Raw genomic sequence first — 144,179 nt, forward strand, 5'->3', positions numbered from 1 at the left:
TGGCTTCAAATACAACCGCAGTGAGATCCAAGTCCTCAAGAGAGGTTGCGACATGATTCGCAGCATCCTTTGGCCCCTTGGTTGGCTTTTTTGGGCGTATGCAGTCCTTGGACATGTGTCCTGCCTTTTCACAGTTGTAGCAGGAGCCTTTGAACTTCTTTGCTTGAGCCTTCTTTTTGAACTGCTTCGGTTTTTTAGCGTTCGGCTCGACCAGGTTGGACATTTCGTCTATAGTCCGCTTGGTTCCTTTGGAGTCGGATAACTTTCGATTATCCTCCTCTATTCGTAGCCTCAGGATCAGGTCTTGCAGCCCTATCTCCTTTTGCTTGTGCTTTAGGTAATTCTTGAAATCCTTCCATGACGGAGGGAGCTTCTCAATTACCACAGTAACTGTGAATGTCTCGTTCAGCTTCATGCCTTCGGCGTCCAGATAATGCAGTATTAATTGCATATCTTGGACTTGAGATGAGACGCTTTTTGAGTCCACCATCTTGAAATCCAGAAATCGACCGACGATGAATTTCTTCAATCCAACATTTTCGGTCTTGTATTTCTTCTCAAGGGATTCCCACAAAGATTTCGCCGTCTCCAGAGAACAATATACGTTATATAACGTGTTGTCCAAGGCGTTGAGTATATAATTGCGGCACAGAAAATCTCCGTGAGACCATGCATCGCTAGCAGCCTTACTACCTTCCGTAGCGGCTGACGTGTCTTCGTGCAAAAACCGTACAAGGTTTAGCGTTGTTAGATAAAACAACATCTTCTGCTGCCATCTTTTGAAGTCGGTTCCGGTGAATTTCTCTAGCTTTTCTCCGTGCGAAATGGCGGTCGGAACGACGGTCGGTACGGCCGTCGGAATGTCGTTGGTAGCCATATCAGTTTGCACGTAATATCGTTTACGACTGTTAACCCTGGGTAGCTTCTGGAATATGCAAACTGATCGTCGAGGCTAGTGTTTGACACTATCTCCGTAAACGATATTGCTCCGCTACGGTGCTTAACGGATTGTTGCAATTCGTTCCCAAGATACAACGACGACGAACGTCTCGGAATCGTAGCACTCCGACTTCCGAGACCAGCGAATCTTCTAGTAGACTTCTTGGACTCTTGAATGCACAAGATGAGATGAATGCTTGAGGAAGAGAAGAGAGGATTGAGTGAATATTCCATCATCTGGAGGGTTCTATTTATACTGAAAGAAGAGGTTGAGTGTCCTTTGGGTGAATGGATGTGTTCCTTGGGCTGGATCGATCTAGATCATCCATTCTGAAGGGTTGTAACCCTTCACCAAGCCCACTTCAATCTCATCCATCAGATCTGAGGAGTTGTGACCCTCAAATCCCGCCTATTGTCATCGGCCATCGGATCTGGATCCATTGATTCGATGCTTCAGATCAAGTCTCATCCCAAGCCGTCAGATCGTTACTCTTTGCGATCCAACGCTCTAGATCGCATCACAAGCGATCCATCATACCTATTTGATCAACGTTGATCAACGGTAGCCATCCATTCCCTAAGTCAACTGTCCAGTCATCTCCCTTTGCCCACGAGGATGTCGCATAGGTACTGCCACGTCAGGTACGAGCCTGACACGTCACCCGAGTGCCACGTAGCGCCCATTGCGGAAAGTGCAAAGTGCGCCTACAAAGCGCCCATTGCGCACGTGCGCACGTGTGCACGTGGCGGGCTCACAGGTGGGAGCACTTGTCCTTTTATTTTTGTGTTAACTCCATTAACACATCTTCATTAATAAGTAGAGAACACACATCGAGAATTTCCGATGTGAGACTATTCTCCCATGCACTTTATTAATGAATAATAAATGTTATTTTAGGCCGATTTTAAACATTAATTTCTCATTCACCTTTAATTGGTTTTGAGCACATTAATAGTCTAAATCTATCTATGCGAATTGTAGATTTCAATTTTGAAGTCAATTACGACTTTCAACAATTGATGGCTTCCTTCCTCAAAATCGTTTTGGTTCATTTAAGGCCCCAATATCCAACAACATCTCCCCTGCTCGGTGGGCAAGTTGGTTGGTTGGTTGCTAGGACTCGATGAGACTTCTTGAAAACAAACCATAGCCACCCCATTTGTAGAAGTGACTTTTACAGCTGCAGGAATTCCATATGCATTTTTGAACTGCTCCATGCAATTTGAATGGCTTCGATCAGTATCACAAATGAATGAACTGACACCCCTTTCTCATTCAACGAGCAATGAAGTAGCACGCCGTTGTGAGGGAAGTTCAAGCAGATCGAACATGTTATATCATCCAAATCCAAATCCTCTTTAACATTCCCAAAGTCCATAAGGTAACGATGCGGCTTGAATGCTTTTTCGTCTATTAGTAATGGGAAACCACATCACAATTTGTTAAAATTGTCAACAATCCACTCAGAGTATCTGGTGATCATTAAACAAAAATAAATAAGTCTCAAGAAACTGTATTAATTGGAATTTATTGTTGAAAAAAAAGAAAAAAAAGGAAACAATAGAAACCAAAACAAAATTCACAAATATAGCAATCATAAGAGTTATGAGTAAGGGCAGCAAAGATAATTACTATAGGAAACATCAAAACTAATTTTGATCAACCTAAACTACAGGGACACTCAGAATAGGCTCTGCTTTTATGCACATAAAAAAAATATCAAACCCAATTCTATGGTTTAACTTTAAGAATTGGTATCTCAATTGACCCGCACGAATAGATTCAACATACAAAGATACAATTGGTTTCTCAAGATCATCCGAACATATGTGCTTTATTTAGATATGCAATTGATACTTTCTTAAGTATACATGCTAAAATCCAACCAAATGTATCACCATAATTTAGCATCCAGATCTCTTCAAAAGACAATGCGAAACTCAGAAATATGCGAACGAATAAAATGCTTCCATGAGTTCAAAACTCCACCTAATTTTAGCTTGCTAAATGGTGGGGACTGCAATGGGTTGTTTTCACTACTGTCTTGTCGAACATTCAGTTGCAAAAGCTTTAATGACAGTCTTGAGAAAGAATGCAATGGATCAATCAGTGTACTGGAAGTTCTTTGAATAGGATTACATGGCCTTTGCATCTAAAAATAACAAACTTCAAGAGATTATCTATAATTATTGCAACACTTAAATGGCTGGAGGCTTTCTCAAATTATGTTTTGTTTGACTATCAAAAAGGGAGAGAGCTTGCTAGTTGCTACTACTAGTTCTAGATTTGCACTATAAGATCTTACAGTGTTTCATTGCGAGCATATGTTCAAGTGCATTAGGTGAACCAAAATCATAAAGAGCTAACCTTCAGTGGTCATGGTACTTTCTTGTAATCTATTTAATCAATTGAAGACGTCTCAATTATGAGAATATTAACAGACTAATACATTGCAAGATTGATTTCAGCGGTGATTCTACAAACATATTAACTTCTGAGTAAATGTACATCGTTTTGTTTAATTCTTCCAGTTGTGAGATGAATTGATTTGTAATTATAGAAGAAAAGATAAATTCATTAACTTTAGAATCTGACTACAATAAGTAAGTAGAAGAATGCCAATGCACTATTCTGCTAGCAACAAAAAGAAATCCAGTTATCATCCAGAAGAAATTTTTAGAAAGTAAAGAAACAAAACGTCTGCAAGTCTTTTGAGCGCAATGCATGCCTTCATCGACCGAATAGGATCATTCTGAACTCTAGAAACAAATGTAAGACAAATGAACAATCTGAAACCAGACGGTTTAACAAGTTCGAAATCGAAATTTCACGGTGAACAACTATCAAATGGGAACCAGCTCATGCGATTGTGCGACCGATTCGCCAATCGCAGAATAAAAAGAAACACAAGGAAAAACACTTACTTTCTCACAAATTGGAGAAGGCGAAGAGGCGGAGCGAAGTCGCAGGGGGAGCAACGAAACCCTAACTCCAATTCTATTTGGCCGGCCGAGAAGCAGCAAGCGAGAGAGTCGCACAAGAAAACCAATCGCCATTACTTTTTTCTTATCGACATTTGCAATCGCAATCAACTCGACGAAATCGCGAGGCCGATCGATCGATCGATCGAAGTCTTCGAGCGCGAGTGAAAATTTTCTCAGCAGTTGACCCATTTGCCGTGAAAAACGATGGTTGACCCTGAGACAGCTGACTTGCACGTGCCAATTGCAGTACGTTGAATGATGTGTATATACAACCATTTCATCTTATAATTAGGTAAGCAAAAACAAAAAAATTAGGTAAGCAAAATAGTGGAGTTATTTGGAAAACGTCATTAATTGTTTTTCTGGGCGATCTCAGCCGTCGGATTGAAACTAACCAGCTTTAACACGAACCGTTAAGGGCCCTCTTCTTTTGCCTAGGCCCTAGGCCTATAAAATGCCCGCCCCTTCAGGTCTCATCGCCTTCGCCTGGCTAGTTCCTCCTCCGCCGCTTCCTTCTCGACTGCTCTTGCTTGCTAGTTGCTCGGCTCAGATCTGCGGCGATGGCCGTCGATCTGATGAGTTACGCCGAAATAGAGGAGAAGATGGCCATCCAGGAAGCTGGCGCCGCTGGACTCCGCTCCATGGAGCACCTCATCCTCCGCCTCTCCGATCACCGATCCCAGCAACAGCTAGATTGCCGCGATATCGCTGACGTCACCGTGTCCAAGTTCAAGAAGTTCATCTCCGTCCTCAACCGTACCGGCCACGCCCGATTTCGTCGCGGCCCTACTGCATCGCCCCCGCCGCCGGCGGTGCCGGAGCCGGTTACCGCTGTGGCGAAAACCATGACCCTCGCCCCCGTCCCGCTCCGGATCAAGCCTCCCGGACATCCCCTTCCGCCTGCGGCGGTGCCTGCCCTTGCCCAGGCCCGGACCCTCGACTTCACTAAGCCGATTCCCGCCTCCGCAAGCGAGACGTCGCCGCCCAGCCGATTTAACAGGGAGTATTTCAGCATCTCTACGCCGATCTCCCCCGCGACATCTTCGTTCGTGTCTTCCGTCACTGGCGACGGCAGTTTGTCGAACAGCCGGTTCGGTGCCGCCTCATCCCTCCTCCCCCCGCCTGTTTCAGCCGGCAAGCTTCCGATCGTCTCCGCTGCGGTCGATCGACGGTGCCACGAGCACGCTCACGCGCACTCAGAGCACGTCGTCGGCAAGTGTGCCGTCCCCGGCGTGCGTTGCCACTGCTCCAAGAGAAGGTAACTGGAACTCAACCAAAAAAACTTCAAGATCGCAATATAACAAACAACCTTGACCCGATGCAACCCCAATCTGATTTTAATTAGGAAATCTCGTGTCAAGCGGACGATCCGCGTCCCGGCGGTGAGCTCGAAATCTTCCGACATTCCCGCCGACGAGTACTCGTGGCGAAAGTACGGGCAGAAGCCGATCAAGGGCTCCCCTTATCCCAGGTAAGCGTCGCCGTCTCCTCATTCTCCTCCGCCACCGAATCTCCGACGAACGGCCTTGGAATCGATCTAACATTCTCCTCTCTCGCAGGGGCTACTATAAGTGCAGCACCCTCCGCGGTTGCCCCGCCAGGAAGCACGTGGAGCGAGCACTCGACGACCCTTTGATGCTGATCGTGACCTACGAGGGGGAGCACCGCCATACCTCGAGCGCCGCCGCCGACTCCGTCATTTGAGGTCCTCCCCTTCTCCCGCAGTCTTCAATCTTCCCCGTTCACTTCTCCTGACTTTTTTGTTTTTTGCCCCTTTCCACGAAAATTACCCCAAAACAAAAAAAGAAATTAATAAGAAAAAACAGAATAAAAAATCAATAGCGAGGAAAGAAAAGGTAAAAAAAACATTTGTCCAAAACTTTATTTTAACTTGGCATTTTCCTCGTAATCTACCATACACATCGTTAATTATCTTCTGAATAGTCAGTAACATTGTTAACGATTGTTAATTATTATAAAAAGAGGAGAAGTTAGAGGGGTAGAAATTATGGGCACTAGAGTTAGAGCAATAAGTCGGGTTGGAGATTCGTTTGAAATCCGGGTAGGTAAATTGGAGTCAAAACGAGAGGGCCCTGCTTTCCCCGTTGACTGACAGTAGATGACAAAGCGACACGTGGGTGTTATTAATAATGTTCCTATTTGGTGAAGTGGGTGCTTTTCACTCTATGAGTTAATTCAATGAGGACTAAATGGTGTGCGTAGTTGAGTCAAATTACTTTAGTTGGGGCACTATAAATAGTGGAGGATGACATGGTCTTTAATTTTAAAACGCTTGACTTCTTCGTCATTATTATTATTATTTTTAATAATTTTGGTATTAGGGTTCCCCTCAATTAATTTTTAAAGTAGACTACTTTCTTTCTTAGCCTGACTAATTTTAAAATATAGTTTATTTAAAATTGTTCTCTGTGATTCAAACTCTAGTCACCCCTTGAATTTGAGTAGCACGGTAATTTCCAAAATTCTTGGTTAATTTATTAATATTCTAGAAACGCCACTTGCACTCAGTTTGATTCGATACCAAATGCCCAACCACTATCATGGGGGGAAAATGGCCAGTAGAAGAATCTTTAGCCTTTGTTTTTTTTTATTTCACTAAATATTCCAAAAGATCAATACAAATCCAATTTGGCTTTGAATATTTTTGACTTGTGCATAGCAAACCTAGACAACCTTTTGGATTGTTGTCCAAGTTGGTCTTTGTTTATTAAATCAGATGCCTCAATAGTCAACCTTTTGTCTCGAAACTACTACACTACGTCTAGTGGGTGGAGGTTGGCATCAGTGCCCGAGAGCAATAATGAACTAATTTTATTGGACGATGCTCGTGGATGAAAGCCAACGCCCACTTCACTTGCTTTTTGAGTGGTTGGAGCAATATGTTCTTATGGTTCTGATGCTCTTTTTACTTCATAACTCAACCTAAAAAGGTTATTCAGTGCTATCCAGTAGCAAAATGTCAATCCAGTTGAATTGGCATCTATTGCCATCAACTAATGCAGGGACCACTCGCTTCCTGACAAGGCAAACCAAACCAAACCAAACCACGAAACGCTTGTGTAACACACTGGGCAAAGTCTGGTTTGACAAACGCCACCCTATCAATGGCGATTTGGGACCACTTCCAATTAGCCTTTCATTGGATTCTGGACGACTCCATCACATGTCGGTGCTGTCCTTTCTTCGTCTAAATTAATTTCAGTCAACTCGGGTAGGTTTGACCTAGGGCCACAGATATCAATGTGGTGATGCATGACTCATGAGGGAATAATGCAATTGATAAAAGTTAATTGTCCATAAATTGCAACCTTACAATTTCTTTATTTATATTTTTTAAAATTATTCATTTCGCTCTGTGAAATTTACCTAAGTTTCAAAGGCAGCAAATCAGATAAGTTTGTAAGTTAAAATAGATGGAATGAATAAAGTAGACTAGGCTAGCTGAGTAACCACTACCAAAGCAGCCTGCTGCACTTAGCGATTAAACATAGAGATAGAATTTTTTTATATATAATTCAAATGAAAAAGAAATTATAATAATCTTTAAATGATAGAAATAAGATCTTTTTTATATATAAATTATTTTCTAACAAACAGATAGACTCGATAACCAAGTTGTTTTGAATGCTTATATCCTTCATTGATTGATGTAAATAATGAAATTTACACGCGTCATATAATCTAACAGGTTTGTAGGAACAAAAACTACACCAAGGGGGTTTACTTTGCGGGCAGTGGCTTCGCATACCGATGCGACCATAGTTGAGATGCCCGCTTTCAAGATGCCCGTTTTCATTGTTTATATTTTGCCTATTTGGTTGTATTAATATGAATAATTTATTCTAGTAGTTTTATTTTCTCAATTTTTTTTGATGTGCACCTGCCTGAATTGGGTTGTGTAACTTGCCATTTTAGATGGTTAGTTCGCATAGTCCAGCTCCAGGAATAGTCGTTTGGCTTCCTCGGTTGTTACTATGGCTTCTGTTGCCTGCCAAATCAACTGACCAACTTGATCTATTTTGTTTGCCTCTTATTTAGTTAGTATGATTAGATAAATTAGTGGGTTTATTAAACTTACCATTATATACCTTAACACAATCAACCTATGTAATAATAATGCACAAATTTCAAATAATGAACATCATACAAAAATTTCAAGAGAAACTAATTATTACTCGACCAGTTGATTCAATTTTCTTGCTAGACAAAAAAAAAAACTTACAAGTATCTGTGTAGTCATCTAAAAGCCCTCGAGCTACAATAGAATGAGATCGCAGAAAACATAAAAATTGCGCTTGCAAAAAACAAAAAAAAAAAAAATGGAACTCTCTGATAAAAGCATATAATGAGGACAGTAAAATACATAAGCAAAACAAATGCCTCGGAAGAGCTGTGAGCTCAAGTAGAAGAAACAATTGGAGTAAAAAAAAACCAATTGAATTTGGTCGACCAAGTAGTTGTGTACTTATTTGTGTCCCCAAAACATTGTGAATTATTTTGATACAATCCCTTATATAAAAGTTTTCGGATACAGAATCTTTATACTAAAACTTCGTATAAATTATATAAATTCTATTTTACTTATAATAAATTTTTTATAGGAACTTTTGTTAATTCTGATTTTATAAACCTGAATCTTAATTTTATGAAATCAGAATTTGTAAAAGTAACCATTGACCATGGAAAATGATTTCATAAATATGATTCATACTTTTATGTAAATTATATTAGAGCAAAGGTGTTAGTACATCGGTCCTTTGCGTCAGAGAGGTAATAAGATATTTTATATCAGTTGGGAATTGACCCTAAATCTATTAAAGTAATCACACTGGCGCTTTTATGTAAATTATATGAATATATGATATATGGATTACAGTTTCATCCAACAAAACACAATCAACATTTGATCTCTACCTCAGTTTCTCTCTGAGTAGTTCACAGTATGTGTGAAGGATGATTGTATTTCTGTTTTCTTTTATTTTCTAATTGAAAAAAAAAATCATTCTAAGTATTAACATATAAGATGATACATAGTAAGAACAATAGAGTGCTGTGTTTCTCTATCTATTGACCCATATTAAGCAGCATGGCAAGCCCTTTCTCGCCAAACCTTGAAAATTCTTCAGGTATGGGAATGTTCAGCTCTGAACGAACCAGCTGCACTATATTTCTTGTGACGCTCCCTAGTGACATATTGTTCACTGTCATGGCTATCGAAAAATTATTTTCGATGCCACAGAACCCGGGGACCCACCCATTCCAGAGTGCCCAAAACTAGTCGAACTACTTACTACTCGGGCTGTTGAAATTCCTAAAACCTAGTGCAAACATACCATTTGAGACAACTAAGCCAGAGTAATCGCCCAGCCTGAATAACTCTAGGGGTATAATCGAATCGATCTGAGTTGAATTTTTGAATGTTTGAATTTGACTCGTTTATAATCGAGTCGAGCTTGAATTTTATTTAATGAATATGTTCATGACTCACAAATTTATTCGAATTTTTATCGAGTCTAAACGAACTTAATAAATATAAATTATAAATTTAAATATTCATTAAAAATTAAATTATATATTTAAAAAATTATAATATTCTTATTAAAATTTATAATTTTATTCTAATAAATAAATTTAATATATTTGTCTATATTTTTCGTAATTAGAGTGTAAAATCTATAAATTCAATATCAAAATTATTAGGGTGCGCTTGGTTTACACGTTTTCTATTTTTATTTTTTAGAAAATGCGTGTTTTTAAAAATGATGTTTGATTTATATTTTCTATGTTTATTTTCTAAAAAATAGATAATATTTTCTGAAAAAAATAGAAAATATTTAAAAGTCATATTCTATTTTTTAAAAAATATATGTTTTTCAGAAAATAAAAATGGAAAACACATAAATCAAACGTACCCTTATTTTTTTCATTTAAAAGTTGATTCAGGAGTTTACTAACGAACATGTTCACAAGCTAACGAGTCGAATATTGTGAAACTTGATTTTGATTTGTTTATCTTAACGAGTTTAAATGAGTTTTTATCAAATCGAGTTTCGAATAATTTATGAACGATTTAATTTGGTTCATTTACACGTCTACGAAGAAGGCATCATGGATCTTAGGGTCATTGAAAAATTCTACCGAGAGTCTTGTGGTCGCCATTAGTATCGGCTACGAGATTATGGCCATTAGAGTTAGGACTGCCATGTTTGCATTTGTACTTTCCGACTGCTTGCTTAGCGGATCAACACTTAGGATCTCCTTAAGTTTCCATTTCCTCTTAAGAGGCTTGGGGGGAGGGAACATCGGAGCATGGACATGACTACCAAGGAGAGGCTTTGAGGTAGATGGATGAGGTGAGGAATGGATCCGCCCGTAGCGGCGGGAATTATGCCTCTTCGAATGTTTAGTGTGTTGAATAGAACAGAATTACCTTGTAGAAAGCTGGATGGCATATGAGGCCTACCTACTTCTGATCTCCAGGAGATTTTGTAGTTCCTTTTGGCTGAGGGTTAGGGTAGCCAAACAAGATTCGACACCTGGAACAAGGAGAAAATAATTGTAAAACGACATTAATGCTTGTCGAATTAGCTATTTGAAGTTTTGAACGAGAAAAAACAGGAGAAATTTTCACGTGCCAAGGAGGAATGCCAATGTATATAGTTCACCTTCAATTCCAAGAAGGTGGATGAAAGCTTCTTCCAGCACTTCTTGAAATTTCTTTCCAGATGCATGCTGTTTAAATTGAACTTATCAAGTATTAGCGTAATATCTCATCAACATCTAACATTAGGAACACTATGCCACAAATATCTAACATTAGGAATATAACTCTAACCTTCATGTACATGGGTTCATCTAGATTTTATAAAAAAATAAACTCTTTGATTATCTCATCAAAATAAATATTCCAAAATACTTACTTTGATTCATAAATAGACGGTTAGATGTTTACATATTTTAATTTTATCAACTGAAATAAAACTTTTGGATTGTACCATATACGCATCCTTGAACATATTTCCATTAAGGAAAGTTGTTGATACGGCGCATTGTGAAGAAACCCAAAGGTAATGTGGGGTTGACAGTCAAGACGATGTGACAATTAAAGTCAAGGTGAGGTTGTTGTTAGTGCAGTTGACACCAATGATTAAACTTAAATTTTGATGAATGACAAATGTATTAAAGTTAAGTATGGTGTGATCTAACCTTTATACAAAGTGTGCAGGACTTGATGGATCTAACACCAGGCTGAAATCCAGTTAGGTTTGGAGGACCTGATAGTTGGTATAGAAGTCCAAATAGGTCAAGAAGTGACCTGACATCTGGCAGGAAGTCTGGCTGGGTCTGCAGGACCTGACAGTTGTCCGAAATCTAGTTAGGTTTGCGGATCTGACAACTGACAGAAAGATCTGGTGGGTCAAAAGAGAGTCAATCGATTTTGCATAGTAACTAAGGTAAGTCACTGAAGGAGAGTATTCCAGTGAGGACGAGTCCCAATTAGGGACTTTAGGCGCTGACCCAGTTTATGTCTATTTTGGAAATCTAGACTGAGACCATGATTAAATTCTGGTCTTAGAAAGACATAATCTAATTAATAATTCTATTTTATTATTGTGCTAATTTTGTTTTGCAGGGTATAGTTTGATTTTAGACTAACACATTTTGCAGGGTTGAAATAACAAAAATCAACCTCGGATAAATAGTGTCCGAAATGCCTTAGAGGTGCTTGGAGGCGCCTGAGATCAGCATGGAAGGTGTCCTGGATAGGGCGAAGGTGCCCTCAAAGAGATAAAGTTTGCGGATAAGGTTTCGATGCGCGGAGGCGCCCTGGAGGCGTTGGAGGTGCCTTCGAAGCACATTGGAGGCGTCTCAAAGTACTTGGAGGAGCCTCAAAGTACTTGGAGGCGCCCTCGCGTAGATAGAAATCACAGTAAGTGGAGCTTATCAAGACCGAGGTTTTCGAGATCATTTTTGCTACTAGAGGTGCCCTCATTGAGCTTAGAGGCACCTCAATACTCAATAAAAGGGTCATTCGCCCAAGCATTCAAGACAACTCGTTTACAACTTCAATACACGATCTTTCATGATTTCGGCTGCTCCGACTTTGCCCTCCTACTGTGTTGTGACGCTGCGACATCCTACTATTAAAGAAAAATCGTCCAACACCGAGCTCTATCTGATAATATTCAAGTGTTGGATAATAAAATTTTTAATTAAGTGTTTAATTACTACATAAGGAAAGTGTAGATTGTTACACTTGTCCTTAGTTTACTATTGTACTCTATTCCCTCTTCTGAGAGTTTCAGAAGAGGTTTATAGTCGATTATCTATCGATACGGTCCAAGGGATCGTAGGTCTTGGTGTAAAAGTTGTCGAATACTCTGAATTAAGTAACTCCTCGAGTTATTGTTCTTGCTTTTTGTTTTTGTGTTGTGTTATTTCGTTACATACTCATTTTCAAAGTCGAAAAATATAAGTTTTTTAAAAGACACATGATTCACCCCTCCCCCCCCTCCCCCCCTCACGTGCTCATCGATTATACAATGGCAGTCAAAGTTAAGGTATACGTATCCGAACGAACCACTTTCTCTGAGGCTCAGCTCTTCACTTCTCATGGACATGACTCCCAACTTATATCCAGTGGGTCCTGGATCCAGTCGAACATCTGGGCTTCGCTCCCCCCTCTACATAGGCATGACTCCTAGCTTAAAACTCGGTCGACCCCAAAGTCGGTAGAAGACCCAGGCTCAGCTCTCAACTCATGGGCATGACTCCCAGTTTACATCTAGTCGACCCCATTGGTCGAACATCGGGGCTCAGCTCCCCACTCCTCATAGGCATGACTCCCAACTTACATCTAGTTGACCCCATTGGTTGGACATCGGGGCTCAGCTCCTCACTCCTCATAGGCATGACTCCCAGCTTATATCCGATCGGCCCCAGAGCTGGTTAGACAGCCAGACTTAGCTCCTCATTCATGGGCATGACTTTCAGCTTACATCTAGTCGGTCCTAGAGACGGTCGGACATTGAGGCTCAGCTCCCCACTTATAGGCATGGCTCCCAGCTTACATCCAATCAACCTTAGTGTCGGTCGGACATCTGGGCTCAACTCCCCACTCCTCATGGGCATGACTCCTAGCTTATATTCGGTCGGCTCTAGAGCCAATCGAACACTCGGACTCAATTCCCCACTCATGGCCATGACTCCCAGCTTACATCCAGTCAACTTAGAGTCGGTTGAACATCGAGGCTCAATTCCCCACTCCTCATGGGCATGACTCCTAGCTTATATATGGTCGGCCTCAAAGCAAGGTCAGACTCCCTCTAAGCGATAATATTGTCAAATAATCGCAATAACATATCAGAGAATAACGGTTACTCGCTAGAGAATATTTTGCTACTCTTATATATACCCTCAACAAAATTTTCCTCTGCCAAGGGGAAAGTTGTTGTATATCTTTCACCACTCGACATATTCTAACATTAGATATTCTCTGATGTCTCATTATTATGGAGGTTATGAGAGACAGTATATCCCTCCACTGGCTAGGTACGCGCACACACGCATTTATAATACTGTTCATTTTTTTCACATTTTTGGTCGGGACTACTATTCTGACTTGAGCATCAGAGTACTTGTGCAAGGGACCCCCTCCCTAGTTCTCACTCTAATGTTCCTATTTTCTCTCTCTGTGGTGTGTGCAGGCTCATAGTTTCCAGCTACCAGTCCCTCTGTCAACATTCCCGCCTCCTCACCGATCACTCATCTACTCAACTTCCAGACATGATCAATTGTTTTCACAATCATTTGTCATATCATATAATCATGATGAGTCATTATGGTCAGGAGCATCCAAATGAATTAGAGCATGATTACTGGTGAGAAGGTTTCGTCATAATCAATATCATATTTTTTTGGCGATGACTTTTTGTCACCAATCTCACTTTGTAGGTAATTAAATTATCATCCATGTCGATTTTCTTCTTGAAAAACTACTTACACCCAATAGGTGTAATACCTTCATTGGATCCAACAAGTTCCAAACTTGGCTTTCATACATGAAATTCATTTTTGATTTTATGGCTTCTAACTATGAGTCACTTTCTGAACTATTTAAAACTTCTTCATAATTATTAGGCTTCTCATCCTCAACAAGTAACACGTCTTTTGATTCACTTATGAGAAATTCATCTCTTGAAAATTAGATGCATCCTACTAGATCTACGAAGAGGTGGTGTAATAATAGGTTCAACCATTACTTCATCCTTATGAGTAATTGACTGTGATTCCTGATTAGACATCTCTTCGGTGTCTATTGGAGTTTCTTAATCTGCCCCAAGTTCAACCTCACTCCCACTATTTTCTTGTAAAAGAACTTGCTCTCCAAGAATACAACATGTCTTGAAACAAACACTCATTATTCTAAAGGATGATAGAATTGGTAATCCACTATTTTCTTAGGGTAACTTATATAGGCCCAACCCGTGTTGAAGCCCAATATGAGTATTTAAACTTCAAACGGGCATAACTTATGACTTGGGACTCGGAATCGGGTTCTATCTGTCGTCACACATGTACAATTCGAAAACCTACGTTTGTCATCGATGAAACCATAACCGTCAAATTTTCAGCCCTAATTCTGTCGTTTAAACCCTTTTCAAGATATTTTTGTTATTTTTGATAATTTTAGTTTTTAGATATTTAGGATAATTTTCATATTTTTGGAATATTTTAGATAGGATTTATCTTGTTTCACTCTTGATTGGAGTTAAGATCGTTAAGTTAATTACTTTTCTTTTTTGATAAAAATCTATTTCCTTTATTTACAAGATTGGAATTAAGATATGTTAATTGTAATTTCTTTCCTTATTTGAGTCTTAAGTTATGGTCTATATAAGAGTCATGTTTAGATGTTGACGGATCAACCTAATGTGCGTAGATTATATATGTTTTTAATCATTCTTTAACACACATCTACTTGTATTTCATGCATATAATTTATGTTTATTGCACCCTATTTCATTACTATGTCATACTTCCATTTTATTTGTTTGGAGATTTGCTCTTTACATGTTTTGATTGACAGTACATCATTTGGAGCGAAAATGGAGTAAAATGCACACATTGAAGCAACTTGTGAAGATCATCAACATGGGTCTTGCCTCTTGGCATGGCCGTGTGCCCTTTCCCATTACATAGAAGGGGCAGATCATGCCTTAAGGCACGGTTGTGCCTCCCATCAGCAGCAAACCAGGGAGTGGCCATGTGAAAACACACAACCACATCTCCCTTCCACGGCTAAACTATGTTTCGGTCGTGCCACATTTCCAAAGATGCTTCAAAGGCCAACCATGTCAAATGGCACGACCGTGCTTTTCCACCCAAGGGCATCCATGCCACGATCGTGCCTCTAAGCATGATCGTGTAATGGAAAACAAGAGGGGGTCGTGTGATGTGGAGTTGAGATAGTGTCGTGCCGAAAATAGGACTGTGTTGAATTTGGACATATTGCAAATTTATTTTAAAACAACTATAACTTTGTGCTTGGTTTGAGTTACGGGTTATTCTTTATATCAAAATGTAGTTAACTTCAAGATCTACAATTTTTTTTAGGTTCAATAGAGAGAAATTGTGATCTAGCCATGCTAAAAGGCACAGTCGTGCCTTCCAGTTGCGGCTAGATCGGGTCCTCGGCCCAGACTGCAGACCAAACTTTGAACTACAATAACTTTTGGCTTGGTTGGTCCAGGACTTGATCCAAATATCAGAATGTAGATAATTGGCTACAACTTTGGTTCAAGGTGAAATATGAGAAAATCATGTTTAAGGGGTGAAAATTTAATTTTGGTGGAGACCTATAAACCTAGCAGATATGGATAGTTTGGAGGAGGTATAAAAGGATCAAGAGATTCATTCTTTCACTCATTTTGGATTTAGGATTTTGTCTCTCTCCTTGGGGAAGGGTTTTCTCTTTAAGGGGAAAACCTATAGCTTCCATTTTCTCCGATCTACACGATCCGTCCACCTCTGGAGTAAGGATTGCAAGCAAGAAGACCAGCGACACATAGATAAGCATTCCTCTCTTTTCTATCTTGTGTTTTGGATTGTAGGATGCTTAATTTTTTTTTTCTCTTGTTTGTATCTTCCTTGCAATAGAGTAGATTTTCTCGATCTAAGATGTAGGAAGTAAGATGTAGGAAGTAACTATGATGTGATGTGATATATGAGCTATGTATTTAGAAATTTTCTTATTCAATGAAGTGTTTATGTCATGTTCTATATGTGTTGTATTTTTATGTGCTTAATGAAATGTGTCAATGGTGTAAACATGTAGATGTATTTTGATTGTTCACCCCATAGAGGGGATACTCTAAATGTAGATTCGCTATATTAACAACCCCTTAGTGTCGACCCCACGAATATGGAGGAAGGTACATATAGGTACATAAGCGTCAGACGCATGGTGGGATAAATTCAAGGTCGTAAGTTCCTGAGTATCGACCCCTGGTCATTACGTCAGAGATGTCATATGCCCACCATCTATGCTACGCTTTGGGGGCCATAGAGAGGATACTCTAGATTGTATGACCGGGGGCCCTAGTGACATGAGTATTCCTTTAACTAGACATCTAGAGTATCACCTTAAAAGGAAAGACAATTCTCCACAAGGAAGCATTTAATTAGGCTTAATGAGTTATCTCTCATTCTATGTTAATAAGTGTCTTATGTAATCTAGTGATTATATGACCGAGAGCCCTAGTGATAAGGGTATCCATTTAACCGACTTGCTAGATTATCTCTTCTACTTAGTGTCATCGAATACCAATAGGGGTGACACTCTGAAATGACCATCGTGAAGTAGTGTCAGTATTTAGTTAGACTTCCTACATGTGCATAAAAATAGAGGTAAGGAGATGAACAATGTATATGGACATTAACTAGCATTCTAATGAAACCGAACTCTAGAATCATTCCTTAAATCACTCTTTCCCTCTCTCTACTTTCTTTTCCTTCACTCATATGCGCTCTCTCTTCCCCTCTCTCTCCCTCTCTCCCTTTCAAGCGCTCGTGAACCAATCTTCGATTGTCTAAAAACTCATCATGTGAAGTTAACTAGTACTTAATTAACAATCCTTGTGGGATCAATATTTTATTACTTGATGACAACCGTGCACTTGCGGATTGTACACATCGCAATCCTTTAGTTTTAATAAAAAGTTTCCTTCTTAGAGGTTCTTCTTTTTGTCTTCTCCTCAATTTCCCTCTTCTCTTCAGCTCGTAGGATAATCACTATTCTGTCCGGCTTTAGTTAGTATTAGAGCTCGAGAAGGTCATCAACAGATCTAATGGTGGATCATTGTGGTCGTAGTCGTAGTCACAACAATAGGCTTCGGCAGAGGAAGCTGAGCATTGTGGTCATAGCGTCTAAGACATAATGACAATTAAGAATTTCGGAGGCAAGTTGCAGATTTAACCCAGCGTATGGCGGTATGTGTAACGCCTGAAAATTCTCAAAATAATTATTAGAAATATCCTAGTATTTTTCTGGAATTTTAGGATATTTTTATGGATTTTTTTTAGAATAGCGGAAGTAGCAAAAATAAATAGAAAACGAAAATAGCCTACGCGGGAATTGAACCCGAGACCTATTGGGTCCTATGACTTAAAGGTGAACTCTAGTAACCAAGTGAACCCAGCAGGGCCGTGCTGAAAGAAGAAGGAATCAATTATATTTATATTTAAGTTGGGCGAATTTACCACTCAATATAAATAGGGAAAGATTAAGTGAAGAGTTATTTTTAACGTAACTCTCCTCTCCCTCACCCTAATCACGCCGCCCTTCCCTTCTCCTCTTCTTCTCTCGGCGCCAATCCACAAGCACACCTAGGGTTCCGTCCCTAGGGCCATAGGAACATATTCCGGCGACGACTCCGGAACGAGGACGTTTCTCTCCGCAAGAAGAACGCGTAGACACAAGAGAATCGTCGGAAGGATCATCTTCTCCAGAAATTTGGCGATTAGAATCGTAAGAAAATCAGAGCAGAAGGTAAGAAACCCTTCACCTGCAGTATAAGTAGCTTCCGTATGATTTTTAGGCATTAGTTTAATTTTATGCAGTTTTGGCACACAGGGTGTGCATTAGCGCACACCGAGTGCTCGATTAAATGCTTAGCTCAGGTAAATGCCACCTTAGACATTTTAATAGCCTAGATAAATGCAATAGAAGCATTTTACAGCTCATGTAGTCTTGTTACAGCTTTTATGGGACTAGATGTCCAATGGGTGGGCTCCCACAATCGCCTCTAGGTTCAGACAACCTAGTTCTAGGTTTAGATAACCTAGTAAAAGCAAGATAAGAAATATTAGCTATGTTCAGTATTTTACTTTTAGCAATGACACTGTACTGGATTAGATATCCATTGGGTTGGGCTCCCATAGTCGTCCCTAGGTTCAGATAACCTAGTAACCCTACTAGATTCGGGACTTGCAAACCCGAGTCTAGTTAGGGATGCGCGCATAGCATGTACAGATGTCGGGCCCATCAGCAGCATGATTATGTATTTTCATCTATCTATGATTAAATAGTTTTCAAAACTCACAAATCAGTTGTGTATACAGTTTAAACTCAGCTCTAGCTTGGTTTTAGTTTTAGCTCAGTTCATGCTTCAGCTTAGTTTTCATTACTGATACATGTGATAGTTCTATGATCAGTTCTGCTTTCTATGCGTTGTATGTCATGCCATGCTTAGCATATTCAGAATGTATTTTAAATAGCATGTTTTAAAAACATAATTTGCATCATGTGCATGTTTTGTGAGGTAGATGGTTTCTTACTAAGCATAAAGCTTACAGATACTCTTTCCTTATACTGCAGATAAAGGTAAAGGAAAGATGGACTAGCGGAGGCTGGAGGACAATGCAACGACGGTGTATGTGGAAAAAGGAACTTGGAATAACGATGTTTGGGAACTAGCCCACTTAGAACATAGCATTCTCTTTATGTCATTACTTTCCTGCACTTTGGTTGTTTAAGTGTTCAGAATTGTGACAGTTATGCACAGAATCTTTAGTTGTCATGATTTTAGTTAGCTAACCATGAGTAGTATTATGCCTAGTAGTTTTATTTGATGTTATAGAGTTTATACATGTGATTTCGGCACGAAGCAGTGCTGAAATCAGACTTCTGATACGAAATCAGAAATTCCGATCGATCAGCCGATCGATTGGGGGTCTTCAATCGATCAGCTGATCGATTGGTGTTCTTGTTCCGCGAACAGCAGGCTTCTGGATCGATCAGCCGATCGATCCAGTCGCTTTCTGTTGCGAACAGTAAGCTTCTGGATCGATCACTGGATCGATTGGCCAGTCTGGATCGATCAGCCGATCGATCCAGAATATTGCCCGAGCACAGTAGCGTGCTGAATCGATCACTGGATCGATCCAACCTAAGTTCCGCATATAGTAGCATGCTGAGTCGATCACTGGATCGATTAGACCATTTCAATCGATCCGTGGATCGATTGGGAGGCCTGATAACAGCCGGGAGACCCTTAGTTCAGTTCCTTGACCATGGGGGGATGTAAAATATGTCATGAATAGTTAGATTACACCCCTTAGCACACATAGAATAAGGAAATGATAATAGCTTAGCCAAGTTTTAATTAGTTCAGCTTTCGTACCTAGATTTAATAATGGTCATGGAATAGTTTAGCACAGCATAATGTGATGGTCCGGCCTTACAGCCTAGCCAGTATAAGGCGGGTCGTTACAGAGTGGTATCAGAGCCAAGTTCCATACTTCCCTCACACACATCAGCATTGAACCTGCAGCTTCCAAGTAAGAATACCTCTCACTTTGTTATGTTTATTGCTTTCCTATTTGTAGATAACTAAAGTATGCTTATCTGTGATAGTAACGAACATGATAGTATTAGCTATGTAAACATGATGCTTTAGTTATGTATGTCCTCTCTTCCTTTAGAAATGGCAAGAGGACGCCTAGCTAGAAGGGCACCAGCTACTGAGCCCCAGCACAAGGCAGGCAGTTCAGTACCTCCCCCAGACCTTACAACATTAGTGGCTCAGTTACAGCAGCAGCTTGCTGAACAGCAACAGAAGATAACCACCTTAAAGGCTAATCAGCAGAATACCCCCACAGTCACCCCGGAACCAAACCTAGCAATGCCAGTAGTCTTAGAGGTTCCACCAGTCCAGCCTACAGCACCAGTAGCCCCAGCAACATAGGCAAGAAGAGAAGCCTATCTGATCCAGTGGCAGAGAGTCAAGCTCGAGAACTTCTCTGGCACCAGTGAACCATGGGATGCTCAAGCCTGGTTCAAAACACTAGAGAGCGCGATGGAGCTTCTGGACTGGCCAGAGCATGAAAAGGTGAAGTGCGCCTCCTTCTGCTTGACAGGAGATGCACGTATGTGGTGGGAGAGAATTAGAGCGAAGCGCCCAGTGAACCAGATGACGTGGGCCGACTTCGAGAAAGAATTCTTCGAGGAGTTCTTTCACATGCGGGTCACAAACCGCCACTACGACGAGTTCACGGAGTTTCGTCAGGGCAACCTATCAGTTGAGGAAGCCGTGAAGAAATTCAACAGATTGGCTCGTCTATGCCCTGAACTAGTCAGCACAGAAAAAGAACGAGTCCGGTTGATGCTCAAGATGCTGAGGCCGGAAATAGCAATGAACGTGGTTGGCGGCGTTCATAGGCCGCAAACCACCGAAGAACTAGTCAGCAGTGCTCTGACCACCGAGCACTACCAGAACAATATCAAGCAGCAGAAGCAAGTCCTCTCAGAGTCCAAAGGGCAAGGAGGCTCAGGTACTCAGAAACAACAGGGCCACAGCTCTAACTGGAAAGGGAACTCCAGCAACAAGCGTAAACCAGGGAGTTACCCAAAAGGAGGACCAGCTAGCAAACAGCCTAGTTATCCCAAATGTGCTACTTGTGGGAAATTTCATCCAGGAGTTTATCGCAAGGGCACACGAGGATTCTTTGAATGTGGACAGGAAGGGCATATAGCTAAGAAGTGCCCAAATAAGATTAGTCTTCTTCAACCCCAGCCGATTCAGTACGGAGGCCAGCCAGCTCAGTTACATCAGATGCAGGCCGCTTTAGATGGTCCACACATCAGTCAGGGCAGATTAGAAGCTCCTCCAGCTACGACCAATGCGAGGATCTACGCACTCACCAGAGAGGACGTAGCAAATGCCTCGACAGTTGTTACAGGTCAGATCAGTATTTTACAGCAAAGTACAACTGTCTTATTCGATAATGGGGCAACCCATTCTTATATATCCAGGATATTTGCCGAGAAGTTAGTGATACCTCCAGAGGTACTCAGTAGCCAATTTTTGACGACGCTGTTGGTGCAACATCCCTCAGGTCAAGGTTGACCTGGGTGACCAAGCTGAGTCTTGGTTTGAGTTTAGATGTTTGACAATAAGAAATTGATTGAAGAAGAGTCAAGTAGGTCAAGGTTGACCGGATACTTGACAGGGAAGTCCTGGTGAGTGAAGCCAGGCAGAAGGAAAACCCTAGTGAGTGAAGCTAGGTGAAAGTCCTGGTGAGTGAAACCAGGTGAAAACCCTAGTGAGTGAAGCTAGGTGAAAGTCCTGGTGAGTGAAGCTAGGCAGAAGGAAAACCCTAGTGAGTGAAGCTAGGTGAAAGTCCTGGTGAGTGAAACCAGGTGAAAACCCTAGTGAGTGAAGCTAGGTGAAAGTCCTGGTGAGTGATGCCAAGCAGAAGGAAAACCCTAGTGAGTGAAGCTAGGTGAAAGTCCTGGTGAGTGAAGCCAGGTGAAAGCCCTAGTGAGTGAAGCTAGGCAGATGGAAAACCCTAGTGAGTGAAGCTAGGTGAAAGTCCTGGTGAGTGATGCCAGGCAGAAGGAAAACCCTAGTGAGTGAAGCTAGGTGAAAGTCCTGGTGAGTGAAGCCAGGTGAAAGCCCTAGTGAGTGAAGCTAGGCGGATGGAAAACCCTAGTGAGTGAAGCTAGGTGAAAGTCCAGTGAGTGAAGCCGAGGAAAATCCAGATGGATCAAGGATGATCGGACATCCGGTGTTGGGAAGTCCAAGTAGGTCGAAGGATTGTTGGATACTTGGCACGAGGAAATCTGAGATAGGTCGAAGGATTGACCGGACATCGATGGAAGTCCAAGTAGGTCGAGGGGTGACCGGATACTTGGCATGAATAGAAAAGTCTAAGTGGGTCAAAGGATTGACCGGACACTTGGTGGGAAGTCCTAGCAGGTCGAAGGAGTGACCGGATGCTAGGCATGATGTACCAACAGGTCAAGGTTGACGGATGTTGGTTTGAGAGGCTTGGAACTTGGTTTTGGGCAAAAACCAAGTGTTGGATCGATCGATGGATCGATCCAGAGATGGATCGATCGGTGGATCGATCCGGATCTTCTGCGAGCGAGCTCGGATCGATCCATGGATCGATCCAGATGTTTCAATCGATCGGTGGATCGATTGGGGGTTCCCAAATGGCCGGATCGATCCGTGGATCGATCCAGCGGGAGCCCAGAGGCACTCTGGATCGATCCGTGAGTCGATCCAAAGCCTCCCCGATCGATTGGGAACATTCGAATCGATCGGGATCCGACCGTTGGCGTCGATAAAGGCCGTAGGCGTTCATTTCCTTCGGCATCTCTTCTCCGATTCACTCCAGATTTCTCGCCAGCTCCTCCACAGCACTCACAAAGCTCAGATCGCCAGTTCTTGAAGGATCTTGGAAGTTTTCCAAGTCAAGAGGCGAATCAAAGCCAAGAAGAGAAGCTAGGGTTAGGGTTTATACTCATTGTAAGCTTGTAAGCTTGTATTTCTTGTATCCTTTCCCTCTCTTCTTGTATTGAGTCTTGTAGGGCTTCTCCGCCCTTGGTAGTTACCATAAAGGAGAGTTTTATTTAGTGGAGGGTGTGTGTGTTGGTGTGGATCCTTGGATTAGTCACCTCTTGTGAGGTGGATACCAAGTAAACCAACCGTGTTAGCGTTGTGTGATTGTTTCTGTATTTTCCGCTGCGTATCTTTGAAGAAACAAGCAACGCCAAGCACCGAGCGAACGCGACGAGCTATTCACCCCCCCCCTCTAGCTACTTTTGGTCCTAACAAGTGGTATCAGAGTGAGGCCGCTCTTCACCGGAATCATCGCCGGAAGGGTCAAGCATAACAAGAAGAGCTAGAGGGTGAAGAAGTTGAAGCAAAATTATCAAAGTCAATGCCAGTCAGGACAAGGACCAACAGCTAGCAGAGGTCCGAGTCGTATGTGACTACCCAGCAGTCTTCCCTGAGGAGTTACCAGGTCTAGCACCAGACAGGGAGATTGAATTTGAGATAGAACTCATTCCCGGTACAAATCCTATCTCCAAGGCACCCTACCGCATGACTCCAGCAGAACTGAAGGAACTTCATGAACAACTACAGGAGCTGCTTGACAAAGGCTTCATACGTCCTAGTCACTCACCATGGGGGCGCCTGTATTGTTCGTGAAGAAGAAGGACGGGAGCATGCGCCTGTGTATAGATTACCGGGCACTGAATCAAGTCACAATTAAGAACAGATATCCTCTTCCCAGAATTGATGACCTGTTTGATCAGCTAAAGGGAGCAGCAGTGTTTTCGAAAATAGACCTCAGATCAGGTTATCATCAGGTGAAAGTTAAAGAAGGGGATATACCCAAGACAACATTCAGGACTAGATACGGACACTACGAGTTCGTAGTCATGCCCTTTGGCGTGACAAATGCTCCAGCTACTTTCATGGACCTCATGAACAGGGTATTCAGAGACTACCTAGATAGATTTGTTATTGTGTTTATCGATGACATCCTTATCTATTTAGGAACTCAGGAAGAACACGCAGAGCACCTGAAGATAGTATTGCAGACCCTTCAGCAGAACCAGCTGTACACCAAGTTCACGAAATGTGAATTTTGGTTAGATCAGGTGTCCTTCCTGGGTCACATCATCTCAAAGGATGGTGTCATGGTATACCCCAGTAAGATAGAAGCGGTGAGTAACTGGAAAAGACCCAAGAATGCTAGTGAGATCAGAAGCTTTCTGGGATTAGCAGGTTATTACAGAAAGTTCGTAGAAGATTTCTCCAGGATAGTCTCCCCACTGACAGCTCTTACCAGAAAGAACAGAAGATTTCAGTGGACAGAGGACTGTGAGAACAGCTTTAGCGAGCTAAAGAGGAGATTGACCAGTGCACCTATTCTGACTCTACCAGAAAACATAGGCAGCTTTGACATTTATAGTGATGCCTCCAAATTGGGACTAGGAGCGGTGCTGATGCAAAATGGCAAGGTGATCGCCTATGCCTTCAGACAACTCAAAGACTATGAGAGGAACTATCCTACTCATGATCTTGAGCTTGCAGCAGTCGTGTTCGCTCTCAAAATTTGGAGACATTACCTATATGGAGCTCAGTGTAGAGTGTACACAGATCATTAGAGTCTGAAGTATTTCTTCACTCAGAAGGATCTGAATATGCGATAGCGCAGATGGCTAGAGCTGGTAAAGGACTATGACATAGACATCCTCTACCACCCAGGAAAAGCTAATAAGGTAGCAGATGCACTTAGCAGAAAGTCCAGTGCTACCTTACTATCCCTAGCAGCCATGTCACCGCCCCTACAGAAGGAGATCACAGATTTTGGTCTCGAACTCATAGTGGGACACGCTCTCTACTATGACCTTAGCATCTACCCTGCTCGGTGACATCCAGACAGCTCAGGAACAGGATCCTGAAATTCAGAAAATCAAGCAAGGGCTAGCAGAATCGGAAAGTAAAGAATTCAGAGTGTCCGATAGTGGGGTATTATACTTCGGTGGCAGACTCTGTGTTCCAGATTAGGAGGAACTAAAGAGGAAGATTTTAGATGAGGCTCACAGGACTCCTTATGCGATGCATCCTGGCTCCACCAAGATGTACCAAGACCTGAAGAGACGTTTTTGGTGGCCTAGGATGAAGAGAGACATCGCTAGATATGTTAGCACTTGTCTGACCTATCAGAGGGTCAAGACAGAACATCAGAAACCAGGAGGAGTTTTGCAGCCTATCCAGATTCCAGAATGGAAGTGGGAAGATATTTCCATGGATTTCATAGTGGGATTACCCAGGACCACGAATGGTTTCGATACCATCTAGGTAATAGTCGACAGATTGACTAAATCAGCCCACTTCTTAGCTATCAGGATATCATATTCCATGGAACAGCTACCTCAGTTGTATCTCAAGGAGATTGTTAGATTACATGGAGTCCCACGAACCATTATTTCAGACAGGGACAGTAGGTTCACATCACACTTCTGGGAGTGTGTACAGTCAGCTTTGGGCACTAAGTTGAAATTTAGCACAACTTTTCATCCTCAGACAGATGGCCAGACGGAGCGAGTAAATCAGGTACTCGAAGATATGCTCCGAGCATGTGCCCTAGACTTCAAGGGAAGTTGGTGCAAATATCTGAGTTTAGCAGAATTTGCATACAACAACAGCTATCAGGCCACCATCGGCATGACACCTTACGAGGCTCTCTATGGGCGGAGGTGTAGATCTCCAATCTGCTGGTATGAGAGTGGTGAACAGAAAGAACTAGAACTTCAGACAGATCTAGTAGCAGATACCACAGCAGCTATACAGCATATCCGCCAGAGAATAGAGACTGCTCAGAGCCGCCAGAAAAGCTATGCCGATACACGGCGCAGACCTTTAGAGTTTTCAGTTGGGGATACAGTGTTCCTCAGAGTGGCTCCCATGAAGGGAGTAATGCGTTTTGGGAAGAAGTGCAAACTGAGTCCCAGGTATGTGGGACCATACCTTATCACTAGAAGAGTTGGCAAGGTAGCATATGAGCTAGAGCTACCCCAGGAGATGTCAGCTATTCACAATGTATTTCATGCCTCTATGCTGAAGAAGCATATCCCAGATGCCACACAGGTGATTGAGCCCCAGTCGGTACCAGTCTGCGAAGACCTCAGTTATGATAGTCGGCCTATTCAGATAATAGACCGAGCAGTTAAGAAATTACGGAACAAGGAGGTACCATTAGTAAAAGTCATTTGGCAAAATCACACAGCAGAAGAGACAACTTGGGAGACAGAAGCCAGTATAAGACAGAAATACCCAGAGTTATTCTAAGTTCGAGGACGAACTTTTTATAAAGTATGGGGAATTGTAACGCCCGAAAATTCTCAAAATAATTATTAGAAATATCCTAGTATTTTTCTGGAATTTTAGGATATTTTTTATGGAATTTTTTTTAGAATAGCGGAAGTAGCAAAAATAAATAGAAAACAAAAATAGTCTACGCGGGAATTGAACCCAAGACCTATTGGGTCCTACGATTTAAAGGTGAACTCTAGTAACCAAGTGAACCCAGCAGGGCCGTGCTGAAAGAAGAGAGAATCAATTATATTTATATTTAAGTTGGGCGAATTTACCACTCAATATAAATAGGGAAAGATTAAGTGAAGAGTTATTTTTAACGTAACTCTCCTCTCCCTCACCCTAGTCACGCCGCCCCTCCCTTCTCTTCTTCTCTCGGCGCCAATCCACAAGCACACCTAGGGTTCCGTCCCTAGGGCCATAGGAACATATTCCGGCGACGACTCCGGCACGAGGACGTTTCTCTCCGCAAGAAGAACGCGTAGACGGAAGAGAATCGTCGGAAGGATCGTCTTCTCCAGAAATTTAGCGATTAGAATCGTAAGAAAATCAGAGCAGAATGTAAGAAACCCCTCACCTGCAGTATAAGTAGCTTCCGTATGTTTTTTAGGCATTAGTTTAATTTTATGCAGTTTTGGCACACAGGGTGTGCATTAGCGCACACCGAGTGTTCGATTAAATGCTTAGATCAGGTAAATGCCACCTTAGGCATTTTAATAGCCTAGATAAATGCAATAGAAGCATTTTACAGCTCATGTAGTCTTGCTACAGCTTTTATGGGACTAGATGTCCAATGGGTGGGCTCCCACAGTCGCCTCTAGGTTCAGACAACCTAGTTCTAGGTTTAGACAATCTAATAAAAGCAAGACAAGAAATATCAGCTATGTTCAGTATTTTACTTTTAGCAATGACACTGTACTGGATTAGATATCCATTGGGTTGAGCTCCCATAGTCGTCCCTAGGTTCAGATAATCTAGTAACCCTACTAGATTCGGGACTTGCAAACCCGGGTCTAGTTAGGGATGCGCGCATAGCATGTACAGATGTCGGACCCATCAGCAGCATGATTATGTATTTTCATCTATCTATGATTAAATAGTTTTCAAAACTCACAAATCAGTTGTGTATACAGTTTAAACTCAGCTCTAGCTTGGTTTTAGTTTTAGCTCAGTTCATGCTTCAGCTTAGTTTTCATTACTGATACATGTGATAGTTCTATGATCAGTTCTGCTTTCTATGCGTTGTATGTCATGCCATGCTTAGCATATTCAGAATGTATTTTAAATAGCATGTTTTAAAAACATAATTTGCATCATGTGCATGTTTTGTGAGGTAGATGGTTTCTTACTAAGCATAAAGCTTACAGATACTCTTTCCTTATACTGCAGATAAAGGTAAAGGAAAGATGGACTAGCGGAGGCTGGAGGACAATGCAACGACGGTGTGTGTGGAAAAAGGAACTTGGAATAACGATGTTTGAGAACTAGCCCACTTAGAACATAGCATTCTCTTTATGTCATTACTTTCCTGCACTTTGGTTGTTTAAGTGTTCAGAATTATGACAGTTATGCATAGAATCTTTAGTTGTCATGATTTTAGTTAGCTAACCATGAGTAGTATTATGCCTAGTAGTTTTATTTGATGTTATAGAGTTTATACATGTGATTTCGGCACGAAGCAGTGCTGAAATCAGACTTCTGATACGAAATCAGAAATCCCGATCGATCAGCCGATCGATTGGGGGTCTTCAATCGATCAGCTGATCGATTGGTGATCTTGTTCCGCGAACAGTAGGCTTCTGGATCGATCAGCCGATCGATCCTGTCGCTTTCTGTCGCGAACAGTAAGCTTCTGGATCGATCAGCCGATCGATCCAGTCGCATTCTGTCGCAAACAGAAGGCTCTGGGATCACTGGATCGATTGGCCAGTCTGGATCGATTAGCCGATCGATCTAGAATATTGCCCGAGCACAGTAGCGTGCTGAATCGATCACTGGATCGATCCAACCTAAGTTCCGCATACAGTAGCATGCTGAGTCGATCACTGGATCGATTAGACCATTTCAATCGATCCGTGGATCGATTGGGAGGCCTGATAACAGCCGGGAGACCCTTAGTTCAGTTCCTTGACCATGGGGGGATGTAAAATATGTCATGAATAGTTAGATTATACCCCTTAGCACACATAGAATAAGGAAATGATAATAGCTTAGCCAAGTTTTAATTAGTTCAGCTTCCGCACCTAGATTTAATAATGGTCATGGAATAGTTTAGCACAGCATAATGTGACGGTCCGACCTTACAGACTAGCCAGTATAAGACGGGTCGTTACAATATGAGATCTCGAAGATCGTGAGATTTTAGATCGTGGATCTGAGTCTTCCTTTGAGAATCATATCACCGGTGGGACTCATCTCAGGAACGTCGTAGACGAGAGGAGCCTGCTAGAAACTTCGGATTTCGGGATCTGCTAGAATTTTCAGGTTCGTTATGAGCAAAGGACCTCATTGACTAGATCAACGAAGTATAGCAGATCTTCAACTACAAGTGAGTTCTAGATTGGATGAAAGTGAAGTTAATTGCTGTGAGACTCAAAAGGCGAGCATTAGCATGGTGGGAACAGATGCGGCACTCTCGAGACAAGCAAGGTAAATCCCAAATAACTATCTGGGAAGATAATAAGGAAAACATGAAGAAGCACTTCCTTTCCTTTGCCTACACCCAAACTCTATTCCAGTGACTTCACTCATTAAGACAGGGCGCGAGATCAGTCAACAAATATACATAAGAGTTTTTCTAGCTAGTTGCTTGCAATGACCTATCCGAGACAAAGGAGCAGCAAGTGGCATGTTACTTAGGGGGTCTTCACTTGGCCTTGCAAGATGTCCTCAGTCTTCATTCACTCTTGAAGGTGACAGAGGCCTTTCAACGTACACTGACAGTTGAAAAGCAACAAAATAGGAAACTAGCGGGAAGAGGCAACCAGAACAATCGACCAACTTGTCCTCAAAATTTTCATCCTTCATAGCAGCAGCCATCATGATGACTACTACAGCGGTCACCACAGGTTTACTCTAAGGCCCCTATCATATGTTATCAATGTGATGAATAAGGACATATGGCGCACCAATGTAGGAAGCCCTTTTCTACTGATCTAAAGGGTAAAAACTTGTTGATCGAGAAAGAGGTGACAAAAGATAGAACAACAATTGACGATCCAATATATGAAGCATCTGACGAAGTACCCTACAAGTTATCTTGGCTGAATAAAGAAAGTGAGGTAACAGTAGACCAACGATACCTTGTTTCCTTTTCAATTGCCAAATATTTTGATAGCACTTGGTGTGATGTGGTGGTCATATATACATGTCATGTATTGTTGGGACGACCTTGGTAGTATAATCGCAGTGCTTTTTATGATGAGCATAAGAATACCTATACCCTTAACGTCAAAGGAAAAAAAATTATGTTGGTGTCGTGACAAGAAAGAACTACTCCAATTTTGATCGCTAAAAATAATAATTTACTTTCTATATCCAAGTTTTTAGATGAAGTGGAGCAAGGAGTTGTGTATGCTTTGCTACCATACCAAAGTATTGCACAGATCATGGACGCTGAGTTATCAGTCAAAGTGCAGTAGTTGCTAGCGGATTTGGATGAGCTGATGTCAGAGGATCTTCCTTCTGGGCTACCACCTATATGAGATATCCAATATCAGATTGACCTTGTTCCAGGGTTGAGTTTGCCTAATTGGCCAACTTATCACCTTAGCCCTAAGGAAGTAGAAAAATTACAACATCAAGTGGTGGAGTTGTTGGAAAAGGGACACATCAGAGAGAGCATGAGCCCCTATGCAATTCCTGCCCTACTAGTATCGAAGAAGGATGGCTCGTGACATATGTGTGTCAATAGCAGAACCATCAACAAGATTATAGTGAAGTATAGGTTTCCAATTTGGACAACATGTTGTATTAGTTATCTGGTTCTAAGGTCATCTCAAAAACTAACCTTAAAAATGGATACCATCAGATCAGTTATTTGATTCTTTCGGTGCAACCTACTTGCTCAGGCCCTCCATACTCTATCTCTAATAATTACATTTATTGACAAGTTGACACATTCACCTCTGAAAACGGTTGAGTCAAAACTTTCTTTGCTGCCAAAACATTAAGATGTGAGCATAGCAAATGTACCTTTGAAATAGTCGAAAGTGGATGATTATGACTTTCCATAAAGTTAATGACAATCAAATTATGTCTAGTTTGTTGCTTGACAAATGAAATATTTGACATACAACCAGTTCAAACTTCGCCACGTGCTCTAACACTTGTTCATTGATCACCTTTTGTATGTTTATTTCACCGCATTTGATTTGTATGTTATTCTTAAAGCATACAAATATTTTTCATACAATTTCATTTTTCCTCTTATTTTTCTTATTATTATTTATCCTTGCGCTAAATTTGACTTCTTGTGCATATAGGTTATAAAATGAAAATGCATCCTTTATTGATAAGAGTTTCATCCTAATTTTTAGCTTTTGATCATCTGCAACTTGGGGAATGTATAGATGCCCCTCACCGTCATTTTCTTCCGTTGCTGGCGAATGTCATATTCTTCAATGATCTGAAGTTCTCAAGTAGGTCTTGTTACACAACACACAGATTCAAGATTGTTAAGAAGAGTAGAGGTTCTATTCTAGATTATCTAACAGCTTTAAACAATATATGACAATAGATAGTTCAAATAATAATATATTTTATATATTGTGCAAGTTGTCATAAATTAAAGATATTGCTTAAGCATTGTAATTTAAAGAATTTAAAATCAAAAGCATTTCAATAATTCTTCCGAAAGTAATTTTCTCTTGCAGCATTGCAAAAGGTAGCAGTTTTTTTTCGTAGCTGCTACAATGTCCTGGTTTAATAGTACTGTAGCAGCTACATAATCGTAGTTGCTACAATGTGGTTAAACAAGAACATTGTAGTTGCTACGGAAACGTAGCTTATAGCAGCTACAATAGCTGCTACAACATGGTTAGACCAAAATGTTGTAACAGCTATGGAATTATAATTGTTATATTGTATTAGCTACAGTTTCGTAGTTGATACAATATTGTATCTGCTATGGAACTATAACATTTGGATGGAGTGGCAAGATATTTTGGACACGTACATGTGGAGAATACACTGCGAATAAATGGCAACAAGTAGGCTCAGCGAGGCGACACTAAGAGAGTTGTTGGCAAAGACGGTGATCGATGATTCTACATAGTCACGACACTGTAGGAAATGAGAGAGTTCAAATGAGAATTTGAAATATTTGAATTTTTGAAAGGGAACGGAGTTTAAGTTTTGTTTAATATATATTCTGACGTGGACGCTACTACAGTAGAAAAATAATTAAACTTGATGACAAGACACTGCTATAGTAAAAATTAAGCACAGTTATGCATCGAGGGAGCATATCAGCTCTGTATATATACACATGTGCCCGATATAGTGCCCGACTAGCCGTCTGCGCTGTATTCTCACAACTGATATTACTCAAGGCACCTAAAATCACTCGGGACGCCTCGAGTGATTCTAGACACCCCGAGTGATTAACGTCCCGAGTCATCTCAATCACAAAAATTCAACACGGATGACTAGTCGGGCACCCTACCAATGCCCTATATATATATGAGAGAGAGAGAGAGACGCACACATTGTCATGTTATTGCCATTCCTCCCAAGATTGCAAAAGCAACAGAAAATGGATCCGCTCAAGTGGAAGAAGCTTGCAGTTGTGCCAAAGGATAACATCAACAAGAGCCAGAAGAAGCGTGATGTGTCCTTCGCTGTCCCTCAATGCCTACTTGCACCATCAGGCTTTTGGGATCCTGCTCAGAGGAGCAGAGGGGTATGGGTTCAGCAGGAAGGCATGCTTAGGATTCCCCGCGACATCCCAGAGTTCAGGAGAGTTCGCAAGTAGTACTCTTCCTTTGTTTTGCTAGGAGAGTACTGCAAGTAGTAGTTTAGCAGAGAAAAATAAGAAAGGTTGCTACAAGGATTCTGTATTCTGATTTCGAGATGTTCAAGTAGGCAGAGTAAAATTTGAACACATTTTAGCAACAATGCCACGAGATTTCTACTCTGATACGATTACCAAAATGCAAATATCAGCTCATGTGCAATCGAATAGAAAGAAAAAAGGGTTTAGGAACATGCACCTTGTCAAAACTGTGAGTTGCACTTGAGGTAACGGCATGAACCTGAAACTGAATGAGGGTGGAGGCGTTGAGGGACCTGGAAATGAATTATCAAACAAGCAATAAGTTTGCAATTTAGAGGTTAAAATTCACTAAACTCTCCCTTTCAACCTGAGATAACGATTGGTTATTACAGGCACTTATGCATTTATGTATACAATTTGAGGTTACATGTGGAAAAGCTTTTGTTTTCTACAGTTCTCGACAAGAACTAGGTTAAAAAAAATTGAAATAGTGGAATTTTTACACCTCCAGCAGAATGAATATGTAAAAAATCCTGTAGAACTATACAATATACACAGGGTAAACGTGGGGAACTATTCCTAAAGAATTTCCACTTGTAGAAAATTGACTTTCACATATACAGTATACCCCTTAGCAGCCTGCAGCCTTTAGGAAGTTGTCGAATGGGCTTGACGCCGGGAGCTTGAGGCACTGTGGCTGGTAAAGGAAGTCGATGGGTACCAAGGTATTGTTTCCTGTGTTGCTGTGTTTTCTCTGGATGTCTACAAGGTCTTCGTCCAGGAAAGGATTGCCACTCTGCACCTACATGATCAAGCCTTTAGCTCACTTGGCGAAATCATTATTTTGGTTTCATACAAATAAATAAATACCTAGAGACACAGATACTTTCAATGAACTCGTAAAGAAAGTTTAAGTCGTCAAGATATGAATGGCTAGATGCTTACAAAATGAGCATGGGAGAAACGCAAAAAAAAGAAAAAAAAAAAAACTAACACGAAGATTTGTAGAGATGGAAGCTAAAGAGCACAATTTGCCTAAATTTATATTAAAAAAGAAGACAAATTTTAAAAATCTTTCAAAATAAAACTAGTTACAAAATTTGATTAGAGTAGCAACAACAAACTAAAAGCTAAAATCCTCCGAGTTGCAGAATCAACATTTTGGAAGAAAACGAGAAGATACACGACATTAGCATTATCAAAAAAAATCTTACTAGAGAAGTTGAAGGAGAGAATAACATGGTAAATGGTCGTCGTCATCATCATGATTTTTTTACTAGCAAATTGATGGCTTATAAATCCTATGTACTTTAGTACCTTTCCTACTTGGTCGATCTCGGAGCATGAATACTTTTGCATTCCATATTGGTCCTCCAGGGAGCCAACATCTAAAATATAATGTTTCTGTTGTGTGTTGGCAAAGACGGACATTTTCTGCTGTTTTCCCATCATAAGAGCCTCACAATGATTAGCCATCTCTTTAAATGGTACATCAGAGGTTGTTGACACTGAAAATCTTCCAACTTTCCATGCTGTATCGAAGACCTGCACAACCAGCTGAGTAAATAATAAAGGGACAAGGCAGCACACAGCTACTTCTTCACCAAGTAATAAAGGCACAATGTTAACAATTATATTATTTGCTATCGGTTTTTGTCTCAAATAAGGAAGTTCTCTCGCAGTTTTGCAAAGGATATGGTAGTTGAATTATTAATTACTAATTAAATTATAAAGCTTGATCCATGCAAACATCATATTTCATTCAACTCGACCATGGATTCAATTTGCATTTAACAAATTATAAGCCAAAAAATGATTGATATTCAAGTTAAAATGAAAAGTCTCGCTCCAATTTCCAAGTTATCTCTTAGGATGTCAGGCTCAACATTTTAGCAGGTATTCTTCCCAATCTTATGCTGACAAATTTAATTATGTTATACGGGTAGGAGAATTTCTTAAGTAAAAATTAAAAAACGAACCATGAAATGCAGAGTCTAAATCAGAAACTACAAGTGACTTCAGTATGCATGATTGTTTAGGTTCGCACGCTAGAAAGATCACTAATCTTAAATATTCTTGCATAATATAGAAACAGAGTACTGGAAAATGCATCAGTGGAAACATACTGTCTCTAGAAGCTGATCGACACTAAGAAGATTAGATCTGTCATCAGGCAACTCTGAATGATCTCGCCCAGTGTCAAATGATTCAGAAAAGTCCTCATGAACCAAAACGGCAGAAGTGACCTGTAAAACAAAATAAAAATGTTTCAATGATGGAGCTTTCAAGTCTCAAGGAGCACTTAAAATTCATGAGCCTTACCTCCTTTTCACTTACAGACTCACATGGCAAAAGCTGCCCAGATGATTTCATGAATTGAGGTCCAAGCGGACAAATATCATCAGGTAAGAAATCACTTAGCAATTGATTTCTTATTTTGAATTGCTCTGACTGCATAAACATTTAAAAGTTAATGGGAAACTGATAGTGAACAAGTAGTCATGCATCTGATGAATACAGACATCCAGTCCAATTGAGGATTACCTCTGATAAATCACTTAAGCTGTTCATGATGACAGAAACTATGGATTCTTTAGTCTGGCTTTCTGTTAGTTCTATGGCCTGAAGAGATATCGACGCTTTGTTATCATCCTCTTGTGACCCGTAAGTTACCAAAGAATTGTCAGCTGTAGTTTTCACAGCTTGAAGTTTGGAGTTGTCAACCAATTGGAGAAATGGATCAACCTGGACAAGGATAGCTCTTTATGAGAATTAATAGGTTCATAGAAGTACATAAGCTAGTTTTGTGGCAAATACATCATAAAATATAGTAAATCAACTGCCGAGATTAGCATAACACAATATTTCATCAAATTGAAGTTTATAGGACAATGACAGCTATTGTTTGAGAAGTAATGGAAGTATAAGCTTATTTCAGTGGCAATTTGCTTCATGAAAAATATTAGTAAATTATTTGTCAAAGTTGTTGGAGTAAGATAATAGTTGATCCTATCAAAACTGATAAGACAGGAATTTTATTGGATGCAAAATCTTACCAAATCCCATATAGTACCAAAAGGGTTGCCTTTCCAAGTACTAATCAGGATACATTTTTTCTTTTACTAGAATGCCAAAAAAATGAAATGTAGCAATCAGAACAATATGACGAAATTAGCAGCATGATGAGCATCACATAAATTATGAATTTTTAATTGACTACAAAAGGCTCCCTTTTGGAATAGCCATCGATTGTTTTTCTCTAGTACTGCCGAGCTTTAGCTGATTAGCAAGAATAAGTATGCTCTTAGAATGTAGAACGAAAGGGTAAAAACAGAACTGCAAGTGTGCATACTGTTTTCTTGTTGATGGTTGACTGCACAATTGAAATTAGGGGAGCGATATTAAATGCTTTTGAAGCAAATATGAACATAGCTGTGGCGAGAGTAAGAAGGGACCGCCGACGTGATGGTGGAAGCAACCCTACATAAAATCACACCAAAGGTCAACAAGAATGATTTCTTATGGAACACTAAAAATACCTATGTCAGTTGTGAAGGGAATAAAACAAGCAAACAACAATTAAACAAAAGAACCAATGTTTCTCCACTACTTGAGATTGGTTATATATACATTGAGCCACCGTCAAGCCCAATGTAGAATGTATCACTAGTAATATCCAAGCCATTTAGATCTGTTTTCATTATGTTAATTAACCCATTAGGTGGAAAAGAAATCCAACTATTGGTTTCCTTTAGTTAAGCCAATAATTAAATTTAGAATTATTCAATTTAATTAATTAAAATGATATGTTGAATTTAGCAAATTGTTTTGATTAACTTGTGAATTTAAATCACAAATTATTAACTGTACACAAAACATTCAAATATTTATCGATTTTGTCTTTGACATGTTTTATTATCTTCAAAGAATAGTATACTGATTTATCTTTGCATGGATCTAACAAGATCACACTTTAAACTATATTCTCTTCTTGATCATTTAGCAAGCAGTTAATATGAAGAAGTGAATTAACCAGTAATCTTTTTTTGCTTTTTACAAGTGTATAAGGTTATCAACCTAAAACATATGATATCTACTTATTTATATCTCACTTCACTCAAACTTAACTTAAAACTAGAGCATGTTATTTTAAATGAAAAGAAAACCTTATGAGAATAAAATGGCCATCCGTTAACAGCTATCAGGACTATAGTATACATTCCACATCAACCTTTATGATACATCTGAGGGTACTTTAAATTTGGTTAGATAACTACTCTACAGTCAACCCAAAAAGCATATGTTGTGGCTCAGTGATTGAAATATCGTTCAATGTCGAGCGGCATGGACGGTTTTTACAGTTCTGACACGGGAGCGAAACCGGCACAACTTGCGCGACAATTTTGTGTGCTTCATTGCACGCGCCACACGACAGAAGAAATCAAGCACGTGTCACGCGACAGAAGGAATCGCGACAGACACGCAACGGAAGGAAGGAATTGTGACACAGCACCGCTGGAAGTGTTGCTGGCGTCCCGGAGGCATCTTGAATACCTTGGGCACTCTTTGCAAAAGTACCATGAACCAGAAGCATTGTCGGACATCTCCGGCAATGCCGGAAGCATCGCCAGATGCCTCCGGCGACTCCGGAAGCATTATGCGATGATTTTCCTATTCGAAAATTAAACCTGCGATTTAATTAATTCAAACAATTCCCAACTTAAGTGTGATATTTCAAATAGGCTTTCATAAATCTTAATTAAATTATCTCAATAAAATATATAAAAAATATATTTAAAATTAAAAAATTAATATATTTTATTAGTTGATATTCTTAAAATTCTTTTTTTATTTTTTTAAATTTTATTAAAATATTCTAAAAAAATAAAATATTCTAATAAATCAGATTTATATTTTGATAATTTTTTATTATTATTATTTTTTTTACTGTTTTACTGATATTCTATTTTTTTACTATTTTAAATATATATTATTTAAATTAATAATTAATTAAATAAATAAATAGTAATTTATATAATTACTGTATATAAAGTAACATCTTTGTAGAACTATGGAGTTGATTTAACCAAAATGTTGCTAGAACCAATGTTTCCATCTGATTCATGTCACTTCTTTTGGTATTAGTAAGGTAAATGTAACAATTTTAATTCGAGTTATTGATTGATCAATTTTTTTTAAAGAAAACTATATTTAATTATTTTTTTCTAACAATATTAAGTTGTTCAATAATTGAGAACTTATATAAAATTAATATACAACTTATTTTTAAATTATACACCATAAACATATTTATCTAATAATTACTATATATAAATAAAAAAATACCAAAACCATAATGGCATGGCACGATACGATACCGAAATAGTATCGTTCCAATCTAGGACAATCTCGGCACGGGTCGAGATTTTAAGTCTTGCTGTGGATTAGGAAAGGGTTCAGAACATACTGTTATATTCTTTGTAAGCCTTCGCTTTTATTCTCAACAAAACAAATGAATATCTTACCCTCTGTAAGTGAAATGTTTCTCAAAGCAAAAGCAAGCTGAAAACTTCGTGCAAGTGACTCGTGGATTGATGACTGCAAAATCAGAAATAGAAAGATAAATTAATGATAGTTTTCTGAAGCTAGATTGTGAAATGTTATTAACCAATGCAGTGTTATTTGCTAAGAAACCATAAAGAGAGCACACATTGGAACACCGACATCTAAGGCTACAATGTACTGCAGAGTAAGAAAAATGAACCAAACTATAACAGTAGAACTGTCACAGTCTAGGAAAGTAGATTTTATGTATCCCAAACAGAACTGTACTTAACCATATTTGCAACAAAATAAGAATTTGATTACCTTTGCTCGAGTAAACAGCAATGTCAAACTATAAGAATGAGCAATTGCTTCATAGTTCTCTGGAGCGTTTTCAGGAAACATAGCCTGGGCCCAAAATGATGAAAGAAGAAGTGTGATTTGACGACTGCTCAATCTTAAAAGAATAGAGTCCTGAATACATGAAGGCAAACAATTTGTGATTAAGTGAGCATACAAAGAGCTAGTTACATAAAGATGGAGTAGCTGAATAAATAATACTTGACTGTGTAAAGCTATTGACCTTATTTGACTTGACCACTGGAATATTATCTTCTCTTAAAAATGGAGGTCCTTTGATGCTACGAGTACGGCTTTGAGATGACTGCAGCTTAAAAAGCTTCACGTCTTTACCGTTTTCTTGTCCATTATGACTAGGAACCCTGCTCATATTTTGTTGGTATGCTTTTTCTGTCACAGATACCTTTTCCCATCTAAGCTTCTCAAACAAAGCAGCTGATGATGAAAAGACAGAAACAGTTCTTGAGAGTGTTCTCTGAAGATCAATGTCTTTAAGTAATTCTGGAGTCACTGATCTAGGTTGAGGAGATACAGAAGATGGAACAAGAACAACAGAGAATATACGATGAGCACCTACGCGTGTTTCATGATCAGGGTGCACCATTGCTAAGAGCAATTGATGCATCAAAGTTTCAGGAAACACCTGAAATGCATGATGAGGAGAATGAATTACAGGCTTACGGCTAAAAAAATTAACCTATAATATGTATACTTGGCTGACCTTATTCCGATATGATAAATTTGGAACAGATGCAATTATCTGTGCAGTACGATACACTACAACAATAGTTGACCTTGCAATGGCCAAATTCAATGATAAATTTTCTAACATAACAGCCATCATGTCGAGAACAGGCCCAGCATCATCAATCTGTTGACAGACACCACATCAATGTCATAATTTTTGGTAAGAAAGGTCATGCTTCTCAAATCTAGCTCACAAAAAACTCCTTTCTAAAATATATTATATTTTAAGGACCTTTTTCAAAGACCTCGTTTTAAAGAAATAGATAAGCGGAAATACATGCTTAATCTTAGTATTGACATTCAGACAAGCAATGGTAAATAGAACATCAAACATAAATCTCTAGCTGAGAACCTTCTATGGTTTTGGCCTCCTATTTTCTTTTCAAAAAAAAAATCAGAAAAGTAACAATACCTTTTTAGATAAATGAACGATGCACTCATCTAGTGCATTTCGGAAATTGTCATTCCACTTGATGATGTCATCCCCCATATGTTTATTACCAAGTCCACAATGCATGGATTTACGTAAATGTTTCACAAGATCACTTATTGGACCAATAATTGCTGCAGATGCTTGTGCTTTAGACTGCTCAGCAAGACGAGCAGTAACTTCAACTATATTCAACTGAATATCTGGTTGTTTTATAATAGTCTTGTGCTCAAGATGCTTGACCAATATCGATATCAGAAGAGATGCATTTTGCCCTGCAAGGTGAGAAAAAATGAACTCTCAAGAAAAATACAAACACAAAAAACAAAGAAAATTGTAAAACAAAATTTTTTTACCATCCTTTTCCATCAATAACTGCATATCACATAAGACATATCGAGCAAGACCATTTTGTGCAGACCACGAACCATTATTATCAAAATAATAAAATAAAGACTCCAAAACACGCCGCACAGTAGTTGCTTCTTTGGCTAGCTTTGCCATGTTACGCAAGCAAACCCTAGACCAAAAGCAAGGACTGTTCTTCTCGTCCCTGTTAATTGTATATGGGTATAAAATATTAGACAAGTTGAAAAGCATTAAAACTACTGAACAGGTTAAACCTACAGGATGAAACTCTTACAAAGTCAAATTAAGTTCTCCTTTGTCATTTACAATACTTTTCCAGGAAGGAATCCTAGAAATGATAAAAGGAGAAGGAGATACATGACCCTCAGTTTTAAGGACTTCCTGTACCCACCGGCTCTGTTCACTTTGTTGATCATCCTCTGATTTCTTTTTGGTATCTCCATAGTTCTCAAAGACAGCAGAAACAATCTATATAGTACAAAAGACATGAAACTTAAAAAAAACAAAATAAATTTTATAACAATCCTAATAATATACAATCTAGAAAGATAGTAAATGTTCCTTGGACAAGAGCTTAGCAACTAGTGGTGAATGTTTAGTAATTTTAACCATTAAAAAAAGTTTTAATGAAATATAATGAGAGGTTTGTGACGGACAAAACAAAAGTCTTAGAATCAATTGTATTTAGTCAAGATATGCCCACTGTGGTTCATGATACACTGATAGTTATTGGATATTCTGGACAGTAAATGAAGTGTCATTTTCAGCATTTTTTATACTTGTGAATTGTATTTTGTTACATATTTGTAGGTTGCTTTCCTCACAACTTTAGCTTTTGAGGATTATGTATAATTGGTTACCCAATTAAATCTGAACCAGGTACAGAAGCACACATGATGAGTTCCAATGTCAGCTCATTGCTCACTCCTTTTCTCTTGTTACATCATATACGCCCATCATGGATTCATCCCTTTTCTATTATTATAAGCATTCTTTACCCATGATTCAATCTTAGTATGGTTCATGAAGAAAGGCACTAAACCATGCATCTTAAATTTGGGCCTTTCCTAACAGCACAAGGTTTTTTGCAAGGGTCCCCAATCAAATCTCAACTTCTAAGAACTTACTTGGGAAGGCACAAGAATTACTCATACAAGAAAGTTCTGCAAGTCTTCTCATACAACTTCATAGATCACCATGGAAAACAAAGACACTGGCCCATAAGTCAAGAAGAAAAGGCGCATACAGGGTTTTATAAGCACATCGACATTAGGATTATGGAATTAACATTTGTTACTTTCTTTTTCTTAAGTTTTTTTTATTCTCTTGATAATTAGTTGATACTATATTATACTATGTCCAATGTGCTACAGTTAACAAATCATGAAAGTCCAAAATTAACTTAGACAAAGTGGAAAACCAGACATTGGTTTGTTTTTAGATCTTTCACTGAAATTCAAAGTTAAATTCTCGCTTGGTGAAGCTAAAATTCAACTTCAAGAAAGTATTTATATTATGAGGAAGAGTGTCATTCAATTTAACTGTTCTGTACATTAAAGAAGTCAGCATTGATATAAGTCATAGTTCAGTTTAATTGGAAATTTGAAAAGTATAAAATGTGCTTACACTGTTGAATTCCGTGGAGATGTGAGAATGCTCACCCATAAACCAAACCTACATGTCATTACAAAGGGACAACATATGAACTTCACTGGATCGCTAACGAGAAATAGAATGATCAATGAATTATAAAGAGAGTATTATGATTGAAAATATTGACTTGAATTAAACGGAGAGTAATATAAAATGATCTGAATTACTCATAATTGAGTTATATATCAGAATGCAAAATTTACTTTTGTTATATTGATATTTAATTAAATATAGGATGCATTATTTGTAAGTTTGTGAACATAATGATTTTAATTAAAGCAAGTCCAATGTTAATTCAATCTGATTTTGATTTATTGAATTTAATGAATCCAAATTAATTACATCTGATTTTAAATAATTTAATTTAATTAATTAATTAATCAAATAAGATTAATTTTGATTTAATTTAATTAAGCTAATTTAAACTGATTTTATTGAAGCCTAATTTTACTTAAATTCATTAAATTAGTTATCTTGATTTGGTTTCAATTAGCTTTAAAATGAGGTTTAACTAAAATCAGACTTGCCGTGATGAGGATGATATTAATGTAATTTCACTAGTCAAGGTCAACCAATTTTTTAACTTAATGGTTTACTTAGATTGGGAAATGATTCTCAATCAAACAATCTATTCTGGCTGGTTTTCAAAAATAAGAATTGCACCCACTTAAAAAGTGCTCCTAGCTCTGCAACTGAAGTAGTTCATTAAGTTCAAATTTAAAAGATGTTATGACACCAAGATTCAGAAATTTATGAAATCATATAATGAGTTAAAATGAAATATGAAATGGTAACAAAATAATACAAGGTTAAATACCAATGAAGACAGAGCTTGCAACCCTGCTGCACGTAAACAGCATGCTTTCTCATCATCACCCAATTCTTGAGCTATACTGCACAATTTAGGAATCAGACCTTCTATATTGAACTGGTGTGTGCCATCAACCTAGAATTGGTAGCAGCATCATGATGTGAGATTTGCCAAAAATAGGCAAGTAGATTAAGATGGCAAAATGTAGATATGTAGCAGAGAAGAACTTTACTTGGCTATTAATAAAGTCAAAAAGTGTATAGCAACCTATAGTTTGCACTTCAGCTTGTCTTGTTTGATCAAAAAGTGTGTGTATGATGTCCAGTAAGCTACTTGCAAACAGAGGCCTGAAAAAGATAAATTCATAGGATAGGTCATGTCACCAAATTGTCAGGCATACATTATTAGCAAGTACATCTCAAAATCAAAGGAAAAGATCAATGGAAATAAAATTCTTCTGGAGTTGATTACAGCCTTATATACAGTCTTAGAAGCATAAATGGAAGAGTGAGTCAAATCCATTTAAGAATCCAGAGTGTAGGTAACATCCTTTAGAGGCCGGCAATTTATTAGATTCCTGTATATGTTCTCTCACAGAAGATTTAAGTATGTGCCACCCCATAATAAAATTGGAAGCTTGCTATATGGAATTTTGAATCAGATGTGTAACCACTACCCACTTCTTAGAAACCAAACATTTTATTCTACATTTCATGCACGCTCATCTAATCATACATGTCCTAATTCCTGGGCTTAGTGTCATTCACCAATAATGCAATCGTGAGGAAAGTCACGATAATTTGTGTAGATTGACCAAAGGTAAACATCATCAAGAAGAAACAAATAATAAAACCATAAATTCAAGTAAATCTTACATATGCTCCTTGCAACTAATCACCAATTTACGGTAGATACACATCACAATCTTAACATAGCCAAAGTGTTCGCTTCGCAACTCCTTGTAACATCTCTGCTCCAAATATTCTGTTATCTGCCAAATAAGCAACAAAATATATAAATATGGAAGCTAAAAAATAGCAACAGATGAGTATAGGATGAAAAATCACAGACAAACAGAAGAAATTATAAACTTAGATATAACAGATGGGATAAAATTCAACCAAAAACAAATGGGATAAAAGGAAGCATGTGCCAGGGGAAACGAGGAATAAAGAAAATCATTGTCTATTCAGATTGAAAATTAAAGCTCAGCTCCTCGGAAGGCATTATATGTGGTATCTGAAGTTCTGAACTACTTGAATCAAATAACCTTTTAAGGTGGGAAATAGTTAGTCAGCACAGAAATAGACAAGGTAGCCAATGCCCTTGCTCATGTGTGATGTTTTGATAGGAACAAAAAAAACATGTTTCTGCTCCTTGGAAGAATTCCTGATGGACATAGCTAAGTCCATTCTTCCGGATAAAGAGGCAGGACAGCAGGTATTCAGACATGGAAGATCAAGAAAAAAAGAAAGTGTCGGTAATTGAAGTTTAATGTGTATACTGGGCAATTTTTGTATCTCTTCTTTACAGTTTTCTTTTTGTACTTCTTTACGGGTAGGAAGTTGTTCAACTCCTAACACAAAGTCATCTTAAAGTAACCAAACAAAGAAGACAATACTTTACCTTTGGAATGCAAAGTGGGTTTCTAGAAGCATATTCACACAACTTCCCAATTTTTCTATCATTTGGTTCTTCATCCTGCAAAGAATTATTTGTTTTTACACATCAACTGAAGCATTTACTTGAAATCATTGTGATATAATCCAACAAAAATACAAGCAAGTAATCATATCTCGAGTCAACATCATAAACCTTTTAAAACTGCATTTTAATGTTTTTGAGAAGGCATGAGTATACCAGTATCATGTATAGCATCCAATGTTACCATAATTTTGTTACAAGTACATCATACTATCATAGTATATGTGTCAATTTCGACAGTGGTTCAAGACACTTGACAAGAAAAATTGACAGCCAATATATAGATGAACACTCATACACACATGAGAAATTTGTTAGTTACTGTTTGTAATTAATTTATTAGGCATGTCCATTGGGCATTTATCTGTGCCAACTTGAGACAGAAAACAATCACTGTGTGGCTGAGTATGCATACCGGCTTTATCAAAATACATATGCCTCATGCCCACCATTACACAATTGGATTGAATATACTGCCAAGTTAGTGATTATAAAGGCCACATTTTACTTTAAGTTTCAACTCGATCATCTAGACCAAGCTAATTACTAGCATTTTAACTAAATGAATACCAAAATAAGCAGACCATACATAAAGGAACAAATCAAACATTGATAAATTAATTAATTTCTTTTAGGTTCAATTTAAATTGCTAACATACACAGAATTGACAAAATGAGAAGATATTTTTTTAAGATTTCTATAGTATTTAATTATTTATATAGGTTCAATCTTGCACAAATTTATTTTGTGTAGGCACTACATGTTTTGCTTACCGCTGACATCTTACATTGTATTTTCACTATTTTGTACTTTGTTATTCTCTAGGTGTGGATGTAAACAAACCCTTTTTTGGATTGTATATAGATTCAATTGTGTGGAAATTCTTGCTCCTGCTGAACCATTCAATGATTTTTCTTTTGATGATCTTCTGATTGTAGGAAAATAATCTAGACATCAATTAAAATGATAATAGATGGCATTAGTATTGTTAAAAATATATAAGGTCTATAGAAATATAATTTTCAGTTCTTAATATCGGCTATGCAAGTTGGTCCTGTTTTTGCAGTAACAATTGTAAGCATAACACAAACATGTAAATGAATGCACGACATATGATTTGTCAGTTGCAATGGAATTGTTACAATAAATAGCAGACTCTAAACCAAATTACTCAAAAATGGATAATCAGTAACTTGCCCATTAGAAAGGTGGTTAACACAAGGGTAAAAGACACTTGAAATGTACGATAAATGTAAGATGTCGGTTTGAATGTTGGCTCACCACAATGCTCGGTATGTACATGGTTCCTGTACATTGTTTTTTACACGTGAAGGCACTAAATTGATATATTCCTTTAGTTGCATAAGAACATTAATGTTGAAGTACATGAGAAATCAAAAAGGTTTACAAGTAGCATGAAGTACCAACAACATGATTCTTATCAACATATTCAATCAGCGAATTGAGGAAAAGCCAAGATCTCACACTCAGAAGTCAGAAATAAAAGATAGCTAAGATGTCAGAACTATAAATATCACCTGAGATTGAGGAAAAATGTCAGCCAGCAGTTGCTTGTACCGCTTCACTGGTTGTCTAGATCGTGCCCTCAGTGCAGGGCAAAGATAGCACAGTCTACCACATGCAGGCAAAATCTTCCTTGACATCACACCCATCTTGTATTCTACAAGAAAAAAATTTGTGGAATCTAAGAAAATTAGAAACACATGCATTTTAAGTTCTCGAGGCAGTTGAACTCAAACTTATTTACTATCATACACCATAATTGCTGATTTTCAAATTACATGGCATTACTAGACCATGATTGCCAAAACCTTTACTATCATAAACCATATATTACATGGCATTACTAAACAATAATAGCTGAATCTCAACTTACATGGAATTGCCTAAGTGGGTTACGTGCCTATGAGACAAACCAAAATTTTGAATAACGATTAAGCTGAGTACAAATGGCCAGTTCATCCAACAGTGAGAGAATTCGAGTCAAGCTGAAGAAACCAATAAATATGTAGACATCCTATCCAAAAAAATTAATATGTAGACATATAGAATATAATAAAAGCAAGAAAACAGCAGAAGAATAGCGTATCAAAAGATTAAATATAAACGATTAAGATACTCGAGATGCTCACATATTTTCACGAATATGCATTACCTAATCAAACAAACGAAGAAAAATCCAATCTTTTACCCAAATATCAAGGATGACGGGTAAGAATGTTGCATTTTTAATCTAAAAAAATACAAACCAATCACCATCTCCCAGGTTGGAACCCACAAGCACGTACCTTAGAATAAACCCAGCAAACAATTCCACTAGTAACCGACCGGGTCGAAGGGGAAAGATGGAGGGAAACGACCAAGACCCTGCGAAGAGATGGATCGACGAGAAAGCGCAGGATCTTGCTCCAATTCGTTGGAAGACGAAGACAAAGGGGGGGAAATAGCTACCTTCCTCCCCCGCCTTTCCTCCCTGTTTCTCACTCTAGCTCTATCGTGGCGATGCCCTTGACCTTGTCCTGAAGAATTCTCGAACCTCTCCTCTATCCGCGGAGACTGCTTTCGCCCAATAATAATGCGAGAATCGAGAGCAAAACTCGGGGAAATCCAACTGCAGCATCGCCACGGAACGCCGATCTGCATTCAAAACCCTCTCTCTACCTTTCTTCCATTTTAACCTAATAATTTTGGATTTTTCCTCAATAAACCCTATCCTTCTAGCCATACAAAGGATCGAGGCCAACTTTGCTTTTTTGCCTAAATATAAATAAAATCAAAACAAGTCAAACAAACGACTAAATTCTTCATATTTGTCGAATATGAACAATTTATGATAAAAAAAAAACTAAAAGTCAATCAAACATCATTTTAAAATATTTTTATATAAAAATGAAGGAGATTAATATTTTTTTTTTTTTGTCTTCTCTCATCTCAAGTAATAATATATAGTAAATATAAGAATAGAGAGGGAAAATAATAAGGTAGCTTTGGTTTATGGATTTGAGAATCAGTGAATTGATTCATTCCCAAATTTTGTATTTGATTGATGGGAATAGAATCAAGATTTTGGAATGAAACTCAAAAACTTGGGTATGGAAGAAACTCATCCCCTCCATTGGGTTTTGATGGAATAGGAATGTGAATTAAATTTTAGACAAAATACCCTTAGTATATTTGTTAATTTTTTTTTAATTTTCACACTCTCTCTCCTTGTTCTCTCTCATCATATTTTCTCCCCTCTTATTTTATCATCCCACTTTCTCTCTCAACATACTTTCTCTCTCCTCATTCTTCCTCATCACACATTCTCTATCATTTTCTCTCTATATTCTCTCCCATCATACTTTCACTCTCCTCATTTTCTCTTTCTTCATTCTCTTTCATCACACTTTCTCTCCTATTACACACTTTCTCCTTATTTTTTCATCATATTTTTTCTCTTATCGCACTTTCTCTCTCATTATACCTTCTCTCTCCTCAATCTCTTTTAGCATACTCTTTTCGATCTAATTTTTTCTCTTATTTTCCTATAAAGGTAAAAAAGAAAATTTAGGTTCATTCCGATTGAAAATATTTAACTAACCAAACATCATTTTTAAGAATGATACCCAAGCTCATACTCATTCTATTCCATAGTACTATGATACTCATTTCCATTTCGATTCTTAGGAGAGAACCAAACGCTCCCTAAGAATTGTTGAAAGATGTTTTAAAAAAAATCAAAGAAGGCAAAGTTTGTGTAATGAATTGAAAATTTTCAATTATGAAGGTTGTTTTTTTAAATGACCTAATAAAATGTGCAGCCAAGAAAATACTCTTAGCTGTCATTTTTGAAATATAAAATTCGGCAATTAATTAATTGTTTGTTGTGGCAAGGTGATTTCGTCTCCAAGTTAGGTAAAGGAGTTAATCATGAGGTCAACTTTAACCCGGCCGTTAATTAATTAATTGTTTATTGTGGCAAATATGTGGTAACAACATTAAAAAAAAATGTGGAACGGCGGTTTTTTATTAAGCCGGTCTCACGAACAGAGAGGAAGATAAATACATATACTGATATACATGGCTGTCGTCTAAGGTATCTCGTACGATTTGAAGGAGAAGTGATTAGTAAATTACAGAGAATTTTATTCAGTGTAGTAATATTCAGGGGGCGTTTGGTTCGGGTAAGAAAATGGGAAAGGATATAGGAATGATTGCAATATTATTGAAATGAGAATAATACCCATACCCCTCGTATTAGTGGGGAATGACCCATTCCTCTATTTAGAGGAATGAATCCGTGGGTCCCACCTTTATTTCCCCAAACCAATCACAAATTTAGTTTCATTCCCATTTCAAACCCTCCAAACAAGTCAGATGACATGCAATGTATTTCTTAGATGTTAATAATAAATCTATGATCTATTACAATATATATTGTCAATTTATGATACCAACAACAATATAAAGATGTTTTTTAGGAGGAGATTGTGAAAGGACATCAAATTGTCACTCACATATCCAGATTCAATTTTAATTATAATATATTTATAGAAATTTTTTCTCTAAATGAGATATACAATTATAGAATATTGGACTTCTGAATTGTCCGTCGTGAGTACTTTTCGATTTACCTTGATAATCGAAAAAAAATATTCATAGAACTAAATCGATCATCTCAAATTCGATATTACCTAATTTATTAATTTTTTTTACCTCAATAATTTTTTGTTTGATGGATGAAGACTGGATTAGAGCACAAATCCTCTGGACCGTAATTTACGGTCCAGAGAATGAACCACTATATCTATTGATTGATGACGATGAATCTCACCTATTAAATATGTGAGATTCATTTTATCAAAATAGGTGAGATCGATTCCCATCAATCAATAATTTATGTGATTCATCCTCTCGATCATAATTTGTGATGAAAAGGATCTTGGGTGACTGGATTAACCGTGGGAGGTTAAAATTAATGATTGATTGCGGTAACCTGGCTGACTGGATTAGCCGTGGGAGATTAAAATTAATGATCAATCTGGCGCTAATAATTGTCAACGCGCGTTCTAGTGATGTGGCATTCAACGCCGTCAAAGTTGGCGGGTCGGACAGGAACCAGCAACCGGTCCAAAGTCAAACTACAACTGCTACTTTTTTAGTATTAATTTATTTGACACAGAAGTCAATTTATGTACTTTTTTAGTTGAAAATATCGTATCACTTAAATTTTCTCTTCGTTGTATTTAAAATAAAGTCAAATTGAATTATTGACCTGTGAACTTACGATATGTGTTTTTAATCCACATAACAGAATGTGTGTTTGGTGAGGCGAAGTTTAAAAAGAATAATTAGTGGATAATAAAGTTATATATTAAAAAAAAATTATTAAAGTACTTAATTTAAGTATTTTTTAAAAAATGATACACTAAAATTATTACGACACTTATTAATTTTTGACTTTAAAATGGCCATTATTAGAAATTTGTAATTTACGAAAAAAACAGAGATATTTCTACGTTAAATTGAAACTATAAGGCTAAAATGATAATTTCATACCTATGGGGTCATTTTATGAAATATACAAAACAGCGCGGGGGCACATAAAATTTTCTCTTAGGGTGCGTTTGGTTCGGGGTTATTCTTGATAACCTTGGTTATCCATCCAAGGTTATCAACAAAAATCTTGTTTGGTTTAGGTAATCGATAATTCCCGAGTAATGTTCCATGCCCGACACATCAGCAAAAGGGTCATGCAGCCCGAAATCGGAAAACCTCAGAAAATTAAGGTTTTTCTTGATTCTGGGTTAACAAATTTTTTTTTACCAAAAATACCCTCCGATAAGAAAAAACATGGAAAAAAGAGAAAAAATGTAAAAAAAAAATATTAAAAAATGTAAAAAAATGTTTAAAAAATGTTAAAATTTTTAAAAATAAATAATTAAAAAAATATAAAATTTAAAAATAAAAAATAAAAATTCTAAATTTAAAAAATTTTAATTTTTTTTAAAAATTTAAAAAAATTTTAAAACTTTTTAAAAATTTAAAAATAAAAAAATAAAAAATTTATAAAAAATAAAAAATTTATAATACATTAAAAATTAAAATAAATAAATAAAATTTAAAATTTAAAAAATGTAAAAATATAAAAAAATATAAATATAAATAATATAAAAACATTAAAAACATTAAAAAAAATAAAAAACACATAAAAAGTAAAAAAATATACAAGAAAAAGAAAAGTAAAAAAACATAAAAAAAATAAATAATAATAATAATATGTATAGTTGATTTTGTAACTAAAGGTAATACGGTAAAATATTAAACTAAGGTATTCATTAAAACCTTCAAACAAACAAGTTTTTGTTGCATTACCGAGGTTGAATCAAACAACATTTGGTTATGTTTTATTCCCCATAACCTTGGTTATGTGATTACCTGGTAATCACATAACCAAGGTTATACATGATAACTTGAACCAAACGCATTAGTCTTATGTGAATGTAACACGTTATATTGAGATAACTGTCACATAACATGTCACAGTAGCGGACATAACATGACCGCTACTTCCTCATCTCGATAGAAAAAAAATGAATAAGAAAAAGGAAATAAATAAATAGGAAGGGAAAGCAAGGGAAGACTTGCTCTGCGACCTAGTGCTCGTCGTCGTCATCTTCCTCCACCTCTTTATTATTCCATTCTGCGACATACTTCCTTTATTATTCCGTTTTCTCCTCTGCATCTTCTCTTCCGCGCAACCTGCTCTCGATCGAGGTACGTATCATCGAAATCGGTGTTTGTTTCGTTCTGATCTGCTTCGGATGTTGCTTTTGAGGTTATTCGGCCTCGGATGGCTTCAAAAAACGATATTTTTGGTTGGTTTATGGGAGGGATTAAACTCTAGGTCTTATTTTTGGCTTCTATTTGGATGTAACAGTTATCGACGAACTGCAACTGGTTGGTCTGGCGCCGTTAGTTGTTCGGAATGGTTAAATAACTCGTATTTGGGTGGAATACTGGTGGATTAGAAAATTGTTTGAGAGTAACTTTGGGAATTTCGCCGTTGTTTGGATAGAGATGGAAGGTTCTAAATTTGCTGGCTTTATTAGTGGCGGCGGTGGTGTAAATGTTGTCGGGAACAGCTTTTACGACTTGGGATGCTACCGGAAGCTTGATGAGGGCTCTAACATGTCTGTAGATAGCATCGGAAGCCTGCAGACGAGCACTGGGGATGGATCCATTGCTATGTCCGTTCAAAGTAGCAGTGTCGGATCAAACAACTCAAGAACTGGCATACTGCGTCATGGACTCCGTCTGTTTCCCGCTGCCAACTTATCAGCAGGGCACAGTGTGCGACCTGGTAGGGTGTCCCATGCCATAAATGACGATGGGTTGGCTCAGGCATTGATGGATCCACGTTATCCCACAGAATCTCTTCAGAACTATGATGAGTGGACTATTGATCTTAGGAAGTTGAATATGGGGATGGCCTTTGCTCAGGGTGCTTTTGGGAAACTTTATAAAGGCACATATGATGGAGAAGATGTTGCTATTAAGTTATTGGAAAAGCCAGAGAACGATCCTCAGAGGTCACAACTGATGGAGCAACAATTTGGTCAGGAGGTTATGATGCTGGCAAATCTCAAGCACCCAAATATTGTGAAGTTCATTGGAGCTTGCAGGAAGCCGATGGTCTGGTGCATTGTGACAGAATATGCCAAGGGAGGATCTGTGAGACAGTTTCTCATGAAAAGGCAGAATAGGTCAGTGCCTCTGAAACTGGCTGTCAAGCAAGCATTAGATATTGCCAAGGGTATGGAGTATGTGCACGGGCTAGGGTTCATACATAGGGATCTTAAGTCTGACAATCTGCTTATAGTTGCGGACAAATCAATTAAGATTGCTGACTTTGGAGTTGCACGTATTGAGATCAAGACTGAGGGGATGACGCCAGAAACTGGAACTTACCGTTGGATGGCACCGTATGCAAACATTCGTCTTATATTTTCTTAATAACTTGAGATATCGTAAAAGTTCTATAAATGCGATAAATTTGCAGCTCCTGGTTTCTTCATTGTTTTGTCAGTTAGCCATACTTTCAAGAAATTGTCCTGCATCTTATTCATGTTTGCTATTTGTCGTTACCTAAATTTAGTAACCTAGTTAAAACTTATGTTGCTATGCATTAATGGAGTATATTTTTAGGCATTTGTTTGTACTAAAGCCTTTATTTTCTCCTCCCCGATGCAAAAAGATGGTACGAGCAGTAACAATTAATTATAAGTGGGCAAGTTGTTCAAATTTTTTCTTTTTATGAAAAATGCATACTGGATAGATACTAATATTTCAACCTGTGTGGCAATCATTCTCTCAAAACCCTTTGTTTTAGTTGCCTTTTTGGAGGCATCATGATTCATACACATGATCTATAATTGAAGGTCATACAGTAGACCAGGCGATGGTCTTGTAGCTTTAATTTATGAACAGGGACCAACATGGTCTTCAGAAGCTTACTACTATAAATCATCATCAACATCAAACAGTTTTTAGTCAACCAGATGGTTAGATACTCTGTCGCACCTTTATTAAGGGACTGTTGGCAAATTTCTTGTCATCATGTGCTCATATTGTATGTTATTATACCACACAGTGTACATAGATGTGTTTCCTGCCATAGGACAAAAGTTTATACCTAAATGGGCTACATGCAGAATTTGAACTTGAAACCTCTTATATGTCCAGATGCACAAGCCATCCAAGCATCTTCTTATGTGCATGTGTTTTTATGATTTATCTTGTATGATGGATATATTATTTGTTTAAATGATAGCCTTATTGATGATTATCTTGCATGTACTTCCATTCTATCGCTAATACTTTGTCCATGATGACTGCTTCCCATCCATGAAGTTGATATTTTCAGGTTATTTTTTAGTAGCAATTAGATATTAGCATTTATGGAGGATAAATGAGGAAAAACTAAATTCCATTCCGAATTTGTTAAGAAGATCTGTAGCTATCTTTTTTAGACAAGGTGAACTGAAGAAGACATTGTGACTTTTGATTGCTTTAAATAATATTAACTTGATTTAAATTCTAGTTATTATGTACTTTTTGGCACAAACTTTTATTGCTAATGTTTATAGAAGTATGAAATTCTGGCTAGGAGTTATTTCATCACATGTGGTTTTCTTATAGTGCTTTCCATTTAACATTTCTACTCGGCGTCCATTAAAAAAATACTAGCTTGTGGTTATTATTACTATTATTTTTCTGGCAGTTAATTTAGTTATTGCAAGTGGACATCTGTCAATTCTTACATGTTGATTGGTTGAAGTTTGGAACGAGTTATTCAAGGGTCCCAGGAAGATTAGGATATCATCAAGTAGGCTAAAGTCGCAATGAATGATTGAGGTGGGAGTCGAGTGAAGAAGAACAACAATTCTAGAAGGCTCCTTCTTACTCCCAAGTCCTGCACCCCTACTTCTAGAGGAAACCTTCCGTGCTTGCTGAGAAATCATAACCTACTTTCATTCAATGCTCGATACCGTCCTTCTTCAAGAGCGGAAAAATATATTAGAATAATTCATTTTCTAATCAAGGATACTTCCTTCTTTTAGAGTTTGGACTAATAAGAGTTTTCCTTTTTCTCAATATCAAATCATCCTTTATGTCTTCAAATACTCTTCATTCGTGCCCTTAAATGTTGTACGTTGCATCTCTGTACTCTGCTTTCTGTAGGCTTACACTCTGCGTCCCTTTGGAATTTATTTCCTGGGAATGGATTTCTTATTTCCTATGTTCGACATATCAACTGTGTATAACTGATTAACTGGGACATGTGCTTACTTCACACATTTCTTCTCGGAAAATATAAGCAAATACATATGCCTTTGTAGATTGAAATGTATGTTTGTCTCTCACATGACTCCACATCTTATTGAACATATGCAAATTTGCTATTGCTAAATAACCGCTGAAAATCTCATTGTTCATTTATCTTTACATTCGCATAGGCCAATTTAACTTTTCTAGGTTGGTCTCGTCTTTCTCTTACTTTGTTTATTGTAGTCATAATCGTCTTTGCATTGCAGACAATGCCCGGTATCTTTATGTTATCCTTTATGGCATTGATTGCTGATTAATTTATATGTGAAAACACCTTTGTGTTTGCAGAGAAATGATCCAACACCGACCTTACAATCAGAAAGTTGATGTTTATAGCTTTGGCATTGTTCTCTGGGAGCTCATTACCGGTATGCTTCCGTTTCAAAATATGACAGCCGTGCAGGCAGCTTTTGCTGTGGTAAACAGGGAAGTGCGTCCCAACATACCACCGGATTGTCTCCCTGCGCTCGGTGAAATCATGAGACGCTGCTGGGATGCCAACCCTGACGTGCGCCCTTCCTTCACCGAAATAGTCACAATGCTCGAGACCGCACAGCAAGAAATCGTAAACACTGTTCGCAAAGCACGCTTCAGATGCTGCATACAGCCAATGGCCATTGACTGAGAGGGTATGCAAGAAGTGCCTCAATTGTAGAAAATACCTTTTGAACCAACAAGGTACCGGTACCGGTACTGGAGCATTTTGCTCGATTCCCCCCTATGTCTAAAGTGTCGATTGGGAATGTTTGTGTCGATGTGTTCGGATGCTACCAAGTAGAAATAAGATATTGGGATCTTTGTTTATATAGAACGCAAACGAAACTATTAGCTAAAGCTCGACTATTTCTACACTGCTTGATTGACTGTAGTCTCGACTTGTAAAATTCAGGCTAGATCCTGTGTTGTTCTATTGAAATCGAAAAGTTACTCCAGTCTTTGAAGTACCATTTTGTTGATAAACACAATCGAAACATATTATTCCGTAATCAATCAACTTATTTGTGATGAGTTGGTATTTGGATAGAAAAGGTAGGTCACGAATATAAGGGAGATAAATATAAATACACAGACGCTAGATATATGGTGAGATAAATTTTATGTTATCAATTTTTGAGAATCAATAACTCTTGATCATTATATCAAAGATGTCATGCGTTTATCGTCTGTACTACTTCCTGAGAGCATCATCATTATATCAAAGATGTTATGTGTCTACCGTCTGTATTATCTCCTGAGAGCATCATCATTATATCAAAGATGTTATGTATCTACCGTCTGTATTACCTCATGAGGACATAAGTATTCGGATAGGGTTATCACAATATATAGCTATTATAAGTCTCGATTTATTCCATGTCTAAGTGTGTGAAGTCGTCTCCAGCCAAAAAAAAAAAAAAACAAACAAAAAACAAAAAAGTCAATTTTTAATAAGATTTATTGTTTAAAAAAAATAAAGAAAATATATATATATTTAAATTTGAAAATTTTATTCTAAATCCAGCCGAAGAATCCTGGCGGCGGTTCGCTCGCTCCAGCCGTCTCGTGGAGTCAACGGAATGGCGATCGCCATCGTCGTCTTTGTCTTCGTCTTCGCTTTGATTTGCTTTTTGTCAGTGCACCACAAGGTTTGCCTACTTGTTCTTTTGTTGTAGTTTCTCCCCCACTGATACGCCGCCACCGTGCATTGATGATTAATCCATCTGGTGATCCAGTCGTACGAGGAAAGAATTCATCGAGCTCAATCGTATTGTGATGCTGTTTGGATAAAGTAATGGAGAAGGGAGAGGAGAGAACAAGAAAACGCCTGCTCCTTACGCATCCTTATCCACTGAGATGCACCTGATGTTATAATATTAGGGTCAAAGTGGATGCGTTTTGGGGAAATCTGCGAGGGGATTCTTTTCTGCCCCATTCAAAGTCCAATCATTTGCGTGAGGAGGAAGAGGCGAGACGGCGGCAGAAGCAAACGGCATTAAAACGAGGCTGCTTCGTACAAGAAAAAGGCGAGCAAAACAAAAAGATGCATTCTGTCTTCATTTCTGCGAGATTTCGACCCTCTGTAAGTTCTTGCAGCACGTGCAACTGTGGATCCAACTTCTGAGAACTGTAAGACTTTCTTATTCTTTCTCTCTGTTTTTTTAAAGGTTCCTGAGAGATCTCGAAGCTTATTGCCACTATGAACCCTTCTCGATCTGAAACTATGAGTCATAGCAATTCTGCTACGACTATGATAGACCAGCAAGTTTACAAGGAGAAAGGCGATTGTGTTCAACTGTTCATGAAAAATCTTGCTTGGATGTTGCGTGACTAAAAGGATTAGCAAGTTTTTCTTCCCACCGAACCTTTCTTGATTTGAAACCCATGAGCTATAGCAATTTGGCTACGACTCCGATAGATGAGTATGATGCTCTATGCAAGAACCAGCAAGTTTACCGAGAGACAATTGCGATCAATTGTTCATGAAAAATCTTCTTTTGATGTTGCGTGTAGGAAAGGAAGAATGAGAGGCATTCTGTAGGACCATAATTTAGTGATAATGGGAAGATGGGATCCTAATGGAACCCCAAAAAGGTAGATTTTTGTCCTATGGGGAGAATAAGGACTAAAACACACGACTACAAGGTCACTTCCCAGTAATTTTGCTTCAGAAACTTAGCCAAGTTAGATGACTGTCATGTCCATAGTCGATGATGTATATATTAATGCTTAAGCTGCTACTGTATTTAAGATTACTTTCTTAAACTGAAAGGAAAATTGCCTCCTATTTCTATTGTATATCATCCTGCAATTGTATTTGCTATTTTTGCTCTCTTCTCTCTTTCAGTGTTGGTTGGCTCATAAACAGTACATGGTTGTTTTTGCATATTCATAGCTTCAAGGAAGACTCGATTCAACAGCTTTTTGAGTAAGAGGCATTGGTCGAAAGCATGAGTAGCCACAATCTGGTTGCAGTGAAAGCAAATGATTCTCCTGAAGCAGCTAAACGTTCTTTCCATGCTTCATCTTCAGTTGTTCAGTTTCCTAAACAAAACGATCGCCATAAACGGTTGGGTAAAAGCTCGTCCGTCGCCAGCACCTCCTGCACGTCAACTGTGCTGCTAAATTCATCAGACATCCTTGACTATGTTCCTATGCCTTTGAAATCAAACCAAGAGTCTGAATCAGAAGGTACTTTATCTTGTGGATCTCAACCACAATATTCAGATAACAGTTTCACCAATTCACCTACACTTCATGCGAGTCTCATCTCTTCGCCGACCAGAATCTCAGACTCTTGTGGAAAACTAAGTAACTCACACTTCCTTCCTCAATTTGTGGAATGTAAACCGCAGAACACAGCTGTTCAGTCTTCTAACTCATCAATGTTGTCGAGTGGCAATGCGAGTGGCAAGGGTGAACACACAGATGATTTGACAATGGATTTCGCTTATTTGTGTGGAGATGCTTCAGATGGTAGCATTCAGGGAGAAAATTATTTTTACAATGACTTTGCATTTACTGAGCAAATGGAATTGCAAATCTTGTCGGAACAACTTGGTATTGCCATCACTGACAATGGGGAAAGCCATTGTTTAAATGTGAGTACCCTTGTTGCCTCTATTTTTTCTTCTTTAACTCTTATGTTATTTAATGTCCAATTTTCTACCTTAACTTGTTTCTATGTCTAGGACATATATGACCAACCGCAGGTCACATCTACTCCGTTACCTTCCAACTACAACAAAAATGCTGAGCCCTTAACGTCTCCTGCTGAAGTCCAATTGCATTCATCTCCTTCCCCCTCAATTTCAGCTCCAAATAAAAAAAGACTAAGATGGACCTTGGAGCTCCATGATAGATTTGTGGAAGCAGTCAACAAGCTGGATGGAGCTGAGAGTAAGAACTCTATTGTGTTTCGCATAGTTGGACCAATTTACTAATCTTATTCAATAATGCACACTCTCGGGCACAGAAGCAACTCCAAAGGGCATTCTAAAGCTTATGAATGTGGAAGGTTTGACGATTTACCAAGTAAAGAGCCATTTGCAGGTGATCAAAGGAAATAAGATTTTGAATTGTTTTTACTTAAGAGTATATTCCTGATGGCATTTTTTTTTTTTTTTTGCTTCAATGACTTCCAGAAATATCGACTTGCTAAATACGTCCTCCAGAAGAAAGAAGGTAATTTAAACAACAAAGCAATTATGCATATGGTGTGCTGTTTAGGCACACGGTTAAGGATGTTTTAGCTAAATTGGCAGTTCTAAACTTAATCATAATTGAGAATGATTGTGAATGAATGACCAACTAGATGAACTAATATATTGATCATTTGTTCATACAATATCCAGCTGATAATTCACATTCATGCTTTCAAATCTAATCTTGGAACGAATGGTGCCAATACACAAGGCGGTGTATTGGCTATGCCAATGGATGCATACATTCATTATGTATCTTTCCATCGCATACTAATCCTTTGTCGAATTCATATACTTTATTGATTGATCTAATATGTATGTGTTTACCTGTTTGTTCAGAGAAAAAAACTTCATGTATTGAAGACAAGGCGCCGCCAACAAATGATGACAGTGACTTGGCCACGAAGAGGTACCCCTTATTTGCCTCTCTGAATTAAGCACTTGCACTATATTCTCCTTTTTCGCGGGTAATGTTGTCTCAATGATAGGAGCAAAGAAGTTACAGAGGCTCTACGGCTGCAAATTGAGGTTCAAAAGCAGCTGCACGAACAACTAAAGGTCAAAAGACATGAATGGAAATTTCTTAGTAGAATTCATGCATACCATTTTTTATACAACATTACATCGTCGGTGACTAATTCTAGCTGACAGTATCAAGTTAAATGGTTTGTTTTGGATGTTTTGATATAAATTCTTAGAACCCAGAGCTACAAGGGAGGAATGTAGTTTTGCCATTGTATGCTCTTTTACTATCATTTTGAAAATGAGACTTGGCGGCGAATGTCCAAGTTCTACTATTCTCGCTCACTCTGAACCCTGTTTTTTTTTTTCGAAGGTTCAACGAGAACTTCAGCTACGTATCGAGGAAAATGCCAAGTACTTGCAGCAGATCATAGAAGAGCAGCTAAAGGCAAACAACTACGAGTCGGTAGAAGAACTGGAAATTGAGCAGCAAGGGCCTTCCTAAAATCTCTGCAACCAAATTGTTTCTCGTGTTTATTGATGCCTTTTTCATTGATTTCCTGGTGGTGTTGGGCATGGAGGATTGGAGTGGAGGTGATGTATCCATGCATTATTCTTAGTCAATTATTAAACAAAATTCTGTAAAGATGTCCATAGTTGTGCACTAATTTTAAATTTTTTGTCTATATAAAATTGTATAATGTGTTTTAAAAAACAAGTGTATATGTTCTGGATAAGCAACTACAAACAAGTTAAAATTATGAAATATAAAAAGTTCTGTATATAATGGATTTTGCAATGGAGATCTCATTATTATTGAACAAGGGGGCAGCTCTTTTATTTTTGAGCAAATGGAAGTAGAAAAAATACAGAAATTCAATTGTTGGTATCAACCACAGGATTCAATTCTTTTACTAGGACACTTCAGTGTGTATTGTTGAAATAATATGAACTATTTCTTGAAATGATCATCCGGTCAGTACAACTTCACACACGAATTTTTCACCTCTTATTTCCATCTCAATTATTAGTATACAGATCAAATGCCCCCCAAACCACAAGCAAATCCACCGCACGCAACTACCATCCCTCAATAAGCTCTAATGGACGGAGGAGAATGCGGCAGGCTGCTGTTTTTATCTCTGCAAGCCATTCCATTCCTCGCCGCCGGCGGCAAGCGGAGTAATGGCTTGCAGCCGTGGTCGGTAGCGTACCTGTGCCGGAGGCAAGTCCTCAGGTTGCAGACATGGCAGGTGCTGGTGTTGGAGAAGGTGAGCACCTCTCGGCAGCGCTTCACGGGGCACTTGGCCTTCCTCTTCCTGGCCGGATCGCAGGACCCGGAGCTCCTGTGCCGCTCCAGGATCGCCGCCGCCTCCTCGCCCGCCATCTTATCCATGGACATGGAGCAGTCCTCGCACACCACCACGATCCGGCTGTGCTGTTCCGCGTTGGGGCAGTCGTGGCCTTTGTATGTCCTGTGCTCCAAGCAGAAGACCTGAGGGAAGGTGATGACGAGGGTTCACCAAATCGGTGATTCGGAGAGGGATTTTTGAAGGGAAAGGAGGGATTTAGGGTTGATTGCGCACCTTGTTGCAGCCATCGCAAGTGAAGGGCAGGAAATCGAGTTGGCTGCAGTCTTCGTGCTCGCAGTGCTCTCCCAGATCAGGAAACGCCTCCGTTCCTCTTCCCATAGCGATCGATCTCTCTCGCCTCCTCTTCTCTTCTTCCTCGGAAGCAAAGATATGAGATTCATGAATCGGAGAGGTATTTATAGGCTCCTTATTGGCTTGGAGAGCAAGTCGCGTTGGTTTGAATTCCGCGTCGGCAGCCACCGTGGAAGGTTCCAGCGAAGTCTAGAGTTTCCTCGCTGACGTCCCTACTCCGTTGGAGAGGAAGACGGACGACAGCGTGCGATGCAGGCCGATTGTTACGCTGGTAAGTTTAAAAGGCGTCTACGAGAGAAATGCAAGTTTTGGGATCCTGGTCTCATGGATCAGGATCTGGATCGGCCCGTTTCGCTGCCGGAAAAACGGGTCGGATTTTTATGCGTCTAACTCATTATTAATTGCTTGCTGCGACAAAATGTTCAGGAAATTTACCCTTCATTTGAATTATACAGCAGTTGTCTAGTACTTGACCCGCCAGCCAACCTGAGCAGCTCACAAACCTGCGTTTATTCTCACCAGCCTGTAGACATGTCAATTACAGACTCAAAGTTATTTCCAAGTGCAATATTAGCAATATCTTTGAGAGGATCAGGGCTCTTAACCAGTGTAAATTCATTCTTATACTTTATGGCTCCATTTGGTAGAGGTGATAGGATTAGAAATGGATTGATAGAATGGGATTGGAGGTAGGATTAATAATTCCTCCTCATGCCTAGGGATTATGAATCCCACTCTCAATCCATCCTAATCCTATCCTTAACCCACCCTACCAAACAACATATTATTTACTTTTTGAAAATATAATCTTAATCCTATCACCCCTACCAAACGGGGCCTATATTGATGTGTGTTTTAACCATCAAACTGTCAAGAGTTTGGGCTTGGTGTTTTCAAAAGAACTCAAAGAGTAGAATAAGTAGTATTCAGCAATCGAACACACTATCCATAACAGCTAAAGGGAAAAGGGAAAGCTTCTGAGCTATGATGGAACGATAGGATACCCAAATTATCATCCAAACATCTATGATTCTAGTCCTAACTATGATGAATTTGTAAAAAAAAAAAATTCAAATGAGACACGGAATTAAAAAATACTGGACTCCTGGACCGTCCGCTGCGAGCACTTTTCAATTTAACCTGATGGTCGGTGGAAAATTTCTATAGAACCTAACTGATTACCTCAGACTCAACGTTACCCAACTTGATTAATTTTTTTTTTTTTTTTAAAGAAAAAGGGAAAGTTCCACTTGACCGTCTATAAATTAACTCTGTAAAAAAAATGGAAAGTTCGATCTAAAATTGTTAATTACATATAGTGGACAAACTGAAACAGAACCAAATGTCATCACAGCAACGGCTAATTGCAACCTAAAATTATCAATCACATACAAGCATCTCTTCCAGCACAAACAAGAAATTCCACTTGCAAGGCTAACATAGACTTAATCGAAACATTACAAGGCTAATACAGGCTAACAAAGCATAATCGAATGCATTAACCATCACAGTAAGAGGCAAATTTCAACCTAATATAATCATTTACATATGTTGACCGACCTCTTCAATACGAAACAAGAAGTTGCAAAAGTCTGGAAGATAACAAGACTAGGTGGTAGCTCTGCAACTGATTAATCATATTTCATGTGACAAAACTTGAACAGGATATTTCATGCAAGGACCTGCAAAGCATCACGACTCAAGCCAGTAGAGCTGTTGCAAACTGATCATAATCTAAGTTAACATGGAATATAACTTCACTGAACATGCAAAAGTACATTGGCAATGGATGATGCAATTGGGGAATTGCACATACAAAAGGTGGAATGGCAAAATGGCACACTTGGTTATCCGTGAGTTAGGTTTGGAACACATCTTAACATTGCAGGAACCTGAGATGCAGTGACCCTGGTAGCCTTGCAGAACAAAAGATCAGATGAGGCTGTCACTGTCCTCCATGGCCGTCTAATGTCATTGATGAGCGATTGTGAGCCGTGTGTGTGATTCCTGTATCATCCTTGACAAGAGTCCGTAACTCTGGGCTTGCCGTGTATTAACAGTGGAAGCCATTACAAAGGGTTCCAATCAACCTGAGCCAGTAATAGTGGAAGCTAAATCAATTATAAGAATGTGGGAAGGTCCAACAACACATGGTAAAAGAGAGAGGAATGACAGTAACTAACGCATAGGACAGCTACAGATGATTTCCTTCTTCGATTCTGGTTACCGCCAGGACAGTTGCTTATAGGAAGATCTGCCTGTTTCCCAGCCTCCTTCAGGTTCCTTCCTCTTCAAACCTCCAGCAGGAACTGTATGCATACCTACCTGCTCTTCTGCAAAACCCTGGGATGTGGCGGATAAAAGTTGTCTTGATGCTAAGTTGGATCTCTCAACTTTGCCTTCTGCATCTATATTCCCTGGGCCTGAATTTAGGTCGAGGCTTGGTGTGATCCATCTCCGAGGATTGTCAGACTCACTACCATTGCTGCCCTCTGGAAGACTCGCCAAGTGAGGCTTTCGATAATTGGATAAAACAGTTCCAGCAGGTCCAACGAGTGGTGAAGGCATGGCATGAAAACCTGAAGCAATACTGGATGAAGACTCAGCATAGGTTGTTGACCCACCTGAAAAAGAAGTTGCTGGAAGTGGAAAATTATAACCATAGGTGAAGCCAGGATAAGGAAATGCTGCAGGAGTGAATCCCATTGGCAGAGACGATGAAATGACAGGACCTCTGTAAACATCACTGCCAAAAGGGCCACTAGGTGTCACTGGCCCCAAAGTTCTCTGGGCTCCAGGAGCTGCAACAATTGGGTAAAGCTGCTCTCTGTTGGACAAGAAAGATGGCATAGCTACAGCAGGGTAAGAACTACCAGGGGGGAACCATGATGATACACTTCCTAATTCATTAGTGTTCATTCTGATGTTACTAACTGGAAAAAGAAACGGCAAGCTACTAGCAGTTTTCATATTTTGGCTCCTGGTTAGAGATTCAGCAGAAATTTCATCTAGTCCTGGTCCATTATTTAAATCAAAATCCCTCAACATATTGGTTTCCCTATTAGGAAATTCTGTCAATGCAGGTGCTGCAGCCAAAAGTGGAACATCCTGTCGACAGGAGATGCTTGAGAAGGACTGCCCATTTTCTGTTTCATCAATTCTATTTAAATCAAGATTAAGTCCCCCAAAAATCCGTGCAGGTATATTGAGATTGCTTTCTGTCCCCAGTTCAGTGCCTCTACACTTGGAAGAGCTGCAAGTGGCCATGTCTTCCAGAACTCTTTCATCAGGTTCATTCAGATCAAAATCAAGTAGCGTATGGCACTGCTTTCCAGAAGAATTAGATGATGGTATCTCAGAAGTATTGTGTGCCATTTTCATAACTTTTCGTGGTTCTGCAGGCCGAAAGGCACTTGTAGCAGCAGAGCCTTTCCACCCGGCCTCACCCTTATTCTTCATTAAGTTTTCAGGTGGCAGAAAAGGCCCCTTGGCAGCTGCAGCAACTGTTATTTGAGCAGGTAAACCATTTGACATGGGAATTGTAAAAGGAGAGGGAATAGGCACATGCGTGGTAGAGGGACTAACTGTTGCAACTGAAACAGCAGCCTCAACTTGGTGTCCATCATCCCCAATGATGCCTTCATTCAAATCAAAGTCAAGCTTAGCTGAATCTGCTGCAGGTAAGACAGCAGATGAAGTCTCTGTAGGTGGTGAAAAATCCACATGAACATCCTCTACAGCCCTGGATGACAAAGAGCCTTCATGCTTTAATCCATGCTTGATTTCTGGGGTCAAGCAACTTGTTGGCTCTACCTGATTGGCTAATCCCACAGGTGCACTTTCTTGAGCTTCCTCCATCTTCGAATCATCATTACCTCCCGCAATGCCAGTAGAGCTTGTTGATTGCCTTGCTGATTCATCAAGTTTAGGCAGAACAGAACTATTGTTCTCATGCTTGCCATTTAATTCTGAGTCACTGCTCTCCATTTTATCAGACTTAGAAGTTCTGGACTTATCTGATGAAATAGTTACTTTACTTTGTTGCATAGGTAGCTTCAGTTCATATGAGGTGGCAACCTCAGCCACCTCTTTAGGTGCAGTACATGACTGAGATTCCTCAACAACAAACTTTTCTGATTCTTCACTGGCTGAAGCAGCTAATGCAAGCCGATGCCCATCTCGGGTAGCAACTTCTGATGGACACACATCTTTATCTATGTTTGGATGAGTGCAATCAACAGGCTTGCTTTCATCTGTTGATGTGCTTCTTTCTTCGAGTTTGCAATCTGTGAACTGCTCTATGACTTCTCTATCAGTAGTCAGTTTTTCTTCCAGCTGAGAGGTTCCTTCAGTATCGTGTTTCACCGGATCAGCAGATTCAGACTCAGAGAGAGTTCTTCCACCTCTTTCTTCTTCTTTCTTTTTCTCAGAATTAATGCAAGAGTCTTCAGATTTATGGAAATTTGCAGCAGTATGAGATTGTTCACCTTGGCCACCTAGCAATTTATTTTCCTGCAATGTGGCAGTAGTTTCATTGTTTCCAGGAAAGATGGACTCATTGGAGTATGAAGCATCCTTGTTTAAGATGGAACCAGCACCCTTATCTTGCTTGCTGACATCTGTGACAACAGCTCCATTATAGCAAACATGCCTCTGTGCAATATCACCATCACTTAACATTGATTTTGGACTATGGACAACACCCCCTTCACTTGACAATTTCAACTTGGCCTCTGTTGATACATCCTCCAATGCAGGTGAAGTTCCATGCGAGACATTAGGGGAATTCAAGTCAGATTTGGAGATTTCTCCAGCTGCCACACTAGCAAGTAAATTCATCCCATTATCATCTTCAGTGGCTATAGGTGTACTAGGTTCAGAATACCTAATGCAACTTTCAATTAAGGCATTTATAGAACGAAAAGAACTTCTCATCCTGGGTTCAGCTGAGGAAATTCCCTTTTCATTTCCAGATGATGAACACAAAGCTTTTGCAGACTCTACATCCTTACCAGTTTCCTTGGCACTCTTGAGGTGTGATTCGTCGGCACCAGGTGATCTGAGACCTCCAGATCCAACTGGCTGATCATTGGCATCATTGCTCTGCCGTGATTCTTTATTGGAATCTCTGGAAATATTAGACCAATGAGTTTCGCTCCTTGATTTCACCTTACGATAACCTTGCTCATGTTTGTCTGAGACACAAGGAGATGATGCTCCACTGCCTGTCACGGTGGAATCCTCAATTGAACCCCCAGTTGCACTTCTTTCAGGGCTTCGAACATGGCTAGGCAACTTTACAATGAGCCTTTGCTTATTTCCATGCTCTGATATGGGCATATCAATTGACTTTTCACAAAATATACCTGTTTGTGATGATTTTTCCTGTGTTTTAGCCCTACCAAGGGAACCAGATTTACTTAGATGAATTTCTTTATGTGCCCCCGATATAGTTGTTCCAGAAACCCCATTGCCAGATCTTCGAGGATGAGATGAACTCCCAGCAGCCTTAGCAAAATTTACAGAACCAGGACTTGAACTTCTTGCGTGTTCCTTCTGCGAACTTCCCACTGTCTTAGTATGATCACTTGAATATGTCTGGCTATTGTTCTGGGATTGACTAGAACTACTGCTCTTCTCCTCCTTTGCAGCAACTGATGGCACATCTGTACTCCCAGTGTTAGCAGCAGCTTTGCCAGATGAGTCCTTCAAGCCAACACCAGAAGATATTACTAAAGCTGATCCAACTTTCAAGGAGCCTTGTGTCAATGAAGACGACTTTACAGTAGCATCTGAATGGCCAGACTTGAAAGATGTTGTTTTAGATGATGAAAACTGACTAACATGAGTCTTTGTAGGCACCTCAGTTACAGCAGTGCGCCGATTCCCTGCATGGGAAGCATCAGAAGAACCCGGTTTTACTTGCCAAACAGGTTGGTTTGATGTCACAAATTTTGCATCATTGATCTTCGTCATTTCTGCATCAACCCGTTTCTTCCATGTGTCAATAAGACCCCTAGCTTTCTTCTGTATCTCAAGGTTCTTATGGCTCCGTAAATTATTAACAGATTTACCAATATTGCAAGTCTGCAGAGCATTAAGGTTCACTGGCAATTTTGCAAGGGCGCGAAGAAGAGACAAGAGTAGCTCTTCAATTGTTTTATCACTTTCTTTGGGACTAACACCATCACTGGTCTTAGATTTGTGAACCTCCTGAAGCCATTCATCCAAGATCAATAGGCCTCGAAGCTGAACAAACCTAATAAGGCAATCATACCGATCAGTAGCTGTGATAACATCAGCAACTAGTGTTCGCACAGTTACATTCATTGTCTTCTCGGTTTTATCAAGATGCATGAGATTCACCAATTTCTCCACTCCTTCAGAGCTTACAAGTCCACCTTTATCTGTAATTTTGACTATCTCTGCCTTTGCCATATTCTCTGTTTTAAAGCTAAAAGAATCATCGTCTGGTTTAGAGGAACACTCACTCTTGATGAGCTCTGTACCATGATCAATTCTATCCTTCCTCTTCCCCTTTGAGTGAGAATGGAGAGATGATCCAGTAGTTCGTACACTATCAGAGCCAGTTTTCAGCTGAGTGCTTGTCAGACTATCAATTGGTTTAGGTGACCTTCCACCAGATTGTATTCCTGCATGCATTTCTGGTCGTGTTTTGCCCAAAAGCTGGTCTACTTCCTCTCTGAGATTCCTAAGATGACGAGGCAGCAATTACCAGTCAGACTAGACAATACAACAAAAGAGGAAAAACAACTAATGGCACAGAGAGAAGGAATATCAGAATGGCACAAAACTCACATTGCTATTCTCTTGATCAGTTAACCACCACAAACACATGTTAGTAATGTCATATACTTAATATACAAATGAAGATATCCCAACGTCAGCTCAATGTCTGTTGTGATGGGGATCCATAGAAAAAAGATTTATGTAATTTTTTGGAAGACATAGGAATCGTATCCTTGTTGAATGCATAAAACTCTCATTTGAAGCAGCTTCAAGCAATTAAACTTATGCAAGCTTTGTCTCAGCAACAAATAACATGTAACTTAAAGTGATCTTCGCTTGCAAGAAACCAAGGTATTATTTAAAAAATAGGTGATTCACTTCTTCCTTGGAGAAGAGCATGATCACCTATTCAAATTTCCCGTCTATCCTGCAAGGAAAGAATTTGATAAAATTAAGATGAGTTATGTGGCACAAAAGAATAGATGGATATTAGTAATGAAACATACCTACATAAATTAAGAAGTCACCATCATTAATTAAAGCAGTCAAACTACTTCCTATTTCACAATTCAAGATCTGAATTACAGATCAGCGGCAACTGTCTAAAATAAGTATCGAAATTAAAAATAAAACAGCGACCAAACAGAATTCCAGTGATTACAGGGAGAAACATTCACTACTTGCTGTCGAAAATCATAGGTCAAATTGAACACACCTCTTTCCCGAACTCCAAACATAAATCCTCTAATAAATCCTTATATGTCATTCACAAACTTAAAAAATCTAGTTTTCTTCCTTAAAATGAATAAAGACATACCTATTGATGGCCAGATGTAATGGAAGTATATGGAAAGAAATAATACAAGCAACAGAACTATATTGAACTTGTAAGCAACCATCATGATAAATTTTATCCAAACAGTATCCTACCCAAATGGAATTCTACCTAAAGTTCATCCCAACGTTATAAAAGAAACAAAACCATAAAAATTTCAGCAAGTTTACTCTCACGACTAAAAGATCAAGTTTGAGGCAACATGATTACCCGTCTCTGTTAATTAGGCCCGAGTGTTCAAACCAGAGCAATCATCATGACGGATGATTTAAGTTGCAGAAATCGAACAACCATTCTCAATATAAAACATGCCAAATTTCTCAAAAATTCCACGGCAACCACAGCTCTAAAAAAATAGCCGAATAAGGGGGGAAAGTGATGAAAATTAACAATAACACAACAATATAGCAACAATCAAATCAGAAATTAGAAATTTTCCCACAAAGAACTCACACAAAAGACGGCACGGATCAAGAACACAAAGGAAGAAAAAAATTCATCTTTAGTACCGGCCATCGCCGGGAAGGAGAGAATAAGTGCACAGAGTCAAACTCTATAACGAACCTCTGGACACCGGGACGGGATTCAGATCCGACCTCTGCGCGCCCCTCTACCAGCGGGATCCTCGATACAGGCTCGAGATGAGAAACCCTAATTCGGCTCGTACGGGAATCCAACTCCGAAGCAGAAGGAGAGATCGGAAGAAGGATCGGACACGAGAAACTGGAGGGAAATCTACGGATTGCGAGATGGAACGTATCGGGAACGGCAAATTGCGTCGAGGGTTTCGCGATCTGACGAAATGGGAGCACTTTGGGCAACGGGAGAAGTGGAAAGAAAAAGAGAGAAGATCGAAAGGAAGATGACGCCGTGCCGTTTTGTTGGATGGTAGCGGCCGGTACCAGAGGAGGTGTGCCCGTGACCCGTCAAGCGTCCGGGTCTGCAACACCCGACCCGCTAAATTGGACCCGCCCCGATCCGAAATTCTGGTTCTCTTCGAGGGTAAATGAGTAAATCACCCTCACAATGGGTTAAACTGTTATTTTCCAAAATCCAGAGGGCAAACTGTAAAAGACCCAACACCGAGCCGCAAACTTATTTTTTATCAAAATAAAATAATATAAAATATCAAAAAGATTAATCACTTTGGCGTTTCCTTCTCTTTAGTGGCTGCGGCAATTTATCAAAAGACATACATGGTATAATGTATTTATCAAAAGATATATTATCATTTTGTATATATCAAAAAATACAGGTAAATAATATGTAATACCTAATATAATCCTCCCGCCAATCTCCTATGTTCAGTAGTCAAGTACCGAGGCATCCGCACCACTTTTTGAATAACTTTGATTTTAAAAAAATAACTTCGATCATTTGTCTATCTCCCTCCTTCGTAACATGCGAGTGCAGATCCAATTTTGTGGAGAAATCTTCCCTATTGTGAAACCCTAGTTTAGTGATCTCGAGTGTTTCTCAAGCGGCATCAAGCATTTCGGTGGCAAAAACCAGGACTGATCGCGAGGCGCCAGTGAAGGGTTCTAGGGTTTACATCAATCATCTCGTCTCATAATGGCCCAAAGAAGTCGATCGAGTGTATCATCATCCTCTCAACATCAATTAGCTGTAAAGGTATAATTTTACAAACTCTGTGATTTTGAGAAGCTAAACTAGTATGATTATTGTTGGTGCAACCTTAGGTCAAGGTTGACCTGGTTGACTTGACTCGAGTTGACCTGACACGAGTTGTGTTTTGATGTTTGACGATGTTTGACGAGAAGAGAGTTGTATTCTTGATGTTTGACAAGAATAGGTGTTTGGGAGATTGTAGGTGCAACCTTAGGTCAAGGTTGACCTGGTTGACCTGATTCGGGAAAAGTCCAAGCAGGGAGTTTGGCACGCGAAAAGTCCAAGTATGAAGACTTGGCACTGGAAAAGTTCAAGTACGGAGACTTAGCACGGGGAAAAGACCAAGCAGGTAGCTTGGCACGCGGAAAGTCCAATTATGGAGACTTGGCACGGGGAAAGTCCAAACAGGGAGTTTGGCACGGGGAAAAATCCTGGTGAGTGAAGCCAGGCAGTCGGAGAAGTCCTGGTGAGTGAAGCCAGGCAGTCGGGAAATCCTGGTGAGTGAAACCAAGAGAAAATCCTAGTGAGTGAAGCTAGGTGAAAGTGGAAGTCCTGGTGAGTGAAGCCAGGCAGTGGGAAAGTCCTAACTGGGATGTTAGGCAGTGTGGAAAGTCCTGGTGAGTGAAGCCAGGCAATGGGAAAGTCCTAACTGGGATGTTAGGCAGTTGGAAAGTCCTGGTGAGTGAAGCCAGGCAGTGAGAAAGTCCTAACTGGGATGTTAGGCAGTGTGGAAGTCCTGGTGAGTGAAGCCAGGCAGTGGGAAAGTCCTAACTGGGATGTTAGGCAGTTGGAAAGTCCTGGTGAGTGAAGCCAGGCAGTGAGAAAGTCCTAACTGGGATGTTAGGCAGTGTGGAAATCCTGGTGAGTGAAGCCAGGTGGAAGTCCTGGTGAGTGAAGCCAGGCAAGGGAAATCTAGATGGGTCAAGGTTGACTAGACATCTGGTGAAAAGTCCAAGCAGGGAGCTTGGCACGGGAAAAGTCCAAGTATGGAGACTTGGCACGGAGAAGACCAAGTTGGAGACTTGGCACGGGAAGTCAGAGAGAGCTCGGTAGCTCCGTAGCTCGGGAGCTCGGTAGCTCAGTAGCTCGGGAGCTCGGTAGCTCGGTAGCTCGGTCTCCGGACGAAGTCGGAGAGAGCTCGGTAGCTCGGGAGCTCGGTAGCTCGGTAGCTCGGGAGCTCGGGAGCTCGTAGCTCGGTAGCTCGGTCTCCGGACGAAGTCGGAGAGAGCTCGTAGCTCGGTAGCTCGGGAGCTCGGTAGCTCGGTAGCTCGGTCTCAGGACCAGGTAGGATTTAGGGCTGGGAGCTCTAAGCCTGGATCAGTCTGGTGACCGATCAGGAGTCGATCAGAAGCCGAACAGGAGCGAGGCGCAAGAGGGGCTGATCGGTCTGGGGACCGATCAGCACAAAGCCTGATCGGTCCCCCGGACCGATCAGGAAGTTCCCTGATCGGTCTGTGGACTGGGTCCACAGACCGATCAGGGCACTAGCCGTTGCGACACAACGGCTAGATTTCTTCTGTGCTTCTTTCTCCGCAGGTATAAAAGGAGGCTGAGAGCTTCTACATTGAGTACTACTTCTTCTTCCTTGGATTGAAGCTTCTGCTTCTGTGCTCTGAGGTTCTGAGCTTTGTTGAGCTCGCTTCCGAAGCTTCGTATGAGCTTCTAGTCGACAGTCAGCTGCTGCTGTTGTCCGAGAAGTTGTTGCTTCACAGGCAGTCGACGAGAAGGCGAGTTAGTGTTTGTACATTGTTCTTGTCTTTCTACTTGTATTTCTTGTACTCCTTCTTGTTGTTGCAAGTTTTGTGGCGAGGTTTCTCCACCCAGAAGGAGTTCATATTAGCCGGTTTTCTGGGGACTCATCCACCGACGGATTGACTGGACTCATCCACCTTACGGACACGTCGAGGAGTAGGAGCCCTAATCTCCGAACCTCGTTACATCGGTTTGTTTTTCTTCTCCTCAGTTTCTTCCTTGTATTTCCGCTGCGACTAACCCTAACTGTAGGAAGAACGCAAGAATTTGGGGCGGCTATTCACACCCCCCCTCTCTAGCCGAGTACGAACGATCCTAACAAGTGGTATCAGAGCAAGGCCGCTCTTCGACGGATCAACACCCGGGGGAGCACGGGCTAGAGATGGATCTCTATGGAGAAGATGTCACGATTCAACCCTTCTACAAGTCTCACGATAACTTCACATATTGGAAGGTAAGGATGATGTATTTTCTTAGGACTAATATGTTAAATTGGTTTTGTGTACAAGAAGGGTTTTCCCCTCCGATGAATGAGGAAGGAAAACCTATCAAGAAGAAGGAGTGGACGAAAGAGCAAATCCGACAATCCGAAATCAATGACGAGGTAACAAAAATTATTGAATTTGCTTTACCTAATAATGTTTTGTGCAAGATAGATAGGTACAACAACGCCAAGGAATTGTGGAACAATTTGGCAAAATTCCATGAAGAGGAGCCTAGTGAGCCAAGTAGCTTACATCATGGAGGAAGCGAATTGGGAGTTGAGGGCTACTCAACATCCAAGGAAGAAGAGGAGGAGAGCTCTTGTTCAAGATCGGAGCAAGAAGAGGCATCTACCTCCGGAAGGGATGAAGAAGAAAGCTCATCTACATCCACAACCCTAGGTAACTCAAACACTGTGATTTCAAGCAAATTACACATAATGTGTTTTGAGTATAGGAAGTTTGGGCACTACAAGAGTAAGTGTCCAAAGAGGGTTAGAAAGACTCCACCGGCACCAAAGGTCAAGGAAGCCGGAGTCCCGACATGCAAGAGAAAGAAGCACGTGGTGTGCTTCCAATGCAAGCAACGGGGACACTATAGGAGTCAATGTCCAAGGGGGATGCAACCTCACAAGGACAAGAGGCCAAACACGTGTAAAGGGGGACCTAAGGCAAACCCTAAGGTAACATTTAAAGCTCATTCTTGCAATTCTAGTAGGATGCATGCTAGTAGTCTTATTGCCATTGTCAATAATGATAAGCATGTTAACACTAGAAATCGATACATGTGCTTAGGAGCCAAGCATGTTAGCCTAGATAAGAACAATTCTAGAAATGCTAACCCTAGAATTAACTCATCTAAGGCTAAGGAAAATCTAGATAGAAATCCCAAATCATCTAGACACATGCCTAGGAATACCTCAAAGAAAAATGATAAATCAAAACTTGAGGTATTAGAGAAAGAAAATCAAGTCTTGAGGTCAAGACTTGACTCTCTAGAAAAGGCTCTTAAGGATTTGACTCTAGGGTCTAAGGGTCAAAAACCCAAGTCCAAGGACAAGAAAGGTTTGGGTCACAAACCTAAGTCTCAATTGGTCAAGCCCACTTATCATAATGTTTCATTCGATTATGGAACAAAACCTAGGGCTAGGAAGACCATCACCAAGGTCACAAGGGGAGTCACCCCTAGAGTTGATCTTGATGAGTCCCAAATGACCAAGGCTTTAAAGCCTAAGAGGGTCATTAGGAGGGTTGCTAGGGAAGTTATCCCTAGTGAATATTTAGTGAACCCAATGAGCTCAAATAGGTATTGGGTACCTAGGAGCATCTTCTCTACCCCATAGATGGATTAGAGAGTGTCAACTCCGATTAGAAGGGTAGTTAACCCAACTTTGAGGAAATTGACACTCAAGGAGCATTTTCAAGGTTTTTGGGAACCTTTGAAAATGAAATGGAATATTTACTCCTTGGAAGAGTAAAATGTGCCATCATGGAAAATGATGATGTTAATTTCAATTGGCACAATTTGGGAAAATCTAGAGAACTCTTGAGGAAAAATGAAACATACCAAGATTTGAGGATAAATTTGATCTTTAAGTGGCATGAATGAATCTAGAGTTCAAGAAGCGTCAAAATTAGGATTTTGGCATATTAGGGCAATCAAGGGTTAAAGTTTAAGTATTAGCTAAGGCTAAGGATACTTAGATAGGTAATCTAGGTATGTCTTATTCATGCTAAATCTTGCCATGATTGTTTGCCCTCACATGTCATGACATCATATTTAAGTTTATCTTTTGAAATGTCATGATAATGCTTAGGTTAGTTTTATGTCATGTTTATTTAAGTTTCAAACTTTATGCCATGACATCATGACATTGGCACATGCTTCTATTTATGATATTATTTCATGTCATGTCATCATCTCTTGCATTAATGATCAATTTAAATTGATTTAAGGATAGAAACACAATTTGATATTGTGATCAAATTGATGTTTAGAAAATGCATGAGAATCTAGCCTAAGATAACCTAAACCCATATCTCACATCAAAATTGACTTGGATGTGTTTGATACACCTTAGATGTGTGTGAGATATTAGGATCATGAGTTACGATCAAGGTACATAGTTCTTGTACCTAGATGAGACTAATTCAAGAAGGAGGATCATAGGGAAAACTTGTGTACAAGTCATGTACATATAGTCCTAAGATTATGGTCCTAAATTAAAGGGTTTAAAATCATTTTAAAATTGATTTGAAAAACCTTGATGAAGCTTTTCTAGTGATAGCATTCATCATTGAGCAAATTGATACAAAGTTTACTTAACTTTGAACTATTTCAAAGTCTTTTGAACCTTGTATCAAGATTGAAAAATGGAATCTATTTTCATAGAAAACTATTTTTCCTTGATAGTATATGTTATGAGGAATGTATCCTCAAAATTTCACAATTTTTGAAATTTTCTGGGATTTTCTAGGAGTTTCTGAATTTCTCCCGGGGAGAAAAATCAGAAATCTCTGATTTCAGAGTCTAGAAAGCGAGGATCGGTCTGGGGACCGATCCAGAGGGGTCCTGATCGGTCCGGTGACCGATCAGGCGTGCTGGATTTGCTGAATTTCGACTGTGGTCTGAAATTTCAGCTGTGGGAGTTGAGTTTCGGGTTTCTAAAGGTTTGAAACTCTCCAAGACATTGTTGGTGCAATCGTCAAGGGGGAGTCTTAACTAATTGTCAAGGGGGGGTTGACTTTTAGGGGGAGTTTTTACTCCTTAAGACTTTTGAGGATTAGTGATATGGGATTGTCACTAAGTTGAGTGTTGAGTTTAGTATCAAGGGGAAAGTTAAGGGTTTCAATGAAAGGTATGGGACTTTCATTAGGAAGAAACTCTTGACCTTGATTCCCTCTTTTTGATGTGTGTCGAAAAGGGGGAGAGATGTCCGAAGGGGGAGAGTGTAGGTTTTGGAAGAATGTTCAAGGAAGAACATTGGAAAACCTAAGTTAGGTTACCGAGTTAACCTAACTTGATTTTGGATTTTGTCAAACATCAAAAAGGGGGAGATTGTTGGTGCAACCTTAGGTCAAGGTTGACCTGGTTGACCTGACTCGAGTTGACCTGACTCGAGTTGTGTTTTGATGTTTGAGATTCGTGGAAGAGTTGTATTCTTGATGTTTGACAAGAATAGGTGTTTGGGAGATTGTAGGTGCAACCTTAGGTCAAGGTTGACCTGGTTGACCTGATTCGGGAAAAGTCCAAGCAGGGAGCTTGGCACGCGAAAAGTCCAAGTATGGAGACTTGGCACTGGAAAAGTCCAAGTACGGAGACTTGGCACGGGGAAAAGACCAAGTAGGTAGCTTGGCACGCGGAAAGTCCAAGTATGGAGACTTGGCATGGGGAAAGTCCAAACAGGGAGTTTGCACGGGGAAAAGTCCAGGTGAGTGAAGCCAGGCAGTCGGAGAAGTCCTGGTGAGTGAAGCCAGGCAGTCGGGAAATCTTGGTGAGTGAAACCAGGAGAAAATCCTAGTGAGTGAAGCTAGGTGAAAGTGGAAGTCCTGGTGAGTGAAGCCAGGCAGTGGGAAAGTCCTAACTGGGATGTTAGGCAGTGTGGAAAGTCCTGGTGAGTGAAGTCAGGCAGTGGGAAAGTCCTAACTGGGATGTTAAGCAGTTGGAAAGTCCTGGTGAGTGAAGCCAGACAGTGAGAAAGTCCTAACTGGGATGTTAGGCAGTGTGGAAGTCCTGGTGAGTGAAGCCAGGCAGTGGGAAAGTCCTAACTGGGATGTTAGGCAGTTGGAAAGTCCTGGTGAGTGAAGCCAGGCAGTGAGAAAGTCCTAACTGGGATGTTAGGCAGTGTGGAAATCCTGGTGAGTGAAGCCAGGTGGAAGTCCTGGTGAGTGAAGCCAGGCAAGGGAAATCCAGATGGGTCAAGGTTGACCAGACATCTGGTGAAAAGTCCAAGCAGGGAGCTTGGCACGGGAAAAGTCCAAGTATGGAGACTTGGCACGGAGAAGACCAAGTTGGAGACTTGGCACGGGAAGTCGGAGAGAGCTCGGTAGCTCGGTAGCTCGGGAGCTCGGTAGCTCAGTAGCTCGGGAGCTCGGTAGCTCGGTAGCTCGGTCTCCGGACGAAGTCGGAGAGAGCTCGGTAGCTCGGGAGCTCGGTAGCTCGGTAGCTCGGGAGCTCGGAAGCTCGTAGCTCGGTAGCTCGGTCTCCGGACGAAGTCGGAGAGAGCTCGTAGCTCGGTAGCTCGGTAGCTCGGTAGCTCGGTCTCAGGACCAGGTAGGATTTAGGGCTGGGAGCTCTAAACCTGGATCAGTCTGGTGACCGATCAGGAGTCGATCAGAAGCCGAACAGGAGCGAGGCGCAAGAGGGGCTGATCGGTCTGGGGACCGATCAGAACAAAGCCTGATCGGTCCCCAAGACCGATCAGGAAGTTCCCTGATCGGTCTGTGGACCGATCAGTAGGTTCCCTGATCGGTCTACTAGCCATTGCGACGCAACGGCTAGATTTCTTCTGTGCTTCTTTCTCCGCAGGTATAAAAGGAGGCAGAGAACTTCTACTTCTTCTTCTTCTTCTTCCTTGGATTGAAGCTTCTGCTTTTGTGCTCTGAGGTTCTGAGCTTTGTTGAGCTCGCTTCCGAAGCTTCGCGTGAGCTTCCAGTCGACGGTCAGCTGCTGCTGTTGTCCGAGAAGTTGTTGCTTCACAGGCAATCGACGAGAAGGCGAGTTAGTGTTTGTACATTGTTCTTGTCTTTCTACTTGTATTTCTTGTACTCCTTCTTGTTGTTGCAAGTTTTGTGGCGAGGTTTCTCCACCCAGAAGGAGTTCATATTAGCCGGTTTTCCAGGGACTCATCCACCGACGGATTGACTGGACTCGTCCACCTTACGGACACGTCGAGGAGTAGGAGCCCTAATCTCCGAACCTCGTTACATCGGTTTGTTTTTCTTCTCCTCAGTTTCTTCCTTGTATTTTTGCTGCGACTAACCCTAACTGTAGGAAGAACGCGAGAATTTGGGGCGGCTATTCACACCCCCCCTCTCTAGCCGAGTACGAACGATCCTAACAAGATGATTATAATGTTTAAATTTTTATAAAGTGTAGGGTTCAGTTGATGTTGGACAGAAACTGCATTGGAACAGTGTCCTAGGTCACTTTAAAAGTTTTTTTGAAGCATCCACGAAGAAAGGAACGCATCAAGGGTCTGTTATTTTACATGACTGACACATAGCGCTGATCAAACAGTCACCCTTTAGTATTTTTTTGGACATACAAGATATGCAGCATATCCGTGGGATTTTGGTCAATATATTTCAAAATTGGGATTCAAGTAGTTAAACCTTTAGATTCTCAGGTACAATATATAATTTCGTATTTTAATCACAAAGTAGTTGTATGGTAAAATTAAATCTTTGGCTAAACGTGGGCCTGATACGATATCACATCAGGACCATAGTGGGCATGATACGATGTCATATCAGGCCCAACGTGGGCCTGATACGATGTCATATCAGACCCAACGTGGGCCTAATACGATACAATAGCAGACCTAACGTGTGCTTCATATGGCAGCATATCAGGCCCACGTTGGGCCTGATACTTTTGTATTTGTTGGTAGAAGTCTAATAATCATTTAACTTGGCCAGGTGTTCCGGTTGGCTTCACAAGAAGAGATGTTTCATTGCTGCTTGGTATTACAGACCGAGGAGCTTCAATTCCGATGAATTCAACTAAAGCATTCGGTGACCTCTTTCTAACATACTTCTCAAACAAAAAAGAAGCTATTAGATCAAGAATTGAGGAGTTGCTTAAATTTTATAGCAATTGTTTTGAAGGAGAAGATGATGTTTTATTATTTTGTAAATTCTATATTTTGTATATATTTGTTTGTGTCTTATTTTCTTCTAATACATATAAGGTCCCTTTATGTCTTATAGATATAGTAGATGATTTTGAGAATCTTGCTAGATTCAATTGGGTTGAAGCTATCCATGAATTTATGGCTCCACAATTACCTAAGATTGGGGACATATTTTCATCAACTGGGACAAAACAATCTAACACCAACCTCCCTTACCTAAAGGGATTTGCTGGTCTATTGGTAGTATGTTTATAATTTATGTGAAATTTATTAATATTTTGCGGACATTTATGAATAGGTAACCCTTGTGACGGTGAATCAGGCATGGGTTTTGGAGCATGTTCCAATCCAAAAATCATACAAAATAAAAGGAGCAAGAATAAATAAGTGGAGGAATATTCCTTCACATATTAGTAAGGTGAGGGAATTGTTTGATCAAGTCTCCTCTGAAGAAGTAAATTTTAATACTTTGACTATAGTTTGGTTAAAAATTCTTGTTTTAACATGTGTTTTAATATTATTACAAGTTTTGATTGACCTAATCCCTACCCAATATGAAAATTCATTGTTTGAGAACCTTGTTGGCTTTGATGACAGTCCACATGCAATGGAGATATCACAAATTAAAATCACTGAAGGAGGAAGCCAAATTAATGAGTGTTGTAATTGCATTATTCAAGCAAACAGAATTAAAGAGCTAACAATGGAGAACATGCAATTGAATGAGAGGGGTGAAAGAATTACTTTAAATAGTTGAAAATAAAGGCATGGAATCTCAATATAGCGAGCCTATAGACGATCCTCAATTTGAACCTGTAGGTGTTACAACAAGAAGTAGGAGAGGACGTGACAGAAGTTGTTATGATTACAGGGATACTCCAATTGATAGTCCATTATGGCTCAAAACTTTACCTAAGAGGCAGCGTAGAAATATACATATAAGTGAGCCTGCGGAGAAAGTTTTAAGTCCAGGAGATGGAAAAAAAGTTGTAAAAGAACTTGATGTTGTGGGGAAGGGGAAAGGAAAAATTGTCGTGGATGAAATGGAAGAAGAAAGAGATATTGTAGAATTGATGGAAGACAAATCTGATGAAGAGGCAGAGAAGGATGCAGATATGTTTGGCAATATGACAAAATGAGGAAACAAGTCATTGCTGTAAGACGATATCTACAAATTTCATTGTAATTTGTTTGATTTAATAGATTATCTAAATGTCTTTTATATTTATGCGCATAGTATGTGAAGAAGCAATTTAAGACTTCCAAGAAAAAAAAAACAAGATGAAGAGGTGGTGTACTTGTTAAAAGCGTTGGAGAAACTAAAGTATATGAAATACATAGTTGATCAGTCAAGACAATTATATGCTTCTCTAATTACATAGTTGATCTATGGTTCTCATATTTAAATTTGTAAAAATAATCATTGATTTGTTTACTTTGTAGGTTTACAAATGATTTAGTTTGGGAGGAACCACCCTTTTGTTTAGATGTGTATTCTCTGTTATCTGGTGTGAATGGAGAGATATTGACAAGAGGGGGCGTAATCGACACGTATTGTAAAATTCTATTTAGGAGGCATTCTTGTCTGGAAGGACATACAACAAGTTTATATAGTTGCTCAACATTATTCACTGTAAGAAATTTATTTGAGAATAGTACAAATTAGAATTCATTTTATTATTTGGTTATGTATGTATGACTTTGCATATTTGTAGTCATTAATGAAATCGTCAAGTAAATTTGCCTTCCAACACCTGATAAAGATAGATAGAAGAGATGAAGAGGTTAAGTATATTTTTATACCTTTGTGCAGTGATAATGCACACTTCCACTTGCTGATGGTAGATACCAAATCAATGACGTTCAATCAGTACAATTCTCTAGCAAGTGGAAGTAAATACAAATATGAATTTGAAGCGGCGGTGAGCATCCAATATTCATGAGTCTGTTTGTATTCTAATATAAATGCTAGTTGATGGAAAATGTAAATTTCCTCTTCAATCTTACAGGTACCATATTTTAAACTCTATAGTCGTGAGCACATTGCTGCTATTGATCCAAATTTGAAAGACATTATCCGTTCGATAAATGGGTCTCTCGCACAATAGAATGCCCACAACAACAAGCCAGGTAAGTCGAGCACAGAGTGTGAATAGAACATATTGATAAAAAAATATTGACCATTAAAATGGTGTTGTTATTTACAGCATTGAATGTGACTTCTTTGTAATGCAATACATTCGATGTCTCCTATACGATATGAAGATGAACTTCAAATAAGGTGTAATGACCTAATTTTTCCTATTTTCAAGTTCTAAAAGTCCATAAAAATATTTGGAAATACTTTTAAAATATTCTAGAGATTTTTAGGAATTTTTAGAGTATTTTTACGTAATTTTTGGAGGTCGTTTAGTAGGGTTACAAAAAGAAAGAAGTTTAAAAAAAAAACGTTGAGGGTGAGATTCGATGTCTCCTATACGATATGAAGATGAACTTCAAATAAGGTGTAACGACCCAATTTTCCCTATTTTCAAGTTCTAAAAGTTCATAAAAATATTTGGAAATATTTTTAAAATATTCTAGAGATTTTTAGGAATTTTTAGAGTATTTTTACGTAATTTTTGGAGGTCGTTTAGTAGGGTTACAAAAAGAAAGAAGTTTAAAAAAAAAATCGTTGAGGGTGAGATTCGAACCCACGACCTCGGGTCGGACTGACCCAAGCAAAACCGGCCCAACCAGCTGAGCTACACGATTTTGTTAATCTTATATAGTGAGAATTAAGTTTATAGCATAGTTAATGATTAGCGAATAAATTGGGAAAAAATGCGCGGGGCTGAGGGATTGAAGCCGAGACCTCTTGTTTCGGTTAAAAGCTGGTTAACCAGCTGTGCCGACGAGTTTTTGTTAATTAAAGAAAGAACGGATTATATTTAAGGTATAGTTTTGATTAAACCCGAATATAAGAAAGGGAATTAGGTTTTGGATTTTCGGAAAATCAAACATTTTCTCTCAAAATTCTTCTCCTCTGCTCCTTGCGTGCGACGACGCCGCTTCTGCCCGAGCGAAGGAAATACGAAGCTCTAGCTTCGTCTCCGGCGGCCGGAGAGGGTTTTTCCCGGTGAGATCTTCACAATCGCGAGACCCCTTCATCGAGGAGAAGGTGTTGCCGCAAGGGATCACTGGAATCTTCACCTATCCGGAACCCTAGACTTCTCCGTCGGTTGTAAGTGCAAGAACAAGGGGTGAGTTGCTTCTCACCTGTAGTAGGAGTAGTTCCCTTCGATTGGTTTTTGAAAGATTTTGGTTTTGTGCTGCCGTGAGTTTCCCGAATTGGGATTTGGTGTTTTCTTGTTTCTCTTGATTTTTTTTTGAAGCATGCTGTGAAGTTGTTGCTTGTTTGTGAATAAGATTGTACTCGGTTGGGATTTACTGTTGCGAGATGAAGATTCATTGAGGATGTTTGGTATAGGTAAAGTATGCGGTTTGTTTCCTGCAGGCTTGTATTGGAAATTCGGATTTTGATGCTGAGGATGTCATTACTGCCGTGAGGAAATTTTGGAATTGTCCAAGGATTTAGATTCTTTTTTTCTTGATTTCCAAAACATGCTGTTAGAAGTTGGCTGTTAGGAATATGGTTCCTTTTAGTTCATTGTTACTGTAAAGAATGATTAGAGAAGGTATAATTCCGAAGCTTTATTCTTTGAAGTTTGCTGAATATTTGGTTTTTTTCCATGGTAGATAGAAAGCATGAAGAACATATTCAAATCTAGGTTATCAATGATAATTCTCTTTTGTTGGTTAATTTCCTTTTTGCTGCCCTAGCTTGGTTAATCTACCTTCGCTGTCATGAGTTTGTTAAAGAAGAGGAGAAGGAATTTGAATGGGTTTAGCATGTTGTTTAGATTTTTCCTATGCTGTTTAGATTATTCTCTTGCTGTTTAGTTTTCGTTTGCTGATAGTAAAGCATGAGCAATTATCCATTTGCTAATAATTAAGCATGATCAGTTTAACATGAGCAGTTTTATCTTAGAGTAGGCTTAAAGAAATCAAATTCAGTTTTTCTTGATTCATATCTGTTGTAGCATGCTTAGAGAGCTCAGTTTGCTTTCTTTTGATTTATGTTAATTGTAGCATGTTTAAAGAAGTTTGATTTGTTTTCTTTTGCTTGATTCTGTTGATACATGCTTAAAGAAACCTGTTGCTCTATAAAAACTCTAGGATCTACCTGTAGGTGGGAAGAATAAGAGTTTTAACAAATCCTTTAGGGATTTATAAGAAGTTATAAGAAAGAGAGACCAAGGTCTTAATAAGATCCCTAATTTTAAGAATTGGGAACAGTAGCATATCAAGTGCTCAAAGAAATGCCAAGGCATTTTATTATAAGAGAATTGAAGAATAACAAGTATAAGGAAGTAATAGTTAAAAAGAAAATAAGTATTTTACTTTTTAATGGCATGTACCAGACACAAGGTCCAGGACACAAGGTCCATTGGGTGGGCTCCTAGATCGCCCCTAGGCACAAGATCGCCTAGAAGTACCTTAGTAGTTTCGGGATTAGCTACCTCGACTCTTATTAAGGATGCGCGCAAATTGGTACCATGCCGGGCCCAAAAGAAGTTTATTATTATTTTGAAGTATTAAAGTATAAGTTTTGAAACAAATGAAACAAGCTTTAAATATGTTTAGAATTAGAAAGTTTAGTTTCTTGTTATTTGAAGCATGCAGTAGTAGTTTTATTTGTTTCTTGCTATTAGATTATTCAGCATGTTTAGCTTTATTTGCTTTCAGCATGCAGTTATAGTTTTATTCTTATGAGCATGATTAGCTATACATGTGAGATCTCGGAAGAAATTTAATAAATAGGGTTCTTTCAGAAATAGCCTTATAGAATTTTTCCGGAATTTTTAGAAATTTTCTGGGAATTTTCGGAGCTCGTACGGAGGGTTTTGAGGGGATCAATTTTGGGTTCGGATAAAGTCTGTTTAGGATACCCGTTTAAGTGAGGAAATGTTTATTATATAAATTCCTTTTCTTTTAATTCTTTCCCCAAATAAGAAACGCCGATCCCTTTTGAATCCTGAACACCTCTCTTCCCCTCTCCCTTGCGATTTTTCGATCTCCTTCTTTCCCCTTCCTCTGTTCTCTCTCGCGGACGGGCGACGACGACGGGAGCAAGGCTCCAGCTCCGGCGATCCTTCTCTGCCGGCATCGACGCCTATTGTTCTCAGATTTGGCTGACACTCTTCCTCTCCGGGTCGCAGAACGGCGTCGCGTCTCCTCTGGCCGACTGCCGACGCCACTGGATCGATCTAGATCCACTCGATCGCCGGCATAGGTAGGCTAGCTTCGATTCCTCTTCTCTGAATTTTCTCCGACTCGTGCCTTAGCACCGTCGGTGATGCTTCTTCTTATCTTGATTCTTCCCGAATTGTGCCCTAGGTTTGTTATCGGTGCTTTGCATTCGGATCACTGCTTCATGTGAGTAGATCTTCGATTAGGAAGGGGATCCTAACCCTAGTCTTGATCCTCCTCTGTTCTTGATGTTGTGCCCTAGCTCTGAACTTCGCCTCCTCTTCAGAGCAATGGGGTTCCGACAATGAGACAACGAGGTAAGATTAAGGTATTGATTGATTGGTGATCTCCATTCTTTGTTTGATCATGGATCTCCTCTGCTTTACTGTTGATTAGGGTTACGGGATTGAAGAGAAGGAGGGAGGTATGTTCTGCTTGTTCTGTTCTGTGGACTTTTTGGTTCCCAGCAGCATTTCTAGTTCTGGCAGCAACCTCATCTAGCAGATTGCTTAGTTTCAGCAATCTACAACAGCTTGATCGAGGTAAGGTGTATATGTTTTGTTCTTTGAATTTAGATAATTAATCCTTTATGTAGATCATGATTGGATTTGATTATTTTAGATGGATGATCATGTGTAGGTTTGATTGGAGGTTGTAATTATTTAATTTAAGTTTATATTTCTAATCTAATTGGTGATTAGAGATTAGGTAACTAACCCTAATTGACCGTTAGGTTTAATTAGATAGGTTGAGATTGTTGATTAGGGTTTTGCCCTAATTTAGTTTATGGATTTTATTTAGCTATTCATTTGGATTTAGCTAAATAAAATATCTATATTGTTTGACACAGGACTCTGATTCGAGACAGGCGTCTCGACGTTGGATTTGGCGTGATACCACCTGCTATTTGAGGCGGGTACCCTCTGACTTATCTTTTGATAATGTCTTATGATATGTGTAACTTATATATACTTACTAGTGGTAGATAGTAGATTATTCTCTCTCTTGGTCTTAGCTAGTTGATACCTATCACATGCTTCATCTGCTAGTTGCTTTACTTCAGGATTGGATATTTTATCTCTTGCCATGTGTATATATGTTCATAGAGATGCATATCTATAGTGCTCTACTCTACTGGATTAGTTGCTTTACATGTGTGATACATGCTCTTGGATTCATGACACTTACATCATTGTTATATGTGATGTCTTTGGATTTATGCTGTTTATATCATGGTTATATATATGCGTTTACCTGTTGGGCACACACATATATGGAGGAGGCTATGTTGAGGTATGACATACTGTAGCATCATGCACTATCCTGCATGATTGTATGCCGGGCGATTGACGACTTCATTATTGTTGAGCTCGTCGGCCGGCTACATAGGCCTGCACACAACGTGTTTCACTGCATGGGTAGTGGCACAGCACAGTAGGGTGTGTATGGCAGTAGCTCTATAGTGCTCCGCTGGTCGGCTCATGGGTAGTGTGACTGCAGCGTGGTAGCAGACAGAGATCCCTCCCCGTCATTGCGTACCGGGAGTTGAGAGCGTTACGCTCCCTCACTATGTTTGAGGTAGGAGGATAGGTATACTCTGACAGCATCCCGTCCATTCGGTCACTCATCAGGGGTAGTGACGACAGAGTGCACGGTGTCACAACCCTACCTACTCGGTCTCGCCATCGCGTGTGAGACGGCTGACTAGCGTCAAGGGTGACTATGTCATATTGCATCATATGCACATATTGCATTTATTGTGATTGTTGCATATTGGATGATGCACTTGGGTGACTGCATATGATTGACATGCATACAGGATACATGCTTATTTGCTCTGACTATCTTTGTCTGTGTATGTCCACAGTCATTTGCCCAAGCCTCGCAGGTGAGTACAATTTATTACAGTTGTGCATTTTCTTATTATTCGTGCTATAGATTGTGCTTTATGCCTATTGTTGGTTATTACAGTTTATTTCAGCTCTGCATATCTGTTGAACTGTTAGGAGACTATACCGTAGGTTGTATGGTTAGAGAACTGTACTATTGATCCTATGGTTTAGGAGACTGTACCTTAGGTTATTACTGGTGGATATATATTGCTGTACATGTCTATTGGTTTACCTGCTGAGTTCTTTGAACTCACCCCGTTGTTACTATTTTTTAGGTTGAGGCCGTCAGGAGAGATTCCAGTCGCTAGCCCCTTGGTCGCAAGGATTTCTAGATATCGTTTTCTGTATTCGCTTTTATACGTATACTTGTGATGTGGGTTTGTATTGTGGACTTTATGACGAACATTGGGTTTACTACTTTTGGTTTTCCGCTGCGGATATTTCCATTACTTCGTGGATTTGGTTTTCTTCGTTGTAGTGGAGGAGGATGTTTTACATATATCGTTTAGGATTTTCATATTGTTTTCCTTAATATACCAGCGTGGATTGTTCCTATTATATCTGTGTGGAAATGTTGAATATAACTGCGTGGTTTGTTTACTTTTGATTGTATTGTTCCGGCCGTGTGTGGCCGAGGTATAGATATATGTATACTGAGATTCATATTGTCTGCCGTACAGGGGAGATACTGCCGAAATTTCTTCTGGCAGAGATTACCTGGGGCATGACAATACATGTTTAGTATTTCAGTTAGTATGATTCCTTTATTGGTTTATGAGCATGATTAGCTATACATGTTTGGTATTTCAGTTAGTATGATTCCTTTGCTATTTATGAGCATGAGTAGTTTTATAAGTTAGCATTCAGTTTTAGCATGTTTTTATTTATATACATGCATATCGAGTTTTTATGAGTAAATAGCGCTCACTAAGCTTTATGCTTATAGATTGCATTTCCTTCTACTGCAGATAAAGGAATGGAAAAGATTTAGCAAGGAAGGCGACAAGGTGGTGGTGATGAAGGTATGTGATGGCTGGACTATGGGGAGATCAAGAATTTGTTAAGGAATTGTTAAGACTTTTCTGTTTAGAGTTCTTTTAGTTTTCTTTAAATGTTATTGTGAGTTAAGATTGTAATTAAGTTTATTCCGCATTTGTAGTTGGGTTCTATTGATAGAGTGGTATAGTTGTTTGCTATTGCTAGAGTAGTTTCCTTCTTTTATTTGTGATATTATACTGCGTGGTTGTGAAAATACATGTTCCAGCCGCCTGTGGCTGAGTATAGTTTGTTTGTATTGTTGATTTGGTCACCGGTACAGGGGAGACTCTGCCGAAATTTTTCGGTAGGGATTCCTCGTGATTTCTAATTATACCGGTTAAGTAGAGTTAGTAGTTAAGTAACAGTCACTCTTAGAGAGTAGTAGTAGTAGTAGTAAGAAGGGTGATCGTTACATAAGGAGACATGAAAAAGATTAGAATTGATGTAATGGTATCAATTTTGAGAGATAAGTTTTTTAAAACATTGGATTAAATATCCATAGTCTTATAAGGCAAAAACTTGTAGAGAATGTAAATGAACTTACGTAGTGTAGGTAGTTTTATATCTTTGTATGTAGTCTTTGTTGTTTAATATAGTGATATATATTATATGAGAAGAGTATAAACTGTCACTAGAATATTAATAATATTGCATAGTGATTAGTCACAATATCCAAATTGCGATGTTGGTGCTTATCAGTGAAATCCAAATTGCGATGCTAGTGCTTATCGGTGAAAATAGAGATAATGTATCTAAGTTATACTATACATCATTTCTATCTTCTCAAAACTAAAAAAATGGTAACGGTTGGGATTGTTTAGAAAATCAAATAGGCTCGGACCAACACTCGGTTTCAAGAGCACAAGGTAGGCTTTGAAATTTGAATTAGGCATGTAATTATGGAACACCAAAGTAACTAAGTTACGAGAAAAAAATTGGTTCTTATTCCTGAAACTGCAAGAAACACATGTTGTGTTCCAAATGGCACTGATCCTGTCCGAACCAGGGGTCAACGAACGCTGGGGATGTGGCGCTCCTGCTGGATCCTCGAGTGCTCCGGCCAACCTGCAACAAAACCGAGCCGGGGGGGGTGTCCCGGCGACGACCCTCCGACGATCAAGTCAGGCGAGGGAATAGATGAAAAAAGTGGCTGCAGGATGAGGACTCTCGTACCTTCGGTTGAAGAAGTGGAGGCATTATATAGACCTCTCGAAGGAGCCTGGGCGCGTCAATCAAAGCAATCACCTGCTTTCGACCATGCCCAGGTATGGGTCTGTCAGAAGGGCATCCATAAGGCCATACCGCTACTGTATCAACCTCTCCATGATGTGACGGCAAGACCCTCTATCGTGAAATCTTGTGTATGGCATAATCATCAGACTTGCCTTTGCTGACATCCCATATCCTGAGCCGAACGAATAGGCCGCTCGGCTAACCTTTGTATCCTCGCCCTTATCCTGGCCGAACGGACCACCCGCTCGGCCCTTCGGTTCCAGCCGGGCAGACACCCGCCTTGGCGTCGGAAACCCAAGCCTATGGCTGGGTTATCTCTGGCTCCGCTCGGACCTGCTCAACTGCTTGACGCGGCCATTACCTGCTTAGTCAGCCCTCCATCCGTCCTCAGGCTGGGACCCTTCAAGAAGTGGGTCCCCCATTCTTACCGCCGGATCAGGCACGGACAAAGAACTTCTTACCTAGGGTTTATAACTATGTTTTGAGACCATATATACCTCCCCCCTCTCAAACCTTCATAGGGAGGGTGAGATCAAGTAAATCCAAGTAGGGTAGGCCTATAAGTGGGTTTTGGCCAAAACCCACTGATGGACCTAGACACCTGTGATTCAACCCATTTCAAGTCTCGTGTGATTAGGGTATTGCAAGGACTCCAACGGTGCTATCCAATACACAAAGCTCTCTATGGGTGATAGCAAGTGGAGAAAAAATCCAGCCTCCCTTTAGGCCTGATATCGTATCCATATCAGGCCTAATATGGGCCTGATATGGTACAATATCAGGCCCAACGTGTGTAATTTTGCATTTCAATTGAACATCTCTCTTTTGTTGTGGATTTCAAAGTCTGCTATTTTTTCAAACTATAAATTACCTAAAAATAAAATTTGAAGGTGCTACCATAGGGTTTAAGTCTACAGCATGACCATCAATGGGTTCTGTGCCAACTGGCACAGAGTCATAACTTAGTTTCTAGGGTGTATAAATTTGTTTTAACACCATATATACAATCTTCCCACCCAGACCTTCACAGGGAACTTGATTTCAACTAAATCCAAGTAGGGGAGGGTCATCAGTGGGTTTTGGTCAAAACCCATAGATGGACCTAGACACCTCTGATTTGACCCATTTCAGTTCGAGTGGGAATCTGGAATTGCAAGGACTCCAATGGTGCTAGCAAATCATGTTTTAAAGCTCCATAGGTGTGGTATCAAGTGTTGAAAAAAAAAAATCAGCCACCGTTGGACCTGATATGAGAGTATATCAGGCCCAACGTGGGTCTGATATGAGTGTATATCAGGCTCAACGTGGGTCTGGTATGGTATCGTTTCTTAAAACTTGATTCTATCTCCCCCTTATATAAACTCAAAATGTGCTACCATGCTCCTTATCAAAAAAATAAAATAAAATAAAATTTGAAGGTGCTACCATAGGGTTTAAGTCTACAGCATGACCATCAGTGGGTTCTGTGCCAACTGGCACGGAGCAATAACTTAGTTTCCAGGGTGTATAAATACATTTTGACACCTTATATACCATCTCCCCACTCAGACTTTCATAGGGAACTTGATTTCAACTAAATCCAAGTAGGGGAGAGACATCAGTGGGTTTTAGTCAAAATCCACTAATGGACCTAGACACCTCTGACCCATTTCAGTTCGAGTGGGAATCTGGAATTGCAAGGACTCTAATGGAGCTAGCAAATCACGTTTTAAAGCTCTATAGGTGTGGTAGCAAGTGTTGAAAAAAATTAAAAATCATCCACCGTTAGGCCTGATATGAGAGCATATCAGGCCCACCGTGGGCCTAATATGAGAACATATCAGGGCCAATGTGGGCTTGATATGAGTGCCTATCAGGCCCAACGTGGGCTTGGTATGGTATCGTTTCTTAAAACTTGATTCTATCTCCTCCTTCTATAAACTCAAAACGTGCTACCATGCTCCTTATCAAAAAAATAAAATAAAATAAAATTTGAAGGTGCTACCATAGGGTTTAAGTCTAGAGCATGGCCATCAGTGGGTTCTGTGTCAACTAGCACGGAGTCATAACTTAGTTTCCAGGGTGTATAAATTCATTTTGACACTATACATACCATCTACCCACCTTGACCTTCACAGGGAACTTGATTTCAACTAAATACAAGTAGGAGAGGGCCATAAGTGGATTTTGGTCAAAACCCACTGATGGACCTAGACACCTATGATTTGATCCATTTCAGTTCGAGTGGGAATCTGGAATTGCAAGGACTCCAATGGTGCTAGCAAATCATGTTTTAAAGCTCCATAGGTGTGGTATCAAGTGTTGAAAAAAAAAAATCAGCCACCGTTGAGCCTGATATGAGTGCATATCAGGCCCAACGTGGGTATGGTATGGTATCATTTCTTAAAACTTGATTCTATCTTCCCCTTATATAAACTCAAAATGTGCTACCATGCTCCTTATCAAAAAAATAAAATAAAATAAAATTTGAAGGTGCTACCATAGGGTTTAGGTCTACAGCATGGCCATAAGTGAGTTCTGTGCCAACTGGTACGGAGCAATAACTTAGTTTCCAGGGTATATAAATACGTTTTGACACCTAATATACCATCTCCCCACTCAGACCTTCACAGAGAACTTGATTTCAACTAAATCCAAGTAGGGGAAGGCCATCAGTGGGTTTTGGTCAAAACCCACTGATTGACCTAGACACCTCTGATTTGACTCATTTCAGTTCAAGTGGGAATCTGGAATTGCAAGGACTCTAACGGTGCTAGCAAATCATGTTTTAAAGCTCCACAGGTGTGGTAGCAAGTGTTGAAAAAAAAAATCACCCATCGTTGGGCCTGATATGAGAGCATATCAGGCCTACCGTGGGCCTGGTATGGTATAGTTTCTTAAAACTTAATTCTATCTCCCCCTTCTATAAACTCAAAACGTGTTACCATGCTCCTTATCAAAAAAATAAAATAAAATAAAATTTGAAGGTGCTACGATAGGGTTTAAGTCTACAGCATGACCATCAGTGGGTTCTGTGCCAACTGGCACGGAGCCATAACTTAGTTTCCAGGGTGTATAAATTCGTTTTGACACCATATATGTAGGGGATCGGTGGCCAACTTGAAGGGGGGTTGGATAGAAGGCGCCCCCAAATAATCGATTTTCCTACGATATTAGCTTGCACAGCGGAATAATACTAAAACAAACAAGCTAAATAATAAAGGAAAGAAAAATAAGAACACCGCTAACACATTCGTTTAACGTGGTTCGGAGATTAGGGCTCCTACTCCACGACTGTCCGTAAGGTGGGTGATCCCTATCCGTCGGTGGATTAGCCCCTGGCAAACTCTGGCTATCTCAAGTCGCTCCTTGTGGGTGGAGAAACCTCACCACAACACCAATCAAGACTCTTGAGACTAGTAGACTACTAATAGAGATTAATCACCTCTATTTCGTCAGAGATAACCAAGCTTCCAAGCTTTGGTTATATAGGTCACGGGTCGAAAACGCCGCCTACCAGTCGACTGCCAAAACATGCAGTCGACTGCCCTCTGTGAAAATTCGACCGTTCATCCCAACGGCTCGATACTAGCGGACTGCTAAAACTAGCAGTCGACTGCTCCACACTGACCAAACGAACAGAAGCATTCTGTTCGCTCCCAGTTGACTGCATGGTCGACTGCTAAAACATGCAGTCGACTGCTACAGTAACGCTACAGTGCAACTACAGTAACGCTACAGTAAAACCCTAACACTAGGATTTTACTCCGAGTACAATCTCTCATGCACTCGTACCCTCACCCTTATGACTCACTTGACGTTTCTTTGCAGCCTTGACCTCTTGCCTTCAAGCCTACTTCCTTTGGCTCTCGCCCCTCGGATGCATTCAAGCTTGCGGTTCGTCCCCAATGTCATCCTTCGCGTATGCCTCGAAGTCGCTTTCCTCGGCCCTTGTCTTTGCTGCCTTGTCAACGGTCCCTCGGATGCTCCATCCTTCACCGGACCCGAAGCCATCAACCTGAGTCACATGTGTATCCTGCATACCTGTACACTCACATACACATATCAAATAACAAGAGTGAACCTAACTTAAACCCTTTTCCCAAACACCAAAACACATGGTCCCACGGACCATTGGGATTGCTCCAACAATCTCCCTCTTTTTGATGTTTGACAATACGTTTAAATTAGGGAAAACATAATAGCAAATAAACATGCTAAAACAAATAGACTTATGTTGTCAAGGCTACGCACTTGGACTTACACCGCCGAATGGACTTACGTTGCCAAGGATACACACTTGGACTTACACTGCCGAATGGACTTACGTTGCCAAGGCTGCACACTTGGATTTACACTGCAGAAATAAAAAATACAAACATGCATTGGAACCTATCCCAAGGCCCCCCTACACCTATGCTCCCCATTGAGCTAGGAATTTTTCATATAAGACTTTTTAAGAACCTATCACAAGGCTCCCCCTACATATCACAAGGCTCCCCATACGCAAAGGCACTAAGGTTTTCCCAACTAAACCTTTACTTCTCCTCCTTTGCCTAACATTCAAAAAGCTTTCGAACATTATTCTAATTGTTGAAAACTTATCATCCAATTGACCTTAAACTCATGTATTTATTCTCCATGGATCTCATACATTTATACGAGCTGACCCGGTCAAAATCCAGTGCTGAAAACACTTTCAGACTGGTATCAGTCGACTGCAAGAAGTACCAGTCGACTGCTCTTATCGAAATGTGCTTACAGAGACATTATGTGCTCAAAAATAGGGATGTAAATGAGCCGAACCGAGCCGAACAGTATCAGGCTAGAGCTCGGCTCGTTTAAGTTATATTCGGGCTCGAGCTCGGCTCGAGCTCGAATCGAGCTTTTATCACAAGGCTCGAGCTCGGCTCGTTTTAGAATTATCAGGCTCGCGAACAGTTCGAGCTCGGCTCGTTATTAGCTTGATTATCAAAGTTAACGAGCCTAACTCGTTAAGCGAGCTCGGACTCGTTTAGAGCTCGTTTTTGGCTCATTTTAAGGCTCGTTTTAGAGCTCGTTTTTTTGGCTCGTTTTAGAGTTCATTTTTTTTTGGCTCGTTTAAGGCTCGTTTTAAGGCTCGATTTAAGGCTCATTTTAAGGCTCATTTTTTTGGCTCGCGAGCCTATAAACGAACATGTTTGCGAGCTCACAAGCCGAATATCCTTAAGCTCGAGCTCGGCTCGATAAAACTGTCGAGCTCGAAATTGAGCTCGAGCTCGGCTCGATAAGATAAACGAACGAACTCGAACGAGCTTTTTACCGAATCGAGCTCCGAATAGCTCGCGAACCGTTTGGTTCATTTACATCCCTACTCAAAAACACTGTTACCAGTCGGCTGCTAACCGTAGCAGTCGACTGGTACGCTATTTCTGAAAAAATTACCCTTTTCTGACCAACTTCAGAAATGCACCAGAAATTCCACAGACCTCCAAAAATTCTCAAATTTTGTGGAGAGGTCTATTTTATCAATGTCTACTTGGGAAAAATATATATATAAATATATTTATCACAAATCCCAAGATTTACATAAAAATACAAAACTAACTAAAAAGTTCAATTGAACCGTGACCTAAAGTCCTAGTTTTGGCTTCCTCTTGATGTATTTGCCCATACTAACCCATAATGCATCCCTAACATTGGTTTATATGACATCTATACATCCAAAACAAATTATCATGCTATATGACCCCAATGTCATATTTCTAAGCATGAAACATAAACCAATTGTGCCAAATCCCTAGGTTTGAGACTCAAGTCCGTCTCCAAACCACTTGACACATTCCATGGCTTGTCTAGACTCCCAAGTAAAGCCCACCTGAGATCCATTGGCCATAAGGCCCAACTTGACTCTTTGAGCTCCCCCTAGAGCTCTTAACCTTAGCCACCTCCCTAGGTGTCTCATCCACAATTGATAGGTCACATCGGTGCACCTCCGGTGACACTTGGCCTATAAACCTAACCTTCTTAACCTTGGACACCTTGTCCTTGGTTAATTTCTCCTTACCTTTAAATGACTTTCTCTTGCGATTTATTGGCTTCTCCTTGCTATAGTCATATGCAACCTTAGCATACGACTTTCCCTTAGCCTTGGAGACACTAGATCGGTATCCTAGACCCGATTTATCATTGTTGGGTCTTTGGCTACCCAACACCATACCTAAACCCTTAGATCCAACATTGAATCATTCTAGGGGTTTCTCCAATTTATCAAGCTTTGCCTTCAAAGTTTGATTTTCCCTTTCTAGGTTCCTAACCCTAGAATTGATTTGTCCACATTAGGCATTCCTAGACCTATCTATTTTTCTAGGCATATGTCTCCCCTTCTTGGGATTAATGCCTTGGGTCTCCTTAGGTCTACAATTTCTAGATTTATCATGTATTGGTCTCCTAGGGTTTTGATCTACACTTACCCTATTCCTATTATGATATTTAAATCCAAAATTTTGCATGGGCATATAATGATTGACATTATTTTTCCTATCATGCAAGGAGGAATGAAAATTTGAATTGCATTTCAAATTAGGGTATATCTCCCTTACCTCTTAAGCTCCCCCTTGACTTGAGCTCTTCTTCTTCTTCTTCTCCCATTTCTTCAATTGTTCCAACTTCTTGAACTCTCTCTTCCTAGGGTATTTTGTGTGGTAGTGTCCCTTCTCCCCATATGTGAAGCATATAATACGCATTTTTCTTCTTTGGGCTTCTTCATTCCTACAACCCTTGTTAGTGTTTAACATAACTTAAATGGGTTTAGGATTTACCTTCTTCTTACCCATTGGGCACCTACTCTTGTAGTGTCCCTTCTCATTGCACCCGAAGCAAATTATGTGGTTCTTTGACTTTCCTTCGGTGGAGGTGCTCACTAGGTTGACTTCCAAGACTTCTTCTTCTTCTTCGCTTGTCTTGGATTCTTCTTCAACATTTGAGGATGTAGATGCTACCTCATCTTCCTCATCCACACTTGTGGATGACCTCTCTTCATCCTTCTCCTCCTCGGAAGTTGAGCATGAATTGACTTCCGTTTGCTCCTCAACTTGAGCAATTAAACTCATCTCCTTGGGTTGTTCTTCTTCTTGTGTAGGTTTAGATTCTTCCCCTAGAACCATCTTCACTTTGCTCCATAAATTGTGGGCATTCTCATATTACCTACACGGCTCATCACGTCATTAGGCAAAATATCAATTAACGTAGATATTACCTCATCATTCGCCTTTGATCGTGAGGTTTGCTCCTCTGTCCAATGACGTGGTCGGAGTCTCTTCCCTTTCTTGTCTCTTGGGACTTCGAACGAGTCCTTGATCACCATCATGGTATCCTAATCCGTGTCGAAGAAGACTTCCATCTTCATCATCCAAAATGTGATATCCCTAAGGCTTCCTCCTTTAAACTTTGGAGGTTCAATCAAGCCGGTCATCTTCTTATAGTTGCTCTTCTCTGTGGTTAGTTTGGTGAAGTGCGAACGTCGCTCTGATATCATTTGTAGGGGATCGGTGGCCGACTTGACGGGGGGGGGGGGGGGGGGGGTGGATAGACGGCGCCCCCAAATAATCACTTTTCCTACGATGTTAGTTTGCGCAACGGAATAATACTAAAACAAACAAGCTAAATAATAAAGGAAAGAAAAACAAGCAAACTGTTAACACATTCGTTTAACGTGGTTCGGAGATTAGGGCTCCTACTCCACGACTGTCCGTAAGGTGGACGATTCTTATCCGTCGGTGGATTAACCCCCGGCAAACTCCGTCTATCTCAAGTCGCTCCTTGTGGGTGGAGAAATCTCACCACAACACCAACCAAGACTCTTGAGACTAGTAGACTACTAATAGAGATTAACCACCTCTATTTCGTCAGGGATAACCAAGCTTCCAAGCCTTGATTATATAGGCCGCGGGTTGAAAACCCCGCCTCCCAGTCGACTGCCAAAACATGCAGTCGATTGCCCTCTGTGGAAATTCGACCGTTACATCCCAACGTCTCGATACCAGTCGACTGATAAAACTAGCAGTCGACTGCTCCACACTAACCGAACGAATAGAAGCATTAACATGCAGTCGACTGCTACAGTAACGCTACAGTGCAACTACCATAACACTATAGTGCAGCTATAGTGCAACTACAGTAACGCTACAGTAAAACCCTAAAACTAGAATTTTACTCCGAGTACAATCTCTCATGCACTCGTACCCTCACCCTTTTGACTCACTTGACGTTTCTTTGCAGCCTTGACCTCTTGCCTTCAAGCCTACTTCCTTTAGCTCTTGTCCCTCGGATGCATTCAAGCCCGCGACTCGTCCCCAATGTCATCCTTTGCGTATGCCTCGAAGTCGCTTCCCTCGACCCTTGTCCTCGCTGCCTTGTCCACGGTCCCTCTGATGCTCCTTCACCGGATCCGAAGCCATCAACCTGAGTCACATGTGTATCCTGCATACCTGTACACTCACATACACATATCAAATAACTGTTGGTGCAACCTTAGGTCAAGGTTGACCTGGTTGACCAGACTCGAGTTGACTTGACTCGAGTTGTGTTTTGATGTTTGACGTGAACAGAAAAGTTGTATCTTGATGTTTTACAAGGATACAAGCTTGGGAGATTGTGGGTGCAACCCGTGGTCAAGGTTGATCTGGTTGACCCGAGGTGAGTTGACCTGACTCGGAAAAGTCCAAGCAGGGAGCTTGGCACGGGAAAAGTCCAAGCAGGGAGCTTGGCATGGGAAAAGTCCAAGCAGGGAGTTTGGCATGGTGAAAAGTCCAAGCAGGGAGTTTTGGCATGGTGAAAAGTCCAAGCAGGGAGCTTGGCACGGGAAAAGTCCAAGTATGGAGACTTGGCACGGAGAAGTCCAAGTATGGAAGCTTGGCACGGGAAAAGTCCAAGCAGGGAGCTTGGCATGGGAAAAGTCCAAGCAGGGAGTTTGGCATGGTGAAAAGTCCAAGCAAGGAGTTTTGGCATGGTGAAAAGTCCAAGCAGGGAGCTTGGCACAGGAAAAGTCCAAGTATGGAGACTTGGCACAGAGAAGTCCAAGTATGGAAGCTTGGCACATGGGAAGTCGGAGAGGGTTCGGTAGCTCGTTCCTGACTTGGTCGAGAGGGCTCGGGAGCTCGTTCTGTCAGGATGGAAGTCGGAGAGGGCTCAGTGGCTCGTTCCCCGAACTTGGTCCGAGAGGGCTCAGTAGCTCGTTCTCGGACCGATGTGGAAAGTCACGTGAGTGAAGCGAGGCGGTGGGAAAGTCCAGTGAGTGAAGCCAGGCATTGGAAAGTCCCGGTGAGTGGCCGGGCAGATTGGAAATCTGGTGAGTGAAGCAAATCCTAATGAGTGAAGTTAGGTGAAAGTCCGGTGAGTGAAGCGGGCAAGGAAAATCCAGATGGATCAAGGGTGATCGGACATCTGGTGTTGTGAAGGTCAAGTAGGTCAAGGGAGTGACCGGATACTTGACACGAAGAGAAAAGTCTAAGTGGGTCAAAGGGATTGACCGGACACTTGGTAGGGAGTCTTAGCAGGTCAAGGGAGTGACCGGATGCTAAGCATGAGATACCAATAGGTCAAGGTTGACCGGATATTGGTTTGAAGGCGTGGGACTTGGTTTGGGCAAAAACCAAAACCTGGATCGATCCAGTGATACACGGTTATCTGATCGGTCTGGTGACCGATCAGTAACCAAACAGTATGTTACAGTTTGTTATCTGATCGGTCTGCAGACCGATCAGAAAGCGAACAGAAGTTCGGGAGGAAAAAGAAGATAGCATGCTGATCGGTCCCTGGACCGATCAGAGGAAGCTCTGATCGGTCCTGGGGACCGATCAGAGTCTTCCTGGACCGATCAGGATATGTCCTGATCGGTCCAGATATATCCGTTGGCTCTCTCAACGGGTATCTCCGTCTTCTTCGCTGGAGGTATTCTCGGAGCCTTCCAATGCGACCGCCTCTACCGCTGGATTTCTCTTCTCTCCTTCTTCTTCCTCCTCCGAACTGAGCTGCGCCTTCGCTTCTCTGCTCTCTCCCTCTCTCCCTCTGTGAGCTTCTTCGACTGAGTTGCTTGTTGGCATTAGTCCGTGAAGTTGGTGCTTCATCCGGGACTTCAGTCGACGAGAAGGCAAGCGAGTATTTGTACATTCATTGTGTATTTTGTTCTTGCTCTTCTTTGTATTTCCATATTGCTGTTGCAAGCTATTATGGCGAGGTTTCTCCACCCACAAGGAGTATTTATTAACCGGTTCTCCGGGGACTCATCCACCGACGGATTGATAGGGCTCGTCCACCTTACGGACACGCCGAGGAGTAGGAGTATCACCTCCAAACCTCGTTACATCCATCGAGTTTAAGGAAGAAACGCGAAGAATTTGGGGCGGCTATTCACACCCCCCTCTCTAGCCATGACCGTCAATCCTAACAAGTGGTATCAGAGCGAGGTCGCTCTTCGTTGGATCAACACCCGGGGGAGCACGAGCTAGAGAATGAAGTTATTTGGAGAAGACGTCACAATTCCACCTTTCTACGATTGCGACGACTTCGCGTTTTGGAAGGTAAGAATGAAGTACTTTCTTATGACTAACCTTGAAAATTGGAGTTGTGTTCAATTAGGTTTCAAGCCTCCGATGGACAAGAAAGGAGAAACCCTAGAGAAGAAGGAGTGGACCAAGGAACAAGTCCACCAATCCCTAGTCAACGATGAAGTATTGAAAATTTTTGAATTTTCTTTACCTAATGATGTTTTGTGTAGGATAGGTGGATATAACGATGCCAAGGAGTTGTGGAACAACTTGGCAAAGTTCCATGAGGAGAACTCCACTTCAAGTCATGAAGAGGAGTCAAGTGAGCCAAGTAGCTCACTTCATGGAGGAATGGATTTAGAAGTTGAGGGCCACTCAACATCTAAAGAAGAAGAGGAGGAGAGTTCTTCTTCAAGTTCGGAGCAAGAAGAAGAAGCTTCTACCTCCGGAAGGGATGAAGGAGAGAGCGTTCATCCATCCTCAACTCTAGGTAACTCAAGCCATTTAGTTTCTTGCAAATTACACATAATGTGCTTTGAGTGTAGGGAATTTGGACATTACAAGAGTAAGTGTCCAAAGAGGATTAGAAAGTCCCCACCGGCGCCAAAGATCAAGAAAGCCGGAGTCCCGATACGCAAGGGTAAGGAGCACGTGGTGTGCTTCCAATGCAAGCGAAGGGGACACTATAGGAGCCAATGTCCGAGGGGGAGGCAATCTCACAAGGACAAGAGACCGAGCACATCGATAGGGGGAGCTAAGGCAAACCCTAAGGTAACTTTTAAGGCACATTCTTGTAATTCGAATAAGACACATGTTAATAGTAGTTTTGTTGCAATTGTCAATAAAGATAGGCATGATAACAATAGAAATCAATACTTGTACTTAGGTGCCAAACATGTTAGCCTAGGTAAGGACAATTCTAGAAATGCTAACCCTAGAATTAACTCATCCAAGGTTAAGGAAAACCTAGGTAGGAATCCCAAAACAACTAGACGTATGCCTAGGAATATCTCAAAGATAAATGACAAATTAAAACTTGAGGTATTAGAACAGGAAAATCAAGTCTTGAGGTCAAGACTTGGCATTTTAGAAAAGGCTCTTAAGAATTTGGAGAAGTCAACTCTAGGGTCTAAGGGTCAAAAATCAAAGCCCAAGGACATGAGAGGTTTGGGTCACAAACCTAATTCTCAAGTGGTCAAGCCCGCTTATCATAATGTTCCATTCGATTATGGAACAAGACCTAGGGCTAAGAAGACCATCACCAAGGTCACAAGGGGAGTCACCCCTAGAGTGGATCTTGATGAGTCCCAAATGACCAAGGCTTTAAAGCCTAGGAGGGTCATTAGGAGGGTTGCTAGGGAAGACATCCCTAGTGAATATTTAGTGAACCCAATGAGCTCCAATAGGTATTGGGTTCCTAGGAGCGTGATTTCATCACGCTAGATGAGTTAGGGTGTGCCAACCTTACTTGAATAGGTAGTTAACCTAATCATGGCAAAAGGTGGCACTTTAGGAATTTTCAAGGTGTAATCAAGTCTTGAAAATGAAAGTGAAAATTATTCCTAAGATAATTAGGATGTGCCAACCACATTTGAAGAATTTTTCTAGAGTCAATCTAGTTGGCACATAGTGATCTAAAAGTCTTGAGGATATGATTTTAGGTCTATTACACTTAGGAATATAGAATTTATGACAAAATGATCAAAACTATCAAAAATGGCAATTAAGACTAGAATTAGGTATCTTCTATACCTTTACATGTTATTTGCCATATATTGTTTGCCATATGTCATGTCATGACATCATATTTAATTTAGTATCATTTGAAATGTCATGATAATGCTTAGGTTATTTAGATGTCATGCCTTATTTAAGTTTCATACTTTATGCCATGACATCATGACATTGGCACATGTTTTTACTTATGATATCATTATATGCCATGTCATCATCTTTTGCATTTATAATCAATTAATTTAATTTAAGGACAAAAACATAATTTGATACGGAAATCAAATTGTTGTTTAGAAAATGCATGAGAACTTAGCTTAAGATGACCTAAACCCATATCTCACATCAAAATTGACTTGGATGTGTTTGATACTGTAATACCCCGGTTCTAAAGATTCTGGTTAAGTATGGCTTAAAGGTTAGATGGTACTATCCATATCAACAAGGTGCACCTTCCTTTTCGGAAGCCCAAACTCAAAGAACTCCAAAGTTAAGCGTGCTTGGCTTGGAGAAATCTGAGGATGGGTGACCTCCTGGGAAGTTTTCCAGGGTGCGTGCGAGTGAGGACAAAGCACGCTGAAAGGACCTCCGGTGGTCTGTGGAGCTAGTCATCAACCCGATGGGCAATTCAGGTAGCGTTCCCGGTTCGGTTCGGGTGGGGCCCGCCCGAACCGGGGCGTTACAGATGGTATCAGAGCAACCTTCCGACCGTGAGTGCGCCTGTGGCAAGAGCACCCAGGGCACCACCTAGCAAGGGAGATTCTGGGATTTGTCTGTGGTGTGATTCGTGGTTACACAACGAGGACGTTGTGTCTTTAAGTGGGGGTGATTGTAATACCCCGGTTCTAAAGATTCTGGTTAAGTATGGCTTAAAGGTTAGATGGTACTATCCATATCAACAAGGTGCACCTTCCTTTTCGGAAGCCCAAACTCAAAGAACTCCAAAGTTAAGCGTGCTTGGCTTGGAGAAATCTGAGGATGGGTGACCTCCTGGGAAGTTTTCCAGGGTGCGTGCGAGTGAGGACAAAGCACGCTGAAAGGACCTCCGGTGGTCTGTGGAGCTAGTCATCAACCCGATGGGCAATTCAGGTAGCGTTCCCGGTTCGGTTCGGGTGGGGCCCGCCCGAACCGGGGCGTTACAGATACACCTTAGGTGTGTGTGAGATATTAGGATTATGAGTTAGGATCAAGGTGCATAGTTCTTGTACCTAGATGAGCCTAATTCGAAATTGAGGATCATAGGGAAAGCTTGTGTACAAGTCATGTACATTTAGCCCTAAGATTGTGATCCTAAATTAAAGGGTTTGAAATCATTTTAAAATTGATTTGAAAAACCTTGATGAAGCTTTTCTAGTGATAGCATTCATCATTGAACAAGGTGATACAAAGATGAGTTAACTTTGAGCTATTTCAAAGACTTGTGAACTTTGTATCAAGATTGAAAAATGGAAGCTATTTTTATAGAAAACTATTTTTCCATGATAGTATATGTTATGAGGAATGTATCCTCAAAATTTTACAATTTTTGAAATTTTCTGTGATTTTCTAGAGGTTTCTGAATTTCGGGAGAAGAAAAATTTAGAAATCAGAAATCAGAGGTTCCCTGATCGGTCCAGGTCTGTGTGGATCGGTCACTGGACCGATCCAGAGGGAGCCTGATCGATCTGGTGACCGATCAGGGCGTGCCAAATTGCTGAAATTTGACTGGTTGTCTGAAATTTCAGCTCGGGAGTTGGTATTTTGAAGGTTTGAAACTCTCCAAGACATTGTTGGTGCAATGGTCAAGGGGGAGTTGACCTTTAGGGGGAATTTTACCTATTAGTCAAGGGGAGTTGACTTTTAGGGGGAGTTTTTACTCCTAAAGACTTGAGTGATATGGGATTATCACTAAGTTAATTGTTGACCTTAGTATCAAGGGGGAAATTAAGGGTTTCAATGAAAGGTATGAGACCTTCATTAGAAAGGAACTCTTGACCTTGATTCACTCTTTTTGATGTGTGTCAAAAAGGGAGAGAGTGTAGGTTTGGGGAGAATGTTCAAGGAAGAACATTAGAAAACTTAAGTTTGATTATGAGTTTTGTCAAACATCAAAAAGGGGGAGATTGTTGGTGCAACCTTAGGTCAAGGTTGACCTGGTTGACCAGACTCGAGTTGACTTGACTCGAGTTGTGTTTTGATGTTTGACGAGTTATGTTTGACAATGTTTGACGTGAACAGAAAAGTTGTATCTTGATGTTTTACAAGGATACAAGCTTGGGAGATTGTGGGTGCAACCCGTGGTTAAGGTTGACCTGGTTGACCCGAGGTGAGTTGACCTGACTCGGAAAAGTCCAAGCAGGGAGCTTGGCACGGGAAAAGTCCAAGCAGGGAGCTTGGCATGGGAAAAGTCCAAGCAGGGAGTTTGGCATGGTGAAAAGTCCAAGCAGGGAGTTTTCGCATGGTGAAAAGTCCAAGTAGGGAGCTTGGCACGGGAAAAGTCCAAGTATGGAGACTTGGCACGGAGAAGTCCAAGTATGGAAGCTTGGCACGGGAAAAGTCCAAGCAGGGAGCTTGGCATGGGAAAAGTCCAAGCAGGGAGTTTGGCATGGTGAAAAGTCCAAGCAGAGAGTTTTGGCATGGTGAAAAGTCCAAGCAGGGAGCTTGGCACGGGAAAAGTCCAAGTATGGAGACTTGGCACGGAGAAGTCCAAGTATGGAAGCTTGGCACATGGGAAGTCGGAGAGGGTTCCGTAGCTCGTTCTCCGGACTGTGGTCAGAGAGGGCTCGGGAGCTAGTTCTCTGGACCGGATGGAAGTCAGAGAGGGCTCGGTAGCTCGTTCCCCGAACTGTGGTCAGAAAGGGCTCGGTAGCTCGTTCTCTGGACCGGATGTGGAAAGTCCTGGTGAGTGAAGCCAGGCAGTGGGAAAGTCCTGGTGAGTGAAGCCAGGCAGTGGGAAAGTCCTGGTGAGTGAAGCCGGGCAGATTGGAAATCCTGGTGAGTGAAGCCAGGTGAAAATCCTAGTGAGTGAAGCTAGGTGAAAGTCCTGGTGAGTGAAGTCGGGCAAGGAAAAATCCAGATGGATCAAGGGTGATCGGACATCTGGTGTTGTGAAGGTTAAGTAGGTCAAGGGAGTGACCGGATACTCGGCACGAAGAGAAAAGTCTAAGTGGGTCAAAGGGATTGACCGGACACTTGGTAGGGAGTCTTAGCAGGTCAAGGGAGTGACCAGATGCTAAGCATGAGATACCAATAGGTCAAGGTTGACCGGATATTGGTTTGGGCGTGCTTGGTTTGAACCACGGATCGATCGTGGATCGATCCGATACATCGGGTTATCTCGATCGACCGTGACCGATCGGAACCAAACAAGATGTGTATGTTATCTCGATCGGTCTGCACCGATCGAAACAACGATCGAAGGCAAGAAGTTCGGGAGAAAAGGAAGGGACAATCCGATCGGTCCATGGACCGATCGGAGTCTGATCGGTCCCGTGACCGATCAGGAGTCTCTGGACCGATCAGGATGGGCTTAGCCTGATCGGTCCCTAAGACCGATCAGGGAGGCCGACGTGGAGCCTGATCGGTCCAGAACTATCCGTTGGCTCACAACGGTCTTCTGTCTTTTGCTGTCTTCTGGCTTCTTCTTCGCAGGTGGATGCAGGTACAAAAGAGGCTGAGGGCTTCTACAGAGGGACTACTTCTTCCTTCTTCTTCCTCCTCTGAACTGAGCTGCTGTTCTTCTGAAAGCTGTGCTCTTGAGCTTTGCTGGGCTCCGAAGCTTCGTGTGAGCTTCTTCTGTAGGATCGAAAAGAATTTAGATATCTCCACAATAGCATGATATTGTCCACTTTGGGCCTAAGCCCTCATGGTTTTACTCTTGGGCTCTCCCCAAAAGGCCTCATGCCAATGGAGATATCTTTTCTCTTATAAACCCATGATCTTTCCCATGCGTTTCCAATATGGGACTATGTTTGCAACCTTGCAACCCTAACAATCCCCCCCTCAAACAAAGGACCATAGGCTTCCCACGTCCGATCCTCGACCCACCAGGTCTTCCTGCCCCTTGGTCCACCCGACCTACTAGGACTTCCTTGCCTAGTCGCAACTAGGACTTCCTGCCTGGTGTCTAGTCCTCTTGATCCGAACATATGAGCCCCTACTTTCTTTGTTCGAGGTCAATATTGTACCCACATGGCTCAATTAGACATAGCTCTTGTGCACAGTCGGCGGTTAAACCTTCTGGCAGTCCGGGCTCTGATACCAATTGTAGGATCGAAAAGAATTTAGATATCTCCACAATAGCATGATATTGTCCACTTTGGGCCTAAGCCCTCATGGTTTTACTCTTGGGCTCTCCCCAAAAGGCCTCATGCCAATGGAGATATCTTTTCTCTTATAAACCAATGATCTTTCCCATGCGTTTCCAATATGGAACTATGTTTGCAACCTTGCAACCCTAACATCTTCGACTGAGTTGCTTGTTGACATTCGTCCGTGAAGTTGGTGCTTCATCCGGGACTTCAGTCGACGAGAAGGCAAGCGAGTATTTGTACATTCATTGTGTATTTTGTTCTTGCTCTTCTTTGTATTTCCATATTGCTGTTGCAAGCTATTGTGGCGAGGTTTCTCCACCCACAAGGAGTATTTATTAGCCGGTTCTCCGGGAACTCATCCACCGACGGATTGATAGGGCTCGTCCACCTTACGGACACGCCGAGGAGTAGGAGTATCACCTCCGAACCTCGTTACATCCATCGAGTTTGAGGAAGAAACGCGAAGAATTTGGGGCGGCTATTCACACCCCCCCCCTCTCTAGCCGCGACCGTCGATCCTAACAATAACAAGGGTGAACCTAATTTAACCCTTTGCTCAGACACCAAAACACATGTCCCCACGGACTATTGAGATTGCTCCAATAATATATACCATCTCCCTAGCCAGACCATTGGTAAATCCAAGTAGGGGAAGTCCATCAGTGGGTTTTGGTCAAAACCCACTGATGGACCTAGACACCTCTGATTTGACCCATTTCAGTTCGAGTGGGATTCTGCAATTACAAGGACTCCAACGGTGTTAGAAAATCCTAATTTAAAGCTATATATTTATGGTAACAAGTGTTGAAAAAAAAAATCAGCCACCGTTGGGCCTGATATCAGAGCATATCAGGCTCACCGTGGGCCTAATATGAGTGCAAATCAGGCCCAACATGGGCCTGATATGAGCGCATATCAGGCCCAACGTGGGCCTGATATGGTATCATTTCTTAAAACTTGATTCTATCTCCCCCTTCTATAAACTCAACACGTGCTACCATGGTCCTTATAAAAAAAATAAAATAAATTAAAATTTGAAGGTGCTACCATAGGATTTAAGTCTACAGCATGACCATTAGTGGGTTTTGTGCCAACTGGCACAGAGCCATAACTTAGTTTCCATGGTATATAAATTCATTTTGACACCATATATACCATCTCCCCACCCAGACCTTCACAGGGAACTTTATTTCAGGTAAATCTAAGTAGGGGAGGGTCATCAGTGGGTTTTGGTCAAAACTCACTGATGAACTTAGACACCTCTGATTTGACCCATTTCAGTTCGAGTGGGAATCTAGAATTGCAAGGACTCCAATGGTGCTAGCAAATCATGGTTTAAAGCTCTATATGTGTGGTAGAAAGTGTTGAAAAAAAAATTAAATCAACCACAATCAATAAAATAAAATATGTAAGAGCATATCAGGCCCAACGTGGGTCTGGTATGATTTCGTATCTCGTATAAAAAAAACTTGATTATATCTCCCCCTTATCAAAAAATAAAATAAAATAAAATAATTTGATTCACCATAATTTTAATTTACACAAACATTAAATCATTACAAGAATAGTCTATTACAATTTTTACAGTATCTACTGTTTAAAGTTTTTGTCAGATATGATTTTATGTCCAAGTCTAAATCTATAAGCTCTCATATCAGCTTGTATAAAGTCTATAGATCTCTGAAACATCAAACTCTCTGCATATCACTGTTGGTTGCTACTCGGAAAACCTAGAGGTTCCACTGTACAAAAATTTTGTACAAAGGTCTGAACCTTTTCCTAGCTACCATGTGTTCTTTTAAATTAAATTTTAGATCGCCTGCGGAACTTAACACGTTCGACCCAAATCACCTTAAGTTATTAATTCCATTAAATATTAATTTTCATAATTGGTTCCCAGTACTGACGTGGCGAGGCACATGGCCTTCTTGGATATGGGAGCAACCACCACCGACTAGACAAAACCTTTTATGGAAAGCTAATATTTAATTTCCTAAAATAACTTTAGGTTAACCGAAAAGAACAATCAAATCACAAGGGAAAAAAAAAAGAACACAACATCGAAAAACATATTCGAAATACTAGAATCGCATGCCTCTTGTATTTGGTATTATTTTCAAAAATAACTAGTATGATGCGGAAAGAAAAATTACTAGTTATACCTTTAAGAATGACCTCTTGATCTTCTACCGTATTCCTCTTCTAACCTCGGACGTTGTGTGGGCAACGTTCTTTCGAGATGAGAAACCACCAATCACCTTCTTCTTCCTTGCAAGTTTCGGCCATCAAAACATCTTCTAGGATTAAGAGGTTCGGCCACCACCACCATGCTCCAAGGGATGCTAGAAACGAGGTTTGCTTTCTCTCCTTCTTCTCCTTCCTTGATCCGGCCACTAACAAAAGCTCCACCAAGAGATAAGTTTCGGCCAACAAGAGGAGAGGAGAGAAATAGGGCCGACCACACCACCAAGGAAAAGAGGGAGAAAAATAGAATAGAGTCGTTAGCATTGAAGCCTCCTCTACCCCCTCTTTTATAATCCTTGATCCTGGCAAATAAGGAAAATTTAATAAAAATTTCCTTAATTCTTTTTCCATTGAAAAGGAAAAATTATTTAATTAAAATAATTTTCTTTCTCAATTTTATTTGGCCAGACACATAAAAGCTACAAACAAGGAGAGTTTTAATTAATTAAAACTTCCTAATTTGTCTCCGAAATTTATAAAATTTCTCCAATAATTTAATCCATTCATGATTGGTTTATAAAAGGAAATTTAATAAATTAAAATCTTTCTTTTAAACGTGTGGATAAAAAGAAAGTTATCTCTAAAAATTAAAATATCTTTTAATCTACAAATAAGGAAAGATATCAAATCTTTTCTCAATCTTTTGTAGAAACTAATAAAAGAGAATTATTAATTTTTAAACTTTCTTTTAAATCATGAACATGGTTAAAAAGGAAAGTTTTCTTAAAATTTAAAATCCTCCTTTAATCAACAAATAAGGAAAGATTTCAAATTTTAAATTCTCTTTTAAACATGTAGATGATTTACAAATAAGGAAAGTTTTACAAAATTAAAACCATCCTTTTAAACTACAAATAAGGAAAGAGATTAATCTCTTCTCTTAATCTTTTGTAGAAAACTATAAAAGGAAATTTTTAATTTTTAAACTCTCTTTAAAATCATGATATCCACATAAGAAATAATTTTAATAAAATCCTTTTTAATATTCTAGTGGCCGGCCACCTAAGCTTGGGACCCAAGCTTTGGCCACCTACATGGCTCATCCACTTGGTCTTGGCCGGCCCTAGCTTGGGTTCCAAGCTAGCTTGGCCGGCCCCATTGGATGGGTAAGAAGGTGGGTATGCGGTGGGTATAAATGTCTATATACTAGAGGCTACGATAGGGACCGAGAGGAGGAATTGGTTTTGGTCTCCCGATGAAATTAAGCATCCCGTGTTCGCCCCGAACACACAACTTAATTTCATCAATAATAATTCATTCCACTAAAGAACTATTATTGAACTACCGCATCAATCCCAAATTACATTTTGGGCTCCTTCTTATTATGAGTGTGTTAGTCTCCCTGTGTTTAAGATAACAAATGCCCACTAATTAAGTAAGTTACTGACAACTCACTTAATTAATATCTAGCTCCAAGAGTAGTACCACTCAACTTCATCGTCATGTCGGACTAAGTCCACCTGCAGGGTTTAACATGACAATCCTTATGAGCTCCTCTTGGGGACATTCTCAACCTAGATTACTAGGACACAGTTTCCTTCTATAATCAACAACACACACTATAAGTGATATCATTTCCCAACTTATCGGGCTTATTGATTCATCGAACTAAATCTCACCCATTGATAAATTAAATAAATAAATATCAAATATATATGCTTGTTATTATATTAGGATTAAGAGCACACACTTCCATAATAACTGAGGTCTTTGTCCCTTTATAAAGTCAGTATAAAAGAAACGACCTCTAATGGTCCTACTTAATACACTCTTAGTGTACTAGTGTAATTATATAGTTAAGATAAACTAACACATAATTACACTACGACCTTCCAATGGTTTGTTTCTTTCCATCATGGTCGTGAGCTACTGTTTATAATTTATAAGGTACTGATAACATGATCTTCTGTGTGTGACACCACACACCATGTTATCTACAATATAAATTAATTGAACAACTACATTTATCACAAATATAGACATTTGACCAATGTGATTCTTATTTCTAGATAAATGTTTATACCAAAAGCTAGACTTTTAGTATACACTCTAACAATATCCCACTTATACTAAAAGACTAAGCTGCCATATCTGCTGCCATACATCTGATTCCCATGCCTTTCAAAAAGCTCTTGCCTTAAGGACCTTAGGTTATCATCTGATGCAATCTAGGCGGCAACAACTTCTCCTCGTTATACAATTTCTCGTATTGGGTAGTACTTGCGCTCTATTGTGTTTACTTGCCTTATAGACTCATGGTTTCTTCGAGTTTGTTACTGCACCATTATTATTACAATAAATTGTAATAATCTTTGGACAAACTAGAAATCATATCTAAGTCTATCTTGAGGTAATTAAGTCATCCAGCTTTTATGGCTACCTCAGAGGCTTGCCATATACTCAGCTTCTATGGTGGAGTCCAGAAAAACACATATGCTTATCACTCTTCCATAGTTATGACTTTTCCTCCTAAAGTAAACACAAACCCCGAGGTCGACTTATTATTATCCCTATCCGATTGGAAGTCAAAATCCGTGTAACCCACAGGGACCAAATTAACTGCCTTGTAAGCTAGCATATAATCTCTAGCGCCTCTAAGGTACTTTAATATATGCTTTACTGCAGTCCAATGTCCTTGTCTAGGGTTACTTTGATATCTACTAACTATGCCCTTGGCAAAACAGATTTCTGATCTCGTGCATAGCATACATTAGGTTGTCTAACTGTCGAAGCATAAAGAACTGCCTACATGTCCTCAATCTCCTTTGATGTCATCGGAGACATCTCTTTAGATAAAGACACTCCATGCTTAAAAGATAAGAAACCTTTCGAGGAGTTTTGCATGCTTAAAACGAGCAAGGATTTTCCGATGTATCAAGCTTGGGATAAGTAAAATATATTTTTTTCTTTCGATCCCTTATTATTTTGATCTAAAAAATATATACATTCTCCCAAGTCCTTTATATCGAATTATTTGGACAACCATACCCTTACTTCTGACAACATTTTGATATTGTTTCCAACTACCAAAAATGTTATCTACGTATAGTACAAGAAATACCACCACGTTTCCATCACACCTTTTGTATATACAAGACTTATCCGTTTACTCAATAAATCCATAGGTCTGGATTACTTTGATAAACCGGATGTTCCAAGACCTTGAAGCTTTGCCTCAGTCCAAAGACTGATTGAGCTTGCACACAAGATGCTCTTAGCCCTTTGCAATGAACCCTTCTGGTTGCTTTATATGGACGCTTTCATCAAGACTTCCATTAAGGAATGCTGTCTTGACATCCACTTGCCAAATAGATAAAAGAATCCGGATAGACTTAAGCATGGCTACAAGTGAAAAAGTTTCCTTTTTCATCAAGCCTTGCTTTGAAAGTTACTACCTTCCTTTCTATCCCTCTTTTCCTATTATAGACCTTTTTACACCCAAAGGCTTTTACACCATTTGGTGGTTCTACAAGCTTCCAGATTTTATTAGAATACATATATTCTAATTCTGTTATTCATTACTCTTTGCCAAGATGTTGCATCTTTATCTTGGAGTGTTTCGTCATATGCCCGGAGATCAGGTTCATGTCCTCCAGGGATCGAGTCCAAAAACTCTCCCAAAATATGAATCTTTTTAGGTTGCCTAACAACCCTCCCACTACGATAAGGCACTTTCTGCAATTGTGTATCATTTGTGATACGTGTTGCAGTTTCCTTGTGGTATCTCATCTTGTACAGTTGGTACTAGATTTAGACATGCCTTTTATTATTTCCTTAAGAACAAATTTTCTTATGGGCACATGGTTTATTACATAGTCCTTTTCTAGAAATCGGTCATTGATGCTAACAATGACCTTCTGATTTTTAAGACTATAAACCTACTTTCATTTCACTAGGATAACCCACAAACAAGTGAATTCCTGTCCAACTTATCATTGTCTCTCTTCTGCATATGTGTTGGACTACCCGAATCCGAATATGCTTCGAAATAGGCTTACGCCTATTCAGCAATTCTATATGAGTAGAGAGTTCTGACTTTAGAAGGTACTATATTCACTCCCGTTTCCAGAGTATATCCTTAAAATGATTTTGATAATATTCTTAATAACTCATCAATCTACTTATTTCCATAAGAGTCCTATACCTTCCTTTTCCTACACCATTCTGTTGGGGTGTACCAGGTGCAGTTAGTTGGGATTGAATCCCTACTTCTGATAAATGACTCCTAAATTCTCCCAAGAGGTACTTGCTACTACGATCTTACCGTAGTGTCTTGATACTTTTACTTTGTCGTTTCTCCACATCAGCCTCGTACTCTTTGAACTAATCAAAGCACTTAGACTTGCAGCACATCAAGTAAATATATCTGTATCTCAAATAGTTGTCTATAAAATAGATGAAATATTTGAAACAACCTCTTGCCTGGATGCTCATAGGATCACACAAATCAGAATGAACCAATTCCAATATATCTTTGACTCCATACCCCTTAGACTTAAAAGCTTCTTGGTTATTTTTTCTTCCAAGTAAGACTCGTAGGTTGGAAAGATTTCCACTACTAATGAACCCAAAAGTTCATCAGCTACAAATGAATCCTACTCAAGTTAATATAACCTAGCCTTAGAAGCCAAAGATATAATTGGTTCATTTTCGAAGATTACTTTCTCTTAAAGTTAGAAGATGTGTTACTAATTTCCATTTGTTGCATCATGAGAGTTATTGGATTTATAAATTGCCAACCAACGTACCAGAATAGATAACTTCCCTCTTTTTCTTAATAACAACTTTGTTATTTAAAAAGAGGCAGAATATCAAGTTCTTTGAATAGTTTAGAAACTGAAAACTAGTTCTTTCTAAACTTGGTGCGTAAAGACAATTACTCAAAAAACCATGTTTTATTCTTATCAAAAGATAAACATCTCCCACTGCAACAGCTACCATTTTTACAGTAGTGCCCATGTAGACAGTGTTTTAATTTTCATTTAGTTGCCTGATTTCCTGGAACCCTGCAATAAATTACGGTCATGATTAATGACATCTGTATCTACACTCCAGGTTCTGATAGATAACACCACTAAACATGTTTCAACTAATGAATTAAATACACCTATATTGTTCTTAGTTCTAAGAAGACAGTCTACCTTAATGTCCAAGTCCTATTTCCAATCATTACAATTGGGATTACTAAGTCTTTCTTATAGTATGACTACTAGGGGATTGACAAACATTTTAAATCCTAAGAATCACAAAAATACTTTGGTCAAGATCAACTCCTTACAAATCCCCATGAATTTTGTATGCCACGATAGTGTGGACGTATATAAAATCGAAGAGGAGATTTTATTCATTAATTTTATTATCTCGTCAACTTTACTTTATGACGAATAAAATTAATAGTTGACCTGTCTTTGATCAACTATTTGGTCAAAAACTTTTGAATTTAAAAAAAAATATTGATTCCTCAAACAATATTATTTAAATTCACCAACACCTCAAACACCGTGAATTTTGCATGCCATGTTATGTGGACGTATACAAATTCAACATTTGTAAAAGGAGGGTTTTAACCCATTAATTTTATTATCTTGTCAACCTAACTTTTTGACAAATAAAATTAATAGTTGGTATCATTTGGTCACACAAATAATAGCAGTGACTCCGATGGGGAGGATACTATTAGATGTGTCTAAGTGTATATCATTACTTGACACTAAGTCCATTAATAAGATTATGCCCCTTCCGTTGGGGAAGATCACACGCTCTTAATTAACTTCCTATAGTCATCCAAAAATGGAAGTCTGTTCTAGTGATCCACAAACAAGCTCATCCGTTATGGAGGAAGGCACTAAGAGCCAACGCGCAAGCTTGTTTGCATCACTTACAAACCAGTAATGGAGACCATGGGATTTACTTAAAAATCCCTCTCCCACTTAGTTATTTATAAATGAGGAATTTTAACTATGCTAGCCTACTAAATATTTAAACTAACATGCACACACAACACAATATAAAAGCAATAAATAGAAAATCTAATTTTCAACTATTATGGCTTTTATCTCTTGTTGTCCTCCGTGTGTTTTCATCCCAAGCTGCTGCCATATTTGGCCACTGCCACCGGGTCTAGCTGTCGCATCCATCTTGCTCCTAGTTCCGCTGCGCCTCTGGTCCTTAGAAGGTTCCACGCTTTGCAAGATTCGATCCGCGACATAAATAGAATTTTACATTTTGATCCTATATTCCTCGAAGGAATGTACATGTAAACTAGATCGAACATAAAATAAAATTTACATCCATCGATCCTATATTCCATAAAAGGAATGTACATGTAACTAGATCAAAAATAAAATCCTAATAAAACTAAATACAGCTCCTGCTGTATTTTATAATACAATCATGCACACACAATAAAATGCCCTTGACATGTCCAAGGGTCCAATCACACACATAATAACTATAAGCCATAATAGTTGGATCCTACATCCACAAAGTTAGCACATCCTACTATTAACCTGCCTAAATTATGTATGACATGTGCATAATTAAACTAATACCAAATACACAGAGGCAAAACCCTAGCTCTGATACCAATTGTTGGTTGCTACTCGGAAAACCTAGAGGTTCCACTGTACAAAAATTTTGTACAAAGGTCTGAACCTTTTCCTAGCTACCATGTGTTCTTTTAAATTAAATTTTGGATCGCCTGCGGAACTTAACACGTTTGATCCAAAACTTAATCTATTCGTTCTTTTAGGTTTTGACTTGGGTCTCCTGCGGAACTTAACACGTTCGACCCAAAATCACCTTAAGTTATTAATTCCATTAAATATTAATTTTCATAATTGGTTCCCAGTACTGACGTGGCGAGGCACATGTCCTTCTTGGATATGGGAGCAACCACCACCGACTAGACAAAACCTTTTATGGAAAGTCAATATTTAATTTCCTAAAATAACTTTAGGTTAACCAAAAAGAACAATCAAATCACAAGGGAAAAAAATAAAAGAACACAACATCGAAAAACATATTCGAAATACTAGAATCGCAGGCCTCTTGTATTTGGTATTATTTCCAAATATAACTAGTATGATGCGGAAAGAAAAATTACTAGTTATACCTTTTAGAAAGACCTCTTGATCTTCTACCGTATTCCTCTTCTAACCTCGGACGTTGTGTGGGCAACGTTCTTCCGAGATGAGAAACCACCAATCACCTTCTTCTTCCTTGCAAGTTTCGGCCATCAAAACATCTTCTAGGATGAAGAGGTTCGGCCACCACCACCATGCTCCAAGGGATGCTAGAATCGAGGCTTGCTTTCTGTCCTTCTTCTCCTTCCTTGATCCGACCACTAACAAAAGCTCCACCAAGAGATAAGTTTCGGCCAACAAGAGGAGAGGAGAGAAATAGGGCCGGCCACACCACCAAGGAAAAGAGGGAGAAAAATAGAATAGAGTCGTTAGCATTGAAGCCTCCTCTACCCCCTCTTTTATAATCCTTGATCCTGGCAAATAAGGAAAATTTAATAAAAATTTCCTTAATTCTTTTTCCATTGAAAAGGAAAAATTATTTGATTAAAATAATTTTCTTTCTCAATTTTATTTGGCCGGCCACATAAAAGCTACAAAGAAGGAGAGTTTTAATTAATTAAAACTTCCTAATTTGTTTCCAGAAATTTATAAAATTTCTCCAATAATTTAATCCATTCATGATTGGTTTATAAAAAGGAAATTTAATAAATTAAAATCTTTCTTTTAAACGTGTGGATAAAAAGAAAGTTATCTCTAAAAATTAAAATCTCTTTTAATCTACAAATAAGGAAAGATATCAAATCTTATCTCAATCTTTTGTAGAAACTAATAAAAGAGAATTATTAATTTTTAAACTTTCTTTTAAATCATGAACATGGTTAAAAAGGAAAGTTTTCTTAAAATTTAAAATCCTCCTTTAATCAACAAATAAGGAAAGATTTCAAATTTTAAATTCTCTTTTAAACATGTAGATGATTTACAAATAAGGAAAGTTTTTACAAAAAATTAAAACCATCCTTTTAAACTACAAATAAGGAAAGAGATTAATCTCTTCTCTTAATCTTTTGTAGAAAACTATAAAAGGAAATTTTTAATTTTTAAACTCTCTTTTAAAATCATGATATCCACATAAGAAATAATTTTAATAAAAATCCTTTTTAATATTCTAGTGGCCGGCCACCTAAGCTTGGGACCCAAGCTTTGGCCGGCCACCTACATGGCTCATCCACTTGGTCTTGGCCGGCCCTAGCTTGGGTTCCAAGCTAGCTTGGTCGGCCCCATTGGATGGGTAAGAAGGTGAGTATACGGTGGGTATAAATCTCTATATACTAGAGGCTACGATAGGGACCAAGAGGAGGAATTGGTTTTGGTCTCCCGATGAAATTAAGCATCCCGTGTTCGCCCCGAACACACAACTTAATTTCATCAATAATAATTCATTCCACTAAAGAACTATTATTGAACTACCGCACCAATCCCAAATTACATTTTGGGATCCTTCCTATTATGAGTGTGTCAGTCTCCCTGTGTTTAAGATAACAAATGTCCACTAATTAAGTAAGTTACTGACAACTCACTTAATTAATATCTAGCTCCAAGAGTAGTACCACTCAACTTCATCGTCATGTCGGACTAAGTCCACCGCAGGTTTAACATGACAATCCTTATGAGCTCCTCTTGGGGACATTCTCAACCTAGATTACTAGGACACAGTTTCCTTCTATAATCAACAACACACACTATAAGTGATATCATTTCCCAACTTATCGGGCTTATTGATTCATCGAACTAAATCTCACCCATTGATAAATTAAATAAATAAATATCAAATATATGTGCTTGTTATTATATTAGGATTAAGAGCACACACTTCCATAATAACTGAGGTCTTTGCCCCTTTATAAAGTCAGTATAAAAGAAACGACCTCTAATGGTCCTACTCAATACACTCTTAGTGTACTAGTGTAATTATATAGTTAAGATAAACTAACACATAATTACACTACGACCTTCCAATGGTTTGTTCCTTTCCATCATGGTCGTGAGATACTGTTTATAATTTATAAGGTACTGATAACATGATCTTCTGTGTGTGACACCACACACCATGTTATCTACAATATAAATTAATTGAACAACTACATTTATCACAAATATAGACATTTGACCAATGTGATTTTTATTTCTAGATAAATATTTATACCAAAAGCTAGGCTTTTAGTATACACTCTAACAATCACATCATAAAAAAAGCACAATCCAACTTACAAAACAAAAGCACAATCCATCATAAAAAAGTACAATCCAAATATGATAGAATAGACACAAATACTTACGATTTGCTTTGTGTAGGGCCATTAACTTGAATCGTTTTATACTCTCTCCCAGAGAAAGGTGCTAATCCTTTAGGCCATATGTGATAGTATGACCAGTTTAACTCTTTAAAAAACAACACCTACAAATAACAAACAATAGTAATTAATTCATAACCAATTATTATTGGATATAAGAAATTTGATGCTTACAGTTTGATCAAAAATAGCAGTGTAATTTTCTGTGGTGCCAAGAGAGTTATAATGAATTATTTGACCTTCCTCTAGGTCCATGACCATTAGATGCCAATGATCATCTTGGTTATTTAGAGGACATAAAATATATCTAATGGTCTTGTCCTCATCAGTTTTTGCACTTTGTTTCAATGCATCCACGTGCATCATTCCAAACAAGTCCTATGCAAACAAGATAGCTAATGAGTTGACTACATCCAATATATATTATAAATAATTTACAATGAGATAAGGGACATACTCGAAATCCAACCCCACAAAACATGGATGAGTGGTACGGTGAGTTAGAGTTTTTGGCTTCATTAGCAAGAATAGTCCAATAAACATTTATACAATCCCCATTGGTGTATTGCGTCCAATCAAATATTGTCATAAAAGATTGCATATCTAAAGAGAAAGTATCATTTCTCTATATTGGATGCACCGTCACCCTACACACAAGGATACAGACAATGGAATTAACCAAATAAATTAAAAGTATAATAAATATTATTAAACTCCAATAATAATCCTTCGTTGACATGTGGTTTAAGTATTTACGCTGCCAAATACGTTACCTTAACTGACTGAGCTTCAATAATGCATCGACTATCACACCATCTGTACTCTTCTTAAAAAATGTCTTCTCTTGCTGAGATAATTAAAATACTACTATGTCGTTAAGGATTATAAAATAATGACTTACGTACTCTCGACCGTGTTGGTTAAACCTAGGAAAACGCACCAGTTCCACTGTACAAAATTTTTTTGTACAAGTGTCAAACCTTTCCTTAAATAACCTATTGTGTTCTTTAGAAGTTAAATTAGGAATCGCAGACGGAACTTAACATCATTGATTCCAAATTTAACTTATCTATTCTTAATGGTTTAGATTTGAATCGCACGCAGAACTTAACACTATTGATTCAAATCTACCTAAGTTATTAATTCCATAAATATTAATTTTCAAAATTGGCTTCCAGGACTGCATGGCGAGGCACATGACCTTCTTGGATATGGGAGCAACCACCACCGCCTAGGCAAAGCCTTTTAAGGAAAGCTAATATTTATTTCCTTAAATAACTCTAGGTTAACCAAAAAGAACAATCGAATCACAAATTCGAAAAAGAAGAAAACACAAAATCGAAAAATAAATTCGATAAACTAGATCTAATTGCCTCTTGTATTTAGAATTCTTATAAAGAAAATAACTAGTATGATGCGGAAGAAAACTACTAGTTATACCTTCTCTTTGTAAGCTAATAACCTCGAGATCTTCTGCCGTATTCCTCGCCTCGCCTTGGATGTCGTGTGGGCGACGATCCTCCAAGATGAACACCACCCAAAAGAGTCCTTCCTCTTCCTCTAGAATTCGGCCACCACCACCACCAAGGAGAAGAGAGCAAAGGGAAAGGGAGAAGGGAGAGGGTCGACCACCAAGAGATCTCCAAGCAAGAGAATAAGAGTTGTATCCATGAAGCCCCCTCACCCCTTCTTTTATATTACTTGCCCAAGGCAAATAAGGAAAAACTTTTTACAAAAAATAAAATCATCTAAGAGTTTTTCCTTTTCCCTTTTAATTTTTCCTTTTCTTCCTCTTGATTGAATCAATCACCAAATTTAATTTTGTGATGATTTTAATTAAATTAATATGGTCGGCCACTTGCTTGGGCACCAAGCAAGGTGGCCGGCCACCTCATCAAGAGGAAAAAGGAATTTTATTTTTATAAAATTTTACAATAAAAACTCTTATAAAATTTTACGAGCTTTCTTTCCTAAAATAGAAGTTTAAAAAGGAAAGTTCTAAAAATTAAAACCATGTTTTAAAATTTAAAACTTCTCTTATAAAATTTCCTTTTTTTAACATGATGATAGAAAATTTTAATTTTAAAACTTATCTTCCTTTTTTTTCTTAAACTATGAGGATGGTTAAAAAAGGAAAGTTTCAAAACTTTTAAAACTCTCTATTAAAACATGTGGCCTAATTAAAATAAGGAAAGTTTTAAAAATTAAAATCTCTTTTTTAAAACTTATAGTTTTCTACAAAGAGAAGATTTTAAAAATTCAAAACACCCCTCCTATTTGAATTAATCTTGGTCGGCCCCTACAAGCTTGGTCACCAAGCAATAGGGCCGGCCCCTATAAGAGGATGTGACCGGTCATTGCTTGGTCACCAAGCAATGGTCCGCCCCCCTTCTTGGACACCAAGAAGAGCCTTACATTTGGATGAATTTAAGGCTATAATGAGGCCACGACAGGGACCTAGAGGAGAAATTGGTTTTGGCCTTCCGATGAGCTTGAGTATCCTGTGCTCGCCCCGAACACACAACTCAAGTTCATCGATAACAACTCATTCCACTAGAGAGTTATTACCGCACTACCGCACTAATCCCAAATTACATTATGGGCTCCTTCTTATCATGAGTGTGTTAATCTCCCTGTGTTTAAGATTACGAATGCCCACTAATCAAGTAAGTTACTGACAACTCATTTAATTAATATCTAGCTCCAAGAGTAGTACCACTCAACTTTATTGTCATGTCGGACTAGGTCCACCTGCAGGGTTTAACATGGCAATCCTTATGAGCTCCTCTTGGGGACATTCTCAACCTAGATAACTAGGACATAGATTCCTTCTATAATCAACAACACACACTATAAGTAATATCATTTCCCAACTTATCGGGCATATTGATTTATCGAGCTAAACCTCACCCTTTGATAAGTCAAAGAAATAAATATTAAATATATGTGCTTGTTATTATATTAGGATTAAGAGCACACACTTCCATAATAACTAAGGTCTAGTTCTTTTACTAAGTCAGTACAAAAAGAGCATACCTAAATGGTCCTACTCAATACACTTAAAGTGTATCAGTGTAATTTATTAGTCAAGATAAATTAATACTTAATTACACTACGACTATTCTGATGGTTTGTTCCTTTCCATCTTAGTTATGAGCAATTTGTTTATAATTTATAGAGAACTGACAACATGATCTTCTGAGTGTGACACCACACTCCATGTTATCTACTATATAAATTAATTGAACAATTACATTTAATAAATAAATGCAGATATTGACCAATGTGATTATTTTATTTCAACAAATAAATATTTACAAAAGTTAGGCTTTTAGTATACACTCTAACAATCTCTCACTTATACTAAAAGACTAAGCTGTCATATCTGTTGCCTTACATCTGATTCCCATCCCCTCCACATGTCGATCAAAAGCTTTCGCTGGAAGGGACTTTGTGAAAGGATTTGCTAGGTTATCTTCTGATGCAATCTTGGCGACGACAACTTCTCCTCGCTTGACGATGTCTCGTATCAGGTGGTACTTGCGCTCTATATGTTTACTTGCCTTATGAGCTCGTGGTTCCTTCGAGTTTGCAACTGCACCGCTATTATCACAATAAATTGTGATGATCTTGGGCAAACCAGGAATCACATCTAAGTCCATTAGAAAGTTCCTAAGTCACACAACTTCTTTGGCTGCCTCAGAGGCTGCCACATACTCAGCTTCCATGGTTGAGTCCGAGACGCATTTATGCTTAACACTCCTCCATACAATAGCTCCACCTCCTAGAGTAAACACATAGCCTGATGTTGACTTACTATTGTCCCTATCTGATTGAAAGTCTGAATCCGTGTAACCCACAGGGAGCAAATCGTCTGCTTGGTAAACTATCATATAATCTCTAGTCCTTCTCAGGTACTTTAATATATGCTTTACCGCAGTCCAATGCCCTTGTCCAGGGTTACTCTTATATCTGCTAACCATGCCAACGATAAAACAGATATCAGGTCTCGTACACAGCATTGCATACATAAGACTTCCTACAGCTGAAGCATAAGGAACTTCCTTCATGTCCTCAATCTCCTTTGATATCTTCGGGGACATCTCTTTAGATAAGACTACTCCATGCCTAAAAGGTAAGAAACTTTTCTTGGAGTTTTGCATGCTAAAACGAGCAAAGATTGTATCTATATATAAAGCTTGGGATAGGCACAACATTCTTTTCTTGCGATCCCTTATAACTTTGATCCCAAGAATGTGTGCACATTCTCCTAAGTCCTTCATATCAAATTATTTGGACAACCATACCCTTACATTCGATAATACCTTGACATTGTTGCCAATTAATAAAATATCATCTATGTATAGTACAAGAAATACCACCACGTTTCCGTTACACTTCTTGTATACACAAGACTCATCCGGACACTGAATAAATCCTTATGACTGGATTACTTCATTAAATCGGATGTTCCAAGATCTTGAAGCTTGCTTCAGTCCATAAATGGACCGATTGAGCTTACACACTAGATGCTCTTTGCCCTTTTCAATAAACCCTTCTGGTTGCTTCATATGGATGTTTTCTTCAAGACTTCCATTAAGGAAAGCTGTCTTGACATCCATTTGCCAAATCTCATAATCCATATGAGCGGCAATAGATAAGAGTATCCAGATAGATTTAAGCATGGCTACCGGTGAAAAAGTCTCCTCATAGTCGATTCCCTCTTTCTGAGTATACCCTTTCGCAACAAGTCTTGCTTTGAAGGTTTCTACCTTCCCATCTATCCCTCTTTTCCTTTTGTAGATCCACTTACATCCAATGGCTTTTACACCATCAGGTGGTTCTACTAGCTCCCAGACCTTATTAGAATACATAGACTCTATTTCAGAATTCATTGCCTTTTCCCAAGATACTGCATCTATATCTTGGAGTGTTTCATCATATGTCCGGGGATCAGGTTCATGTTTACCTGGGATCAAGTCCGAAGATTCTCCCAAAAACATGAATCTCTCAGGCTGCCTTATAACCCTCCCACTACGACGAGACACCGTCTGCGGTTGTCTATCATGTGTGACACATATTGTGGTGCTTCATCTTGTATTGTTGGTACTGAAGTAGACGTGTCCTCTCTAAGTTCTTCTAGAACAATTTTGCTACTGGGCTTGTGATCCATTATATAGTCTTCTTCTAAAAATTGGGCATTGGTGCTAACAATGACCTTCTGGTCTTTAGGACTATAAAATAAACCACCTTTCGTTCCTTTGGGATGACCCACAAACACACGAACTTCTGTATGAGATTCTAACTTATCAGCATCTGGTTTCAGTACATGTGTTGGACTACCCCAAATCCGAATATGTCTTAGACTGAGTTTCCGCCCATTCCACAATTCTGTGGGAGTAGAAGATATTGATTTAGAAGGTACTAAGTTCAGAATGTGCGCTGCTGTTTCCAGAGCGTATCCCCAAAATGAATTTGGTAATTCTGAATAACTCATCATCGATCTAACCATCTCCATAAGAGTCCTATTTCTTCGTTCTGCCACACCATTCTGTTGGGGTGTACCAGGTGCGGACAATTGGGATTGAATCCCGACCTCTGATAAGTAATTTCTAAACTCTCCTAAGATGTATTCGCCACCATGATCAGACCGTAGTATCTTGATATTTTTACCTAGGCGTTTCTCCACATCAGTCTTGTACTCTTTGAACTTATCAAAACACTCAGACTTGCGGCACATCAGGTAAATGTATCCATATCTTGAATAGTCGTCTATAAAAGAGACAAAATATTCAAAACCACCTCTAGCCTGGATAGACATAGGACCACACAAATCAGAATGAACCAGTTCTAATGCTTCTTTGACTCTATACCCCTTGGCCTTAAAAGGTCTCTTGGTCATTTTACCCTCCAAGCAGGATTCACATGTTGGAAAGTTTTCCAACTCTAATGGACCTAAGAGTCCATCGCCTACAAGCCTTTGAATCCTACTTAAGTTAATATGACCAAGCCTTAGATGCCAAAGATGTGTTTGGTTCATTTCCGAAGGTTTTTTTCTCTTATTAGAGTTAGAAGATGTGTTATTAATTTTCATATTTTGCTTCATGGGAGAAATTGGATTTAAAGTATATAAATTACCTACCAATGCACCAGAACAGATAATCACCTTATTTCTCTTTATAACCACATTGTTACTAAAAGAAACTGAATATCCATCCAAATACAGTTTAAAAACTGAAATTAAATTCTTTCTAAAACTGGGTGCATAAAGATAATTTCTTAAAACCAAATTTCTATTCCTACTAAAAGATAAGTAGACGTCTCCCACTGCAATAGCCGCCACCTTAGTAGCATTGCCCATGTAGACGGTAATCTCTCCTTCAGTTAGTCGTCGGGTTTCTTGGAACCCCTGTAAGGAATTGCAGACATGATCAGTGGCTCCCGTATCTACACACCAGGTGCTGGTAGATAACACCGCTAAACATGTTTCAACAACTAGAGTATGAGATATACCTTTATTGTTTTGATTCCTACGAGGACAGTCTGCCTTCCAATGCCGTGTCTGCTTGCAAATAAAGCACTTGCCTTTCGGCTTCTTCATTCCAGCTTTTTGTCCATGAGGTTTATTCACTCTCTTCGCTAAAAAGACCTGTTTCTTCTTCTTCTTGCCTTTCGGCTTAGAAGTAGAACCATTTTCAGCATAGTGAATCTGAGAACTTTGACGAAATATACCTTCTGCTGCCTGTAGTTCTGTCAGAAGTTCTGCCAACATATACTCTCTTTTGTTCATGTTATAGTTCAGGCGGAACTGCTCAAAACTTCTGGGTAGCGTTTGGAGAATTATATCGACCTGGGTTTCCCCATCGATTTCTCCTCCAAGGACTTGTATTTCACTCAGATAAGCCATCATTTTGAGGATATGATCCCTTACGGGTGTCCCCTCAGGCATGGTGGCTGTCATTAGCTTTCTCATTGCCTCTTGCCTAGCAATCCGACTTTGGTGCCCAAAGTGTTCTTTGAGATTGTTCATTATATCATAAGTTGTTGGTAAATCTTGATGTTGATGTTGTAATACATTTGACATAGATGTCAAAATGTAACACCGCGCCATCTCATTAGCTTTTACCCATTTCTTATGATACTCAATCTCCTCTGAGGTAGAGTCACCGTCAGGTGTATCAGGGCAAGCCTCAGTCAGAACAAACTTATAGTCTTCTGTAGTAAGGACAATGTCCAGGTTTCTTTTCCAATCAATATAGTTGGGACCAGTAAGTTTGTTCTCTTTCAGTATAATGACCAGTGGGTTGAAAGTCATCCTAAGAATCACAAAAATAACTTTGGTCAGGACTCTAAATTTAGAATAATATTGATTCCTCAAACAATACTATTTTAAATTAACCAACACCTCAAAACACCGTGAATTTTGTATGTCACGATAGTGTGGACGTATACAAATTCATCATTTGTAAAAGGAGGGTGTAACCCATTAATTTTATTATCTTGTCAACCTAACTTTTTGACAAATGAAATTAATAGTTGGTTTCCTTCGGTCACACAAATAATAGCAGTGACTCCGATGGGGAGGATACTATTAGACGTGCCTAAGTGTATACTATTACTTGACACTAAGTCCATTAATAAGATTGTGCCCCTTCCGATGGGGAAAATCACACACTCTTAATTAATTTCCTATAGTCATCATAAATGGAAGTTTGATCTAGTGATCTGCAAACAAACTCATCTGATATGGAGGAAGGCACTCAGAGCCAACGCGCAAGTTTGCTTGCATCACTTACAAACCAGTAATGGAGACCGTGGAATTTATTAAAATAAATCTCTCTCCCACTTAGTTATTTAAAATGAGGAATTTTAAACTATCCTAGCATACATCACATGCATATAAACATCACAGTAAATAAAAGCAATAAATTTGGAAATTAATTTTCTAACTATTATGGCCTTTTCCATCACTGTCTTCAGTATGCTCCAACCCTAGCTGCTGTCATCTTTAGCCACCGCCATCAGGTCGAGTTGTCGCATCCATCTTGCTTCTTATTCCGCTGTGCCTCTGGTGCTCCAAAAGTACCACGCCTCGCAATAATCCGATCCGTGACAAAAATAGAATTTTACATATATCGATCCTATATTCCACGAGGGAATGTACATGTAATCTAAATCAAAAAATAAAATTCTAAAAATAATACAGCTCCTGCTGTATTTTATAAATACAATCATGCACACAAATAATGCTCTTGATATGTCCAAGGGTCCAATCACACACAATATCAATAAGCCATAATAGTTGGAGCCTGCAACCAAAGAGTTAGCACATCCTTTTATTTTTCTACCTAAATTATGTATGACATGTGCATAACCTATTTGAATTCTAAAAATACACAGAGGCAAAACCTGGCTCTGATACCAATTGTTGGTTAAACCTAGGAAAACGCACCGGTTCCACTGTACAAAATTTTTTTGTACAAGTGTCAAATTTTTCCTTAAATAATCTATTGTGTTCTTTAGAAGTTAAATTAGGAATCGTAGACGAAACTTAACATCATTGATTCCAAATTTAACTTATCTATTCTTAATAGTTTAGATTTGAATCGCAAGCGAAACTTAACACTATTTATTCAAATCTACCTAAGTTATTAATTCCATAAATATTAATTTCCAAAATTGGTTTCCAGGACTGCATGGCGAGGCACATGACCTTCTTGGATATGGGAGCAACCACCACCGCCTAGGCAAAGCCTTTTAAGGAAAGCTAATATTTATTTCCTTAAATAACTCTAGGTTAACCAAAAAGAACAATCGAATCACAAATTTGAAAAAGAAAAAAACATAAAATCAAAAAATAAATTCGATAAACTAGATCTAATTGCCTCTTGTATTTAAAATTCTTACAAAGAAAATAACTAGTATGATGCGGAAGAAAACTACTAGTTATACATTCTCTTTGCAAGCTAATAACCTCGAGATCTTCTGCCGTATTCCTCGCCTCGCCTTGGACGTCATGTGGGCAACGATCCTCCAAGATGAACACCACCCAAAAGAGTCCTTTCTCTTCCTCTAGAATTTGGCCACCACCACCACCAAGGAGAAGAGAGCAAAGGGAAAGGGAGAAGGGAGAGGGCTGGCCACCAAGAGATCTCCAAGCAAGAGAATAAGAGTTGTATCCATAAAGACCCCTCACCCCTTCTTTTATATTACTTGCCCAAGGCAAATAACGAAAAACTTTTTACAAAAAATAAAATCATCTAAGAGTTTTTCCTTTTCCCTTTTAATTTTTCTTTTTCTTTCCTCTTGATTAAATCAATCACCAAATTTAATTTTGTGATGATTTTAATTAAATTAATATGGTCGACCACTTGCTTGGGCACCAAGCAAGGTGGTCGGCCACCTCATCAAGGGGAAAAAGGAATTTTATTTTTATAAAATTTTACAAGAAAAACTCTTATAAAATTTTACAAGCTCTCTTTCCTAAAGTAGAAGTTAAAAAAGGAAAGTTCTAAAAATTAAAACCATGTTTTAAAATTTAAAACTTCTCTTATAAAATTTCCTTTTTTTTAACATGATGATAGAAAATTTTAATTTTAAAACTTATCTTCCTTTTTTTTCTTAAACCATGAGGATGGTTAAAAAAGGAAAGTTTTAAAACTTTTAAAACTCTCTATTAAAACATGTAGCCTAATTCAAATAAGGAAAGTTTTAAAAATTAAAATCTCTCTTTTAAAACTTATAGTTTTCTACAAAGAGAAGATTTTAAAAATTCAAAACACCCCTCCTATTTGAATTAATCTTGGCCGGCGCCTACAAGCTTGGTCATCAACCAATAGGGTCGACCCCTATAAGAGGATGTGGCCGGCCATTGCTTGGTCACCAAGCAATGGTCCGACCCCCTTCTTGGACACCAAGAAGAACCTTACATTTGGATGGACTTGAGGCTATAATGAGGCTACGACAGGGACCTAGAGGAGAAATTGGTTTTGACCTTCCGATGAGCTTGAGTATCCCGTGCTCGCCCCGAACACACAACTCAAGTTCATCGATAACAACTCATTCCTCTAGAGAGTTATTACCGCACTACCGCACTAATCCCAAATTATATTATGGGCTCCTTCTTATCATAAGTGTGTTATGTTGGTTAATCCTAAGAAAATGTACCGGTTCTACTATACAAAAATTTTTGTACAAGTGTCGAACCTTTCCTTAAATAACCTATTGTGTTCTTTGGAAGTTAAATTAGGAATCGCAGACGGAACTTAACATCATTGATTCCAAATTTAACTTATCTGTTCTTAATGGTTTAGATTTGAATCGCAAGCGGAACTTAACACTATTGATTCAAATCTACATAGATTATTAATTCCATAAATATTAATTTCTAAAATTGGCTTCCAGGACTGCATGGCGAGGCACATGGCCTTCTTGGATATGGGAGCAACTACCACCGCCTAGGCAAAGTCTTTTAAGGAAAGCTAATATTTATTTCCTTAAATAACTCTAGGTTAACCGAAAAGAACAATCGAATCACAAATTTGAAAAAGAAGAAAACACAAAATCGAAAAACAAATTCGATAAACTAGATCTAATTGCCTCTTGTATTTAGAATTCTTACAAAGAAAATAACTATTATGATGCGGAAGAAAATTACTAGTTATACCTTCTCTTTGTAAGCTAATGACCTCGAGATCTTCTGCCGTATTCCTCGCCTCGCCTTGGACGTCGTGTGGGCGACGATCCTCCAAGATGAACACCACCCAAAAGAATCCTTCCTCTTCCTCTAGAATTCGGCCACCACCACCACCAAGGAGAAGAGAGCAAAGGGAAAGGGAGAAAGGAGAGGGTCGACCACCAAGAGATCACCCAAGCAAAAGAATAAGAGTTGTGTCTCATGAAGCCCCCTCACCCCTTCTTTTATATTACTTGCCCAAGGCAAATAAGGAAAAACTTTTTACAAAAAATAAAATCATCCAAGAGTTTTTCCTTTTCCCTTTTATTTTTTCCTTTTCTTTCCTCTTGATTGAATCAAGCACCAATCAATGGTTGTGATCAATCATATTTGGTTTATGATTGGGATTGGCCGGCCCCTTGCTTGGACACCAAGCAAGGTGGTCGGCCACCATATTTAGGAAAGAAAAATAATAATTTTTTTATAAAATTTTACAAGAAGAAAACTCTTATAAAATTTTACAAGCTCTCTTTTCTAGAGTTAAAAAAGGAAAGTTTTAAAAATTAAAACTATGTTTTAAAATTTAAAACTTCTCTTATAAGATTTCCTTTTTTAACATGATAATAGAAAATTTTAATTTTAAAACTTATCTCCCTTTTTTTTCTTAAACCATGAGGATGGTTAAAAAAGGAAAGTTTTAAAACTTTTAAAACTCTCTATTAAAACATGTGGCCTAATTCAAATAAAGATAGTTTTAAAATTTTAAATCTCTCTTTTAAAATTTATAGTTTTCTATAAAGAGAAGATTTTAAAAATTCAAAACACCCCTCCTATTTGAATTAATCTTGGTTGGCCCCTACAAGCTTGGTCACCAAGCTATAGGATCGGCCCCTATAAGAGGATGTGGTCGGCTATTGCTTGGTCACCAAGCAATGGTCCGACCCCCTTCTTGTAGGGCTATAAATGAACCAAGCGTTCGTGAACAAGCTTGGTGTTCGGCTTGGTAAGAGCTTGTTTATGTTCGTTCAATATACATAAGATTAATTAAACAAACAAGCTTGAACAACTCGTTAAACTAAACAAACAAGCTTGAACACATATGTGTTCAGCTCGTTAACGTTCGTGGACAACGTTCGTGAACAATGTTCCTGAACCATATTTATTAATAAAACTCTTTTCAATATGCTAAATAAATAATAAAATAAAATAAAATAAATAAATAAATTTAAATTATCAATCTTAATAACCAATCAAACAATTAAAAGTTTCAAACAATCAAACAAGCTTGAATTGAAAGCTTGATAACATCTAAACGAACCAAGCTCAAACCAAGCTCAAGCCAAGCTCGAACCAAGCTCAAGCCAAGCTTGAATTGAGAGCTTGATAACATCTAAACGAACCAAGCTCAAGCCAAGCTTCAAACAAGCTCAAGCTCATAAAAAATAAACCAAGCCAAGCTTGAACACTCATTTCAAAAGCTTGGTTCATTTTAAGCTTGGTTCATTTTAAGCTCGGCTCAGCTCGGCTCGGTTATCTTATCAAACAAGCTTGAACACCCCAAAGCTCGGCTCGGCTTGGCTCGTTTATAGCCCTACCTTCTTGGACACCAAGAAGAGCCTTACATTTGGATGGACTTGAGGCTACAATGAGGCTACGACAGGGACCTAGAGGAGAAATTGGTTTTGGTCTTCCGATGAGCTTGAGTATCCCGTGCTCGCCCTGAACACACAACTCAAGTTCATCGATAATAACTCATTCCACTAAAGAGTTATTATCGCACTACCGCACCAATCCCAAATTACATTATGAGCTCCTTCTTATCATGAGTGTGGTAGTCTCCCTGTGTTTAAGATTACGAATGCCCACTAATTAAGTAAGTTACTGACAACTCACTTAGTTAATATCTAGCTCCAAGAGTAGTACCACTCAATTTTATTGTCATGTCGGACTAGGTCCACCTGCAGGGTTTAACATAGCAATTAGGGATATAAATGAGCCGAACCGAGCCGAACAGTATCAGGCTCGAGCTCGGCTCGTTTAAGTTATATTCGGGCTCGAGCTCGGCTCGAGCTCGAATCGAGCTTTTATCACAAGGCTCGAGCTCGGCTCGTTTTAGAATTATCAGGCTCGCGAACAGTTCGAGCTCGGCTCGTTATTAGCTCGATTATCAAAGTTAACGAGCCTAACTCGTTAAGCGAGCTCGGACTCGTTTAGAGCTCGTTTTTGGCTCATTTTAAGGCTCGTTTTAGAGCTCATTTTTTTGGCTCGTTTTAGAGTTCGTTTTTTTTGGCTCGTTTAAGACTCGTTTTAAGGCTCGATTTAAGGCTCGTTTTAAGGCTCGTTTTTTTGGCTCGAGAGCCTATAAACGAACATGTTCGCGAGCTCACGAGCCGAATATCCTTAAGCTCGAGCTCGGCTCGATAAAAATGTCGAGCTCGAAATCGAACTCGAGCTCGGCTCGATAAGATAAACGAACGAACTCGAACGAGCTTTTTACCGAATCGAGCTCCGAATAGCTCGCGAACCGTTTGATTCATTTACATCCCTAGCCACGAGGAGCATGGGACGGTGCAGGGAACACTTGGCGTTTCGTCGAGCAGTTGGTGGGCGGAATGGCGGGGTTGACACACAACACGTCACTCCGCCAATAATTAAGGCGTCGTCGTCGTCGGATTGGTGGGAGGAGAGTGGAGGGCAGTGGGGGATTGGGAATTGGGGCATGATCCAAGTGTGATGCAACTTGAGAGATGACTGTGGAGACGAGGTCTTGACTGGTACTGACCAACGCCACGAGGACGACGGGGTCCTACCACACAATTTAGTACGTGAGTGCGTGAGCTCGCTTATGACTTTTCACGTTGGATTTACTCCGTGTTTTTTTTTTGTTAATATGTCGGGTATCTGGATTTAGAACGTAACAGCCGCTCGGTTGTTGGTGATCAACAACGAAAACTTGGTCCAGTCCTTTAGAACAGTACCTAATCGAATTAATGCTATAGTATAGCATGCAGTTGAAGGTTGCGAAGACACGGAGATAACAAGAAACACCAATATGATATTTGGATGCATCATCTATTTATGTAATTATTATGATATATCCTATTTATTGTATATATTATGTTTCCTTTATGTTATATAATTCTTTATTCGATTGATATTTTGTATATAAACTTAACTTATATTTATTTTTGAAATATATGAGAATATAATGTAGTACATTTCGTAAGTACACATATATCGTCAAGTAATAAAATATTAATCTCATAAGAATTATTGATTAAATATTAATTGACTTCATACGATGAATTATTTAGATAATAAAAAGTTGGTTCATAAATGCTTAAAAGAGAAAGAAATGAGGAGAGGATAAAGTAGGGAAGAGAGGGAATAAGTATAGATGAGTGAAGGATTATAGATTATAAGATTTAGTTTCATTATAATGCTAGTTAATGTCCTTATACATTGTTCATTTATCTAACTTCATGATTATACTCGTGTAAAAATTCTAACTAAGGTTTGACATGACCCCGTGTAGGTCGCATTGGAGAGTTTACCTGAGTCCTAATGACATTAAGTAAAGGATTAACTCTAAAAAGTCCGGTTAAAGGATTATCTAAGGACTTTCCAGTCATACAATCTCTAGAGTTAACCAATTTACTTCCTAACGATAGATTAATACAATTAAATATAAGAAGTAACCTAGAAAGTCCGATTAAAGGGTTATCCTCTATCACAGGGTCTTCCGTCATATAATAACTAGATTATTAACATTAATTTAGAAAAAACACTCTAAATTTTAATTAGATATTTCTTTATAGTGAAACAGTCTCCTTACAAGAGGATTACCCTAGAAAATCCATTTAAAAGATTACCCTTTATCACATGATACCACGATCTTACAATCTAATACTTTTCTTCTAGAAAATAATAATTCCACCGTAATCCAATGCATATACCTCACACAATTTAGTACGTGAGTGCATGAGTGATCTGGCTTATGACTTGTTCACGGTGGATTTGCGCTGTGTTTTTTTTGTTAATAGGTCGGGTATCTGGATTTTAGAACGTAACAGCTGCTCGGTTGTCGGTGATCAAGAACGAAAACTAGGTGCAGTCCTTTAGAACAATATCTACACGAATTAAATGCTACAGCATGTAGTTGAAGGTTGCAAAGACACGGAGATAACACGAAACACGAATACGATATTTGGATATATCCTCTATTTATGATATATTTATTATGATATATCGTATTTATTGTATATATTATATTTCCTTTATTTCATATAATGCTTTATTAAGTTTATATTTTATATATAACATAGCTTATATTCATTTTTGACATCGATATTATCAACTAATAAAATATTAATCTCATAACAACGGTTAATTAAATATTAATTAATTTCACACCATTAATTATCTAGATAATAAAAAGTTGGCTCCCAACTAGGGATGTAAATGAGCCGAACCGAGCCGAACAGTATCAGGCTCGAGCTCGGCTCGTTTAAGTTATATTCGGGCTCGAGCTCGGCTCGAGCTCGAATCGAGCTTTTATCACAAGGCTCGAGCTCGGCTCGTTTTAGAATTATCAGGCTCGCGAACAGTTCGAGCTCGGCTCGTTATTAGCTCGATTATCAAAGTTAACGAGCCTAACTCGTTAAGCGAGCTCGGACTCGTTTAGAGCTCGTTTTTGGCTCATTTTAAGGCTCGTTTTAGAACTCATTTTTTTTGGCTCGTTTTAGAGTTCGTTTTTTTTGGCTCGTTTAAGGCTCGTTTTAAGGCTCGATTTAAGACTCGTTTTAAGACTCGTTTTTTTGGCTCGCGAGCCTATAAACGAACATGTTCGCGAGCTCACGAGCCGAATATCCTTAAGCTCGAGCTCGGCTCGATAAAACTGTCGAGCTCGAAATCGAGCTCGAGCTCGGCTCGATAAGATAAACGAACGAACTCGAACGAGCTTTTTACCGAATCGAGCTCCGAATAGCTCGCGAACCGTTTGGTTCATTTACATCCCTACTCCCAACCGCTTAATAGAGAAAGAGAATAGAAAAGGAGAGAGAGAAGAGAGTAAATGAGCATAGATAAGTGAAGATCAATAGATTTTAGGATTTTGATTTTATTATAATACTAGTTAATGTCCTTATGTATTATTTATCTACCTAACTTCATGCTTCACTCATGTAAAAATTTTAACTAAGGTTCGACATAACCCCACACAGGTCGCACTAGAGAGTTCACCCGAGTCCTAACGACATTAAGTAAAGGAGCAACTATAGAAAGTCCGGTTAAAGAATTATCCAAGAGCTCCCCTGTCATACAATCTCTAGAGTTAACCAATTTACTTCCTAACAGTAAATTAATGCAATTAAGTAGAAAACGTAACCTAAAAAGTTTGGTTAAAGAATTACGCTTTGTTATAGCCCCCCCCCCCGGTCATATAATCGCTAGATTACACAGATCACTTCCTAATATTAATTTGAGAGAAACACTCTAAACTCTAATTAGATATTTCTTTGTAGTGAAATGGTCTCCTTGCAAGAGGATTATCCTAGAAAGTTTGCTTAAAGGGTTATCTCCTGTCATAGGGCTCTATGGCCATACAATCTAGTACTTCTCTATAAAGTGACAATTCCACCACAATCTACATGCATATACCTCACACACATTTCATCAAACACATACAAGACACAAAACATATAAAACATGGTATAAACATATCATAACATAAGAAAATGCCCAAAAACATAATTCATACATCCACAACACATCATAATTAGTTCATATTGGTGCAATTTGTACTAACAGTCTAACTCAAGTTTTGATGAATAACGAGTTAAGTTAGATGTTAGTGTGATCTAATGCATTTACTGAGTGTGCTTAGATTGACGGGTCTAGAGTGTTGGTGCAATCGACCTCTAAGGTTTCGATATTTGACAATATACCTTAGTTTGTTTAGTTTGACCAAGGGTTGATCCAAACAGGACTTGATGTTTGGAAGAAAAAAATTCTAGTCAAGACTAGATGACTAGAAAGGGTAAGTCCTAACTAGAGGTTAGGCAAGGGGAAAGTCCTGGTGAGTGAAGCTGGGCCCTAGTGAGTGAAGTTAGGTGATGGAAGTCCTAGTGAGTGAAGCCAGGTAATGGAAGCCCTAGTGAGTGAAGCCAGGTAATGGAAGTCCTAGTGAGTAAAGCTGGGCAACCCTAAGGGGAGGTAACCCTAGGTAATATGTGATCAACTGGTTTTCGGTCGATCGCACGCGGTCGACCAGACTAAGAAATTATTTATAATGCTAACATTATTTTATCTCTACCATTTTGTGCTAACTCAGTGTTGCAGGCCAGTTTTAGTAGATCAGCTTGGTCAGATACTAAGCAGGGCCAGAGAAAGTCCAAATAAGTCTGAAAGACCAAATATTTGGTAGGTAAGTAAAGGTAAGTCACTAGAGGAGAGTGACTTGTTGAGGGCGCGCCCCAATTTGCACTAACAGTCTAACTCAGGATTTGATGAATAACAAGTGAGTTAAGTTAAATATTAGTGTGATCTAATGCATTTACTGAGTGTATATAGATTGACAAGTCTAGAGTGTTGGTGCAATCAACCTCTAAGGTTTCGATGTTTTGATAATGTACCTTAGTCTGGTCAGTTTGACCAAGGATTGATCTAAGCAGGACTTGATGTTTGGAAGAAAAAAATCTAGTCAAGACTAGATGACTAGCAAGGGTAAGTCCTAACTGGAGGTTATGCAAGGGGAAAGTTCTGGTGAGTGAAATCGGACCCTAGTGAGTGCTAGGTGGTGGAAGTCCTGGTAAGTGAAGCTAGACAATGGAAGTCCTAGTGAGTGAAGTTGGGCAACCCTAGGGGTAGGTAACTCTAGATAATATGTGATCAACTAATTTTCGGTCGACCGGACTAGCGAATTATTAATAATGCTAACACTATTTTGTCTTTACCATTTTGTGCTAACTCAGTGTTGCAGGCAAGTCTTAGTAGATCAAGTTGGTCAGATACTAAGTAAGACCAGAGAAAGTCCAAACATGTCTGAAGGACCAGATATTTGGTAGGTAAGTAAATGTAAGTCACTAGAGGAGAATGACTCGATGAGGACGCATCCCGATTGAGGGACAGTAAGCGTCGGTCCATTTTAGGTCCATTTCGGATTCCTAAATTGAGATCTTAATTAGATCCTGCTCTCGGGGAGACAAAGTCTAATTATGACTCAGTATTATTGTGTTAACCCTTGTCTTGCAGGTTAACACGTTTTATAGGGCAAGAAGAGCACTAAAAGCCTCAGGTGAATAGTACCCAAAGCACCTTCCAAGTGATGGAAGACACCTTGACACTGTTTATAAAAGGCGCCTTCTGCAAGATAAGAATTAGACCTCATCGCGGATAAGGGCCAGCTTGTTCAGGATTGAATTTGTTGAGTTGGAGGTGCCTTCAATGCCTTTGGAGGTGCCTTCCACAACCTTTATAAAGGCTTTTCAACCTAAGCTTCTATAACAACATCCATACAAACTTATACGCGTCCATTTGAAAATCTGACTACTCCGGCTTTCTGCTGTGACTTTGCTACGATGCTACTATGCCCGACTACTACCAAGTAGCCGACCAACACCGAGCCTAAGCTGACAATCTTTGAAGGTGTTGGGTAACAAATTTGTATTTTGTACACTTTACTACTTGCAAAAGGACAAGTGCAGAGTGTTGCACTTATTCCGTCTTTCTGTGTACTTGATTCCCTTTTTCGGAGGTACTAGAAAAGATATTTTAGTGGATTATCCATTCATAGATCCACGGGACCTGGGTCTTGTAGTAGGAGTCATCGCAGGCTCCGAACCAAGTAAACTGACTATGTTTGCATTGTTGTTCGCTTGTTCTTTTACTTCACTTTCTGACTTCCTTTCTCCGCTGCGTACTTTGCTTTTATTTTTAAAAAGAAAAGACAAGTTTTTAAATCACGTGATTTATCCCCTCCTCACGTGTGACTCGATCAAACATAGAGAACTTGACACCAAGATAAAACTGGGTTGGGACCTTGACACCGCTAGAGGGGGGTGAATAGCTCGTCACCCAAATCGTCACTTCCTACGCTTGTTAGTACACAGTGAAAATACAAAACAAAACAAACAAATAGAAAACTAAACCTAGAGGCAATAACCAAGATAATCAAACCTTTAACACGTTTATGTAACTTGGTTGAGAGATCACTTACTTCTACTCCACTACTATATGTAAGGTGGGCGATCTCAATCCATCGGTGGATAATTCCTCGGAGAACTTTTGGCTAGCTCGTGTAGCTCCTTGTGGGTGGAGAAATCTCACCACAACTCGCACAAGACCACACTAGATCACTTGAGCACTTGGAGACTCTAATTAGGATTAACCACCACTAATTTCATCACCTTGCTCAAGCATCCCGAGCTCCATTAAATAGAGCTCGGATGGAAACATCCAAGCAATGCTTCCGCCACCAGTCGACTACCATACTTATCAATTGACTAGATTTCATGGATTTTGACCATTACAAGCCAACAACTCAATACTAGTCGACTGATGAAAATACCAATCGACTGCTACAGAAATACTATAGTAATTCTATAGAACCCTGGAATTTTACCTTGAGTACAGTCTCTCATGCATTCATCCTTGCACAACCTAGATCTAGCCTTTTAGCCTCTTCCATCAACCTCGCATCCCTCGGATGCCTTCCTATCCTTTACGCCTTACCTTCTGGAGCTTCCATCGATCTTGTCATTGTTGTCAAGTCTTCCTTTGCTAAGAGGCTGTACCTCTGAGACTTCATCCATTGCCAAGTCACACTTAGATTTACGTTGCCAAGACTACATGCTTGGACTTACACTGCCAAGACTCACCCTTAGACTTTCCTCCTTTGCCAAGATCACACTTGGACTCTCCTTATTGTATTTATATTCTGCACACTCGTAATGCATATAAAATACAACAATAAACTTAACTTAAACCTTTGCTCAAACATCAAAACCTAGGGTATTCAGATTGTTCCAATAATCTTTCCCTTTTTGATGTTTGGCATCCCATTTAAGTTAAGAAAACATATAATGCAATAACTGTCACGCCCCTAGAAGAGTCCCTATCGACAAAATTTCGGCAGCATCTCCCCTGTACTGGTGATAATATAAAGCAATATACATACACAAACAACATAATAACATATTCATCAGCCCACACGGCTAGAACACACATAACCACACAGTTTATATAATACAGCCTACTCGGCTGGAACAAAACAACAACACCCACGCAGTTTAAAACACTAACAACCCACATGATTGCACTGAAAACACAGCGGAATAACGGAAAGAAAAACTCACAAATGCAAAGTCCACATAACATCAAAGATACAAAGTCCACAAAACAAGTATCAAAATATAGTTAGTTCTCATAGCATTAAATCCAATGAATACGAAATGCAAGTAAAGAGAAACAAAACCAAAATCATTCCTCGGATATGACACAGGACTGGCAGGCAACATCTCTCCAAACATCCATGACTCATCTACCTGTTACATGGCGTGTAACGACGCAATTTTCCCTATTTTAAGTTCTAAAAGTCTATAAAAATATTTGGAAATACTTTTAAAATATTCTAGAGATTTTTAGGAATTTTTAGAGTATTTTTACGTAATTTTTGGAGGTCGTTTAGTAGGGTTACAAAAAGAAAGAAGTTTTGACAAAAAACGTTGAAGGTGAGACTTGAACCCAAGACCTCGACCCGAGCCGAATCTCAGCCGAACCCAGCCCAACCAACCGGCCTGCAATTGTTTTGTGAATATATATGGAGCGAAATGTATATATGCAGTAGTTGGAACGTTTAAAATATATTGGAATTAAAAGTGCGCGGCTGAGGGATTGAAGCCGAGACTCTTTGATTCGGTAAAAGGCCGGCCGACCAACTGGGCTAGCGGTTGGTGTTAATTAAGGAAAGATTGAGTAATATTTAAGGTATGGTAATTAATAAAAATCTTAGTGATAAGAAAGGGCTTAAGTTTTTCCTTAACCCTAAACGTTTCTCACCCGAACCTCTCTTCTCTTCCTCACGCTGCGCGGCGCCGGCTCCTCTCGGGCGGAATTGAAGAACGAAGCTAGGGCTTCGTCTCGGTGGCTGGCCAAGAGTTCAATCCAAGAGGTTCTTCTCGTCTTCACGAACCCTCGTCGAAGAGAGCACGGAGGATGCAAGGAGCCGCTGGAATTTGAGCTGCCCGAACCCTAGACTTCTCCTTTTCGGTTGTAAGTCCAAGAACGGCGAGGTGAGTTGCTACTCACCTGCAGTAGGGGTAGTTCCACGATTTCGTTGTTCTTCTTTGCTTTCTCGCCGAGCAGGAACAACCCTAGATTCGTCGGTTATTATATTGAGCATTACGGTTTTCCACTAGCTATACATGTTTAGTATTTCAGTTAGTATGATTCCTTTGCTATTTATGAGCATGAGTAGCTTTATATGTTAGTATTCAGTTTTAGCATGTTTTTATTTATATTCATGCATATCGAGTTTTTGTGAGTTAAATAGCGCTTACTAAGCAAATTTTGCTTATAGATTGCACTTCCTCTTACTGCAGATATAGGAAAGGAAAAGACATAGCAAGGAAGGCAACAAGGTGGCGCGGATGGTGTGTGATGTTTGGACTATGGAGTAGACTAGGAGATTGAACCAAAATTTATTTAGAATGTTTTGGTTTAAGTGTTTAACGTATTTAGAACTTGTGCATGTTATTATTTGGTTTGTTTTGTCGTGTATTCATTAGAGTTGATTTTTCCTTGGTATTGTTCTTCTTTTTGATATATAAACTGCGTAGTTGATTGATATGTGTTCCAGCCGCTTGTGGCTGTGTATATTATGTAATGTATTAATGATTATAGTCACCGGTACAGGGGAGACTCTACCGGAATTTTTCGGTAGGGTTTCCATGTGATATTTTAATCATACCGGTTAAGTAGAGTTAGTAGTTAAGTAACGGTCATCCTTAGAGAGTAGTAGTAGTAAGAAGGGTGGTCGTTACAGTTGGTATCAGAGTAGTTCCCATTCTCCAGCATTACACACATCAGCATCATCCTTGCCGTCTTCAAGTAAGAAAGTATTTAAGTTTTTCCTTTTATGCTTTCTTTATTAATGCAGTATGGAATAATTGCTTATATGCGCTTTAGTAAGATAGAAGTTTTGTTTCTCTTTATTCATACATATGTATGTTTAGAAAGGATTATGTTTAGAAAGGATAGAGAAGATATCAAGTCTTTTTCTCTGCATAACTAGATGTCAAGAAGAGGACATCCCCGTACCGTTCGTGCTGAGAACCAAGATCATAAGAACGAAGGGTTTAGATAAACTGAGCCCAATCTCTCTGAAGTTGTTGCCCAACTCCAGAGACAAGTAGTAGAGCAGTAGCAAGTAATTGCCAATCTGATGGTAAATCAGCAACCAGTTCCTCTCACTCCTCCAACAGTAAATGTGGTGACTCCAGTGGTAACTGAGGTTCCACCAGCTACCCTGGGATAGGGATGTAAATGAGCCGAACCGAGCCGAACAGTATCAGGCTCGAGTTCGGCTCGTTTAAGTTATATTCGGGCTCGAGCTCGGCTCGAGCTCGAATCGAGCTTTTATCACAAGGCTCGAGCTCGGCTCGTTTTAGAATTATCAGGCTCGCGAACAGTTCGAGCTCGGCTCGTTATTAGCTCGATTATCAAAGTTAACGAGCCTAACTCGTTAAGCGAGCTCGGACTCGTTTAGAGCTCGTTTTTGGCTCGTTTTAGAGCTCGTTTTTGGCTCATTTTAAGGCTCGTTTTAGAGCTCGTTTTTTTGGCTCGTTTTAGAGTTCGTTTTTTTTTGCTCGTTTAAGGCTCGTTTTAAGGCTCGATTTAAGGCTCGTTTTAAGGCTCGTTTTTTTGGCTCGCGAGCCTATAAACGAACATGTTCGCGAGCTCACGAGCCGAATATCCTTAAGCTCGAGCTCGGCTCGATAAAACTGTCGAGCTCGAAATCGAGCTCGAGCTCGGCTCGATAAGATAAACGAACGAACTCGAACGAGCTTTTTACCGAATCGAGCTCCGAATAGCTCGCGAACCGTTTGGTTCATTTACATCCCTAATGGCAATCCTTATGAGCTCCTCTTGGAGACATTCTCAACCTAGATAACTAGGACATAGATTTCTTCTATAATCAACAACACACACTATAAGTAATATCATTTCCCAACTTATCGGGCATATTGATTTATCGAGCTAAACCTCACCCTTTGATAAGTCAAAGAAATAAATATTAAGTATATGTGCTTATTATTATATTAGGATTAAGAGTACACACTTCCATAATAACTAAGGTTTAGTTCTTTTACTAAGTCAGTACAAAAAGAACTTACCTAAATGATCCTACTCAATACACTTAAAGTGAACCAGTGTAATTTATTAGTCAAGATAAACTAATACTTAATTACACTACGACTATACTGATGATTTGTTCATTTCCATCTTAGTCGCGAGCAACTGTTTATAATTTATAGAGAGCCGACAACATGATCTTCTGAGTGTGACACCACACTCCATGTTATCTACTATATAAATTAATTGAACAATTACATTTAACAAATAAATGCAGAAATTGACCAATGTGATTCTTTTATTTCAACAAATAAATGTTTATAAAAGCTAGGCTTTTAGTATACACTCTAACATGTTAATCTCCCTGTGTTTAAGATTACGAATGTCCACTAATCAAGTAAGTTACTGACAACTCATTTAATTAATATCTAGCTCTAAGAGTAGTACCACTCAACTTTATTGTCATGTCGGACTAGGTCACCTGCAGGGTTTAACATGACAATCCTTATGAGCTCCTCTTGGAGACATTCTCAACCTAGATAACTAGGACATAGATTCCTTCTATAATCAACAACACACACTATAAGTAATATCATTTCCCAACTTATCGGGCATATTGATTTATCGAGCTAAACCTCACCCTTTGATAAGTCAAAGAAATAAATATTAAATATATGTGCTTGTTATTATATTAGGATTAAGAGCACACACTTCCATAATAACTAAGGTCTAGTTCTTTTACTAAGTCAGTACAAAAAGAACATACCTAAATAGTCCTACTCAATACACTTAAAGTGTATCAGTGTAATTTATTAGTCAAGATAAACTAATACTTAATTACACTACGACTATTCTGATGGTTTGTTCCTTTCCATCTTAGTCATAAGCAACTTGTTTATAATTTATAGAGAACCGACAACATGATCTTCTGAGTGTGACACCACACTCCATGTTATCTACTATATAAATTAATTGAACAATTACATTTAACAAATAAATGCAGATATTAACTAATGTGATTCTTTTATTTCAACAAATAAATATTTACAAAAGCTAGGCTTTTAGTATACACTCTAACAGACCGTACCTTCAATATTTTGGTCTTGGCCTTGTTAAGTTCATCACAATTTTTTTCTATTTGTGATGAACTTGTATCTTCTGTCTTTGATGGTGCAGGAGCATCTGGTTCGACAGCTTGAACAATCTGTTTGCCTTTTTTTTGTACATTCGGATATCAAACTTCTCTGAGTTCTCTTTCTTTTGGGACCTACACGAAAATTAGTTGGTAGTGTAGGCAGATTAGGGTCTATGCCTTCTGGTGCTCTTGGCTCCCCTGATACCTTGCTTTGTATAATTTCTTGGAGCTCTTTAATCTTATTTTCGGCATCGGCGATGATTTTATCTTTTACTTTTAAAATTCTGTTATCCACGTTAGCATTGATAGTCTCAGCCTTGGTGGCACTCGTATCCCGTTCCTTATGCAGTTCACTTATTTGTAGATCCTTTTCTTTAAACATAGAATCCATCTCAGCAATCATAATATCCTTTGCTGTTAAGAGACTATCCTTTTCTTCTATGACCGTTGCCAAGTTTTTATTAGCTTCCTCCAAACTTTTAGTAGCTTTATGTAATTCTTGCTTTAAACTTTCAATTTTTTCTCCCTTTTCCTTGCACTGACTACAATCTACTGTATCGTCACACTGCAGTAGACCTTCTTCGGGTTGCTGTAAAGATCCTTGGCCAACCAACTCAAGAGGCTCAGTTGGCTGAGTCCAGTTTGGTAGTAAATCCAACTCTGATTCTACCAGAATTAAATCTACTAAAATTTTATCTGCAGTTACACAGTCTATCATTTTTTTAACTGTGTCAACATGATAGTTTGGTCATCTCCATCGTAGTATTCTAGGCAATTTTTCAGGATGATCTGGATCAATAATGCTAATGTGCTCACACACCCATACCTACAATATGATTATAAAAATACTTCATATTCATTACAAATATCGTGATATATATGTAATCGGACTTACAACCAAAATATTTGGAAATCCCTTAAGCAAGGGGGCCTTGGGCGTTGCATCAGCAACATGTGGTTTTAGTCTTAATGTAAGCTCCAAGCCAATAGTGTCTAATTGAGGAGCCATGAAACTGTATATTGTATTGCACCAATTAAACCTAGCTAAGTTGTCAAAATCATCTACACAGTCAATTAGGGAGAGCACAGGTATTCTGAGAACACTGCTACTACCACAAAACAGAACAGTTACAAAAAAATACAGGATATACAGTTGACAGTAGAGCTTGTCATTTGATCTCGACTTCCTAATCAGTTTCTCCAAATGTTTGGCAGAACAATCCGAATCTTGGAAAAACTCCTTGTACAGTGCGCTAGAAGCCTCATTTAAATCGAGACGAACTATCTCTCTATTGTCGGGTAGGCCAAGAATCAATCTCACGTCTACCTTTGTAAATTTGAGTATCTTCCCATGGAAGATAAAGTTTTTTTCCTCCTGATCCTAATTATCAAACATATTTTGGACCTGAGCTCTTACAAAAGAACTATTAGGGAGGTCGAGGATCCACGAAAAAGGTGTGCCTTGAATCTTCTGTTCTTGTTCTACAATTGGTTGAACAGAAGAAATAAATTTTTTGAAGTGACAAATGGTACTTTTCCAGTTCATTCTTTTAGTTCTTCCTCTTTTGACATAACTTGGATAACTTGGTCGATCAACACTCACACTGGTCAACGCCTCTTTTGTAGCCATTGCGAACCTAGCTATCGTATAACCACACCCAGAAAAACAACTCTTAGATTTCGTAATAACGACTATGCTCTTATTCTAACATGCCCATAACAGTAACACAAACCCTAGGTTAAACTGTTATAGAAAGAACCACTAAATGAGCAACAGAGCTACGTACGAAACCGATTCTAGAACGCTGGTGATGGTAGGGTCACGCCTCAAACGGAGCTGCGTAGAATGCATTCGAGAAGAAGATGACGACCGAAGCAGGAGAGTGTGCGCTTTTGTAGATTGAAACTTGGGTCTGATATCCCATAATTTTATTTTAAATTTATTCGACTCGATTTATTTGTATGATTAATTATTATTATTTTTTGATAATACTCTTTAATATCAGGCCCCACGTTGGGCTGATATGCGCTCATATCAGGCCCACGTTGGGCCTAATATGCTCTCATATCAGGTCCAATGGTGGTTGATTTTATTTTTTTTCAACACTTTCTACCACACCTATGGAGCTTCAAACCATGATTTGCTAGCACCGTTGGAGTCCTTGAAATTCCATAATCACACTCGAACTAAAATGGGTCCAATCAGAGGTGTCTAGGTCCATCAGTGGATTTTGACCAAAACCCACTGATGGACCTCCCCTACTTGGATTTACCTAAAATCAAGCTCCCTATGAAGGTCTGGGTGGGGAGATGGCATATATGGTGTCAAAATGAATTTATACACTCTGGAAACTAAGTTATGGCTTCATGCCAGTTGGCACAGAACCCACTGATGGTCATGCTGTAGACTTAAACCCTATGGTAGCACCTTCAAATTTTATTTTATTTTATTTTATTTTTTTGATAAGGAGCATGGTAGCACGTTTTGAGTTTATAGAAGGGGGAGATAGAATCAAGTTTTAAGAAACGATACCATACCAGGCTCACGTTGGGTCTGATATGTGCTCATATCAGGCCCACGTTGGGCTTGATATGCACTCATATCAGGACCATGGTGGGCCTGATATGCTCTCATATCAGGCCCAACGGTGACTGATTTTTTTTTCAACACTTGCTACCACACCTATGGAGCTTTAAAACATGATTTGCTAGCACCGTTGGAGTCCTTGCAATTCCAGATTCCCACTCGAACTGAAATGGGTCAAATCAGATATGTTTAGGTCCATCAGTGGGTTTTGACCAAAACCCACTTATGACCCTCCCCTACTTAGATTTAGTTGAAATTAAGTTCCCTGTGAAGGTCTGAGTGGGGAGATGGTATATAAGGTGTCAAAATATATTTATACACCCTGGAAACTAAGTTATTGCTCCATGCCAGTTGGCACGGAACAGTGCACGTCTTTTCTTTTCAATGATATATATATATATATATATATATATATATATATATATATATATATATATATATACTCTTATACTATCTAAATGTATTCTAGTTACTAAAAAATTATAATTTCTATCTGATTTTTGATTTCCTCAAATTCTCGTTCAATTAGAAGGTTTCAGAGGGGAGGAGTTATAAATTTAAAATAACGCCTTGTAAGTTTGGAGAACCAACAACTACCATTTTATTTTTAAGTCAAATATGTGGTAGGAGTAAAGGTATGATATGATACTGATCCTGTCCGAAAGCTGAATCAACGGACGCTGGGCACGTGGCGCTTTCCGATCGCTAACGCGGGTCTTCGAATGCTGGTGTAAACTTCCGGCAATCCTGCAAAAAAGTCGGGCCGGGAAGGGGTTCCCGGTGGCGACCCTCCGACGCTCAAGTCAGGCAAGCTAGCAGTGAAGAAGTGGCTCCGAAAGTGGTGGAACGCGTACCTCCGACGAAGTATAAGGCTCCTTATATAGAGTGGTGAAAGAGCTCACGCACACCTACCAAGGCAAATACGTGTCCTTAGCCCATACCTCGGTATGTGTTTGTTAGAAAGCTTACCTGACACCATACTGCTATAGTCTCGACACGTCTTCGATGGGACAGCAGAACACCTCATCACCAGACTAAGAGTATGGCCTAGTCATAGGACTAGACGGTTGTCATAGGATGTTCCTTGTCCTTCTCTCCCTACCCCATGCCGGGGCGTCCGTCCGGTCAGCTGGACGGGGCGTCCCGTCCGGCTGGTGCTCATTTTACGCCCGGCCGGACGACACTCACATCCCGTCCGGCCTTCCGTTTGCATCGGTATGCTGGGGAGATTTTCGGTAAGGTGTCATGTAGGGACTACTAGCAGTATGTTACCTTGTGTCTTCGGCCAAGACTTCCGCTCGGCCCATCGTTACTGTTCAGTCGAGCGCCGGAACTCCGATTCCTGTCAGGGCGCCCTTTGCCCTCGGTTATTCATCGGTCTGCCGGCCGGGAGGTCAGCCCATCCTTCTCCGGTCGGCCGCTCGGTCCGTCCTTCTCCGGTCGACCACATGGCCTTTTGACTTCCACGTGGCGTTGACCCCTCAAAATGGGGATCCCCTGTTCTATCCGCCGGATCAGATACTATTAGTCGTATCTCACTCCCCATGCTGTAGACTTAAACCTTATGGTAGCACCTTCAAATTTTATTTTATTTTATTTTTTTGATAAGGAGCATGGTAGCACGTTTTGAGTTTATAGAATGGGGAGATAGAATCAAGTTTTAAGAAACGATACCATACCAGGCCCACGTTGGGCCTACTATGTGCTCATATCAGGCCCACGTTGGGCCTGATATGCTCTCATATCAGGCCCACGGTGGGCCTAATATAAAAGGATATCAAGTTCAACGGTGGCTGATTTTTTTTTTCAAACACTTGCTACCACACCTATGGAGCTTTAAAACATGATTTGCTAGCACCATTGGAGTCCTTGCAATTCCAGATTCTTACTCGAACTGAAATTGGTCAAATCAGAGGTGTCTAGGTCCATCAGTGGGTTTTGACCAAAACCCACTTGATCCGGCGGTAAGAACAGGGACCCCCCTCTGAGGGAAGTCAACGCCACGTGGAAGTCAAAGGGCCGAACGACCGACCGGAGAAGGGGAGACCGGTCGGCCGAACGGGGTTCCATAGGAGTCAAAGGCACCCGACGAGGAGTCAGGGTTCCGACGCTCGTTGAACAGGATTGTACGGGCGAGCGGGTGGCCCACTCGGCCGAAGGCATAAGATAGCAATACTGCGAACAGTCTCCACAGAGCACACTACCGGGAATATCCTAAGTGGACCAGCACGTGTGACCGGCCGGACGCAAGGGGACTGCCGACCGGCCGGACACTCGGCATGGAGTAAGAAGAGAACAGGACCAGGAAACATCCTTTGACAGCGGATATGGCCAACGAGCGAACCATACGCAGGATCTTATGACAGGGTTCCGCTGTCCCATCAGAGACGTGCTCGGACTGTAGCAGTAAGGGGTCAGGTAAGCTTTTCTGACAAGCCCATATTTAGGTATGGGCTGAGGACACGTATTCACCTCGATATGTGTGCGTGAACCCCCTTCCAGCTCTATATAAGAGGCCTCACACATCACCGGAGGTACGCATTCTACGATTTTTGGAGCCACTACTTTGTTGTCTGCTTGCCTG

The 144,179-nt window shown here is 39.5% G+C and overlaps 6 protein-coding genes across 16 annotated transcripts; 3 read left to right on the forward strand and 3 right to left on the reverse strand.

Moving 5' to 3' along the window:
• The first annotated feature begins 4,387 nt into the window (after nucleotides 1-4,387).
• LOC122032683 (WRKY transcription factor WRKY51-like) lies at nucleotides 4,388-27,720 on the forward strand. 2 transcript variants are annotated; one of them, XR_006126192.1, is made up of 5 exons: nucleotides 4,388-5,182; nucleotides 5,270-5,395; nucleotides 5,484-5,629; nucleotides 18,824-18,878; nucleotides 27,516-27,720. XR_006126192.1 is itself a non-coding variant. In XM_042592003.1 (4 exons), the coding sequence occupies exons 1-3, from the start codon at nucleotides 4,485-4,487 to the stop codon at nucleotides 5,626-5,628; spliced, it is 969 nt and encodes a 322-aa protein (XP_042447937.1). In that variant the 5' UTR covers nucleotides 4,388-4,484; the 3' UTR covers nucleotide 5,629; nucleotides 7,634-7,962. The 2 variants fall into 2 exon arrangements, 1 of the variants encoding a protein (XP_042447937.1); XM_042592003.1 differs by lacking the exons at nucleotides 18,824-18,878; nucleotides 27,516-27,720 and adding an exon at nucleotides 7,634-7,962.
• A 4,739-nt stretch (nucleotides 27,721-32,459) lies between these two features.
• Nucleotides 32,460-46,429, reverse strand: LOC122032696 (protein SEMI-ROLLED LEAF 2-like). 5 transcript variants are annotated; one of them, XM_042592028.1, is made up of 20 exons: nucleotides 46,050-46,429; nucleotides 45,279-45,421; nucleotides 43,662-43,736; nucleotides 42,911-43,026; nucleotides 42,268-42,382; nucleotides 42,042-42,170; nucleotides 41,198-41,245; nucleotides 39,963-40,039; nucleotides 39,559-39,755; nucleotides 39,185-39,477; nucleotides 38,747-38,896; nucleotides 38,249-38,668; nucleotides 37,990-38,139; nucleotides 37,647-37,719; nucleotides 35,474-35,601; nucleotides 34,666-34,866; nucleotides 34,444-34,572; nucleotides 34,248-34,367; nucleotides 33,439-33,666; nucleotides 32,460-32,923 (listed from the first exon to the last, which is right to left on the reverse strand). In XM_042592028.1, the coding sequence occupies exons 2-20, from the start codon at nucleotides 45,411-45,413 to the stop codon at nucleotides 32,753-32,755; spliced, it is 2,955 nt and encodes a 984-aa protein (XP_042447962.1). In that variant the 5' UTR covers nucleotides 45,414-45,421; nucleotides 46,050-46,429; the 3' UTR covers nucleotides 32,460-32,752. The 5 variants fall into 5 exon arrangements, with proteins under 5 accessions (XP_042447962.1, XP_042447950.1, XP_042447968.1 ...); XM_042592016.1 differs by having other exon boundaries at nucleotides 39,846-40,039; XM_042592034.1 differs by lacking the exon at nucleotides 41,198-41,245.
• A 3,919-nt stretch (nucleotides 46,430-50,348) lies between these two features.
• LOC122032733 (serine/threonine-protein kinase STY13-like) lies at nucleotides 50,349-54,578 on the forward strand. Its single transcript, XM_042592054.1, has 3 exons — nucleotides 50,349-50,520; nucleotides 50,684-51,728; nucleotides 53,923-54,578. Exons 2-3 carry the CDS (start codon nucleotides 50,824-50,826, stop codon nucleotides 54,257-54,259), a joined length of 1,242 nt encoding a protein of 413 aa, XP_042447988.1. The 5' UTR covers nucleotides 50,349-50,520; nucleotides 50,684-50,823; the 3' UTR covers nucleotides 54,260-54,578.
• A 559-nt stretch (nucleotides 54,579-55,137) lies between these two features.
• Nucleotides 55,138-59,014, forward strand: LOC122032769 (protein PHOSPHATE STARVATION RESPONSE 3-like). 4 transcript variants are annotated; one of them, XM_042592085.1, is made up of 10 exons: nucleotides 55,138-55,259; nucleotides 55,347-55,693; nucleotides 55,779-56,205; nucleotides 56,507-57,212; nucleotides 57,303-57,510; nucleotides 57,587-57,663; nucleotides 57,756-57,795; nucleotides 58,155-58,224; nucleotides 58,304-58,373; nucleotides 58,651-59,014. In XM_042592085.1, the coding sequence occupies exons 4-10, from the start codon at nucleotides 56,562-56,564 to the stop codon at nucleotides 58,780-58,782; spliced, it is 1,248 nt and encodes a 415-aa protein (XP_042448019.1). In that variant the 5' UTR covers nucleotides 55,138-55,259; nucleotides 55,347-55,693; nucleotides 55,779-56,205; nucleotides 56,507-56,561; the 3' UTR covers nucleotides 58,783-59,014. The 4 variants fall into 4 exon arrangements, with proteins under 4 accessions (XP_042448019.1, XP_042448015.1, XP_042448023.1 ...); XM_042592081.1 differs by lacking the exon at nucleotides 55,779-56,205 and having other exon boundaries at nucleotides 55,347-55,740; XM_042592089.1 differs by lacking the exon at nucleotides 55,779-56,205 and having other exon boundaries at nucleotides 55,347-55,740; nucleotides 57,590-57,663.
• Nucleotides 59,015-59,209: 195 nt separating this feature from the next.
• On the reverse strand, nucleotides 59,210-60,537 carry LOC122032791 (zinc finger AN1 domain-containing stress-associated protein 12-like). Its single transcript, XM_042592108.1, has 2 exons — nucleotides 59,864-60,537; nucleotides 59,210-59,772 (listed from the first exon to the last, which is right to left on the reverse strand). Exons 1-2 carry the CDS (start codon nucleotides 59,966-59,968, stop codon nucleotides 59,368-59,370), a joined length of 510 nt encoding a protein of 169 aa, XP_042448042.1. The 5' UTR covers nucleotides 59,969-60,537; the 3' UTR covers nucleotides 59,210-59,367.
• An 805-nt stretch (nucleotides 60,538-61,342) lies between these two features.
• Nucleotides 61,343-68,368, reverse strand: LOC122032744. Of its 3 annotated transcripts, none has more exons than XM_042592074.1 (4): nucleotides 68,091-68,368; nucleotides 66,761-67,113; nucleotides 62,125-66,653; nucleotides 61,343-62,031 (listed from the first exon to the last, which is right to left on the reverse strand). In XM_042592074.1, coding segments are annotated over exons 2-3 (4,491 nt in total). In that variant the 5' UTR covers nucleotides 66,763-67,113; nucleotides 68,091-68,368; the 3' UTR covers nucleotides 61,343-62,031; nucleotides 62,125-62,164. The 3 variants fall into 3 exon arrangements, with proteins under 3 accessions (XP_042448008.1, XP_042447994.1, XP_042448001.1); XM_042592060.1 differs by having other exon boundaries at nucleotides 66,761-67,118; XM_042592067.1 differs by having other exon boundaries at nucleotides 62,121-66,653; nucleotides 66,761-67,118.
• Between the last annotated feature and the right edge of the window lie 75,811 nt (nucleotides 68,369-144,179).

This window comes from Zingiber officinale, chromosome 1A (assembly GCF_018446385.1).
Source record: "Zingiber officinale cultivar Zhangliang chromosome 1A, Zo_v1.1, whole genome shotgun sequence".
Taxonomy (NCBI): Eukaryota; Viridiplantae; Streptophyta; class Magnoliopsida; order Zingiberales; family Zingiberaceae; genus Zingiber; species Zingiber officinale.

Coding starts and splice junctions, on each gene's coding strand:
- LOC122032791 (XM_042592108.1), bottom strand. CDS start 59,968: ATGGGAAGAGGAACGGAGGCGTTTCCTGATCTGGGAGAGCACTGCGAG. Junction 59,773..59,863: donor CTTGCGATGGCTGCAACAAG/GTGCGCAATCAA, acceptor ACCTTCCCTCAG/GTCTTCTGCTTGGAGCACAG.
- LOC122032769 (XM_042592081.1), top strand. CDS start 56,562: ATGAGTAGCCACAATCTGGTTGCAGTGAAAGCAAATGATTCTCCTGAA. Junction 57,664..57,755: donor AAGTAAAGAGCCATTTGCAG/GTGATCAAAGGA, acceptor AATGACTTCCAG/AAATATCGACTTGCTAAATA. Junction 58,225..58,303: donor AGTGACTTGGCCACGAAGAG/GTACCCCTTATT, acceptor TCTCAATGATAG/GAGCAAAGAAGTTACAGAGG.
- LOC122032683 (XM_042592003.1), top strand. CDS start 4,485: ATGGCCGTCGATCTGATGAGTTACGCCGAAATAGAGGAGAAGATGGCC. Junction 5,183..5,269: donor TGCCACTGCTCCAAGAGAAG/GTAACTGGAACT, acceptor GATTTTAATTAG/GAAATCTCGTGTCAAGCGGA. Junction 5,396..5,483: donor AAGGGCTCCCCTTATCCCAG/GTAAGCGTCGCC, acceptor CCTCTCTCGCAG/GGGCTACTATAAGTGCAGCA.
- LOC122032696 (XM_042592016.1), bottom strand. CDS start 45,413: ATGGGTGTGATGTCAAGGAAGATTTTGCCTGCATGTGGTAGACTGTGC. Junction 38,669..38,746: donor ATTTATCATATCGGAATAAG/GTCAGCCAAGTA, acceptor CATGCATTTCAG/GTGTTTCCTGAAACTTTGAT. Junction 38,140..38,248: donor CAGTGGTCAAGTCAAATAAG/GTCAATAGCTTT, acceptor TCATGTATTCAG/GACTCTATTCTTTTAAGATT.
- LOC122032733 (XM_042592054.1), top strand. CDS start 50,824: ATGGAAGGTTCTAAATTTGCTGGCTTTATTAGTGGCGGCGGTGGTGTA. Junction 51,729..53,922: donor ACTTACCGTTGGATGGCACC/GTATGCAAACAT, acceptor TTGTGTTTGCAG/AGAAATGATCCAACACCGAC.